Here is a 125128-nt window from a genome sequence, read left to right as displayed (position 1 = left end):
TGGGGCTTGAACACAGGGCTTGGGTGCTGTCCCACACTTTCTTTTGCCCAAAGCTAGTGCTCTACCACTTGAACCACAGTTCTACTTCTAGCTTTCTTGGTAGTTTAGTACAGATAAGAATCTTACAGATTCTCTTTCTCAGACTGGCCTTGAACTGTGATCTTCAGTTCTCAGCCTCCTAAGTAGCTAACATTACAGGCATGAGCCACCAGCACCTCGCTGATCTACTACATTTTACTTAAGTCTAATACCTGTAAAATGTTTCCCATGTAATTCAAACTCTCCTCTCCACCACATACATTCTTAGTGCTAGTCTGTATTTCAGAATGCACTTTCTTTTTTTCCTGGCCAGTCCTGGGGCTTGAACTCAAGGCTTGGGCACTGTACCTGAGCTTCCTTTGCTCAAGGCTAGCATCCTACCATTCAAGCCACAGTGCCACTTCCAGCTTTTTCTGGTGCTGAGGAATCAAACCCAGGGCCTCATGCATGCAAGGCAAGCGCTCTACCACTGAGCCACCTTCCTAGCCCCAAAGCTGTAGGTTTATTTCAAAAATAAAAATACAAGCCTGACACCAGTGATTCACGCCTATAATCCTAGATACTAAGGAGACTGAGATCTGAGGATCACGATTCAAAGCCAGCCTGGGCAGGAAAGTCAGTAAGAGTCTTATCTCCAATAAACCACCAGAATATGGGAAATGGAAGTGGCACTGTGGCTCAAGTGGTAGAGCTCTAGTATTGAGCTGAAGAGCTGAGGGACAGCACCCAGGCCCAGAGTTCAAGCCCCACAACTGACAAAAAATAACAATATTAAAAAATAATAATACAAGCTTAGTGTATTGGCTAAGGGCTATAATCCCAGGACTCAGAATTCAGGAGGAAGATCTGGAGTGCAAGATCAGCCCATATTATGTAGTGAGACCCTGTCTCGAAAAAACAATGTTCTACCTGTCCAAAAATTCAAATACGTTCCTTAATCTGTAAATACACTGCAATAGGCAGACCAGATCATTAGAGCCAAGGGAGTGATTTAAAGGTGTGCAGTAAGTGGTTGGCCTGTTCTTTTTTTTTTTTTTTTTTTTTGTCGGCCATGGGCTTGAAGTCTGGGCTTTGTCACTGTCCCTGTGTTCTTCAGCTCAAGATGAGTGCTCTACCGCTTGAGCTACAATGCCACTTCGGGTTTTCTAATGGTTTATTAGAGATAAGAGTCTCCTGGACTTTCCTGCCAGGCCTGTCTTTGAACCATGATCCTCAGATCTCAGCCTCCTGAGTAAGCTAGGATTACAGGCATGAGACACCGGCGCCCAGCTTGACCTGTTCTTTTTTTTCTTTTTTGGTCGATCATGGAGCTTGAACTCAGGTCCTAGGTGCTATCCTTGAGCTCTTTTGCTCAAGGCTAGTGCTCTACCATTTTGAGCTGCAGCTCCACTACTGGTTTTCTGTAGTTACTGGAGATAAGAGTGTAAGAATCTCACAGACATTCCTGCCACATTCCCAGCCCGATTTTTGAGATCGGATTTCAATCGCTATTGTCCCTACTGGCCTCAGACTAACCTATCTCTACTTTCTGAAGAAAAAGCCAGAAAACATATCCATGAAGAATGCTATTATTTATAAACCAACAGAAGATAGGAAGAAAAGGTAGGGCTGTAGTTCAGTGTATAGTATTTGCCTAGCATTTGCACTAAAAAAGTGTTTTTAGGGGCTGGGAAGGTGGCTCAGTGGTAGAGCGCTTGCCTTGCATGCCTGAGGACCTGGGTTCGATTCTTCAGCACCACATAAGCAAAAAGAAAAAAGCCGGAAGTGGCGCTGTGGCTCAAGTGTTAGAGTGCTAGCCTTGAGCTGAAGGGCTGAGGGACAGCGCCCAGGCCTAGAGTTCAGGCCCCACGACCGGACCCCCCCCCAAAAAAAAAAAAGTGTTTCTAGTCATATGAAGAAACTGGAAGGCCTGTGCACCACTGATGGGAAGGTTAAATTGTATATCAACTGTGGAAAATATTTTGGTTCTTCAAAAATTTTAAGGTAGCCAGGTACCAGGGGCTGACACTTGTAATCCTAGCTACTCAGGAAGCTGAGATCTGAGGATCACGGTTCAAAGCCAGCCGAGGCAGGAAAGTCCGTGAGACTCTTATCTCCAATTAATCACCAGAAAACCAGAAGTGGTACTGTGGCTCATGTGGCAGAGTGTTTGCCTTTAGCTGAAGAGCTCAGGGACAGTGCCCAGGCCCAAAGTTCAGCCCCACAACAACAACAACAAAATTAAGATAATATAATTACCATATTATTCCACTTTTCTACTTCTACGTATACAGTGAAAAAAAAAAAGAAAGGCTGTGCACCTGTGACTCATGTCTATAATCCTAGCTGATCTGAGAATCCTGGTTCAAAGACAGCTCAGCCAGGAAAGCCCATGAGACTTTTACCTCCAATTAACTAGCAAAATGTTGGAAGCAGAGATGTTGTTCAAGTAGTAGAGTGCCAATCTTTAGTTCAAAGGCTAAGGGATAGTACCCAAGCACTGAATTCAAACCCCAGTATCACACAGACACACACACACACACACACACACACACAAGTTCTAAAGAGATATATCTATGTGTCACTGATTTGTTACAGCATTATTCACAAATGCCAAAAGGTAGAAGCCACCAAAATGTCCGTCTACACATGAATGGATAAACCAAATGTCATATATATTCACAATGGAGTATTATTCAGTATTAAAAAATGAAGACAATTTAGACACATGCTATCTTTTATAAATGCTAAGTGAAACAAGCTAGCTACAAAAACTCTTAAGGGGCTGGGAAGGTGGCTCAGTGGTAGAGTGCTTGCCTTGCATACCTGAGGCCCTGGGTCCGATTCCTCAGCACCACATAAGCAAAAAGAAAAAAGCCGGAAGTGGTGCTGTGGCTCAAGTGGTAGAGCGCTAGCCTTGAGCTGAAGAGCTGAGGGACAGTGCCCAGGCCAAGAGCTCAGGCCCCACAACCGGACCCCTACCTCCAAAAAAAACTCTTAAAAGTCCACTTTTTTGGTACCACAGAAAATACAAAATGAAATGGTAATTACCAGTATACAATTTCAGAACACTGAAATCACTTAGAGATTGAAGGGAGAGGATCTTGAATTCAAGGCCAGCCTAAACTACATAACTCACAAATAAAAAGGTGTGTTTTTTTGTTTTGGTTTTTTGTCAGGGCTTGAACTCTGGACCTGGGCGCTATCCCTGGGCTTTTCAGCTCAAGGCAAATACTCTGCCACATGAGCCACAGTGCCACTTCTGGTTTTCTGGTAGTTAACTGGAGATAAGAGTTTCATGACTTTCCTGCTCAAGCAGGATTACAGGTGTAAGTCACAGTGCCAGATTATAAAAAGGTTTTTAAAAGTGGAAAAGTTGGGCTGGGAATGTGGCTTAGTACTAGTGTTTGCCTAGCATGCATGAAGCCCTGTGTTCAATTTCTCAGTACCACATAAACAGAAGAAGCCAGAAGTAGCACTGTGGCTCAAGTGGTAGAGTGCTAACCTTGAGCAAATGAAGCTCATGGACAGTGCCCAGTTTCGGAGTTCAAGAGCCAGGACTGGCAAAAGAAAAAAAAAGTGAACAAGTTTTACAATTGTCTGCACAGCAGTATAAATGCATGTAATGCTTAAAAAGATTCAGCTTAATGCTGTATTTGTCAGATTTCTCATTTAACATATTCTAGGAAATGTTAACTATTTCTACATTTTTGTGTCAGATATTAGGGGCAAACTTTTTTGTTTTGTCAGTCATAGGGCTTTCAGTCTGGGCCTGGATGCTGTCCTTTAGCTCTTCAGCTGAAGGTGAGCATTCTACCACTTGAGCACCAGCACCACTTCCGGTTTTCTGGTGGTTACTTGGTGATAAGCGTCTCAGGGAGGGATGGGAAGGTGGCTCAGTGGCAGAGTGCTTGACTTGCATGCATGAGGCCCTGGGTTTGATTCCTCAGCACCACATAAGCAGAAAAAGCTGGAGTGGCATTGTGGCTCAAGTGGTAGAGCATAGCTTTGAGCTGAAGAGCTGAGGGCCAGTGCCCAGACCCAGAGTTCAGGCCCCATGATGAACAAAAAAAAAGTCTCAGGACTTTCCTGCCTGGGCTGGCTTTGAATTGTTATCCTCAGATCTCAGCCTAGGATTACAGGTGTGAGCCACCAGCACCTGGCTCAAATTTATAATTCCACCTATGTGAAATGTATCTCTACAGAAGATAACCTTCACGTTTCAGGACTGAAGAGGATTTAGGTTATCTTGGATTGAAGTTTGTGCTCCTATGTAGAAGCTCTAACACTCATGTGATGGTATTAGAAGGCAAAATCCTCATGAAGGTAGGATTAGTACCATTTTAAGAGAAAGATGACAACTCCTTCCTCAAGCATGCACTGAAGGAAGACCATGTAAAAACACAACTAGAAGTCCCTCACCAAACCCAATCATGTTAACACCTTGTTCCTGTGTATCCAAGACTCCAAAAACTATGAGAACTGCAAGAAACTCATTCCTTACACCATTGTGTTATGGCATATTATACCAGCACATATAAAGACACGAGTTTTTCAAGGAAACTAGGCATGTAGATTTCTCTCTTTTTCTGTCAGTCATGGGGCTTGAACTTGGGCCTGGGCATTGTCCCTCAGCTCAGCTCTTCAGCTCAAGGCTTTAAACTGGAGCCACAGCGCTATTTCCGGTTTTCTGAATTGTTAATTAGAGACAAGAGTCTCACGAACTTTTCCTGCCTGTGCTGGCTTTGAACCATGATCCTCAGATCTCAGCCTCTTGAGTAGCTAGGATTACAGGTGTGAGCCACTGGCGCCTGGCAGTATGTAGATTTCTATTCTTTCATTTAAAATCAGAATTTTTTTTTTTTTGGGGGGGGTCGGTCATGGGGCCTGAACTCTGGGCCTGGGTGCTGTCCCTCAGCTCTTCAGCTCAAGGCTAGCGCTCTACCACTTGAGCCACAGTGCCACTTCCGGCTTTTTTTCTTTTTGCTTATGTGGTGCTGAGGAATCAAACCCAGGGCCTCAGGCATGCAAGGCAAGCACTTTACCACTGATCTACCTTCCCAGCCCTAAAATCAGAATCTTTACAACTGAGACTCTTCTGCCTCCTGAAATGGCTGGCTAGGCAAGAGCTCTATTATAATAGTCACATATGTAGCCCTGAGCTTTTGTGTGTATGTGTGTTGCAATGCTGCGGATTAAAATGAGGGCCTAATACACATTAGTCAAGTACTTCTTATCATTGAGCTACATCCCCAGCCTTGCCACTATCATAATGAACAGAGACTTTCTTTCACACAAAGATTGATGAAACAATAGAATGAGACACATACACTTATGTTTTGTTCATGAGAACTCTGTATTTTATGTCAGATATATAGGTTCAGTGTGTTAAGACATACCTTGGGGAAAATATGGCTACTTTCACAAAGTTATAAGCTTTCTTTTTAATATAAAATTCAGCTTTTACTAGGTGTTTCTGATCCCCAAAATAATAGTATTAGGATGTGCCTCATTTTAGGCTTTAAATAACCATAATAAAATAGCATCAATAGGTCCAAAGCTGAAACACAAAGTTTGTATATATTTCTTCCCAACATAAAGAGAAATGATTTCTTTTGGTGCAGCTATGATTCTGAAACTGTACCAGGCACCTTAATAAATTAATGTAAGTGCCACAGAATATTTTAAATTTTTGAAGAAACACAACACCTGCTGGGAACCAAAACACTATTAATTCGAGGTAGTTTATATTTTCATCATTAGATAATATATTCCTCCTCGTAATGACAGTATTATCTTTATAAAACTTTCAGCAGTTTGATGAGAAGTACTGTGCAAGAATAGTGAACAGGAAATTATACTGATTTAAAACATTGTGCAGTGCTAGTTGTGATCTCATTACTAGTAGTGATTAAGTAAATTCTTAAGTTGCTTGGACCTAATTTTAATAAACAAAAGTGATATTTCCTTTTGGCCTAGGTATGCTGTGAAAAAAATTACAGAGACACTAAAGGGTGTCATGGGCTGAGAAAAGTCTGGGAACACCTGTGGAATAGGCAAGAAAAATATAAAACAAGACATTTAGTTTTTCTCTTTCTACCTAGAAATTTTTCTAAATAAATAAGTCATATAAAAAGGGGAAAATATATACAAACATACATACAAAGTTTGGATTTTTATTGAAATCTCGTTAGGTATCAAACAAAATCTGCTTTCTTCAGATAAAAAATAGTCTCTCAGATGTCTCCAGATATAACTGCTAAGTCTAAATTGGTCCTTCAGTGTCTTATTATTTTTGTCCTCATGAAATGTTCATATACACTTTGTGTGTTCCCAAAAGCATTTTTATCGTGTAAATGACCGTACATGACGACCTCTACCACTGCCACCGCTAACAAACTTTCCTCTTGAGCCTCCACTGCCACTATTTGCACTAGCCCAAGAAGGTCCAAGTCCCCCACGACCTCTAGAAGCACGATCCCGAGGACTTGGACGGTAGCCTGTTTAAAAAGAAAAAAAAAGGTTTTAGTTTCACCATCCTTTCTTTCCTTATTACTAAAATATTAATGTTAAGGCAACAATCACAAGGAAAGGATTATTCTGTGTCACAATAAACTCACATAAAAGCTCTATGAATGTGATAAGGACTGTCAAAGTATATACTCTACCTAATGTATCCTATCTATCTATCTATCTATCTATATCTATCTATCTATCTTTTTTGGTGCTGGTCCTGGGGCTTGAACTCAGGGCCTAAACACTCTTAACACTTGGGCCACAGTTCTACTTCCATCTTTCTTGTGGTTAACTAGAGACAAGAATCTCATAGACTTCATAGTCTGGGCTGGTTTCAAACCATGATCCTCAGATCTCAGCCTTCCAAGTAGCTAGGATTACAAGTATGAGCCACTGGCACCAGCCAAATTGTGTGTGTGTGTGTGTGTGTGTGTGTGTGTTATTTTTGTTGTTGGTGGTCGTGGGGCTTGAACTCGGGCCTGGGTAGTGTCCCTCAGCTCTTCAGCATAAGGCTAGTGCTCTACCACTTGAGCCACTTGAGTGCCTCTTCCGGTTTTCTAGTGGTTTATTGGAGATATTATTCTTATATAATCATATAGTTGGTCTATTTAAAATATACAATTTGGGGCTGGGAAGGTGGCTCAGTGGTAGAGCGCTTGCCTTGCATGCATGAGGCCCTGGGTTCAATTCCTCAGCACCACATAAGCAAAAAGAAAAAAGCCAGAAGTGGCACTGTGGCTCAAGTGGTAGAGCGCTAGCCTTGAGCTGAAGAGCTGAGGGACAGCACCCAGGCCTAGAGTTCAGGCCCCACGACTGTACCCAAAATAAATAAATAAATAAATAACCATTTGGGCTGGGTGCTGGTGGCTCATGTAATACTAGCGCTCCTCAGGAGGCTGAAATTTGAGAATCACAGTTCAAAGCCAGCCCTGGCAGGAAAGTCCATGAGACTCTTTATCTCTAACAAACCACCAGAAAACCTGAAGTGGCACTGTGGCTCAAGAGGAGTGCTTGCCTTGAGCTGAAGAGCTGAGGGGCAATGCCCAGGCCCAGAGTTCAAGTCCTACAACTGACAAAAAAAAAAAAAAAAAAAAAAAGAATTTGCCAAATTAAACTGATACTGTAATAAAACCAAAACTACTTCTGAGAGAATCACTTGGTAATGATTTTGAAAAAGAAAAAATATATACTTTTGTTATGAGAGTATATGACATTCAACAATTTGAAAAGAAGGGATTCATCTCCCCTTTCCCAGCAGAATCAAGTGGGGATAGCCATGTACCTGTAGAACTAAGTGGTCGTAATGGAGGAAGAGGGCCCCTATTAAAATTGCTCTGGCCTCCACGACTTTCATTGTAATTTCCTCGAGGAGTATTCTGAGCACTCCAACTGGACCCTCTTGTTCCCTCTCGACGACTATAATTTCCTAAAAACAAAACAACACAATCAAAATCTGTTTCTCTCATCTCAGTTGTCATTTTTTTCCCTTGTTATTCTTTTGATTGCACCAGTACTGATAGAATGAGAAAGTGGTTATGAGCAGCAGCTATCAGTTTCCATACTTTTTTTTTTTTTTTTGGTCGGTCATGGGGCTTGAACTCCGGGTCCGGGTGCTGTCGCTCAGCTCTTCAGCTCAAGGCAAGTGCTCTGCCACTTGAGCCACAGCACCACTTCTGGTTTTCTGGTGATTAATTACTGATAAAGAGTCTCAACAGACTTTTCCTGCCAGGGTTGGCTTTGAACTGCTACCCTCAGGTCTCAGCCTCCAGAGTAGCTAGGATTACAGGTGCCAGCCACCAGCGCCCAACTGGTTTCCATACTTTTTCTGCCACTTATAGTTATGTGATCTGATCAACTGAATGACAATATTTTCTTTGGTAAATCAGGTTATTAGCAGAACCTACAGTATGGGGTTGGTATGAGGCTACAACATGTGGCGCTTGTAATTGTTCCTGATATCCATTAATGTAGATTCCTATTTTCTTCCATATATATTCCACCTAAATCAGCAGGAATAAAAACATATCATCAATCTGCTAATAAAGAGCAATTTCTAAAACTGGTCATGGTGAAAGATGCCTGTAATCCTCGCACTTGGGAAGTTGGTGTTGAAGGATCATGAGGTCAAGGCTGGGTTAGGCCACATATAAAAACCTTGTTTGAAAATAAAGACAACAGGTAAGGGAAAAGGCATGTATTACACAGAACTATCTTTTTTTTTTTTTTTTTTTTTTTTGGGTCCGGTCGTGGGGCCTGAACTCTGGGCCTGGGCGCTGTCCCTCAGCTCTTCAGCTCAAGGCTAGTGCTCTACCACTTGAGCCACAGCACCACTTCCGGCTTTTTTCTTTTTGCTTATGTGGTGCTGAGGAATGGAACCCAGGGCCTCTGGCATGCAAGGCATGCGCTCTACCACTGAGCCACCTTCCCAGCCCCTACACAGATCTTAAGGAAACTGATAAAAATTAGTTCAATTGTGAAAATAATGTATGGGTATTACTCAGAATATATTTCCAATGTAAGAAGGAAAATAACTTGCAAAATTGTTCTTTGAAATCACTAAAAACACAATATAGCAAAGGCTAATAACTAAAAAAGGTTTATAGGGTTTTCTTTTCTATTTTTCTATCCAGCAGAGGACTAGAGACAGCTCAACTTTAAACACAATAAATAGTTTCTCTGTATCACCCTTTATCTGAATCACAAATGATAACATTACAATATTCTAACCCATTAGAATACACACATATATAGTTACCTTTTGAAGCAGGTGGTGTGAAAAACCTATTCTGACTATGAAAAGCACCTCGTCCTCCTCGATTTCCTGAAAACCCACCACGGGAAGAAATCTTCTGTGATACTTTGAGTGGCCGTTTTGGTGGAGGTATTCCATCTTGAGGGACCACTTCTTTACTTTCAGCTGCAACGAAGTCATCCACATGCATAGATGGAGGTCTACTTGTGTTCTGTTTTCTCTGACGAAAAATATCATGGGGTCGTATACCCTGTCCAAAACCTCCCCTGCCCCTTCCTCTTGGTGGTGGCACAACATGAGCTCGTTTGGCAGGTTCAATATATTCAGATTTTCCACTATGAAAGCAAAAACACTCCATTAAAAAAAAAAAGTTTTCCTATTTTTAGTAAAAATGTATTAAGCCAACCTTTGCAATATTAAAAACTAAATTTCATTATTTTCTTATTCCAATTCTGTAAAATCTCTAAGTTTTATTACTTCTGGAATAAAATAACATACCTAAGACTAGTGCTCATATTTTAAGGGTAAAAATAACTTTTTTTTGTATATGCTGATACCAGGACTTGAACTTAAGTCTTCATGTTCTCTCTCTCTTTTTCTTTTGCCAGTCCTGGGGCTTGAACTCAGTCAGGGCCTGGGGACTGTCCCTGACCTTCTTTTGTCCAAGGCTAGCACTCTACTACTTGAGCCACATTCCCAGCCCCAATCCTCATGTTCTTTATCTCCTTTTTTTGCTCAAAGCTGGTAATCTACCACTTGATTCATACTCCATCCCAGCTTTTTTCTGCTGATTAATTGAAGAGTCTCTCAGGCTTTTTTGCCCAGGCTGGATTTGAACAGTGATTCTCAGATCTCAAATGCCTGAGTAGCTAGGATTACAGCATGAGCCACACAGGGCCTGGCATAAACGACAAATTTTAAAAGCATTCTGAGGGGTTAGAAAGGTGGCTCAGTGGTAGAGTGCTTGCCTTGCATGCATGACGCCCTTGGTTCAATTCCTCAGCAACACATAAGCAGAAAATGCCGGAAGTGGGGCTGAGGCTCAAGTGGTAGAGCGCTAGTCTACAGCTGAAGAGCTGAGGGACAGAGCCCAAGCTTGATAAGAAATGTACTCATGGTCTGGGAAGGTGGCTCAGTGGTAGAGCACTTACCTTGCATGCATGAGGCCCTGGGTTCGATTCCTCAACACCACATAAGCAAAAAGAAAAAAGAGCCAGATGTGGCGGTGTGGCTCAAGTGGTAGAGCACTAGCCTTGAGCTGAAGAGCTGAGGGATAGCCCCAGGCCCCATGACCTGACCCAAAAAACAAACAAACAAACAAACAAAGAAATGTAAAAAAAACAAAAAGAAATGTACTCATTACCTTACCCATGTAATTGTAAACCCTCTGTATGGTATTTTCACAATAAAAAAATAAAAGCTGAGCTGGGAACTTAGGTGATGGTGGTGGTTCACATCCATAAAGCTAGCTAGAGGCTGAGATCTGAGAATCATGGTTTGAAGATGGATTAGGAAAGAAAAAGTCTATCAGTCTCTGTTGTTTTTCTTTTTGTTTTGCTGTTCCTTTGTGGGGCTTGAACTCTGGGCCTGGGTGCTGTCCAAGCTCTTCAGCTCAAGACAAGCACTGTACCACTTCAGCCACAGTGCCACTTCCTGTTTTCTGCTGGTTAACTGGAGATAAGAGTTTCATGGACTTTTCCTGTCCCAGCTGGCTTTGAACTGTGATCCTCAGATCTCAGCTTCCTGAGTAGCTAGGATTACAGGCATGAGCCACCATCACCCAGCTTATCAGATTCTTATCTCTAATTAACTACCAAAAAGCTGGAAGTGAGCTACAGCTCAAGTGGCAGAATGCTAGCTTTCAGCAAAAATGCTTAAGGACAGCAATTAGGCCTTGAGTTCAAGCCCCATGAGGAGCTGAGAGAGACAGAGACAGACAGACACACACATACATATATGCACACACACAAACAAACACAAGCAATCTGATACACTAGTTCAAGCTTTCTAAATTCTGGTAAATAACAGAGGCTGGGAGTAAATTAGTGATAGAGCAATGATTAGCAAGGGCAATGATTTGGGTTCAATCCCAAGCACCAAAGGAAAAGAAAACAAGTAACAAATATACTATACTCAAGGTTAGCTCAAGTGCTAACCTTAACCAAAAAAAAAAGCCCTGAGTTCAAGTCCCAGGACTAGTACCAAAAAAAAAAATTACGATTTAAGTGTTGTGTTGTGGCTAATGTGTTGGTATGATTCAAGTTCATTTGTTGTCTCACAGATGCTATATCAACTTTTTTTTTTAAGAGTTATGCATCTATCCTTTTTTTTTTTTTTTTGGGGGGGGGGGGGTCTGGTCGTGGGGCCTGAACTCTGGGCCTGGGCACTGTCCCTCAGCATTTCAGCTCAAGGCTAGCGCTCTACCACTTGAGCCACAGCGCCACTTCTGGCTTTTTTCTGTTTGCTTATGTGGTGCTGAGGAATCGAACCCAGGGCCTCAGGCATGCAAGGCAAGCGCTCTACCACTGAGCCACCTTCCCAGCCACTTATGCGTCTATCTTTTTTTTTTTTTTTTTTTTTGGGTCCGGTCGTGGGGCCTGAACTCTGGACCTGGGCACTGTCCCTCAGCTCTTCAGCTCAAGGCTAGCACTCTACCACTTGAGCCACAGCACCACTTCCGGCTTTTTTCTTTTTGCTTATGTGGTGCTGAGGAATCGAACCCAGGGCCTCGAGCATGCAAGGCAAGCGCTCTACCACTGAGCTACCTTCCCAGCCCCGCGTCTATCTTAAAATAGATTAAAATAAGACTTTAAATGGAATGAATTTTACCTTGAAGTTATAAAGGTTTCATGCTTATGCTTCCCAAGTTTGAATCCTTTAGTAGTCTTGGTTCTCCCTGGAGATGATGGTTCTGACAAAAATGAGCGCTCTAATTCTGAGTGCAAATCAAAGTCACTACAACATTTCTCAGAGAGCTCAATCAAGTCAACCTTTACCTACAGTCATAAAAAAAGATACAAAATACATCTTCAATGTAGCTATTAATAAAACATTTCACTATAAATTTATAAATTATATTTAACTCTCATAGTGAAAAATTTATAAACTTACTTCTCTCAGTCATCTTTTTTCAGAAAGGAACATCACTGATAGTTAACAAAAACAAAAATACCTTATGAATTCAGCCATTTATTTATGGTGGCATGACTTTGCAAAGCAGAACTATAAATCTAGAAGACTGCTCTGTTGCCTGACAGAATGATTCAGGACTTTTCTCTATAAATTAATAATGTGATAACCGCAGAAATTTCCAAAAAGAATCTGAAGATAAGCCAGGCATTGGTGCCTCATGCCTGTAATTGTAGCTACTCAGGAAGCAGAGATCTTAGGATCTTGTTTTGAAGCCAGCCTAGGCAAAAAAGTCTGTGACACTTTTATCTTGTGAAGAGTTTTTGGCAAAAATCCTGAGTAGAGCTCAAGTGGTAGAGTGCCAGCCTTGATTGAAGTTAAGAAAGAATGAGAGGCCTTGAGTTAAATCCCCAGAATTAATACCAATAAAACCAATCTGAAAATAATGTACTCTGTCAACTTCTATAGTCACTCATCCTTTCTAAAGATTCCCAAAAGTTCTATCTATTTGCTGCCATTCCAACCTAACTTTTGTTGTTGTTTTCAAATTTATACTTGATTTTCTTTTTTGGGGGGGCCCGGTTGTGGGGCCTGAACTCTGGGCCTGGGTGCTGTCCCTCAGCTCTTCAGCTCAAGGCTAGCGTTCTACCAATTGAGCCATAGCACTACATCTGGCTTTTTTCTTTTTGCTTATGTGGTGCTGAGGAATTGAACCCAGGGCCTCATGCATACAAGGCAAGCGCTCTACCACTGAGCCACCTTCCCAGCCCCAATACTTGATTTTTTTAAAAGGGAAAGTAGCCACTAAATATACATATACATACATATACATACATAAATATATATATATATAGTTATTAGCTTATATAAAATATTTAAGATGTGGCTAGCCAGGCATTAATGGCTCACAACTATAATCTCAACTACTTAAGAGGCTGAGGGTCTGAGGATTTTGCAGTTCAAAGTCAGATAGAGAGGACAAATCCTGCAAAGTCATCTCTAATTAACCACCAAACACCAATAGTTGGAGAAGTGGCTCAAGTGGTAGAGTGCAGGCCATGGGTGAAAAAGCTAGGTAGGAAGAGTTCAAAGCTCTCAGTTCAAGACCAATTCTAGTACCAGCACAGAAAAGAAGGGGCTGGGGAAGAGAAGATGTGGCTAAAATCATTTGCCTCTTTTTTGTTGGTTGTGGGGCCTGAACTCTGGGCCTGGGCGCTGTCCCTCAGCTCTTCAGCTCAAGGCTAGTGCTCTACCAACTTGAGCCACAGCACCACTTCTGGCTTTTTCTGATTATGTGGTGCTGAGGAATCGAACCCAGGTTCTCATGCATGCAAGGCAAGTACTCTACCACTGAGCCACCTTCCCAGCCCAAGATGAATTGTTTATATGTTCCCAAACTGAAAGCAGATATTATTATTGTTTCTTTCCTTAAACCCAATGTAAGAACTGAACTGTTGTAGGATACTTTATTCTGTACCCTACCAATAGAGCTCCCGAGTACTTATAAAAAAAATGTGATTTTTCCCTGAAAAACAACTATCTTAAATTACAAATAAGATTAAAAAGAAACAAAGAACCAAGCACTAGTAGCTCACATCTGTAATTTAGTTACTTAGCTGAAATCTGAGGATCTTAGTTCAAAGCCAGCCTGGGCAATAAAGTCTGTGAGATTCTTTATCTCCAATTAACCATCAAGGAAGCTGGAAGTGGAGCTGTGGCACAAGTGGTACAGCACTATCTTGAGCAGAAAAACTCAGAAACAGGACCCAGGCTCTGAGTTCAAGCACAGGAAATGAACAAACAAACAAACCAAAAAAACCCCAAAAAACCAACAACAAAAAAAAGAAGCAAACCACATACTATAGAAACTTAAGCTCTGAACTGGGTGCCAGTGGCTCACAGCTATAATCCTAGCTACTAGGAGGCTAAGATTTAAAGATCATGGTTTAAAGCCAGTATAGGCATGAAAATCCATGAGACTTTCATTCCAATTAACCACCAAAAAGCCAGAAGTAGAGCTGTGGCTCAAGTGGCAGAGTGCTAGCCTGGAGCAAAAAAGTTATGAAACAGAGAGTCCAGGCTGTGAGTTCAAGCCCAGGACTGGCACAAAAAAAAAAATCAATTAAAACAAAAACCAAAAAATTTAGTTCAAGATATTGCTAAGTGCGCACCTTAACCATCACATAAGTATGCAAACTACTGGAATGTTAACACACAAAAGAACAGACAAATATCAGTAACTTTAAAAAATATTTAGTAAAAAGGTCCTTTATACCAAATCCAGATCTGTTTCAATCTCTTCAGCCTGAAATGGAGTGAAGTACATAGATTTCAACTGATCATCCATAACATCAGCTAGCACGTATGCAGTCCTACAACATGAAAAATATTTGCTGAAAAGCACAATGCCAAATCAAATGTATTAGTCTACATTCTAAATAAAGTCTATAAAAGGAACAACCTAAAATATTACCCAACAAACTAAAATTAGTACTGAATAGACAAAACCTATTCAACCTCTTGTGCAACTAAAGAAAAAAACTTTTTAATTAAAAGTTTTTTTAACTTCAAGAATCACATGTCCTTAGGCCAAGGGTGGTACTACTCAAGTCGTAGAGGGTTTGCCTACCCTCGTCAAAGCTCTGGGTTCAGTCCCCAGCACCACCAAAAGAAAAAAAAAAAGGTATCCTTAAAACCCAATTACTTGAAAAATAATTGAGTTTATTTCAAAAATAGCAAGTGTATTGCGTTGTACCAACCTGTACAAAAACTGTCCAAATTTGAATTTTCTAAATAGAGACCAATTCTGACACATTAAATGGTCATTATGACTACAGTGCTCTGAAGGTTAACGTACTGCTATCTTCTACTAAATCAGAGAGTAATAAACCTTGGCCCAAGCTGTTTTTGTACAGTCTGCCTACTAGACAGTTTGTTTATTTTAAAGTTTTTCTTAAAAAACAAAAACCTACAGAAGAATATGTAATTCAGGCTGTACATGACGTGAAAAGCCTGTACAGAAAGAGTTTTCAGCCATTCCATACTATCTACTCAAACAGAAAATACTACTTGTTTTTTTTACCTATTGTTAAATAGATTCTGAAGAGATTCTGGCGCTGAAAGTATTGGTTCTACATCTTGGTCACTGAGAGGTAAGGGGTCACCTGTTGACTCTAGCATTTGCTTAAGTCCAACAACATTGTCCAACAAAGAATCCAGATTGTCATCATCTTTTGAATGTTCCTAGATACAAATAAAAACAGGATAAGAAGATGCAAATAAAACTTTGACATCTGTGACCATAATCTACTGATTCATTAAGAAAGGCTGAATTTTCTCACTACTAAAAACTTTGGAATATCAAGAAATTATTAACATGAAGTTAAGTATATTAAAATAAAAACACCAAAATTCTTGTTACTTTATTTCTAGACAATAGCAGCAGGAAATTCTTTTGTTCAAAGAAAAGGCAATTCAAAAAGCACTGCCTTCGTTTACTTCTTAAGATTCATAACAATATGGAGATTTTACTGGAAAATAGTAACTCAATGAGTTATTTGAAGTGGTATAAATATTTAAAGGTTCTATTATTTTTAAAAAGTGACTATGAAAAATTTGTACTAGTCGAACTGAAAAGAAAATATGCCTCAGGAATGCTGTTTTCATTTTGGTTTTGTTATTCTTTTTTTTACCAAAACAAGCTTCTCTAGTTCAAGGAACAAATTTTCTGGACTGTCTTCTTTGCTTTGTAGAAGCTGTTTTAATTCTGCAGCATTAATACTCATCGTCCGTGATGGATGAGCTCCATCTACTTCCATGAGACCACTATCATCTCCACAACATCCCTGTAAATGTCACACATAAGTTAAATTTGAGAGCAGAAAATTTTGCAAAGATGCTTCCAAACTTAATCAGATACTTAAGCCATTTGCTGCAACCTTCCCCTCAATATTACGGTTATACATAAGTACAAATGGCTAGTTTTTAGAAGGAATTAGCTGAAAGCTGAAAGTTTTCTTTAAACAAAACTCATAAAACAAAACAGGTAAACACATACATTCAATCTACTAGCACCAAGATTTCTCAAAAAAAAAAAATCAGTGTCAAACACATTGATATTTGTAGGACACAGCATACTGACTGATGCTCTGCAGCCAATAAAATTCCTGTTGTAACAAAGAACTGTAAAAACATGAAATTGTATTTCTGTAAGCAAGCAAACAAAACAGTAACTATCACACTTATGACAATATTTTGTCATAAAACCCAAGTGTTTTCTTATCTAAAATCACTCATACTGTCACATATGAAATGACTTACAGTATACATATCACCCATGATACATGTGGCCTAATTTTAAAATGGCTTAAAATTAATATGACCTTCTAGAATTAAGCTCATATAGAAAAAGCATACCCACCAATCTAGATGCAGGATTTAGTACATTTAAATTGACACAAATAACTTTGCTTGAAGCTCTTATAATTTGTCTTATAACTCATAAAATGCCAATGAGGGATAAAAATTATTCTTAATAAAATCTCACTAGCCAAGCATCGGTGGCTCATGCCTGTAATCCTAGCAAGTTAGAAGTGAGATCTGAGGATCAGAATCATGGTTCAAAGCCAGACCAGGCAAGAAAGTCCCTAAGACTCTTATCTCCAACTACCTACCAAAAAAGCCAGAAATAGAGCTGTGGTTCAAGCAATAGAGCACTAGAATGGGAGTGGGGGGGGGGGGGGAGGGAGAAAGACACAGAGAAAGAGACAGACAGATAGACAGACAGACAGACAGAGACAGAGACAGACAGAGAGACAAGCTAAGGGGGACAGCACCAAGCCCTGAATTCAAGACCCACAGCAGGCCAAAAAAATAAAATAAAATAAAATCTCAAATTGATACAACGAAGCATACTTGATCATTTCAGAAAACATTAGACTTAGAAAGTGACTCACACTGTGTTAGGAAGAGGTTATACAGTTTTAATAAGAAATTAAATAGGGCTGCGAAGATAGCTCAGTGGTAGAGCACTAGGCCCTGGGTTCCATTCCTCAGCACCACATAAGCAAAAAAGAAAAATGCCGGAAGTGGCACTGTGGCTCAAGTAGCAGAGTGCTAGCCTTGAGCTGAAGAGCTGAGGGACAGCACCCAGGCCCAGAGTTAAGGCCCCATAAACGGAACCCCCCCAAAAAAATTAAATAAAGTCTGTAAGGGTTATATTTACTCTATGGCAAAACAGGAATAGACTCATAAAATTATCTAGCCTATGCTTTACTTAAAAATAATAATAAAGCTGGGCCCAGTGGCTCATGCCTATAATCCAAGCTTCTCAACAGTCTGAGATCTGAGGATTGTATTTCAAACTCAGCTAGGGATGGAAAGTTCATGACACTCTTATCTCCAATTAACCACCAAAAAAGCCAGAAGTAATGTTTGTAGTTCAAGTGGTAGAGGACTACCCTTGAGCAAAAAAGCTCAGGGACAATGTCCAGGACTCTTTAAGTTCAAGCCCCAGGACTGGCACCAAAAATTTTTAAAAAATAAATAGTAATAGTGAAGATGATGATGATGATGATTAAGATAAACTGGGCACCAGTGGCTCACACCTGTAATCCTAGCTACTCAGAAGGCTGACATCTGAGGATCACAATTCAAAGCCAACCTGGCAGGAAAGTCTGTGAAACTCTAATCTCCAATTAACCACAAAAATCCCAGAAATGTCTGTTTTAAAGCAGTATAGTGCTAGCCTTGAGCAGAAAAGCTCAGAGACCACACCCAAGCCCTGTGTTCAAGCCCCAAAATATAAGTAATTAATAAAGTAAATGAGTTAAAAACAGAGTGTAAACTAGATCTAAAATACACTACAGCATGACAAATTACATAGAACTCCAGGCATTCACACACAGGGAGACTAAGGGGGCTACTCTTAGAGGAGGAAGCCAAAGGCCTAAGTCTCTGAACATGTAAAATACCATTATTAAACCAATTCCAGAAAATGGAAACATGGGGTTTTGATAGTGGTGGTGGCAAGTAGTGATGGTGTTGTTTTTGCTTTTTGTTGTTTTATTTGTTCTTTTTTCTGTCTTTTGAGAGGGTAAGGGGTGCAGAAATGAAGAAAACACAGATGAACTAACACAGGCATGGTACTTAGTAGATACTACATGGAAAATGAACTATGCAACTTGTGCACAGGGGCAGGAGGGAAAAACTGAGGGAAAGTGAAGGAAGGGGTGACACCCAAAAAGAACTATACTCATCTGAAATGGTAACCCCTCTGTACAACATCTTTTTTTTTGTTGTTGTTGTTGGTCATGGGGGCTTGGGTACTGTCCCTCAGCTCTTTAGCTCAAAGCTACTGCTCTACCACTTAAGTCACAGTGCTACTTCCGGCTTTTTCTGCTTATGTGGTACTGAGGAATCACACCCAGGACCTCATGCATACAAGGCAAGCACACTACCACTGAACCACCTTCCCAGCTCCAACAACATCTTAAATGATAATAAAATTCTATAACCCCCCTCCCTCTCTTAAAAAGTACCAACTGGGGACCAATGATTCAGACCTATAATCTTAGCTACTCAGGAGGCTGAGACTTGGAGGTTCAAGGTTTGAGGCAAACCTAGATAGAAAAGTCCTGGATGTTCTATCTGAATAATAATCAGGAAAAAGCAAGGCTAGTGTCATTGCTCAAATGATACAGTGCCAGCTGACCAAATAAGTAAAAAACACCAAAGGCTCTCAGTACAAACTCCAGTACCACTCTCACAGGAAAAAAAAAAAAAAGGCAGAAAGAATATACTTATAGGAACAGAAAGAAAACACTTCTGCTTACAGGTATTGTCCCCTAAAGTTTGATGAGGTTTAAACCTAAAAGATTACACACCTCTTGCAGAAGTATATTAGCTAGATGACAAACTATAAAGTCTTGGCTTCTCTTGTCCTTCCTAGTTATTCATGATACTTTCTCCAAGAAGTAGCAAGTTCACTTTAATTAAATCACAAATACAGTAATTAGCTTTTGGTTTGGTTTGTTTTTTGTCAGTTGTGGGCACTGTCCCTCAGCTCTTCAGCTCAAGGCTAGCACTCTACTACTTGAGCCACAGCACCACTTCCAGCTTTTTCTGTGCATGTGGTGCTGAGGAATTGAACCTAGGGCCTTATGCATGCAAGGCAAGCACTCTACCAATAAACCACCTTTCCAGCCCAGTAATTAGTATATGTTTTTGGAGGGGGGTCCAGTCGTGGGGCCTGAACTCTGGGCCTGGGCGCTGTCCCTCAGCTCTTCAGCTCAAGGCTAGCGCTCTACCACTTGAGCCACAGCGCCACTTCCGGCTTTTTTCTTTTTGCTTATGTGGTACTGAGGAATGGAACCCAGGGCCTCATGCATGTAAGGCAAGCACTCTATCACTGAGCCATCTTCCCACCCCCAGTAATTAGTATTTTTAAAGAAAGTATACCAAATCACAGAAAGTATACCAAAATCAAGTTTGAAAATAATCAAGTTTAGGGGCTCGGAAGGTGGCTGAGTGGACGACCGGACCCCCCCCCCCCAAAAAAAAAGAAAATAATCAAGTTTAAAATAAGAGAGAGAGATGAGTTCACACCTATAATACTAGCTACTCAAGAGGCTGAAAGATTTCAGTTTAGAAGCCATCACCGGCAGAGTAGCTGAGGATTCTTATCTGAGAACAGTGCCCAGGCCCAGAGTTCAGGTCCTATGAATGACAAAAAAAAAAAAAAGAGTACCAGCCTAACAAGTCCTGAGTTCAAACCCAGTACTGCCAAAATAAGCAACCACATACCAAGCTGGACACCAGTTACTCAAGCCTACTATCATAGTTACTCAGGAGGCTAAGACATAAGGATGGAGGTGTGAAGCTAGCCCAGACAAATTTGAGATTTTTTTTTTTTGCAAGTCCTGAGGCTTGAACTCAGGGTCTGGGCACTTGAGCCATGGCACCACTCTGGCTTTTTCTGTTTGTGTGGTACTACGGAATCAAACCCAGGGCTTAATGCATACTAGGCAAGCACTCTACCACTAAACCACATTCCCAGCCCAAATTTGAGATTCTTTTTTTTTTCTGCCAGTCATGGGGCCTGAACTCTGGGCCTGGGCACTGTCCCTCAGCTCTTCAGCTCAAGGCTAGCACTCTACCACTGGAGCCACAGCGCCACTTCCAGCTTTTTTGCTTATGTGGTGCTGAGGAATCAAACCCAGGGCCTCATGCATGCAAGGCAAGTACTCTACCACTGAGCCATCTTCCCAGCCCCCCAAATTTGAGATTCTTATCTCCAATTAACCAGCAAAAAACTATAGAGGCAGGACTCAAGTGGTAAGAGTGTCAGCAACGAGCAAAAAAACCTACCAAAGGTAGGGCTGGGAAGGTGGCTCAGTGGTAGAGCGCTTGCCTTGCATGCCTGAGGCCCTGGGTTCCATTCCTCAGCACCACATAAGCAAAAAGAAAAAAAGCCGGAAGTGGTGCTGTGGCTCAAGTGGAAGAGTGCTAGCCTTGAGCTGAAGAGTTGAGGGACAGCGCCCAGGCCCAGAGTTCAGGCCCCATGACCAACCAAAAAAAAAAAGAAAGAAAGCAGCAGCAACTCAGGAACAGTGTGCTGGCCTTGGTTTCAAGTCCCATGACAACAGCAACAAAAATTACATGGTATCTTATCAGTTTTATCACATCATAAAGCTAAAGAAGAAAAACAATCCAATTATTAAAAAGAATCCAATTCAGCAAACCAGGAATACAGGGGAACTTCCTCAACTTGCTGCAGAACATCTACCAAAAAAACCAATAGCCACATATCATAATGATGGTAAGAAACTAGAGGCTTTCTCACTGAGGTAATTAGATCTTGTAACAAATGCTTGATAAGAAATGTACTCATGGGGCTGGGAAGGTGGCTCAGTGGTAGAGCGCTTGCCTTGCATGCCTGAGGCCCTGGGTTCGATTCCTCAGCACCACATAAGAAAAAAGAAAAAAGCCGGACGTGGTGCTGTGGCTCAAGGAGTAGAGCGCTAGCCTTGAGCTGAAGAGCTGAGGGACAGCGCCCAGGCCCATGACTGGACCCGAAAGAAAAAAAAAAAAAAAAAAGAAATGTACTCATAATCGCGGTTCAAAGCCAGCCCGGGCAGGAATGACCTTGAGACTCCTATCTCCAATAAACCACTAGAAAACCGGAAGTGGCGCTGTAGCTCAAGTGGTAGAGCGCTCGCCTTGAGCTAAAGAGCTGAGGGACAGTGCCCAGGCCCAGAGTTCAAGCCCCATGACCGGAAAAAAAAAAAAAAAAAAAAGAAATGTACTCATTATCTTGCCCATGTAATTGTAACCTCGCTGTACAGTATTTTCACAATTAAAAAATAAAATAAAAGGTAAAGAAAAAAAAGAGCGATGCATGGAAACAAAAGAAACATTGATTGAGAAGAAGATATTACAATGTCTTTGAATTCTAATATAAACTGCAATTCAATTCTGGGATATGTCAATGTAGGTTCATCATATTTAACAAATGCCGTGATTTGAGATGCCTAGAGTAGGAGTTGGCATTTGTGTGGAGGTAGAAGATACGGGAACTCAAGCGATTAAGTCTGCTATGAACCTAAACAGTCCATTTAAAGAGGATAGGGAGCTAAATGGAGGAAGCCAAAGGTCATTAACATTAGTATATTGATACTATTAGGTTTAAAAGTTGCCCAGAAATTAAACTAAGAAATCATTAAGATATTTAGAACAATCTAACAATTTCATCTCTCCGTATTACCTTTCTTTTTCATTATTATGAACAGAAACAGGTTTGTTTGTTTTTTGGTGCTGGGGTTAAACCCAGGGTCTCACGCACGCTAGGCAAGTGTTCCAGCACTGAGCTATACCTAGAAACAGTTTTGAACAAAATAAAATGACATTTAAATTTTAATCAATTTGCTTATTATTAAAAGCACTGTAAGAAAATCTAGGTTTAAGTTCAGCATGTTTTCAACTTTCCTGTATATGTTACTATGATATAGTAAACTTTGGTTTTTGTTTTGTTTTGTTTTTTGGTGGGCCTTAGGGTTTGAACTCTGGGCTTGAGCACTATCCCTCAGCTCTTCAGCTCAGGGTGAGCATTCTATGACTTGAGCCACATAACACCACTTCCAGCTTTCTGGTGGCTTATTGGAGATAAATCTCACAGACTTTTCCTGCCCAGGCTGGCTTTGAACTGTATTCCTCAGATCTCAGCCTCCTGAGTAGCTAGGATTACATGCATGAGCCACAGGTGACCAACTCTGTATTTTTTAAGATAGGAAAAAAAAATACCATTTAGAGGTGCTTCAGGAAAATGGAAATTCTGTCAAATCTGCATATAATTCTATTTCAAATTTGATTACTCATTATCCAAAAAGTTTAGCTATTTAATTGTACAAAACTTTCTCCAAGGGCTGGGAAGGAGGCTCAGTGGTAGAGCGCTTGCCTTGCATGCCTGAAGCCCTGGGTTTGATTCCTCAGCACCACATAAGCAAAAAGAAAAAAGCCGGAAGTGGCGCTGTAGCTCAAGTGGTAGAACGCTAGCCTTGAGCTGAAGAGCTGAGGGACAGCGCCCAGGCCCAGAGTTCAGGCCCCATGACCGGAATCCCCCCCCCCCCCCCCCCCAAAAAAAAACTTTCTCCAAGTACTTTGGGAAAAGAGCTGGTCGTTGTCTATGACCTAATTGAACTGTACTAACATTGTACCTTTACACTTAAAGTGGAGGGCAGACCTAAAAGTCCACACATATTCATGATCCTCTAATATATACTGGTACCTATATGAGTATCTATGTACTTATATACAGAAACAGAAACACATGAAAAAAATAAACAGTAACAGATTAACAGACATCTTTAAAACAGTAAGAAAATACTAAGGACAATTATATGTCAGATAATAAAGATTATAGAACATATTTTTAAGGAGATACTAATTACTGAAACTGGTAAGATGAAGAAAATCTGAAGAGACTAAATAACACATCTGAATCAGTATTAGAAATAAAATAAAAATTTCCTAACTGGACATCAATGGCTCATGCCTATAAACCTAGCTACTTAGGAGGCTAAAATCTGAGGATTGTTATTCAGAGCCCACTCATGCAGGAAATTCCATGAGACTCTTGCCTCCAATTAAGCACCCAAAAAGCCAGAGATTCAGGTTTGGTTCAAGTGGTAGAGAAAATCCCAGACTCAAAATCCCCATGAAAAAAAAACCCAGACTCAAATGAAATAATTTTTCCTATGATTCTACCAAATATTTAAATGAATCAATCCTTTACAAAATCTTCTTTAAACAAAAAACCTCTGGCTGGGAAGGTGGCTCAGTGGTAGAGTGCTTGCCTTGCATGTATAAGGCCCTGGGTTCAATTCTTCAGCACCACATAAGCAGAAAAAGCCGGGAGTAGAACTGTGGCTCAAGTAGTAGAGTGCTAGCCTTGAGCTAAAGAGCTGAGGGATAGCACCCAGGCCCAGAGCTCAGGCCCCACAAGCAACAAAAAATAACCTTTCAATTAGGTTATTAAGAAAATTTCATGAGTAGATGAAGGGTGAAATTGGAATAATTGTGGCGGGAGGATGGTGAAAAAGACCGTTACATGAGATGAAGAATAGGGTTGGAATAAACGAGGAAGGGGAATAATGGAAGAGGTGACATTGATCAAGATGCACTGTATTCATAAATTGACATGTTGAAATCCCTTTATATTAGGTACTTATAGAAAACTTCTTAAAAACAACAAAGTTATAGATCAAAATTCTTTGTAAATACAGACATAAAAATACTCAAATGAGCTGGGAACATGGCTGGCTCAGTGGTACAGTGCTTGTCTTGCATGCATGAGGCCCTGGGTTCAATTCCTCAGCACCACATAAGCAGAAAAAGCTGGAAACAGAGCTATGGTTCAAGTGGTAGAGCACTAGCCTTGAGCTAAAGCGCTGAGGGACAGTGCCCAGGCCCAGAATTCAGGCCCCACAACCAACAAAAACATAAAAAATAAATAAAATAAAATACTAAATAACATTAAGCAAATAGAATCTGGAAACACAAATGATCATACACCAGAATCAAGATGCATTTATCCCAGGAGTATAAGATTCATTTAGTGCACGGAGAAAACCCATGATTATCTCAACCAACTCAGAACAGAAGCATTTTATAAAAGTTCATCCACTTAACTAGGTGTCAGTGGCTCATGCCTGACAGGAAGCTGATATCTGAAGATGGCAGTTTGAAGCCAGCCAAGCCAGGAAAGTCCATGAAACTCTTAACTCCAATTAGCCACCAGAAAACCAGGAGTGCCACTGTGGCTCAAAGTGGTAAAAGCATTTGTGACAAAACTTTGGGACAGTGCCCAAGTCCTCAGTTCAAGCCCCATTACCACCACCACCAACAACAAAAAATGTTATTGAAAAAGGAGAAAGCCAAGCTAATAGCCTGTAATCCTAGCTACTTTGGAGGCTGAGATCTGAGGATCATGGTTGGATGCCAGCACAGGTAAGAAAGTCTCAGAGACTCTTATCTCCAATAAACTACTCTGAAAAAAATGGAAGCAAATCTGTGGTTCAAGTAGTTGACCGCTAGCCTTGAGCAAAAAGAAGCTTAGCTACAGCATTCAGGCCCTAAGTTTAAGCCCTAGGAACAGCACTTAAAAATGGAGAAAGAGGGGCTGAGAAGGTGGCTCAGTGGTAGAGTGCTTTCCTTGCATGCTTGAGGCCCTGGGTTTGATTCCTCAGCACCACATAGGCAGAAAAAGCCAGAAGTGGCACTGTGGCTCAAGTGGTAGTAGCCTTGAGCTGAAGAGCTGAGGGACAGTGCCCAGGCCCAGCGTTCAAGCCCCAGGACCAGCGGGAAAAAAATAAGGAGAAAGAATGCCGGGCCTGATTGCTCATGTCATCAGCTACAATCATGTTTATGGGGAAGATACTAAATTTTGCATTGGATATTCAAGAGTTTCTATATACCAGGCAGATAGATAGCTAGAGACATAAAGATTGGTTAAAAAAAAAAAGCAATCAGAAAAATTATTACAAGATCTAGCTTATATACAGAAATGAAGTGATGCAGGGATAATTTTTCTCTGATTATGGAGAAAAGCAGATTACAAAGAATAAGGAAAGACTCTGATGGAAAATCAAAGATTTCTGAAATAACCAGATTGCTTTGATCTTCTCAATGAAGGTGTTGAGAAAAGGGAAATAAACTGATGAGTTATAAATAAAATATTAATTAGCAATTGAGGGGGCTAAAGTAAGCAAATGGTGGATAATATGAATGAATACTAGTTAGTAGGTTTTGGTCAGAAAGTGTTTAGTTGATAATGTGTAATAAAAATCTGTCAAAACATTGTTAATATTGCCTAGAATCTAGTGAAATATTCTCCCAGCAAGCAAAATTCTACTACATCTTTAAAATAGCTATAGCGCGGGGCTGGGAAAGGTGGCTTAGTGGTAGAGTGCTTGCCTAACATGCATGAGGCACAGGGTTTGATTCCTCAATACCACATAAACAGAAAAGGCCGGAAGTGGCGCTGTGGTTCAAGTGGGAAAGAGCTAGCCTTGAGCATAGAGAGGCTCAGAGACAGTGCCCAGGACTTGAGTTCAAGTCCCAGGACTAGCAAAAAGAAAAAAAAAACTATAACTCTCGTGTTAAATATGCCAATCTTCCCAAAATAAAGTCTCTGATAAATAACGTTAATAAACAAGACATGACACAATCAATAAATTTGTCAATAATCACATCTCAGCCTTTTGTCTAAGATCAAGTGTGATCACTTGCCAATAAAACTAGAAAGGTCTTATGTGCTGATGGCTCCCGTCTGTAATCCTAGGTACTCAGGAGGCTGAGATCTGAGGATTGTGGTTCAAAGGCAGGCCGGGCAGGAAACTCCATGAGACTCTTTTCTCCAATTAACCACCAGAAAACCAGAAGTAGTATTGTGGCTCAAAGTGGTAGAGTACTTGGCTTGAGCTGAAAAGCTCAGGAACAGTACCCAGTATCCAGACCCAGAGTTCAAGCCCCATGACCAACAAAACAAAACAAAACAAAAAAAACTAGCAAGATGGTGCTGGGAGGGATGCAGCACTGGCTCATGCCTCCTTAGCTACTCAGGAGGTTGAAACCTAAAAGATCATGGAAGCCACCAGCCCAGGCAGAAAAGCCTGTATGACTCCATCTCCAATTAATCAGCAAAATGCTGACCTGGAGTGTGCGGTCCAAATGGTATAATAGCACAGGCTAAAAGAGCATGAATATGAAGTCTCGAGTTCAAGTTGAGAAAAAAAAACAAAAAAATGGCCAGACAATACAAATATGATAGCAAACTAAGAAAGGCTTACTAAGAAGTCTCTATATATATTCTATAAATAAGAAAAAAATCTAAATAATAACTTTACATTTTTCTTATGAAATCCCACATTATGACCACTTGGTAAGCCTGTACCTCGTGGGGCTTGAACTCTGGGCCTGGCTGCTGTCCCTCAGCTCTTCAGCTCAAGGCTAGCACTCTACCACTTGAGTCACAGCACCGTTTCCGGTTTTCTGGTGGTTTATTGGAGGTAAGAGTCTCATGGACTTCCCTGTCCCGGTTGGCTTTGAACCGCAATACTCAGATCTCAGCCTCCTGAGTGGCTAGAATTATAGGCATGTGCCACCGGCGACCAGCATGATGAATTTCTTCAACCCAAATACATACTTATCCATAAGATATACAAACATACACATTTCACTGGCAATACATTTAGAAGAAACTAGATTACACTGCAAAAAAAATACTCTGCACCACTTAAGAATTTTTAATTATATACTAGTCAGTATATTTAAGTTCTATCAGGAGAAATATGTTCAAACTTACTTGATACCAAATATTTTCTAAAGATATTCCCATCAATGGTTTCTGGTACTGGGTCCATAGTATACTTTGATTTTGGAAAATGTTAACAAGAGGAATCTTAAGTGTTAATTTTAGAGTAAGTGAAATAGATCTCTCTCTCTCTCTCTCTCTGACTTTGACAAATTCTTGCTAGGTAGCCCAGGCTGCCTGTGAATAGTCTTTTTTTTTCTTCTCCCCAGTCCTGGAGCTTGAACTCAGGGCCTGGGCGCTATCCCTGAGCTTCTTTGTGCTCAAGTCTAGCACTCTACCACTGAAGCCACAGTGCCACTTTCAACTTTTTCAGAGTAGTTTATTGGAGATAAAGAGTCTCATGGACTTTCCTGCCCAAGCTGGCTTTGAACCATGATCCTCAGATCTCAGCCTCCTGAGTAGCTAGGATTACAGGCATGAGCCACTGGCACCTGGTTGAATAGCCTTTAATTCATATATTACATGGGTCCAAGATACTCTAAACTTACAGTCACCCAAAAAGTAACAATATCCAAAACTGAATACACTTAATTACATGACAATGAAGAAATACTTTAAGAGACTAAAAAACTCTTAAGTATTTAAGTAATTTACTATTCTGAATTATGCTAGCAAGATAATTCAATGTCAAGAATCACACCTTAAATATCTTAAAAAAAATAAATCAGTCTCAGGTGCTGCTGCTATCCATTTTCAATCCCAGCACTCATAGGCTAAGGCAAGATGATTTGAGTTTGAAGACAGTTTAGGCTACATAGTAAGTTTGAAGCCAACTTGACTATATAGTGAGACTCCAAAAAGAAAAAGGGCCAGGTGCCAGTGGTTCATGCCTGTAATCCTCACTACCAGGAGGCTGAGTGAGACCTGAGGATAAAGGTTCAAAGCCAGCCCAAGCAGGAAAGTCCATGAGACTCTTAAGAATCTCCAATTAACCACAGAAAACTGGAAGTGGTGCTATGGCTCAAGTGGTAGAGGGCTAGCCTTGAGCTGAAGAGCTCAGGGACAACCCCCAGGCCCAGAGTTCAAGACCCATGACCAACCAAAAAAAAAAAAAAAAAAGCTGCGCACTGTCTGCTCACACCTGTAATCTTACCTACTTAGGAGGATTGTGGTTCAAAGCCAGCTTGGGCAGAAAAGTCCAGGAGACTCTTATCTCCAACTAACCACAAAAAGCCAGAAGGGAGGGGGCTGTGGCTCAAGTGGTAGAGCGTTAGCCCTGAACACAAAAGCTAGGGCCAGTGCTCAGGCCCAGAGTTCAAGTCCAGGACTGGAGAAAAACAACAAAATCAGCAACCAATAAAAGAGAAATCATAATGCGCTATTTGTAATACGAAGAGAGCAGAGAAAAAAAGAATCACTACTTTTAAGTTTTAAGATATTTTTGAAACAATGAGTTTTTTTTAACTCATGACAAAGTTTACAGAATTAGAAAATACCAAATATGAATACATATGTATATATGTACACTTACCATTGTGTCAGAATTAAGAATTTGTCTCATAAATTCCAAAAAAGAAGATGCAAGTTCTCCTGTGTCCTTACTAAATGTGCTGATCACTCGTTTCAGTAAACTATGGAGAGCACTACTGTTTTTCCTTAAAGAACTGTAAATAGAGAGGAAATACTGTGTTGAAATATGAGCATATAAAGACAGTATGAAGCCCGGGTGCCAGTGGCTCATGCCTATAATCCTAGCTATTCAGGAGACTGAGATCTGAGGATTACGGTTCAAAGGCAGCCCAGAGAAGAAACTCCACTAGATTTTTTTTTTTTGGTCAGATCTGGGGTTTGAACTCAGAACTCAGGGTGTAAGCACTGTCTCTGAGCTTTTTTTGCTCAAAGCTAGCACTCTACCACTTGAGCCACAAAGCCACTTCTGGCTTTTTCTCTTTATGTGGTGCTGAGGAATTGAACCCAGGGCGTCATGCATGCTAGGCAGGCACTCCATGAGACTCTTATCTCCAATAAACTACTCAAAAAAAGCTAGAAGTAGTGCTGTGGCTCAAGTGGTAGAGTGCTAGCCTTGAGCAAAAAGCAGCCCAGGGACAGTGCCCAAGCTCAGAGTTCAAGCCCCAGGACCAGCCTATATATATATATATATGAAATAGTATGAAAGGGCTAGGAATGTGGTAGAGTGCTTGCCTTGCATGCATGAAGCCCTGGCTTTGATTCTTCAGTACCATACACACAGAAAAGGCTAGAACTGGCACTGTGGCTCAAGTGGTAGAGTGCTAGCGACTGTGCCCAGGCCCAGAGTTCAAGCCCAGAACTGGCAAAAAAAAAAAAAAAAAAAGATAGTATGAGAAATGAACTATGTAAATTCAGACAATAAAATTTATTTCATCATTTAAAAAATGCAAAAAAGCACCAGTGGGGGCTGGGAAGGTGGCTCAGTGGTAGAGTACTTGCCTTGCATGCCTGAGGCCCTGGGTTCGATTCCTCAGCACCACATAAGCAAAAAAAAAAAAAGCACCAGTGGCTCACACCTGTAATCCTAGCTACTCAGGAGGTTGAGATCTGAGGATTATAGTTCAAAGCTAGCCAGAGCAGGAAAGTCAGTGAGACTCTTATCTCCAATAAACCACTCAGAAAACCAGAAGTGGCACTGTGGCTCAAGAGGTAGAGTGCTTGCCTTGAGCTGAAGAGCTGAGGGACAGCACTCAGGCCCAGAGTTCAAGCCCCATGACTGACCAAAAAAGACAAACAAACAAACAACTTTTTGGTATGTCCATGTACACAATTTAACAAAGAAATATTCTGCCACTCTGCCACTTCTTACCTTCCCCTTACATTTTTTGGTGGTTAATTATAGATAAGAATCTCACAAACTATTCTTCCCAGGCTGGCTTAGAATCAGGATTCAGCCTCCTGAGTAGTTAGGACTACATACGTGAGCCACTAGTATCCAGTTTAATTTTTTTTTTTTTGCTTGTCGTGGGCCCTGAACTCTGGGCCTGGGTGCTGTCCCTCAGCTCTTCAGCTCAAAGCTAGTGCTCTACCACTTGAGCCACTGCACCACTTCCAGGTTTTTCTGCTTATGTGGTGCTGAGGAATCAAATCCAGGGCCTCCTGCATGCAAGGCCAGCACTCTATCACTGAGCCATCTTCCCAGCCTTCAGTTTAATTTTTTTACTGTGGGGGGGAGGTAGGGGTGCATGTGCTCATGTCAGTCCTCATGTTTGAACTTGGGACTTAGGCACTATCCCTGAGCTCTTTCACTTAAAGCTAGATATCTATCACTTTGAGCGACAATGCCACTTCTGGTTTTCTAGTGGTTAATTGGATTTAAGAGTCTTGTGGACTTTCCTGACAAAGCTGGCTTTGAACCATGATCCTCAGATCTCAGTCTCCTGAGTAACTAGGATTATGGGCATGAGCTGCCAGTACCTGGCTTGTTCCATCATTTATATAGTTCTCAGTTGATCAACAGAATTTAAAGGGCAAACTATTCTAGTTATATCTTACAAGATATAACATAATAGCCAAAACAGTAATAAGTATGACATTAATGCTAGACATGCAGTATTTACAGTTGGAAAATAACAGAGTCTAAGATGCCATCATACAAGACTACAAAAAAGGCAAAATAAAAGCAGAAAGATTCAATTGCTGTTTGTGAGAACTCTATAGCATATTGAAATGGAATGGCACAAGAAACAGGAAAAAGACTAAATATAAAGGAAAATTATGTTAATGAATAGACAAAGGGTCCAATATTAGACTATACCAATGTTTAGACATGGCATAATATCTTAAGAAAGGGGGGCTGGGAAGGTGGCTCAGTGGTAGAGTGCTTGCCTTGCATGCATGAGGCCCTGGTTTCGATTCCTCAGCACTGCATAAGCAGAAAAAGCTAGAAGTGGTGCTGTGGCTCACTTAAGTGGTAGAGTGCTAGCCTTGAGCTGAAGAGCTGAGGGACAGCACCCAGGCCCAGAGTTCAGGCCCCATGACCAACAACAACAACAACAACAACAAAATCTTAAGAAAGTAGACTATTCTTCCAAGGGCTATTTAAACACAAAGTCCATAGGAGGCCAATGCTTAGTGATAAAGCACTAACATGTGCAAGAACCTAGATGCCTGCATGCCTGTAGTTCCAGCCTGTAGTCTCAGCTACTTGGGAGGCTAAGAGGAAGGACTTGATTGAGATCATGAATTCAAGGCCAAACTAGACAATACAGAAAAATCTCAAACCAACCCCTCGCCCACAGTATAACCTGTGCTTTCACTGTATTTGATGTTGGTGGAGGGGAAGAGGAAAAACAAGTCATTTAAATAGGGATACAGGTGGACCCATTGCAACAATGAAATGTACAAGTCATTATGTCGAAAACAAACTTTACAACTTTGGTGGGGGGGGGGGACAGGGAGAATTGGGTGGGGGGACAGGGGGAGGATGGGAAGGGATGGGAAGGAGAAACAAAGGAGGAGGCTACAATGCTTGATAAGAAATGTACTCATTATCTTGCCCATGTGATTGCAACCCCTCTGTACAGTATTTTCACAATAAAAAAATAAATTTTTTTTTTAAAAAAGAAAAATCTCAAACCAAAAATCCATACACACACACACACACACACACACACACACACACACACACACACCCCTAGCCAAATGACAGTGGCTCACGCCTACTCAGGCGGCTGATACCTGAGGATTGTGGCTCTAGGCAATCCAGGCAAAAATATTCTTAAGACTCTTATCTCCAATTAAGCACCAAGAAAGATAAAAGTGGACTTATGGCTCTAGTGGTAAAGCAAAAATGCTCAGACAGCACCCAGGACCTGAGTTTAAATCCCAGGACTGGGGGGGGGGGGGGGGGGGGGACCAAAACCCTAGAAGTGTGCCAATGAGCTGGATGCCGGTGGCTCACGCCTATAATCCTAGCTACTCAGGAAGCTGAGATCTGAGGATCACAGCTCAAAGCCATCCCAAGCAGGAAAGTATGTGAGACTCTTATCTCCAATTAACCACCAGAAAACTGGAAGTGGCGCTATGGCTCAAGTGGTAAAGTGCTCTGTTTGAGCTGATGAGCTAAAGGGCCAGTGCCCAGGCCCAGAGTTCAAACCCCACGACCAAAAAAAAGAAAACCAACTCTAATGCACTGCAATGCATTAGATGCAAATGCAAAATGGTATATCCACTTTGTAAAACATTTTTACAGTTTCTTATTAAGGTTAAATGTACATCTATCATAGGACACAATAATTTCACTCAGATATCTACCCTAGAGCAATAAAAACTAAGGTTTACACAAAAAGCTATGTGCAAGGCTTTATCCATAACTACTAAAATTTAGAAACAATTCAGAATGCTATAATACTGCTCACCAATTAAAAGTAAGTCCATTACTAGCACTGTTAATGAATACATATACACAAAAAAAATTCCCATAGAAGAAATTATACATTTAACCCTTCACAACAGGTAGAAATTAACTGATTTGGGAGAATGAATGTCAGTAAAAATTTTAATCTAATAAGACATTAAAGGTGACAAAGTTTTACCTTTTTAAATGAAATAATCCATAATCATGCTCTGCAAGAAACATCATCGTTCTAACACATGTCAATAAACAGTTATAACTGCTTTCAGAGTTAGCTAAGGTAGCCAAGAGACAGTCACAGATTGAGGACATCAATTCTTTGTTTGGTAGAGAATTGGAGAGTTGCTCCAGTTCAGAAATAGAACCTTCAGAAGAAGTTGGCAAAATAAGGGCAATGTCCTGTGGAGGAAGGAAGGGGCAGACAAAAAATAAATTTTCTAAATAGCCATCACCATCATTTAGCACTATTGGTTCAGAAGTACACAGCAAAAAATATTTAATCATTTCATTAAAATATTGTTTTTATAGTTTTTATAACAAATAGACCAAGAGCAAATATATCAAAACTCAAACATGTTAAGAATAAAGGAGTTGCTTTGGCCTTTTGTAAGTTAATATAAGAACACCTACCTAGGGACTAGGAATGCAGCTTAGTGGTCAAGTGCTTGCCTAGCATGTATGAAAGAAACCCTGGGTTTGATTCCTCAGTACCAAATAAACACAAAAAGCCAGAAGGGTGCTGTGGCTCAAGTGGTAGAGTGCTAGCCTTGAGCGAAAGAAGTTCAGGGACAATGCCCAGGACCCGAGTTCAAGCCCCAGGACTGGCAAAAAAAAACAAAAACCAAACACCTAAAAAAAAGACATATTTTATAAAATTTTACTCTTAAGGAATTCTTTATAAAAATATTTTACTTACTCACTACCTGACATATATAACTGTAATACTCTATATATCATCTTTATAATAAAAAAAATTTTTAAAAACACTTAAAATATATATTTTCCATATGTACTTTACTGGAGTGTAATTTCAAATGGCTAAAACTTACTTTTAGTACCAAAATATTTCAAATCACTGAATTAATTCTGGTATATACAGAAAAATGTTAATTTATACAGAAAATATTAATTATATTAGAAATAAAAATTATATTATAATATAGAGAAATTTTAATTTAAACATCAATTCTGAAATGTAAAATTCATTAAAAAATGGATGGAAAAAAAAACAGGTACTGGTGGCTCACATTTTAATCCTAGATATTCAGGAGGCTGAGATCTGCCAGCCTGGGCACAGAAGTCCATGAGACTCTGTCTCCAATTAATCCACAAAAAACTGGAAGTGAAGTGGAAAAGCACCAGCTTTGATAAAAAAAGCCAAGCAAGAGTGCTCAGCCCTGAGATCAAGCCTAGTGTCAACATCAAACGAAAAAGGGGCAAGGGTGTAGGAATGGGTAAAGTTCATGAACACTTAAGAGCAATCATTCAATTAAATATTCTCCTCAGGGTTGGGAATGTGACTTAGTGGTAGAGTGCTTGCCTAGCATGCATGAAGCCCTGGGTTCAATTCCTCAGTACCACATAAACAGAAGTGGTGCTGTGGCTCAAAGTGGTAGAGAGCTAGCCTAAAATGCTCAGGGGCAGCACTCAGGCTGAGTTCAAGCCCCAAGACTGACAAAAAATAAATAAATAAAAGACACACACACACACACACACACACACACACACACACACACACACACACACACACACACACACACACACACACACACACACACACACACACACACACACACACACACACACACACACACACACACACACACACACACACACACACACACACACACTGGAACAAGGGCATGAACTCAAAGCACACGCGGATGCGCGAGCACGCGCGCAACAGACATGAACAAGGGCATGAACTCAAAGCCTAAAGCTCTTGCTTAGCTTTTTCCTCTTACAGTTGTTACTCTACCACTTGAGCCATACCTCTATTTCATTTTTTTGCTTGCTAACTGAATATAAGAGTCTCATGGATTTGTTTACCCAGGATGGTTTTTAACCTCCACCTTTAGATATCAGCCTCCTGAGTAACTAGGGTTATAGAAGTGAACAATTAGTGCCTGGCTTGACTTAAGTCTTAAACATAACCAAGTTGGATTTTTGCTTTCCAACATTAAACTTTATTAAAAACATTCAGTATGATATTATCTGGCTTAAGAAATGGTCACCTTAATAATAATAATAATGTAACACCTTAATAATAACAATAAAATTACATTTAAAACTTAGTATAAAATTATATATAAAACTATATTTAAAAAGTTCAACCTGAATAAAAAAAAATCTGATAATCAGTTAGCATAAGAATTGGGCTGGGAAGGTAGCTCAGTGGTAGAGCGCTTGCCTTGCATGCGTGAGGCCCTGGGTTCGATTCCTCAGCACCACATAAGCAGGAAAAAAAAAGCCGGAAGTCGCGCTGTGGCTCAAGTGGTAGAGTGCTAGACTTGAGCTGAACAGCTGAGGGACAGCGCCCAGGCCCAGAGTTCAGGCCCCAGGACAGGACCTTCCCCCCACTTCCACCCCCCAAAAAGAATTCTATCTAGCCAGACACTGGTGGCTCACACCTATAATTGTAGCTACTCAGGAAGCTGAAATCTGAGGATCACAGTTCAAAGCCAGCCTGGGCAGGAAAGTCCATGAAACTCTTATCTCCAAGAAACCACCAGAAAACCGGAAGTGGTGCTGTGGCTCCAGTGGTAGAGTGCTAGCCTTGAGCTGAAGAGCTGAGGGACAGTGCCCAAGCCCGGAGTTCAAGCACCACAACCGACAAAAAAAAAGTAAAAGAAAAAAAAAAAAAAGAATTCTATCTAAAACACCTTTAGGCATCAAAACCTTCTCCAAAGATCTTAAACACAAAGGTAAGCACAGTGGCTCCTATCTGTAATTCGAATTACTAAAGAGGCAGAAATGGAGAAGATCACAGACTAATGCCAGCCCAAATGAAAAGTTGGGGGGTGGGGTGGGAGATGGGAAGGGATGGGAAGGGTAAACAAAGGAGGAGGCAACAATGCTTGATAAGAAATGTACTCATTATCTTGCCCATGTAATTGTAACCCCTCTGTACAGTATTTTCATAATAAAAAAAAGAAAGAAAGAAAAGAAAAGTTCAGAAGAACCAATCTCAACAAATAGTTAGATGTGGTGGTGAGTGTCCCTCATTTCAACTATTCGGGAAGTGTAAACAGAGGATCAAGGCGCAAGCCTATTTGAAAAATAACTATTCAAAAAATACCTGAAGCAAAATGGGCTAGGGTGACATGACTCAAGTGGTAGAGTAACTGCCTGATAAGTCCAAGAATCTGAGTTCAAACTTCAGCACTTAAAAAAATTCCAATTACATTTGGCTTTTAAAACTAATGTTGTTATCTTGTGAACAATGCACTAATTCTCAATGCCTTTAAAAGTTGTCCTAGGAGCTGGGAATGTGGCTTAGTGATAGAATGTTTGCTAACATGCATGAAGTCCTGGATTTGATTCCTCAGTACCACATAAATAGAAAGAGCCAGAAGTAGCACTGTGGCCCAAGTGGTAGATAGCCATGAGAAAAAGAAGCTCAGAGACAATGCCCAGACCCTGAGTTCAAGCCCCAGGACTGGCAATAATAATAATAATAATAATAATGAGGAGGAGGAGGAGGAGTTGTCCAAATAAGGCAAAATAATTTAACTCAATAACAAAGCCATAAAATTCAAGAATGACTTAGTATATAATGTAATTGGTATAGACATTAACCATCCTTAAAATGTTGAAACAGTGTTATAAAAGCACTTATCCAGCCCCTCTGCACAGCATCTTTACAATAAAATTTTTTTAAAAAGCAATTATCCAAAACTGCAACATTACAAACGGTAAGGAAAAAGCTCTTCAGAGAAACCCATGAAATAACCCAAAAAGCTATGAAACGACAAATCATTTTACTGTTGCTTCACTTATCAAATTTATGTTCCTAAACAATAGTAGGACTAATAAAATATAGGTGACATCTCCTTGTTCACAACCAAGATGTATAGCAAGAGCTTTAAAACATACATACATACATACACTAACTTTATAAATAATTATAAAGAAATACCTGATCACAGAGAGACTGCAAAATAGATGTGATATATTCAACACACTGTTGTCGAATAACACTGTCTCCAGGAGACCGCACCAAAGCTAAAAGATCTTGGAATATTTCTGCATATCTTTCATCACCTTTAATAGTTCCATTAATTAGGTGCAAAATAGCTAATTTACAAGCTTTATGTGAAGCCAGAGCATCAAGAAGAGCAAGCAATCTTGTGGTTTGGCTAGTATACTGTTTTTCTTTATCTTCTGAAGTGCTGGAATAAAATTAACATATTTAGTAAACAAGTTCTTGATTTTAAAGGTACTATTTAATACTTATTTTTCTATACATTATAAATTTACACAAATTTTGTATAAAACATTTCATTCTTGGATATGATAGTTTTCTAGAATTTTTTTGTCAGCAGTGGGGCTTGAACTTAGGGTCTGGGCACCGTCCCTGAGCTCTTTTGCTCAAGGCCAGTGCTCTACCACTTGTGCCAGAGCTCCACTTCTGATTTTCTGGAGATAAGAGTCTCATAAACTTTCATGCCTGGGCTGACTTTGAACTACAGTCCTCTCAGATCTCAGCCTAAATAGCCAGGATCACAGGCATGAGCCACCAGCACCTGGCTTAGTTTTCTAGAATTTTACCATGACTCTAAAATTTTATAAGTCCAAGTTTTTAATAATATATTTTCTTTTCTTTTTCTTTTTTTTTTTTGGTTGGTTGTGGGGCCTAAACTCTGGGCTTGGGAACTCTCCCTCAGTTCTTCAGCTAATGGCTAGGGCTCTACCATTTGAGCTACAGTGCCACTTCCAGCTTTTTCTGCTTGTGTGGTACTGAGGAATCAAACTCAGGGCCTCATACATGCAAGACAAGCACTCTACCACTAAGACACTTTTCCAGCCCTAATATTTTCTTAATATTTACTTTTCCATAGTTTATCTTCCTTTTCTTTTTTCTTTTTGGCAAGAACTAGGGTTTAAACTCAAGACCTCATTCTTCCCAAGCACTTTACCACTTGAGTCACCCCAAGCCCAGTATCGTTCACCTTTCCAAATCTTTATCATTACATGTATTTTATGCTTGCAATAATAAAACAACTAATTTCCAGTTTTAAACCATTTACATACATTTACATGGATATGTGTTATATACTCATTCTAAACCCTGATATAAGAAAAAAATGTATATCGGTGTCAAGAATAACTTGAGGAAAAAATTCCATGGCAAAATGAAAATACCTTTGCAAGTCTTCTACAATCAAATCCAACACAGTTCTCATAATCAGAAGTGCAGTAGGTGAGGCAAGATCACATAACTGAACACAAATACGCCGTAGCATATGTTGAATGGGCTGGCAGGTTGTGCCAGAGAAAGAACGAACTATCTCTTGGAGCAACTTTGCTTGGACATGAAGGTGCATGCTCCACAATTTTCGGGTGTTGAGTGCCACTGATATATCATGTGGCTCAATAACCTGTTAAAAAAGTATAATGTGTGTGTACATAGGTTTTTAATTTTTATTTATAGTCATAAAAATTGACCAGGAAGAATTGTTAAGAAATGAACATTTTTACTACATGACTAAACATTTAGTTTTCTATTACACAATTAAACATTGTTTGAATTCAATAATTCTAAAAAAATCTTATTGTTCTAGGTTAGCAGTCAGTTGAACAGAGTACATTAATGAGGCAATAGTTATTGGTAAATTCTATAACATAATAAAGGGAGGGGGCAGAAGATTTGAAATAACAGAAAAATATAAGTACAAGTATACATAACAGCATAATAAAACTCACTTTGACAAAAATTTATGTCACCCCCCGTATTTCCTGAATGACCATCTTGCTTCAGTTTTATCTCATCCTCATTCAGTTATGTTACGTCTTTTTCGGGGGGCGGGGGGAGGAAGAATGAGGGTTTGCTTTTGTTTTTTAACAAAAATCAATGGCTTTATTAAAAGTGTTACTGCAGTCATTTATAAGATGCATGTTATACAGAAGTGATACCTGAGTTGTTTGCATTGGCAAAGGAAGAGGCAGCAGCTCTGAAAGGAGTATGAGTCCAGAAAAAAATCCCTCAGGAACCTTCAAGATTGAAGAAAGAACTTCTTTTAGCATTAAAGACCACGTATTATTGGCCAGAGTCTCTTCTGAAATCGTAAGTTTTTCATTAACTCCTTGTGTAAAAGTCAGTAAAATATCAATTATATCATTCTGAATTTTCTGCTCATCACTATCCAAACGACCTGAGAGGGGGATAGAGCACAGGAGCATGTGTAAAGTAACAAGTGCTGAAGGAACACGCATGTCCTTAAACTCAAAGGAGCCACCTCTCAAGAGTTCCGTCAACATAGTTTTAAGAAGAGTGAGTGTGCAGCGAGCCATTGAAATAGTAGTAACTCTGTGAAGGGTAGTCCCCATGTTGACATGGAGCCTCCAAGGCTGAGTCAAAATACTGTTCAATTTTTGCAGAACCCGAATAAAGGTGTCCATTCCTTCAGCAGAAAAAAGCTGAATAACAGCAAGATTCCATTTCAGGTCTTTCTGTTGACCTTTATAATAGGGAGAAGAAGAAAAACCTAATTACTTAAATATTAAAAAATCAGTCACGAATTTAGTAAATGATATGCACTCTAGTCTTAAAGAATAGGAGATTTTGAAGCATATTACTAACATTACCTTCAACAGGAGGTGGTGGACACGCCACATTACAAAGAACACGTAGGGCAGTGGTAAGGCCAACCCCTTCTGCAGTCATCAAGTTATCAATATTCTTTAAAATAAAAACGGACAGAATAGAGAGAATTATGCTGATTAATATATGCACATGTGAAATACCATGTCAAAACCCTGTGGTATCCTTAACACACACACACATATACACACAGTGCTGGGGACTAGTGGCTCATGCTTATAATCCTAGCTACTTGGAGGCTAAAATCTAAGGATCATAGTTCAAAGGCAGCCTAGGCAAGAAAGTCCGTGAGACTCTTACCTCCAGAAAACCAGAAGTGGCACTGTGGCTCAAAGTGGTAGAGCACTAGTTTTGAGTGAAAACACTCAAGGACAACACCTAAGCACTGAGGTTCAAGCCCCATGACCAAAAAAAAAAAGATAGAATAAAATAGGTTCTGTTGTGGGGTTGGTATCAGCAAGAGAACAAATATGAAGAGTAAATGAGGATGGTGAATACGGTCAAAGTACCCTACACCTGTATGGAAATGTCATAATAAAACCTCCCCATATAACTAATGATATCTGAAACAGTAAATAAATAAAAAAAATAAAAATAAACAGAAACCTTAATTTCTCATTTCCTATTAAAATGAGTGGCAACACAGGGTTAAAAATATGATCTTCCAGGGCTGGGAAGTTGGCTCAGTGGTAGAGTGCTTGCCTTGCATGCCTGAGGCCCTGGGTTCGATTCCTCAGCACCACATAAGCAAAAAGAAAAAAGCCGGAAGTGGTGCTGTGGCTCAAGTGGTAGAGCGCTAGCCTTGAGCTGAAGAGCTGAGGGACAGTGCCCAGGCCCAGAGTTCAGGCCCCACAACCAGACCGCGCCCCCCCCACAAAAAAGGATAGATGCATAACTCTTAAAAAAAAAAAAAAAAAGTTAAGGGGCTGGGAAGGTGGCTCAGTGGTAGAGCGCTTGCCTTGCATGCCTGAGGCCCTGGGTTCGATTCTTCAGCATCACATAAGCAAAAAGCAAAAAACCGGAAGTGGTGCTGTGGCTCAAGTGGTAGAGCGCTAGCCTTGAGCTGAAGAGCTGAGGGACAGCGCTCAAGCCCAGAGTTCAGGCCCCACGACCGGACCTCCCCCCAACCCCCCAAAAAAAGAATATGATCTTCCAGAAGTGGTGCTATGGCCCAAGTGGTAAGAGTGCTTGCCTTGAGATGAAGAGCTCAGGCCAGCACCCAGGCCCAGAGTTCAAGCCCCACGACCAACAAAAAAAGAATATGATCTTTCAGCCTCATGCCTATAATCCTAGCTACTCAAGAGGCTGAGACCTGAGTACTATGATTCAAAGCCTGCCTGGGCAGGGAAGGCAGTGAGACTATTATTTCTAATTAACCACCAAAAAACCACAAGTGGCACTGTGGCTCAATTGATAGAATGCTAACCTCGAGCTGAAGAGCTAAGGGACAGCACCCAGACCCAGAATTCAAGCTCCCCCCCCCCCTCCACCAACACAGATGGCTTATACCTGTAATTCTAGCTACTAAGAAAGCTGAGATCTAAGGATCACAGTTCAAAACCAGCATGGGTAGGAAGCCCATGCAACCCTCACCTCAAATAAACTAATAAACTACTGAGAAAAGGCCAGAAGTGGAGTTGTGGCTCAAGTGGAAAGAGCACTAGCCTTGAGCAAAAGAAGCTTAGGAACAGCACCCAAGCCCTGAGTTCAAACCCTAGGACAGAACACAAACGTGCACCCACAAACGTGTGTGTGCACATACATGCGTGTCCACAGAATATGATCTTCCAATTCCCAGAACCAAAAAAGAAAATGAAACTTTCAGAACACACAATATTTTATATTTTCAGTAAATTTAAACATGAGTAAAGCTCTAGAGCTAGAGAAGCTTATGAAAATTATTTTGTACGATGTGTGGGGCTGGGAAGGTGGCTCAGTGGTAAAGTGCTTGCCTTGCATGCATGAGGTCCTGGGTTCGATTCCTTAGCACCACATAAGCAGAAAAAGCCAGGAGTGGTGCTGTGGCTCAAGTGGTAGAGCACTAGCCTTGAGCTGAAGAACTGAGGGACAGAGCTCAGGCCCAGTGTTCAGGCCCCATGACGGACCAAAAAAAAAAAAAATTCAGGTTTCTATACGATGTGTGGCATCATGTAGATAAAAAGAATTATACAGCTGGGCGCTGGTGGCTCACGCCTGTAATCGTAGCTACTCAGGAGGCTGAGATCTGAGGATCGCGGCTCAAAGCCAGCCCGGGCAGGAGAGACCGTGAGACTCCGATCTCCAATAAACTACCAGAAAACCGGAAGTGGCGCTGTAGCTCAAGTGGTAGAGCGCTCGCCTTAGCTGAAGAGCTGAGGGACAGCGCCCAGGCCCAGAGTTCAAGTCCCACGACCGACAAAAAAAAAAAAAAAAAAAGGATTATACAAATGTATTTAATGTATTGACTGAAACAATGATAACGGAAATGTATGGTACTCTGTATTAAGAGTTAAAATGGGCTGGATATAGTAGCTCAAGCCTGTAATCCTACCTACTGCAAAGACAGAGATCAGAGATCACAGTTCAAGGCTAGCCCAGACATAAAAGGTCATTACACTCCATCCCTCTCAATGGCAAAATGATGGGCTGGGAAGGTGGTTCAGTGGTAGAGCGCTTGCCTTGCATGCGTGAGACCCTGGGTTTGATTCCCCAGCACCACATAAGCAAAAAAAAAAAAAAAGCCGGAAGTGGCGCTGTGGCTCAAGTGGTAGAGCGCTAGCCTTGAGCTGAAGAGCTGAGGGATAGCACCCAGGCTCAGAGTTCAGGCCCCACGACCGGACCCCAAAAAAAAAACACAAAACAATGGCATAGTGGTATATGCCTATCATTGCCACTGGTAAACGGAACAAGTAGAAGAATCACAGTTCAGGCCTGCCTAGTCATAAACGGAAGTCCTATTAAAAAAAAAAAAATCAATGTAAAAAGGGACTCTTGGAGGCATGGCTCAGGTGGTACAGTGCCTGACAAGCCCCAAGTCCAATCCTCAGTACTCTCAAAAAAAGAATTTAAAATAAATTTTTCCTATACATCCTTTTTTTTTTTTTGGCCAGTACTGGGGCTTGACTCAGAGACTGGGCACTGTCCCTTAGCTTCTTTTGCTCAAGACTAGCACTCTACCACTTGAGCCACAGCGCCACTTCTGGCTTTTTCTGTTAATGTGGTACTGAAGAACTGAATCCAGGGCTTCATGCGCGCTAGACAAGCACTCCACCACTAAGCCACATTCCCCAGCCCATCCTATTCATTCGTTTTTGTTTGTTTGTTTGTTTGTTTTTTAAATTGTAACTTTTTTTTTTTTTTTTGTCGGTCGTGGGGCTTGAACTCTGGGCCTGGGCACTGTCCCTCAGCTCTTCAGCTCAAAGTGAGCGCTCTACCACTTGAGCTACAGCGCCACTTCCTATTCATTCATTTTATACCATCTTCTCTCTCCAAAATGAAGCAGCTGACTAGAATGACCACAGGGTCTTGGTAAAGTACCTCAGTTGGTCTTGATCTCATGGTTCTCCTGTATTAGTTTCTTAAGTAACTAAGATTACAAGTATATAATAACCTGTCAGACTACAATGACTGCATTTAAAAAGCTCTGTAGATACTAAACTTCAGAGAAGCAACATGGAATCTTTCTGGACCACACAGTATAGATTGCTTTTTTTAAATGGAGATACCAAGCGTCAAGGACATGGTTATACGAAAACAAGAAATGAAGCTGGTTGTGTCTTTACTGCCTGCTTATGGTATAATTTATAACAACAAATAGTCTAAATTGTAGCTTTCATAAAATAACATTCTAAATAATATAAAATCAATAAATTAGCCAGGCACTGATGGCTCATGCCTGTAATCCTAGCTACGTAGGAGGCTGAGATCTGAAGATGGCAATTCGAAGTCAGCCTAGGCAAAAAAGAAAAGATTCCACTAAACTACTTAGAGTAAGAACTGTGACTCAAGTGGTAGAGCACTAGCTTTGAACAAAAAACAGCTCAGTGAGAGCCCCCCAAGCTTGAGTTCAAGCTCCAGGACCAGCACCAAAAACAAAACAATTTCTTTCTTACATTTTCCTCTAATTTTTTTCTGAACTTAAGGCAGGAGAGAGCCAAAAGTGAAATTTCAGTCTTGAAGCAACGGTCTTTAGTACAGATACTTATAATAATACCATGACAGAGTAAAAATGGACATAAGAATCAAAACTCTTGTGTCATATAATTCAAATTTCTGTAACTAAAAGTTTCATAGTAGTTAAGTATCTTTACTCAAGCACTTTGATATTGGCAAACTGCAGAATTACTAAGAACAGGTATACAAAATTCATGACCACTGGGGAGGGAAGGGATGATAGGGGAAAAACAAAGGAGGGGGTAACAATGCCCAATAGAAAATGTACTCATTACCTTACTCATGTAACTGTAACCCCTCTGTACAGTATCTTTACAGTAAAATATATCTATATATCTATATATATATATAAATTCATGAACACTTATATTTACAAGATATTTATATTTGTGCTAAAAAACAAAAAGGCAAATGAAGTTCCAGAAAATTATGAAACAGAGAAATCTAAACAATATTTTGTTTGCTGTTAGGTCAAAATCTGTTAGCAAGATTAGAATACGTATATATAATCCTTTACAAACATACATTGCAGTTTATTTATTTATTTTTTTATTTTTTTGGGTCCGGTCATGGGGCCTGAACTTTGGGCCTGGGCGCTATCCCTCAGCTCTTCAGCTCAAGACTAGTGCTCTACCACTTGAGCCCCAGCGCCACTTCCAGCTTTTATTGTTTTATGTGGTGCTGAGGAATCGAACCCAGGGCCTCAGGCATGCAAGGCAAGCGCTCTACCACTGAGCCACCTTCCCAGCCCCTACATTGCAGTTTAAAGATCAATATAGTTCCCCACCTCACCCCCATAGATGCAAACATATACACATCTCATTTGCCAAGTAAAAGAAAAAGATAATTCCAAGTCTATATAGCATACTTACGAGTGCTTTTAACATATCATCATATGCTACATTTGAGCAAAGAAAAATAACTTTCAAGATTAATAATAGAGTGATTGTTTTCCAGTGTGAATTTTTAACAGCAAACTATTACAAAATCAGTACATTTTTATAGGTTTTTGCAATAAATTTTATAGATTACATAGAACTTTATAAATTTTTTGTAATGAATTTTATAGATTTTCATGATGAATTTTATAGATTTTTAGAAATTCCAATTTATAAATTAAGGATATAAATTTTTAGAAATTTCAATTTATAAATTTCAAGGATATAAACTATCTCAAATTAGCCAGAGAAAACTAGTTCCTTCTACGATTATCTAGAAGTAGACATATCAATTTTCACCTAATTTTTTTTTTTTTTTTTTGGTGGTCATGGGGATTGAACTCTGAGGCTAGCTGCTGTCCCTGAGCTCTTCAGTTCAAGGCAAGCACTCTACCACTTGAGCCACAGCGCCATTTCTGGTTTTCTGGTGGTCAACTGGAGATAAAGAGTCTCATGCACTTCCCTGCTCAGGCTTGTTTTGAACCATGATCCACAGATCTCAGTCTCCTGAGTAACTTGGATTACAGGCACAAGCCACCAGCACCTGGCTTTCAACTAAAAATTTTGAATGAAATAGATTTCCAATAGTTAAAATTTTAACTGAAGGTTGGGAAGGTGGCTCAGTGGTAGAGTGCTTGCCTTGCATGCATGAGGCCCTGGGTTCCATTCCTCAGCACCACATAAGCAAAAAGAAAAAAGCCAGAAGTGGCGCTGTGGCTCAAGTGGTAGAGCACTAGCCTTGAGCTGAAGAGCTAAGGGACAGTACCCAGGCCCAGAGTTCAGGCCCCATGACCAGACCCAAAAAAAAAAAAGTTTAACTGAGCCGGGAGCTGGTGGTTCACACCTGTAATCCTAGCAACTCAGGAGGCTGAGATCTGAGGATCACAGTTCAAAGCCAGCCCAGGCAGAAAAGACCATGAGACTCCTATCTCCAATAAGCCACTAGAAAACCGGAAGTGGCATTGTGGCTCAAGCCGTAGAGCGCTTGCCTTGAGCTGAACAGCTGAAGGACAGCGCCCAGGCCCAGAGTTCAAGCCCCACGACTGACAAAAAAAAAAAAGTTTAATTGAAACAGTTACATATTATAATACCCCAATAAAACTTTAAAATACTTTTGTAAATATCATCAAAATGAAGTTTATTCCTACTTCAAATAAAAATTAGCACAGACCCAGTAGAAAAGCAATGTAGTACACACAACTGTGTGTATGTGTGTATTCAAACACAAAACTATCTATATTTCATTTGTGCCTATATGGTCTAATAAATCAAGGACAAGATTTTGCCATTAACAATACAAATGACTTAATATATTATCACAAGTTTCATAAAATCAAAGCCTTTTAAGTTTTACTTACCTGTTTAATATATTCAATTAAGTTTGGTATGCAGTTAATTTCAAATCTAAGGTTTTTCAGAGGTTCAAGCCACTTGCCAAGTTCTTAAAAACAAACAAACAAAATAATCTATAATATTTAAAACTAAAAGCTGTTATAACAAAGAAAACAAAGCTATTTTTCCAAAGAAAAACATTATTAGATTTGCATTAATTTCAATAATCTAAATTTCATAAAGGGATACATTTGTGTTAATTTGTTTTCCCTGCTTTTTTTTTTGAGAAAGTATATTGATATGAACTATAGGCTTGAACTGAACTCAAGGTTTTCTTGCCTCAGCCTCTCCAGTGCTAGGATTACATGGCCTATATTTTTGTTTAGTCTTGTTTTTTAAGACAGTGTCTCACTTTGCAACCTAAACTAGCCTGTCTTAATGATTGAACTTAGGGCCTGGGTGCTGTCCCTGAGCTTTTATGCTCAAGGCTAGCCCTCTTACCACAAGAGCCACAGCTCCACTGCCCACTTTTTGGTGATATATTAGAACTAAAAATTCCTTGGACTTCTCCGCCGAGGCTGGCTTCAAACTATGAACCTCAGATCCAGAGTAGATAAGATTGATTATAGGTATAAGCTACTCACCCAGCAGCCTCAACTTTGGATCCTTCTGTATACCCCACACCCCCAGATCCACTCCTTCTTTTTTTTTTGTGCCAGACCTGGGGCTTGAACTCATGGCTTAAGCACTGTCCCTGACCTTCTTTTTGCTCAAGGCTAGCACTGTACCATTTGACCCACAGCGCCACTTCCAGCTTTTTCTGTTTATGTGGTACTGAGGAACTGAGCCCAGGGCTTCATGCATGTTAGGCAAGCACTCTACCACTAAGCCACATTCCAAGTCAACCTCTTCCATTTTGATTATACACTTTAACCACCAATTTTTGTGACTTTCAAAAAAAAAAAAAACCAATAGCTCTTCCAAAGCTTTTAATTTATATATTGAAATGTTTTATCAAATCTATGGCTTGACTGCCTTTGTAGAAATTTCAAAAAATTAAAAAGTATATTTTATTTAACTACGATAAAGCACCAAATATAGATATTCAATGACTTTTCTTTCACAAATCACAAATGCTTAAAATAACTTCTGGTACCATACCTTGCAATTTAGCATTATTTTCATCTGCTTTACAAAGCTTCAAGAGAGATGCTGCATGTTGTTCTAGCATTTGGACATCACTGGAAGACTGAACCACCACCAAAATAAGTATGCATGCATAATTATAAGCTACTGACTTCTTAGACTTGGAATCACTGAAACAAAATAAGGTTTTTAAAAGTTTGGAGTAAAAAAAAATTTTCAGGAATGATTTTAAACATTCTTTTCTATTTGGTTTTAAACAAGGAATTGACATCACCTAATATCTTGAAGATAATAAATCAGATTTTACAGTTCAAATCCAATTCACCTGAAAACACTATGAGACAATGAGGTCATTCCTAGCATCCATGGAGTACTGGTTCCAGGACACCTCCATGATATCAAGATCCATGGAGGTTCAAGGCTCTTACATAAAATGGAATCGTATTTGCAAAGAATCTATGTACATCTTCTCATATACTGTAAATCATTTCTACCTGTAATATCTAATATAGTGTAAATGCAGTTGTTACACTATATTGTGTAGGGAATGATGAGAAAAAAGTCTGTGCATGTTCAGTACAGATACATTTTTTCCAATTATTTTTGATTCATAACTGAAATCCATGGAAGCAGGAATCACAGATAAGGAGGGACAATTGTATGTAAGAATAAAAGCATACACAGTAGATAGCAAAATTCTATTAAGAATAAAAATAAACAATGAAGTATTAACAAGTATATTTTAAAAATATTGTTCTCCTTAAAATATTCATCCAATCTGGAAATATAGGAACAAATGTGATAATCTGAAGCATCACTCAGTCTTCTGTTTCAGAGCTGTTAAGATATAGCTAAGTATAAAAGCCACCAAAGTTTGCTTTCACAGGCCCTTAAAGAAGATTCACCATTCAAGGAGTCACACCAAGTCCCCACTGTGAAGGCATTTATATGGATGCTACTGTTTTACGCAATATATGCAAGAAAAAGAACATGTCTCTCTCTTCTTACACTAGAATCCACCATACTACTTGGTAGGCTCTTCAAAACCATTATCCTTCTCAAATGCCCCATCCAGTCAAATCACTTCTGAAACCACAGCACTATGAGGTTTTAAAAGGAAAGGGCAGAAGACAACAAGAAAATGCTCACTACTCTTAAGGTATATATTCCTGGGCCTTAGGATTCCCCTCTACACAAATGAGCAGAATCTAAACTGTGATTTTTTCATAAGGCAACTGAAACTAATGAAAAGTCCAATAAATAGCTTTACAGCCACATCTTATATTTCAGAGATTTCTGCAATACTAATTCTTAATAAGTTACCTATCTCAAAAAATATAGTTTTTGTTTTCAAATGGATACTTTAAAAAAAATAACTAGCCTATTAGTCATCTAGTTTTCTAATATACTTGAAAGTTTAAGAAGTAGAAAATTACCCTAAGGCTTCCTTGGAATAGTACTCCATTAGAGTAATGAGACTTTGGAGATTTTTCTCAAGACTGAAAACATGGCCAACAGCTGATCTTCCCACAGCATTAAAAGTAATCAAATAAAGATTGTGAAGAGTTCCCAAAAGATCAGAATGGTCAGTTTCTTCACTAGCTGTAGAACGCTGAAAATGAGTGAACAGTTCAGTGATACACTGTAATGTCTGAGTTGAGTCCTGTAGCCACAAGGCAAATGCATCATCAATAACACCATCAGACTGGAGACCTTCCTCTTCATCTTGATCATAAAGATGACACAGAGCTCGAATCAACAAATTGGTTGCTTCATATTCTGACATAAAGAAAAGAAGACCTTTTTGTGACTGTGCAAGAAACTTTAAAACATCTTTTGTGGATTGTAGCACACCAGGGTGGGCACTTGTTACTGGAATTGATAGAAGCAAGGTAACCAACTCCAAGAAGTGATGACTGTGAAGATATCTGTGGAAAAATTGACATATATCAAATAAGTACAAAGCATTATTTATGAAACAGTCACTAGAAAGGATAAATGTTTAATGTCTTTAATTTGGTAACTTTGTTTTTTGGTGGGACTTGAATTCAGGGCTTGGGCACTGTCCCTGAGCTCTTTTGTTCAAGACTAGGGCTTTATCTCTTTGAGCCATAGTATCATTTCCAGTAGTCTGGTGGTTAATTGGAGATGAGTCTCAAGACTTTCCTGCCCAGGATGGCTTTGAACCATGATCCTCAGATCTCAGATCTCAGCCTCCTAAGTAGCTAGGATTACAGGTGTGTGTGAACTACAGGCACCCAGCTGTCTTTAATTCTTTTTTTTGGATCAGTCGTGGGGCTTGAACTCTAGGCCTGGGTGCTGTCCCTGCACTCTTCAGCTCAAGGCGAGCACTCTACCGCTGGAGCCACAGCACCACTTCCAGTTTTCAAGTGGTTTATTGGAGATAAGAGTCTCACGGACTTTCCTGCCCGGGCTGGCTTTGAACCATAATCCTCAGATCTCAGCCTCCTGAGTAGCTAGGATTACAGGTGTGAGCCACCAGCACCCGGCTGTGTCTTTAATTCTTATCCTCAGAAATAAACTCCTTTTGCTGAAAACCGCAATAAAAGTGGCACGTCTGGGAGCTGGGAAGGTAGCTCAGTGGTAGAGTGTTTGCCTCGCATGCATGAGGCCCTAGGTTCAATTCCTCAGCACCACATACCAGAAAAGGCCAGAAGTGGCACAGTGGCTCAAATGGTAGAGCACTAGCCTTGAGCTGAAGAGCTCAGGGACAGTGCCCAGGCCTAGAGTTCAAGCCCCACAACCGACCAAACAAAAAGTGACCAGTCTTTTCTCCACTGGACCAAATGATAAATTGATAGTTTTTTCCTTCTCAGTTAATCCTGACTAAACTCTGGGCCTTCTTTCTTTTTTTTTTTTTTAGTTGATCCTGGGGCTTAACTCGGCTTGGGCGCTGTCCCTCAGCTCTTCAGCTCAAGGCCAGCGCTCTACCACTTGAGCTACAGTGCCACTTCCGGTTTTCTGGTGGTTTATTGGAGATAGGAGTCTCACGGTCTCTCCTACCCGGGCTGGCTTTGAACCGAGATCCTCAGATCTCAGCTTCCTGAGTAGCTAGGATTACAGGCATGAGCCACCAGTGCCCGGCTCTGGGCCTTCTTTCTAAGCTACTTATCACACATTCTTTTTCTGTTAAGAGTTCTTCATGACTCATGGCCTAGTGTTATATAAGAATTAGTTTACCCAAGAAAAATATAGCATGTATAATAAACATTAAGCTTAGATTTATTATAAACCTTAGGGGCTGGGAAGGTGGCTCAGTGGTAGAGCACTTGCCTTGCATGCTCGAGGACCTGGGTTCGATTCCTCAGCACCACATAAGCAAAAAGAGAAAAGCCGGAAGTGGCGCTGTGGCTCAAGTGGTAGAGCGCTAGCCTTGAGCTGAAGAGCTGAGGGACAGCGCCCAGGCCCAGAGTTCAGGCCCCACGACTGGACCCAAAAAATAAATAAATAAATAAACCTGAATACGTCTGTACAAATTACAAAGTTTATTTGAATACATAACGTGTATGTGTATCTGGGCATGTGTACACGGACACACACACACACACGTGCATGTGTGAATACACTCTAGGGTTTGGACTCAGGACCTTGAGCTCTCCCTTAGCTTTTGCACTCAAAGCTGGTGCTCTGCTTGAGTCATAGTTCCACTGGTAGCTCTTTCGTGGTTAACTGGAGATAGTCTCATGGACTTTTCTGCCCAGGCTGGCTTCAAACTGTGATCCTTAGATTTCAGCCTCCTGAGTAGGTAGGATTACAGGTGTGAGTCACTGGTACCCAGCTCATTTATATATTTCTGCTCCCCAAGGATTCATCATTGAACTCCCACTATTCAATATGTTCACACTTTCACTATCTAGCTTTAAGTATTCACTCTGCCTCTTCCAGCCTTCATTCTCAGAGCATTCTCTAAAGTTATAAAAGAATGCTCAGATCACAAGGAGCAACTAGAAGCACAGAGAACTTAAATCCCTGCTGACCTGCTTTGAATCTAAGGAAAGAGTTGTTCACTTACAATGTATTGGAGTTAGTAAGGTACAAAGTTTCATAGATAAAAGCTCTCTCCTTCCTATACCAGGCCTTTATATTACTTCCCATTTGTTTTTACTTACAGACTTGCTTATACTAATTGTTTACTATCTTTCACACATGTTCTTAATTCTGCTTTAACTACTAAAACAATATATGTTCAATTACAGGATCATGATTCTCAGTTTTGCTACTGAATATCTAGTTTGAAATACCAATTATTTTTACAATCATTTTATGCATTATGAAGAATTAGAAAAAAGAACAGTATCATGGGCTGGAAGCATGGCTCAAGTGGTAGAGCACCTGTATAGTAAGCAGAAAGTCCTAAGTTCAATCCTCAGTACAGTAAAAAACAAAAACAACAACAAAAAACGTAGGACATACAATTACCTCTAATGATTGGTGAAATCTTTTTCCACCAAAAGACAAAATATGTCTTACCTAAAGAGAACAGGGTATGGATCATCTCTCTCTAGAGGTCCAGTAATTCTTGCCATTGTTGGAAAAGATTTAACAGGAGGCTGGATCATTGTATGAGGTGCAGTTTCCATTAAATGAAAAATTTCTTCTAAGAGGTTAATGAGTTTTTCTATTTCCCCTTCACTTATATTTGAGGATTCCAAAAGATCCATGTCCATAGACGCTTCTACTTCATTTTCATAATCCGTATTTGTTCTCTCAAGTCCAGCATCTGTGTCATGATCAGGTTCACTATGGTTAGGAACAGGTGAAGTCTTCTCTGCTAAAAGATCACCAAGTCTTTTAATCTCTGACAAGATTTCATAGAAATGGCATTTTTGAAGAATAGCTGAACCAGCAGTAACAACCCTCACAGTCTGATCTAAAAGTATGAGCTCCAGAAGTTTTTGATAGCCACTTTTTTCATCCTGACTACCTCTTAAAAAAGCTTCCATTCCTTCTGTCATACTAATGACACTGTCCAAAGCTTTAAAAGCATTTAACTTAAGGGAAGATGAAACATGATCTGCAAATAGAAGCTCAAATAATACACTGATCACTCCTGCTTGTAGTAATTCTGTTATTCCTTGAGTTCCACATTCTGCTAATGAAGATACTAATTTGGTCCCAGCTTTCAGCTGTCGGACATTTAAGGCAATGGGTTGTCGAAAGGCTACTTGTAAATTTAAAGCTTGCATTGTCCAGTCCACCAATTGGCCAAGTGAGTCTTGTTTTGTGTTTTTCAATTGCAAATAGCTTAATCCTTTTATTATTAAACCTGGAATTTCTTCTAGTGCAGTTACCCATTTTGCACCTCTATCTTCCTGATACAACTCTAACAATTCAGTTAACTTCAATGATGCTTCTATTGCCCCAGAATTTTCTTTATCTGGACCTTGATCCTTCATTCTACTGATTTCAATTTCAAAAGTAGTCTTGTATGGACAACTGAAGTATAAGAGTGGCACTAGCTCTCTGTCATATGGATCATATGTCATAGGAGGAACAGATGCTAAATCTTCAGCAGTGTATTCAACATCAAAATTTGGATACTTAAATGTTTCCCGCTCCAAGTCAGCAATTCCATCTTCATCACTGGAAATTTGTTCATAACCATCATCCCCTGAAAATAAGTTTCAGAGTATTATACCATTGGTGATTAATGGATATTTTTTTCTCAAAAAAATAATTTATTTTATAATATGCAAAACATCATGAATTAATTATTTTTCTCAGCATAATCCATTTGTTTCCCTTTACAACAACGATTACTCTCTCTTCTCCCTCTCCTTGCTACTGCTTTATCCGTTTCCATCTCTTTCTCTAAAGAGAAAGGTGCATGCCTTGGGACTTGAACTCAGAGCCTGAGTGTTGTCCCTGAACTTTATTGTTCAAGGCTTATGCTCTGCCACTTAAACCACAGCTCCACTTCCAGAAATTTTTTTGTTTTACAGCTAATTTCATTTTTATTGTGTTGTAGCATTTTAACAGTAGGCTAAAAACAAAAATTATGGTTTTGTCTGCACTGCTCAATTCTCCTATTACTAAAATATTAGAATATGAATCTGTAAATGCTTTTCATTTCCAACGCCAAAGAGATGAATTCAGCTTTTAAAAATCAGCTACAGCTGGGCGCTGGTGGCTCACGCCTGTGATCCTAGCTACTCAGGAGGCTGAGATCTGAGGATCGCGGTTCAAGGCCAGCCTGGGCAGGAAAGTCCATGAGACTCTTATTTCCAATAAAAACCACTAGAAAACTGGAAATGGCACTGTGGCTCAAGTGGTAGAGTGCTCGCCTTGAGCTGAAGACACAGGGACAGTGCCCAAGCCCAGAGTTCAAGCCCCACAACTGACCAAAAAAAAACAAAAAAATCAGCTACAACCACAATGAAGATAGCTACAATAAACCCTGCAAATCAAAGCCATATATCCAAACTCTCAAAACACCAAAACTTTCCATCCTGGATAGAAAAAGGAGACTGATCAAGTAACCAATCAAAAACCACTTCTCTGTTTTTGGAGCTAATAGTCACTCCAAGCTTGAAGTTTCCACAGAGTCACAGTGGATCCAGAGGTAACTGCAGGCAACTGATTAGTCATTTCTTTTCCATTAACAAAGATGGCATCGTTTGTACTGATGCACACAGCTTGATCCCGCTGCAGAGAGTTGTATCCATTTTGCTTTTCTGCACACACTCCTATACGGTCTCTTCTCTTTTTTTTTGGGGTCCGGTCATGGGGCCTGAACTCTGGGCCTGGGCGCTGTCCCTCAGCTCTTCAGCTCAAGGCTAGCACTCTACCACTTGAGCCACAGCGCCACCTCCAGCTTTTTTCTTTTTTGCTTATATGGTGCTGAGGAATCGAACCCAGGGCCTCAGGCATGCAAGGCAAGCGCTCTACCACTGAGCCACCTTCCAAGCCCCTATACTGTCTCTTCTGTCCGGCTGACCCACAGTTTCAACTAGAGTACAGTCATCCTTCCAAGTCACTTTCAAAATGTTTTTGGTTAGTAATTGAAGAGTCTCATGGACTATCCCGACCAGACTAGCGGCTAGCTTCAAACTATGATTCTCAGATCTCAGCCTCCCAAGCAGCTGGGATTACAGACATGAGCCACTAGGGCAGGCTTTGTATTTATTTTCTTTTTGTTTTTGTGCCAGTCCTGGGCTTTGAACTCAAGGAGGCCTGGGCACTTCCCTGAGCTTCTGTGTTAAAGACTAGAGCTCTAGGCTGGGAATGTGGCTTAGTGGTAGAGTGCTTGCCTAGCATGCATGAAGCCCTGAGTTCGATTCCACAGCATCACATAAACAGAAAAAGCCAGAAGTGACACTGTGGCTCAAGTGTTAGAGTGCTAGCCTAGAGAAAAAGAATCTCAGAGACAGTGCCCAGGCCCTAAGTTCAAGCCCCAGGACTGAAAAAAATAAAAACAAAAAACACTAGTGTTCTTCTTGAGCCACAGCTCTTTCTGGCTATCTGGGTGGTAATTAGAGATAAGAGTCTCATAGAGCAGGTACAAGTGGCTCACACCTGTAATTCTAGGTACTTAGTAGGTTAAAACCTTAGGATCACAGTTGAAAAGGCAGAAAAACCTGTGAATTCTTTTATCTCCATTTAACCACCAGAAAACTAGAAGTGGAACTGTGGCTCTAAGTAGTAGAGTGATAGCCTTCAGCAAAACAACTCAGAGTCAGCGCTCAGATTCCAAGTTCAAGTCCCATAACCAACAAAAACAAAAAAGACTCTCGTGGACTTTCCTGTACTTGGCTGGCTTTGAACCATGATCTTCAGATCTAAGCTTCCTGAGTAAGTAGGATTACAAGCATCAGAAATCTAATTAACTGGGGCTGGGAAGGTGGCTCAGTGGTAGAGCGCTTGCCTTGCATGCCTAGGCCCTGGGTTCATTCCTCAGCACCACATAAGAAAAAAGCCGGAGGAAGTGGCGCTGTAGCTCAAGTGGTAGAGCGCTCGCCTTGAGTTGAAGAGCTGAGGGACAATGCCCAGGCCCAGAGTTCAAGCCCCACGACCGACAAAAAAAAAAAAAAAAAAAAAAAAGCCGGAGGGGCTGGGAAGATGGCTCAGTGGTAGAGCGCTTGCCTTGCATGCCTGAGGCCCTGGGTTCGATTCCTCAGCATCACATAAGCAAAAAGAAAAAAGCCGGAGTGGTGCTGTGGCTCAGGTGGTAGAGCGCTAGCCTTGAGCTGAAGAGACAGCGCCCAGGCCCAGAGTTCAGGCCCCACAACCGGACCCAAAAAAAAAAAAAAACAAAAAAAAAACAACAAAGAAAAAAGCCGGAAGTGGCGCTGTGGTTCAAGTGGTAGAGCGCTAGCCTTGAGCTGAAGAGCTGAGGGACAGCGCCCAGGCCCAGAGTTCAGGCCCCACAACCGGACCAAAAAAAGAAATATAATTAACCAGCAAAAAAGCCTGAATAAGCCGGGCACCGTTGGCTCACACCTGTAATCCTAGCTACTCAGGAGGCTGAGATCTAAGGATCAAGGTTCAAAGCCAGCTGGGGCAGGAAAGTCCATGAGACTGTTATTGCCAATTAACCACCTGAAAAGCAGGCATGGCAATGTGGCTCAAGTGGCAGAGCACTCAAGCTGAAGAGCACAGGGTCAGCACCTAGGCCAAGAGTTCAAACCTACGACCGACGAGAGAGAGAGAGAGAGAGAGAGAGAGAGAGAGAGAGAGAGAGAGAGAGAGAGAGAGAGAGAGAGAGAGAGAGAGAGAGAGAGGGAGAGGGAGAGAGAGAGGGGGAGAGAGAAAGAGGGAGATAGGGAGAAAAAGAAAGAAGAATAAAGTGGGAGGTATGGTTCAAGTATATTTATTTCCTAATTCCTAATAGTTAATTATGAACAAATTTTGTGTGTGTGTGTGTGTGTGTGTGTGTGTGTGTGTGTGTGTGTGTGTGTGTGTGTATGTGTGTGTGTGTGTGTGTGTGTGTGTCATGAGGCTTGAACTCTGGACTTGAGCACTGTTCCTCAGCTCTTCAGCTCAAGGCTAGTGCTCTACCACTTGAGCCATAGAACCACTTCCAGTTTTCTGGTAGTTTATTGGAGAAAAGAGTCTCACAGACTTTCCTGCCCAGGCTGGCTTTGAACCACGATCCTAAGATCTCAGTACCTACTGAGTAGCTAGGATTATAGGTGTAAGCCAGCAGCGCCCGGCTGAACAAACTGTTTTTTTTTTTTTTAATACTTCTCCTATTTCACCTGTTAAGCTTTACAGCTACCTATAATAGATGTCTTGTTATCCCAGAAATAAAATGAGAAATACTTCAAGCCACCAAATCTCTAATCACCATGTTTTTACTTCATGACAGTCTTCCTGGCTAAAGCTGATGGAAACAAGGCTCAATTCATATTGTGGCAAGAAATACAAAAATCGTTCTCCTAGGAAATTGCAAATGGGAGTGAAATCAAGTCAGACAATTCAAGTTGGTTTAACAGAGATTTGGTTGCAGAGAAAATAAACAGGTTAATTGATACAGAATAAAATAAATACAAAAAGCAGATATACAAATCTCACTTCTAGTTGTGTCTTGAAGGCTACCGACTTAACTCTTTATTTCCTGAATCCCTTTTATCTTTGATAAAAAATTTTCTGGGGCTGGGAAGATGGCTCAGTGGTAGAGCGCTTGCCTTGCATGCTTGCGGCCCTGGGTTCAATTCCTCAGCACCACATAAGCATAAAAAAAAAGCCGGAAGTGGCGCTGTGGCTCAAGTGGTAGAGTACTAGCCTTGAGCTGAAGAACTGAAGGACAGCGCCCAGGCCCAGAGTTCAGGCCCCACGACAGGACCCAAAAAAAAAAAAAAAAAATTCTGTTAGTGCTTAAAGCTACATCTAGGTAATTTCTAGTACTTAAAACCAAAAAGTTCGAATTAATATAACCCACCTTCACCTTCTTCATCCTCTTCACCTTCTTCTTCTTCATCTTCCTCTTCCTCCTCAGGGATACTGTCTACTGTATGGCGATCATCTTCATCCTCATCCTCTTCTTCCTCTACATCCACATCATCATCATCATCCTCTCCTTCTTCTTGCTGTTCCTCTTCTACTTCTCCTTCATCAGAATACTGACCTTCCTGGGGAACAGAATTCCGATCTGGAGAAATGGGCTCAAAGTAATCTTCTCTATGGGGAACATCCTCTTCCTTATCACCAGACACTGAAAAAAAATGAGATTTAAGACAGATTATTTCAATGATTTAAGTAACACAAAGTAGCAGGACTGGATATTACATCAAGTTAATGACATTCTGGATGACTTAGCTTATGCATACCTTAAAAAGTAGCAGAATATTTGCTTTCAAAAAATACTAAGAGGCCAGATGCCAGTGGCTCATGCCTATAATCCTAGCAACTCAGGAAGCTGAGATCTGCGGATCACAGTTCAAAGCCAGCCTGGGCAGAAAAGTCTACGAGACTTTTTTTTTTTTTTTTGGTCATCAGGCTTGAACTCTGGGCCTGGGCACTGTCGCTGAACTCTTCAGCTCAAGGCCTAGCACCACTTAAGTGACAGTGCCCCTTCCGGTTTTCTGGTGGTTTATTGGAGATAAGAGTCTCACAGCTTTTCCTGCCTGGGCTGGCTTTGAACTCTGATCCTCAAATCTCAGCATCCCAACGAGTAGCTAGGATTACAGGCATGAGCCATGGGGAGCTTATAAGACTCTTATCTCCAATTAACCACCAGAAAACTGAAAATGGAAAACGCTACTGTGACTCAAGTGGTAGAGCACCCGCCTTGAGCTGAAGAGCTCAGGAACAACACCAGGCTAGAGTTCAAGTCCCACCCACGACAAACAACAACAACAACAAAAAAAAAAAAAAAAACAAATACTAAGAAGGGCTGTGAATGTGACTTAGTAGTAGAGTGCTTGCCTAGCATGCATGAAGCCCTAGGTTCAATTCCTCAGTACCACACAAACAGAAGTGGCTCAAGTGTAGAGTGCTAGCCTGGAGCAAAAGCAGCTCAGGAACAGTACCCAGGCCCTGAGTTCAAGCCCCAGGACTGGGGGAAAAAAAAAAAAAGGCTTCTAAAAAATATATGTGTATTAACGAGTTCCAGGAGCTAGTGGCTTATGCTACTCAAGAGGCTGGAATATGAGGACTAAAGCTAGTCTAGGTAGATGAATCCAAGAGATTTGTAGTTTTTGTTTTGTTTGTTCTTGGTATCTGTGCCATTCCTAGGGCTTAAACTCAAGGACTAGGTGCTTGCTGTCCCTACACTTTTGTCTCAGAGCTAGTACACTACCACTTGAGTCACAGCTTCATTTTCAGCTTTTTGGTGGGTAACTAGAGTAAGGGCTTCATAGACTTTCATTCCTGAGTTCATTTCAAAACACAATCCTTGCCAGGTGTTGGTGGCTCATGCCTATAATCCTGGCTTCTCAGGAGGCCGAGATCTGAGGATCAAGGTTCACAGCCAGCCCAGGCAGGAAAGTCTATGAGACTCTTATCGCCAATAAACCACCAGAAAACTGGACGTGGTGCTGTGGCTCCAGTGGTAGAGTGCTTGCCTTGAGCTGAAGAGCTGAGGGACAGTGCCTAGTGCCAGAATTCAAGCACTATGACTGGGAAAAAAACAAAAAAAAGGGAAGGAGGGAAGGTGGCTCAGTGGTAGGGTGCTTGCCTTGAATGCATGCGGCCCTAGGTTCGAATCTTCAGACCACATAAGCAGAAAAAACGGGAAGCGGCACTGTCTTGAGCTGAAGAGCTGAGGGACAGCACCCAGGCCCAGAATTCAGGCCTCACCAGCAACAACAACAACAACAAAAAAAGACAGAAGTAGAGGTATTAGCCTTGGGAGAAAAAGCTAAACCAGAGTGCAAAGCCCTGAATTCAATCCCGAGTGTGAGAACCAAAAAATAAATAAAAACAATTTTTTTTTCAATTGAAAAAAGCACTAACACTAATGGTGGGAGAAGGGAAGGTTACAAGCCCATAGCTCTGATTCTATACCTGGCAAAGGCATAGGATCATCTTCATCATCATCTGGTGGAGGAGGCCCTGGAGGAGTTCTTGGTCCCCTTGGCTGTGGTCTTGGAGGACTTCCATTAAACTGATCTTCTTTCTCACCATCGACTAGAGTGTTATTAGAGAAAGGGGAAAAAAATATTTCAAATTGTTATAGTGAAATTAATGCATGAAAAATGCTTTTCATTTGAGTTTATCTTCAAAATTTACTGTTAAGTATTGAGTAGCTTAATAAGTTAAGCTACTTCTATATTTAATAATACATTCCTACAAACATATTTCAAATGCACTCCTAAAAAAAAATTAACATAAATGTTCCAGGAACCCATGCCCAACTTTCTAGCTATTCTTCAATTCTTCTGTTAAAAAAAAAAAATAGCACTGGATTGCAGAATGAAAAAGAAACTCCTGTATCAACTTGAAAAACTCCCTAGCTGAGATGCTCAATTGTAAATCCTTTGCCTAGCATGTGTAGTCTGTAGAAAAGAAAAAAAAGTTGTGAGGTAAAGAAGGAAAAACAGAGAGAAAGAAAGAGAGAAATACAGATATTTTCTTTAAAAATAAAACCTAAAGCCAGGCACCGGTGGCTCATGCCTATAATTCTAGCTACTCAGGAGGCTGACATGTAAGGATCATGGTTTAAAGCCAGCCTAGGAAGAAAAAGCAGTGAAACTATCTCCAATAAACCACTAGAAAACCAGAAGTGGTGCTACGGTAGAGCGCTAGCCTTGAGCTGAAGAGCTGAGGGACAGCGCTCAGGCCTAGCGTTCAAGCCCCATGATTGACCAAAATAAATAAATAAAATAAAATAAAACATTAAAAAAAAGACATTGTAGAAAAGAACAGATATTGGCTTAATACAATTCAGTAGTAGAGTGCTTGCCTAGCATGCATGAGGCCCTGGGTTTGATTCCTCACCACCACATAAACAGAAAAAGCGGGAAGTGGCACTGTGGATCAAGTGGTTGAGTGCTAGCTTTGAGATGAAGAGCTGAGGGACAGCACCCAGACCCAGAGTTCAAGTCCCACAACCGGCAAAAAAAAAAAAGATAAAAATTCTTGAATTAGCTTTTCTTACAACAGACATGTTTCATTGACAAAATCAAATTTATAATTCTCACCATGCTTTGGATTCCTTTTTAAACTGGGCTGTGTCTGAGGAGGTGGTGGAGGAGGTGGTGGTGGTGGTGGAGAGTCTCTGTCATGACTTATCACTCTATCAACTGAGCCATATATTGCCAGTGTCAGACAATTATACCAGCCTCTTAGCACCAGACCATCAGTATTCACCTGAAGTTCAGGGGGGGAAGGAAATCTTTCAAATTAATATTTAAATGTACTAGAAGTAAACTGAAATTGTTAGTTTATAATTTTAAAGAATAAAGTCTTTAAAAGCATGCTGAAAATTCAAAATGTTATTGTACCTTTACTAATATTTGCAAAATTTACCTAAGGCACAGATTTTATGATTCTTTCTCTAACTAAACTATCCTAAGACATCTTTCCTAGCTCTGTACTTGCTGCTAATCTTTTTCAAAATGTATAACCTGGATCACAAAGGTAAACAAAATCATAAATTGTGCCAGTCTCCAGAATGCAAATGGTCCAAGTCATACCTGAGAATTACGCTTTATGAATTCAAACTGCAGCTTAAAAGTATAGGCACCCACGCCTGTGGCTCATGCCTATAATCCTAGCTACTCAGGAGGCTGAGATGTGAGAATAGCGGTTCAAAGCCAGCCTGGGCAGCAAAGTCCATGAGACTATTATGTCCAATTAACGACCAAAAAACTGGAAGTGGTGCTGTGGCTCATGGGTTAGATCATGAGCCTTGAGCTGAAAAGCTGAGGGACAGCGCCCAGGTCCAGAGTTCAAGCACCAAGACAGGAAAAAAGAAAAAAAAAAAAAGTATAGACACCCAGATTCATTAAGCCAACTTTTTGGGGGAGGCTGGCTTATCTTCTGCAACTTTGTTTATATAACCCAGCTTTGTTATATAACCCAGACTTGTTTCTACCTTACCATGTAGCTCAGGCTAGCCTAGATTTCCCTATCCTCTCAAGTGCTAGGGTTACAAGTGTGAGCCTCTACACCCAGTTAATAAATTGTCTTTTTTTTGGTTGGTTCTGGGGCTTGAACTCTGGGCCTGGGTGCTATCCCTCACCTCTTCAGCTCAAGGAGAGCACTCTACCACTTGAGCCACAGCACCACTTCCGGTTTTCAGGTCATTAACTGGAGATAAAATTCTCACATTAGCCAAGCACTGGTGGCTCACGCCTGTAATCCTACACAGGAGTCTGAGATCTGAGGATCGAGGTTCAAAGCCAACCCAGGCAGGAAAGTCCATGAGACTCTTATCTCCAATAAACCACTAGAAAACCGGAAGTATTGCTGTGGCTCAAGAGGTATTCTTCTTGAGCTGAAGAGCTGAGAGACAGTGCCCAGGCCCAGAGTTCAAGCCCCAGGACTAGGGAAAAAAAAAAAAAAAAGGAAAGATCATACTTCACCAATAACATTAACCCTCAATATATCCTTATAACACACACACACACACACACACACACACACACACACACACACAGTGGTCTTGGGGCTTGAACTCTGGGCTTGGGCACTGTCCCTCAGCAATTCAGCTCAAAGCTAGCACTCTACCACTTGAGCTACAGTGCCATTTCTGGTTTCTGGTTGTTGTATTGGAGATAAGAGTCTCATGGACTTTGCTGCCCAGGCTGGCTTTGAACTGCAATCCTCAGATCTCAGCCTCCTGAGTAGCTAGGATCACAGACGTGAGCCACCGGTGCCTGGCTACCATTACTATTTAATAAATAAGAAATTTAGAGCATCTAAGCCAAGCGCCTGTGGCTAATGATGCCTATAATCCTAGCTACTCAGGAGGCTGAGATCTGAGGTCCAAGGTTCAAAGCCAGCCCAGGCAGAAAAGTCCCTGTGAAACTATTATCTCCAATTAACTACCAGAAAACCTTGAGCTGACCTCGTGCTCACCTTGAGCTGAAGAGCTAAGGAACAGCCCCCAGACCCAGAGTTCAAGCCCCACGACCGACCAAAAAAAAAAAAAAACCCTTCTGAAGGCACAATATGGATTAGAATAATTATTATTCTCCTAGACTATTAAAGAGAAAGTTGGGAAAGGCTGATGAGAAAGGCTGAAAGATAAGCCAGGCACTGGTAGCTCCCGACTATAATCCTAGTTATTCAGGAGGCTGAAATCTGAAGATAGTTGTTCAAGGCCAGCCCAGACAAGAAAATCCATGAGACTCCTATCTCCAATAAACCATCAGAAAACTAGAATGACACTGTGGCTCAAAGTAGCAAAGCACTAGCCTTGAACACAAAAGCTCAGGGACAGAGCACAGACTCTACATTAAAGCCTTAAGACTGGCACAAAAAAAAAAAAAAAATCTCAAAGATGAGGCCCATAAACTGATAGCAACTCAAAACAGAAATTCCATTGGAATTTCTTTTTTTTTTTTGCCAGTGCTAGGGCTGGAACTTGGGGCCAGGGTACATCCCTGAGCTAACTCAAGGCTAGCATTCTACCACTTGAGCCACAGCGCCACTTCTGGCTTTTTCTGTTTATGTAGTACTAAGGAATTGAACCCAATGCTTCATGAATGTTTGGCAAGCATTCTACTACTAAGTCACATTCCCAGCCCCAGATCATTTTTTAATGAACAGATGCTCCCAAAATCAAATAGCAAACTGAGTAGTTGCATACTTAGTCACAATTATTTTTGCATTTCAGATCTTCCATTAGATGCTTCTATAAGGGCATTTTGGTACATAAAAAAATAAGGCATGTTAGTGATATAAAAGAAGGAAATAGGAAATGTATATGTTAAGAAAACTCAATTAGGGGCTGGGAAGGTGGCTCGGTGGTAGAGTGCTTGCCTTGCATACATGAGGCACTGGGTTCGATTCCTCAGCACCACATAAACAGAAAAAGCTGGAAGTGGCACTGTGGCTCAAGTGGTAGAGTGCTAGCCTTGAGCTGAGGAGCGCAGGGACAGTGCCCAGGCCCAGAGTTCAGGCACAACACTGACAAAAAAAGAAAAAAGAAAACTCAATTAAAGCACAGGCTGGTATGTAGTAAATTGCCTAACTGAATCTACTGAACCTGTCCACCTACATCAAGGGTGGGGAACTTTTCTTCTGCCAAGGGCTATTTATAAGAACATTTGCAGCTCAAACAAAATTACCAAGATGGAAAATGACTTGGGCCTCCAATGAGAAGCACACAAGAAATAAATGTGAAGCCTATGTATTTCATCATGAATCAAATTACTTCACTAGCCTTATTCTGCCTGAGGTCTGGATGTTCTCTAGCCCTGACCTAAATTTTTAAAAAAGGAAGACAAGAATGCTGTTCTCTTGAAGACTCATGTATACAATAATGGGAAAGAGATCTTTACACTCTTTACAGGGTAGCTTTATAAAACAACTTTAAAATAGCATCTGGATACAAGAGGACAGAGACAAGAAAATGAAATTCTCAAGCACTAGAACCAAAGTCTGCACCATTCATTTATGTGGACCAAAACTTTGAAAGTGAGAAAAGTCAGCAGTGACGAGGTGAAAAATAACTTCTATAATTACCTTTGAGTTGGGTCTAAAGATGATAGAAGTATTCTCATCATATTCCAGGCTGTCAAAAAGTAGGAATAAATAAATATACAGATACAAACAAAAACATTACAAATTATGAAAGAGACTTTCTAAATATAATAATTTGAAAAAGACTTTCTAGATATAATAATTCAATACAATTGCCATTAAAATTTTTGTTTTGAAATAACAAACTACAAGCTTGAGTTTAATTACTTCTCCCTAAAACAGTATAAATCATAGTATAAAAGTATAAGCCATAAAGATTGACTTAGTTTGAGATAAATATAGACATAGGTAACTTTAAAAAATTTTCCAGGCAACTATAATCTACAGGCAGAATTAAGAACCACTGCACTATAGTCTTACAAAAGTATACACTAGAACCAACATTTGTGAAAAAGCATTATAGAACTGGGGGTTATAGATCACTGATGAGCACTTGTTTCACATGGGAAAGGTTCTGGGTTTGATCCCCAGGATGGCAATTTTTTTTTAAAAGGTTCAATTATCAATATGATTTCATAAAATTAATAAAATGAAGTTTAAGAAAATACAAATTCCTCATTGAAATAGAACATTTTTCCATCTTAAGCTTTTTAATTTTTAGCATAATGAATTCTAAAAAAAAATAAGCTTCAACCAGGCACTGGTGGCTCATGCCTATAATCCTAACAACTCAGGAAGCTGAGATCTGAGGATTGTGGCTCAAAGTCAGGCTGTGTAGGAAAGAAAGTCCATAAGACTCTTATTTCCAATTAACTACCAGAGAGCCACAAGAAGAGCTGTGGCTCAAGTGATAGACTGTCAGCTTTGAGAGAAAAAAAAAAGCTAAGGGAGAACACAGCACCCTGAGACCAAGCCCCACAACTGGCATAAAAAAAATAATAGTAATAACTGAGGGCAGGGAAATAGGCTCATACCTATAATCCTAGCTACTCAGGAAGCTAGATCTAAGGATTGTGGTTCAAAGCCAGGCCAGGCAGGAAAGTCCATAAGACTCTGATCTCCAATAAACTACTCTGAAAAAGCTGGAAGTGGAGGTGTGGCTCAAGTGGTAGAGTGCTAGCCAGGCTTGAGCAAAAGCAGCTTGGGGACAGTGCCCAAACTCTGAGTTAAGCCCAAGTGTGCACGCACGCACGCGCGTGCGAACACACACACAAGGAGGGAAGAACAAGAAACTGATCAAAACTAGCTTATGAAATTGTAACCGTGGGCTGAGGAGGTGGCTCAGTGGTAGAGCGTTTGCCTTGCATGCCTGAGGCCCTGGGTTCCATTCCTCAGCACCACATAAGCAGAAAAAAAAAGCCGGAAGTGGCGCTGTGGCTCAAGTGGTAGAGTGCTAGCCTTGAGCCGAAGAGCTGAGGGACAGCACCCAGGTCCAGAGTTCAGACCCCATGACCGGACCCAAAAAAAAAAAAATTGTAACTGTTTTGTATAACTACTTACTACTAATAATAAATAACTCTCATCTTGTAAAATGTGAAAATATAACCACAGAAATTTTTCTTGTCCTTATTTTTATTAATGTATATTAATTATGGTGATATTTCCAAAAATGCATATAATGTTCTCTGATAGTGATATGAGTTTCAAATTTAGCACCAGTATGCTATAAAAAAAACATAACATGGGGCTGGGAGGTTGGCTCAGTGGTACAGTGCTTCCCTTGCATGCATGAGGCCCTGGGTTCAATTCCTCAGCACCACATAAGCAGAAAAAAGAAGTGGGAAGTAGTACTGTGGCTCAAGTGGTAGGGCACTAGCCTTGAGCTGAAAAGCTGAGGGACAGTACCCTAGCCCAGAGTTTAGCCCCCACAGCCAACCAAAAAAAAAAAAAAACAACCATAACATTAGCTTTGACAGGGCACTGCCTGTAGTGCCTATAGTCCTAGCTATTCAGTAGGCTGAGATCTGATGATCACATGGTTAGAACCCAGCCTGAGAAGATAAAGAAACTCTTACCTCAAATTACACAGTAAAAAACTAGACTAAGAGATTCAATTGGTAGAGCCAGCTGTGAATGAAAAGGCAAGTTAAAAGCAAAATAAGAGCACAAAGCCCCACATTCAAGTCCTAGAACTACCACATACACAAAAATATTATCTTTCATTGTGTTTATATAGCTTTTCAAAAAATCAAACAGCAGAACTGGAGTATGGCTCATTTAATAAGTACAAGACTTTAACTAAAGAGGGACTTCTCAAATGAAGAAATAAAAATGGCAAAGAAACACATGAGGAAATGTTCATCATCCCTGGTGGTGAAGGAAATGCAAATAAAGACAACCCTGAGATACCACCTTACCCCAGTCAGAATGTCCCACATCCACAAATCAGCCAACGACAAATGCTGGAGGGGATGTGGAGAAAGAGGAACCCTATTACACTGCTGGTGGGAATGTACACTTATACAACCACTTTGGAAAGCAGTCTGGAGGGTCCTTAGAAAGCTAAAGATTGACCTCCCTTACGACCCAGTCATACCACTTCTAGGCATCTACCCTGAACAACAGGAACCAATATACAAGGACACGTGCACCTCCATGTTTATTGCAGCACTGTTCGCAATAGCTAGGATATGGAAACAACCTAGATGCCCCACCATAGATGAATGGATCCAAAAATTGTGGTATCTATACACAATGGAATATTATGCAGCCATTAGAAATGACAAAATAATGGCATTTGCAGGGAAATGGATGGAGCTAGAAGGAATCATGTTGAGCGAGGTAGGCCAAGAACGAAGAGACAAACGGTACATGGTCTCCCTGATAAGTGGATGCTAAATCCAAAAGGTTAGGTGATACGACAAAACTAACAGGACTTAAGAAACAAAGAACTCCCGCTCATCTGGTTGAACCACTACTAAATATCCCCATGCTGCTGATCACAAATATGGCACATAACATGTGAACACTGTTATATATTACAGACTGTGGTAGACAATTTGCTCCAGGGAAGTTAGAATGAACTTGTGACTTTGAAATTATGTAATCATTTAATCACAATCAAAAAAAAAAAAAAAAAACCTCGGGGAAGGGAGGGAGGGAGGGGATGGTAGGGGGAAAACAATGGAGGGGGTAACAATGTTCAAGAGGAAGTGTACTCATTACCTCACTCATGTAACTGTAACCCTCTGTATAGTAGCTTTACAATAAAAAAAAAAAAAGTACAAGACTTTAAGTTCAAACCCCAGTACCACCATAAAAAATAAAAAAAAAAGAGAGAGAGAAAAAAATCAAAGGCAATCTTTTCTGCCTGGAAGTATGGCTCAGTGTTAAGAGCTATTGCCTAGCAGTGTGAGGCCTTGAGTTCAAACTCCAGTAATGCCTACCCCACTCCCACCTCCTACCCCCCCCAAGCAATCTTTTCCAAATCGTTGCTAACAAACCAGATAAATCATGATAGTATCATGTGTCTTAAGAAATATGCACCAGGTGCTGGTAGCTCATGCCTGTAATCCTAACTACTCAGGAGGCTGAGATCTGATGATCACGGTTCAAAGCCAGCCTGGGCAGAAAAGTCCATGAGACTCTTATCTCCAATAAACCATTAGAAAACTAAAAGTGCCACTGTAGCTCAAATAGTAAAGCACTCGCCTTGAGCTGAAGAACGCAGGGACAGCACCCAAGCCTAGAGTTCAAGTCCCATGACTGACAAAAGAAAAAAAAAAAAGAAAAAGAAAAAAGAAATATATGCATGAGAACCCATGGCTCATGCCTAAAATCCTGAGAAATAATGATAGTAATTCAAAACCAGCCCAGACAGGAAAATCCATGAGACTATTATTATCTCCAGTTAACCACAAAAAAAGCCAGAAGCAGAGATATGACTCAAGTGCTAGAGTACTAGCCTTAAGGGAAAAAGAGTGACCTGAGTCCTAAGTTCAAGCTCCAGGACTGGCACAAAAAAACGAAAGAAATGTATGTAAAAGTTAAAAAAAAAAGAAATATGATTTATAATTCACACAATTAAGTCTATTAAATAGACATCTTTTTACAAATTTGACATTTATTTCATACTGCCAATTGATAAAAGTTAAACCCTGCATTTCTGGTTCTACTACCAGATACTACCTTGTCTTCTCATCTCATAACTTACAACCCATGAGGTATCCAATGAAATTACATAGTAGATACATACCTTCCCAACCTATCAAAAACTGGGGCACTTGGTTTGCTTACATTGTTGAAGAATAAGTCTAGTTGAAATGTATGTGGAGATGTTTCCCTGTGAACAAAACAAGGTCACAATGTCAGCCTTTGTAACAATCATTTACTTTGTTAAAATAAAAGCCATGGCAAGTAAAAAGAGCAATCCTAGAATTAGACTATAATAATATTCATATCCAAATAACAAAAATGCAATTAACTGTGATATTTAGCAAAATCTTACTCATATATAATTCCCAAATAGCCAACTGTTAGCTTTAAGAATTATTAAAAACAGGGCTGGGAAGGTGGCTCAGTGGTAGAGCGCTTGCCTTGCATGCATGAGGCCCTGGGTTCGATTCCTCAGCACCACATAAGCAAAAAGAAAAAAAAGCCGGAAGTGGCGCTGTAGCTCAAGTGGTAGAGCGCTAGCCTTGAGCTGAAGAGCTGAGGGACAGTGCCCAGGCCTAGAGTTCAGGCCCCACGACCGGACCCAAAAAAAAAAAAAAAAAAAAAAATTATTAAAAACAAAATCATCAGGGCTGGGAAGGTGGCTCAGTGGTAGAGCGCTTGCCTTGCATGGAAGAGGCCCTGGGTTCGATTCCTCAGCACCACATAAGAAAAAAGAAAAAAGCTGGAAGTGGTGTTGTGGCTCAAGTGGTAGAGCGCTAACCTTAAGCTGAAGAGCTGAGGGACAGTGCCCAGGCCCAGAGTTCAGGCCCCACGACCGGACCCAAAAAACAAAAAAAAAAAAAAACAAAAAACAAAAAAATCATCAGGATCATTTTAATTACTTTTACCGGCTATTTAGCATTCACCCTAAGCTTTAATTTTTTTTATTTATTTATTTTTGTCAGTTGTGGGGCCTGAACTCTGGGTCTGTGCACTGTCCCTCAGCTCTTCAGCTCAAGGCTAGTGCTCTACCACTTGAGCCAAAGCACAACTTATGGATTTTTCTGCTTATGTAGTACCGAGGAATCCAACCCAGGGCCTCATGCATGCAAGGCAAGCACTCTACCACTGAGCTACATTCCCAGGCTGAGATCTGAGGATCTCGGTTCAAAGCCAGCCCGGGCAGAAAAGACCCGTGAGACTCTTATCTCCAATAAACCACTAGAAAACAGGAAGAGGCGCTGTAGCTCAAGTGGTAGAGCACTTGCCTTGAGCTGAAGAGCTGAGGGACAGCGCCCAGGCCCAGAGCCCAGAGTTCAAGCCCCACGACCAAAAAAAAAAAAAGTAAATAGGACTCAAGAAACAAAGGACCTCCACTCATCTTGTTGTAGCATTACTTTTTTTTTTTTTTTTTAATTTTTTTTTGGGGGGTCTGGTCATGGGACCTGAACTCTGGGCCTGGGCGCTGTCCCTCAGCTCTTCAGCTCAAGGCTAGCGCTCTACCACTTGAGCCATAGCACCACTTCCGGCTTTTTTATTTTCTGCTTATGTTGTGCTGAGGAATCGAATCCAGGGCCTCATGCATGCAAGGCAAGCGCTCTACCACTGAGCCACCTTCCCAGCCCTTGTCGTAGCATTACTAAATGACCCCATGTTGTTGACCACATGCATGGTATATATATGCACACATATGAGGGAAGTTAGGAGGAGGACACAGAATCAGAGGGAAACAGGGGAAACATACAAAAGAGGGGCCCATCAGCTATACTGGACATTAATGAAAATGAACTAAGCAACTCAAGGGCAGTGATGGGAGGGAGAGAATAAGAGGGAAAGAGGAAACAGCTAACATTAAGCAAAAGGAAAGAAATATACATACCACCTGATGTGGAAGAAATAGTTGTATTGTCAAAGCTCATAAAATTCACAAATTTTATAAATCATGATAATGACAATTTGCCTCATGAACGTTAGAATGTGTTTGTGACTAAGTTTAACTAAGTATCACTATCTCACAATACTGTGAAATTTGTGAAATTTATGTAATCGATTAATCACAATAAAAAAATTACAAGAAAAAAATTTTTAATGTTGGAGATATAGTTTAGTGGCAGAGCACTCACACTTAATATGTGTGAGTCTCTGGTTTCAAGCCATAGCAGAAAGAAAGGGAAGGGAAGGGGAAGGGAGAATGTGGGGTCCTGAGACAAATTCTCTCAATGTAATTTATGTGACCTTAAACTCTTGAGAGTGCTTGCTCAACACCCTGGGTTCGATTCCTTAGCACCATATGAACAGAAAAAGCTGGAACTAGTGCTGTGGCTCAAGTGGTAGAATGGTAGCCTTGAGCAAAAAGAAACATTAGGATCAGTGTCCAGCCCCAGGACTGGCCAAAAAAAAGAATCTGGAACCCTGGAATCTCACAGTTAAAAGTAATGTTAAGTGATCAGAATATACTTGTATAGTATACTTTTTTTTTTTTTTTGCCAGTTCTGGGGCTTAAACTCGGCCTAGGCACTGTCCCTAAGCTGCTTTTGCTCAAGACTAACTACCAACTTAAGTCACAGCACAATGTCCAGCTTTTTCTGTTTATGTGGTACTAAGGAATGGAACCCAGAGCTTCATGCATGCTAGGCAAGCACTCTACCACTAAGTTGCATTACCAGCCTCTAGATTCTTATATCTGTAATATTCCATTAATCCTTTTATTGTGTTAGAACATTAACCCCCTGCAAAAATATTTCTAGTAGTTACATGAGCAGTCATTCATCCTTAAAAAAAAAAAAAAAAAAAAAAGACATAGTTACAGCTTAGAAATAGGATTTTTTTTTTGGTCGGGTCATGGGGCCTGAACTCTGGGCTTGGGCACTGTCCCTCAGCCATTCAGCTCAAAGCTAGTGCTCTACCACTTAAGTCACAGTGCCACTTCCGGCTTTTTTCTTTTTTGCTTATGTGGTGCTGAGGAATTAAACCCAGGGCCTCAAGCATGCAAGGCAAGCGCTCTACCACTGAACCACCTTCCCAGCCCGGAATAGGAAATTTTTGCAAGCTACACATGTGACAAAGGCCTAATATCCAGAATATACAAGATAAAGAAACTAAACTCCCAAAAAATCAATAACCCAAATAAATGGGTAAAGCTACTAAATAGAGACTTCTTCAGAAGAAGAATGACCAACAAGCTATGCACCAGTGGCTCATACTTGTATTCCTCGCTGCTAAGGAGACTGAGACTTGAGGATCAAGGTTCAAAGCTAGCCAACGCAGGAAAGTCTGTGAGACTCATCTTCAACTAACCACCAAAAAGCCAGAAAGCAAAAAAGCTCAGAGGCAATACCCAGGCTCTGAGTTCCAACCTCATGACAGGCACAAAATGAAAAACAGAAACAACAAAAAAGAATGGCCAAGAAATTCATGAAGGGGACTGGGAAGGTGGCTCAGTGGTAGAGCGCTTGCCTTGCATGCATGAGGCCCTCGGTTTGATTCCTCAGCACCACATAAGCAAAAAAAAAAAAAAAAGCCGGAAGTGGCGCTGTGGCTCAAGTGGTAGAGTGCTAGCCTTGAGCTGAAGAGCTGAGGGGCAGTGCCCAGACCCAGAGTTCAGGCCCCACGACCGGACCAAAAAAAAAAAAAAAAAAAGGCTGGAAGTGGCTCAGTGGTAGAGCACTTGCCTTGCATGCTTGAGACCCTGGGTTCGATTCCTCAGCACCACATAAGAAAAAAGAAAAAAAAAAGCTGGAAGTGGCGCTGTGGCTCAAGTGGTAGAGCACTAGCCTTGAGCTGAAGAGCTGAGGGACAGCGCCCAGGCCCAGAGTTCAGGCCCACAACTGGACCCAAAGAAGGAAGAAAGAAAGAAAAGAAAGGAAAGAAAAAAAGGAGGAAGGAAGGAAGGAAGGAAGGAAGGAAGGAAGGAAGGAAAGAAGGAAGGAAGGAAGGAAGGAAGGAAGGAAGGAAGGAAGGAAGGAAGGAAGGAAGGAAGGAAGGAAGGAAGGAGTCAAGGAAATACAAACCAAAACAACTCTGATATTTATCTCACCCAACTAAGAGGGGCCATCATCAAGAATATGAATAATAAAATCCTAGCAGAGATGTGGCTCAACTGGTAAAGTGGTAGCCTTGTGCACAGAAGCTCAGAGACAATGCCTAGGCCCCAAATTCAAGCCCCATTATCCAGAAATATCGTTCTTGAATATTTATCCAAAAGATCACAAGACAGGATAGAGTAATGACACTTGCATATCCATGTTCACTGCTGCACTGTTCACCCATAGCCAATTTATGGAAGCAGCCCAGATGCCCTACAATGATGAATGGAATGGCAAATATAGCTGGATGCTGGTGGCTCACACCTGTAATTCACGCTGAAATCTGAGGATCACTATTCAAAGGTAGCCCAAGCAGTAAAGTCCATGAGACTTTTATCTTCAAGTAACCAGCAAAAACCAGTAAGCGGAGCTGTGGCTCCACTTGCTCAAGTCTTGAGGAAAAAAGCTTAGAGATAGCACCCAAGCCCTAATTCAAGCACCAGCAGACACACACACAGAAAACAAAAAATCTATGGGAAAAAATGTTACATGAAGTAAATCAGGTTGAAAGACAAATGGCACGTGTTTACTCTCATATGTGAAAGTTAGATCTAAACTGCAAACATATATGAAAACATATACAGGGTGATATATATATATAAACACACACATATATATACATATATATATTAAAAAAATTGAAGGATGGTATATTCACAGGAAGATTCAAATGGTGTAACTCCTAATGAACAGTATAACAACTAATGAACAGTATAAAAAGTGAATATCAGAAAGCTGAAACATGGTTTTGCTAGGGGGAAATGAAAAGTGAAGGGAGGAAGCAGGTGAATGGTGAAAGGTTCAGTGAATAGTCATAATGTTAAATGTACTTAGGGGAATATGGAATCACTTAACTTGAAGGTATGGATAGGATTGGGAAAGATATGGGAGAATGATAGAAGGGATGATACTGGTCAAAATACATGATGTTCATTATTTAATATTTTTTTTGTAAGTCATGGGGCTTGAACTCTGAGCCTGGGCTCTGTCCCTAAGCTATTCAGCTCAAGGCAAGCACTCTACCACTTAAGCCACAGTGCCACTTCTGGTTTTCTGGTGGTTTGAGATAGGAGTCTCACAAACTTCCCTGCCCAGGCTGGCTTTGAACCATGATCCTCAGCTCTCAGCCTCCTAAGTAGCTAGGATTACAGGCGTGAGCCACCGGCACCTGGAGTATAATTATACTTTTAAAAATAGATAAGCAAGGGCTGGGAAGGTGGCTCAGTGGTAGAGCGCTTGCCTTGCATGCCTGGGGCCCTGGGTTCAATTCCTCAACACTACATAAGAAAAAAGCAGGAAGTGGCACTGTGGGGCTGGGAAGTTGGCTCAGTGGTAGAGCGCTTGCCTTGCATGCCTGGGGCCCTGGGTTCAATTCCTCAACACTACATAAGCAAAAAGAAAAAAGCAGGAAGTGGCACTGTGGGGCTGGGAAGCTGGCTCAGTGGTAGAGCGCTTGCCTTGCATGCATGAGGCCCTGGGTCCGATTCCTCAGCACCACATAAACAGAAAAAGCTGGAAGTGGTGCTGTGGCTCAAGCGGTAGAGGGCTCGCCTTGAGCTGAAGAGCTAAGGGCAGCGCCCAGGCCCAGAGTTCAGGTCCATGACTGGCAAAAAAAAAAAAAATAGATAAGCAGGCTAGGGGCTGATGGCTCACGCCTGTAATCCTAACTGTTCAAGAGGCTGAGATCTGAGGACTGCAGTTCAAAACCAGCCTGGGCAGGAAAGTCCATAAGCTCTTATCTCCTATTAACCACCAGAAAATGAGAAGTGGCACTGTGGCTCAAAGTGGTAGAACACAAGCTTTGAGCAAATGAGTTCAAGGACAGTGCCCAGGCCCTGAGTTCAAGGACCACAATTGACCAAAAAAGCCAGCCCAGGCTGAAAAGTCTATGAGAGCCCCATATTGGTGGCTCACACCTGTAATCCTAGCTACTCAGGAAGCTGATATCTGAGTATTGCAGTTTGAAGCCAACCCAAGCAGAAAAGTTCCCATAGGACTTTTATCCAATTAATCACTCAAGAACTGGAAGTGGTGCTTTGGCTCAAGTGGTAGAATGCTAACCTTAAGCACAGTCCAGGGACAGCGCCAATGCCCAGTTCAAGCCCCACAACCAACAACAACAACAACAAAAGTCTATGTGACTTATCTCCAATTAACCACCAGAAAACCAGAAGTGGAACTGAGCACCCAGGCCCTGAGTTCAAGCCCCACGACTACATAAAAAAGATAACTAAGCCGGGTGCTGGTGGCTCACACCTGTAATCCTAACTACTCAGGAGGCTGAGATCTGAGGATCGCAGTTCAAAGCCAGCCCGGGCAGGAGAGACCGTGAGACTCCTATCTCCAATAAACCACCAGAAAACCGGAAGTGGCGCTGTAGCTCAAGTGGTAGAGCTCTCGCCTTGAGCTGAAGAGCTCAGGGACAGCGCCCAGGCCCAGAGTTCAAGCCCACGACGGACAAAAAAAAAAAAAAAAGATAACTAATAGACCTTTCCTGACCAAAACAGTATAACCAGAAAAGGCTATTGGATATACTATTATTTTCCATCTTTTCCATTTTATACACATTTATTTCCTTTTGTCTGATAAGTATGAGAAAAATGTATAAGATGAAGATAAAAGTTTTAATTTTCTTTTTGTCAGTCCTGGAGCTTAAACTCTGGGCTTGGACACTATCCCTGAGCTTTTGTGTTCCAGGCTAGCTCTCTACCACTTGAGCCACAGCTTCATTTCCAGATTTTTGTGAGAAGAGTCTCACGGACATTCCTGCCCTGGCTGGCTTTGAACTGTGATCCTCAGATCTCAACCTCCTGAGAAGCTAGGATTATACAGGCACGAGCCACCAGTGCCTTGCTTCAATTTTCTTCTTTTTGTGTATTGGTCAGTCGTGGAGTTTAAACTCAGGGCTTAGGCACTGTCCCTGTGTTTCTTTTGCTCAAGAAATAGAATTATACCACTTGAGTCACACCTCCATTTCCAGGTTTTTGTTTTGTTTTTGGTAGTTTATTGGAGATAAGAGATACATAGACTTTCTCCATCCAAGGCCTTAAACAACAATTCTCATCTCAACCTCCTGAGCAGCTAAAATTATAGGTATGGGCTGCCAGCACCCAGCTTTTAATTTTCTTAAATATATCATACGCATTAATGAAAAATTCTTAGTTTCATTTTAATTTTTAAACGGCAGCTCTGAAGATTTTACATATAAACTTAACTTATAAATTTTGAGTTATTTATAAATAACTTTCTTATAATTAGAACTCTTTAACTTTGAATCTATTCCATAATTCTTGTAAGTAATTTTTTTTGTTTGTTTGTTTGTTTTTTTTGGTCTGGTCGTGGGGCCTGAACTCTGGGCCTGGGCGCTGTCCCTCAGCTCTTCAGCTCAAGGCTAGTGCTCTACCACTTGAGCCACACTGCCACTTCCAGCTTTTTTTCTTTTTTTCTGCTTATGTGGTGCTGAGGAATCGAACCCAGGGCCTCATGCATGCAAGGCAGGCGCTCTACCACTGAGCCACCTTCCCAGCCCCTTGTAAGTAATTTTTTCACATAATAGAAATTATTCCTAACATTAATAAAATGAAATACATTAATACATAAAACTAATACCTAGGCTATAAGCTAGTATCTCTAACCTATGTAATTAAAATTGGAAAATAATGATTATTCATGTTATAATAAAGATCACATTCCTCTCTTTGATGTCGGCTGTTAAAGTTATCTAAGCCGGGCGCTGGTGGCTCACGCCTGTAATCCTAGCTACTCAGGAGGCTGAGATCTGAGGATCACGGTTCAAAGCCAGCCGGGGCAGGAGAGACCATGAGACTCCTATCTCCAATAAACCACCAGAAAACCGGAAGTGGCGCTGTAGCTCAAGTGGTAGAGCGCTCACCTTGAGCTGAAGAGCTGAGGGACAGCGCCCAGGCCCAGAGTTCAAGCCCCACGACCGACAAAAAAAAAAAAAAAAAGTTATCTATACCTCCATCTCTTAACTTTTTTTTCCCTCGTAGTAGTGGGGTTTGAATTCAATACCTCATACTTGTTAGCCAGGTGTTCTACCACTTGAGACACTCTGTTAGCTCTAATAATCTTACATTTTTTATCACACAGAACTTACAAAAAAGAAAGCAGCCAGTGGTTCACACCTATAATCCTAACTAGTCAGGAGGCAGAGAAATGAGGATCACAGTTCAAAACCAGTCTGGAGCCAGGTACCGGTGGCTCACACCTATAATTCTAGCTACTCAAGAGGCTGAGATCTGAGGGTTGTGGTTCAAAGCCAGCCTGGGCAGGAAAAGTCCATGAGACTCTTATCTCCAATAAAAGTGATAAGAGTGTTAGCCTTGAGCTGAAGAGCTCAGGGACAGCGCCCAAGCCCAGAGTTCAAGCCCCACGACCAAAAAAAAAAAAAAAAATCTGGACAAAAAATTCCTTGAGACTTATTTCCAATTAAACACCAAAATACCAGAAGTAGCACTGTGGCTCAAGGTGCTACCTGAACACAGAGAGACTCAGGGACAGCACCTAGGCCCCGCATTCAAGCCCCGGGACCAACAACAAAGTCAGCCTGGGTAAATTAGTGAAAACCTGTCACAATAAAATTTTTTAAATGGGGGTGAGAGGATGGAAGAGCAGCTAAAAGATCCTGGATTCAAATATCAGTACCAAATGAAAAGAAAAATAGGAGGAGAGGGAAGGAGGGAGGGAGGGAGGGAGGGAGGGAGGGAGAGAGGAAGAGAGGGGAAGTGTGAGAGAGAAAGAAAATAATAAAAATACATTTCTAGGGGCTGGGAAGGTGGCTCAGTGGTAGAGCGCTTGCCTTGCATGCCTGAGGCCCTGGGTTTGATTCCTCAGCACCACATAAAAAAGAAAAAAGCTGGAAGTGGTGCTGTGGCTCCAGTGGTAGAGCCCTAGCCTTGAGCTGAAGAGCTGAGGGACAGCGCCCAGGCCCAGAGTTTAGGATGCACGACCATACCCCCCTACCCGAAAAAAATACACACACACACACACACACACACACACAGTGGTAGAGTACTTGCCTAGCATGCATGAAGCCCTGGGTTTGACTCCTCAGTACTACATAAGCAGAAAAAGCCAGAAGTGGCACTGTGGCTCAAGTAGTAGAGTGTTAGCCTTGAGCAAAAGAAACTCAGGGACAGTGCCCAGGTTCTAAGTTCAAGCCCCAGGACTGACAAAAAAATAAATAAAAATTCCAAATATTCAAATTAATCCTGAATTATTTTAAAAAGGAAAAGTCAAGTCAAAAACACTTTATTCTGGGCTGAAGATACAGGTCAATGATAGGAGTGCTTGGCTAACATGTATGATGACCTGGATTTGATCCCCAACACAATATATATTCACTTCTTTTTGTTGTTGTGTTTTTTGTTTAGTGCCCTTGCTGGAGCTTGAACTTAGGCCCTCTCACTCTTGCTTAGCTTTTTTGCTCAAGGCCTGCACCACCTGAGCCACACCTTCACTCCCAGCGTTAATATACATCAGTCTTATCAAAGTAGTTATACAGAAACTTACCCATATGCTCTGTTGTCAGGTAGGCTGCTATGGGCTCTTACTCCTGGGGGTATGACTCGGACTTCATTTATATAAACAACACATGGAAAGCGAACCACATCTATATGAGAACTTTGCTTTAAAAAGAAAAGGGGGAAATGGAAATCCTATAAGTAAAACAGTCTTTTCCAACTGAAAATACACTCATCTTTTAGCTTTCTTCATTCAAATGTCACAAGTAACATTAATATAAAGTCCAAGGCTAGAGATGTAGCTCAGTTGTAGTGTTTGACTAGCATGTGTAAAGCCCTGGGTTCGATTCCAAATACTAAAATCTAAACAAAGTCCATGTGATTAAATACATGTTGTGAGTCCCTCAATTAGCATAAAATACTCTGTAATGCACTTAACTCTCTATTGATGTTTTGCTCAGACCCACTAAAGACAACCACAATCCCTTATCTGAAACCTCTGCAACCAGGTACCTTTCAAAATCCTGAATTTCTGGACTTTTTTTGGTCAGTCCTGGGGCTCGAACTCTGTGCTTGGGTGCTGTCCCTGAGCTTCTTTTTGCTCAAGACTAGCACTTTACCACTTGATTCACAGTGCCACTTCCAGCTTTTCTGAAACTAATTGGAGATAAAGAGTTGCCTGGGCTGGGCACTGATGGTTCATACCTCTAATCCTAACTACTAAGGAGGCTGAGATCTGAGATCAAAGTTCAAAGCCAGCCCAGGTAAGAAAGTCCATGAGACTCTCAGCTCCAATCAACCACCAAAAAATCAGAAGTGGCTCTGTAGCTCAAAGTGGCAGAGAACTAGCCTTGAGCAAAAGAGCTCAGGGATAGCACTTAGGACCTGACTTCAAGCCCCATGACAAAAAAAAAAAAGTCTCACAGACTTTCCTACCCAGGCTGGCTTCAAACTGCAATCCTCAGGTCTCAGCCTTAACTCCACCTCTAAAACAACCATCAAAATGTTGGTTTATATAGGTATGGCTCAAGTGGTAGAGCACTAACCAAGCACAGAAGCTGACCAAATACAAAGCCCTGTTCAAGCATCTAGTACTAGACAGAAGAAAAAATTAAAAACTAAACAAGTTATTTTGTTCTAGCCAGGTACCAGCCGCTCACACCCCTAATCCTAGTGACTCAGGAGGCTGAGAGCTGAAGATCAGTTTGAAGTCAGCCTGGGCAGGAAAATCCATTACTCTTATGTGTTGTTCAAAATGGTAAAGCACAAGCCTTGAGCAAAAGAGCTCAGGGACAGGACTTAGGTCCTGAGTTCAAGGCCCATGCCTGACAAAAAAGATTAAAACAAAACAAACAACAACAACAAAAAAAAAAAAACCCACTGGATGTGGAGCTGTGGATCAAGAAGTAGAGCACAGCTGGGTGCCGGTGGCTCACACCTGTCATCCTAGCTACTCAGGGCTGATATCTGAGGATCTTGGTTCAAGTGCTCACCTTGAGCTGAAGAGCTAAGGAACAGTGCCCAGGCCAAGTTCAAGCCCCATGACTGACAAAAAAAAAAAAAAAAAAAAAGGAGGGAGAGCATAAAAGCTCAGGATAGCACACAGGCCCTGAGTTCAAGTCCCAGGACTGGCACCAAAAAAAAAAGAATTTATTTTGTTCCCATCAAACTCATTTCCAGACTTTACTATTATCATCAATGGTCCCATTCATTCTCTACTCTCTAAAACTAGAATTCTGGTATTTTTTAACTAGACATGATCAGCTGTTATATTATCAAATCTATACCAAAAATTTATCTTATATGTATTTCTTCCTAGTTAGTTGGGTGGGAACACAGAGCTAGAGCCAGAAAAACATGGAGTGTATTTCTATTTTTTTATTTAATGACAGTCTCTTATTAAATAGTCAAACTTCCCTGGTCTCTTAAGTGTTAGGATAAATAAGAACCACCATATCCAACTGGCTGTACCTTAATCTAGTTATGCCACTTGAAGGTAGTCACTGAACTACTCACATTCATTTATCTACAAAATAAAGATAACTACATCAAACCTAGTAGCACGTAAGTGCCTTGGCTTATGCCTGTCATCCTTGCTACTCAGGATAAGCTATGCAGGATCATGGTTCAAAGCCAGCCCTAGAAAGCACAATGAGCAACAGAAAAGCCTTGGGTTCAAATGCTGGTACTTTAACCAAAACAGTTTCTAGTACAAATGAATATTTCTACCTACTAATTCAAGGTATTTTGATCCCCTGATGTCATATGGCTCATTTTTTTCTTTCTGATTTTTGCCACCTCTGTTTTCACTTAACATTTAAGGTACTGCTGATTAATTAACCTGGCTTAAAAAAAATCAAACTTCAGGGTGGGAATGTGGTTTCGTGGCAGAGTGATTGTCTAGCATGCACCAAGCCCTGGGTTCAATTCCTCAGTACCACATAAATAGAAAAGACCAGAAGTGGCAATGTGGCTCAAGTAGTAGGGTGCTAGTTTTGAGCAAAAGCAGCTCAGGGACAGTGCCAGACTCTAGATTCAAGCCCCAGGACTGGCCAAAAAAAAATCAAAATTCAAGGCAGGAAAGTCATGAGACTCTTATCTTCAATTAACCACAAAAAGCCGGAAGTGGAGCGATGACTCAAGTGGTAGAATGCTAGGCTTGAGCACTATTGGGCGCTCAGGGATAGCACCCAAGTCCAGAGTTCAACCCTCAGGACAGGCAGAAGAAAAAAAAAAAATCAAAATTCTACTTTTAGACTAGAGAATAAATGGGACCACTGATGATAACAGAAAAGTTTGGTTGTGAGTTTGATGGCGCGCGCACACACACACACACACACACACACACAAAATCATCATGTGCCTTCCCAAAAAATACCTACTTCCTCTATAGTTGGCTTTCATCTCTACTATTAGTTACATGGAAAGCTAAAGTAGAAGTGTGGATCAAGTGGCATAGAGCCAATCTTTTTTTTTTTTTTTTTTGGTCATATAGCCTGAACTCTGGGCCTGTGCACTGTCCCTCAGCTCTTCAGCTCAAGACTAGCGCTCTACCACTTGAGCCACAGAGCCACTTCTGGCCTTTTCTGCTTATGTGGTGTTGAGGAATAGAACCCAGGGCCTCATGCATGTGAGGCAATAACTCTACCGCTGAGCCACCTTCCCAGCCTCTATAGGGCCAATCTTGAGCTAAAGAAAAAGCTAGGACCATGCCCAGGCTCCCAATTGAAGCCCCAGTACCGGCTCAAAACAAATCAAAATGAAAGAAAGAATCTCCGAAGAAAGAACCATTCTGTAAACTGTTTATATTAAAACGAACAAAGGAGAGCTGCTTTTTTATTGTTGTTTTCGATTTATCTGGTTTTTGTTTGTTTTTTTTTGGGTCCGGTTATGGGGCCTGAACTCTGGGTCTGGGCGCTGTCCCTCAGCTCTTCAGCTCAAGGCTAGCGCTCTACCACTTGAGCCACAGCGCCACTTCCGGCTTTTTTCTTTTTGTTTATGTGGTGCTGAGGAATCGAACCCAGGGCCTCATGCATGCAAGGCAAGCGCTCTACCACTGAGCCACCTTCCCAGCCCCTCGATTTATCTGTTTACGCCTTTAAATTACAACCTATAGTTAACAACCTATAGTTAAGGATCTCACGCATTCAGAGGAGTGGGAATCGTTCGTTACTTTAGGAAGGCTTTTCCACGACACCCCACCCATGTGAGACCCGCAAATCGACCATATATCTGCCTTTTTTGAGGCCAATTTTGATAACAATTCTCGCTGTTTCGCAAGTATTCCTACACCCCCCCCTCCAAAAAAAAAAAAGATAAAAGTATCTCGGGTCCTAATGTGTGACACCCCCTACCCGCCCCCCAAGAGTGTTAAAGTGTCGTGAGGAAGTGCAGGACGCTAACAACTGAGAGCCCTATGACTCCCGTTGGAAGAAGGGGTCTAAGAGGGGATGGTGGAGACGCCCCCGCTGGGAAGCCACGAAGCCGGCGCGCACCGCTCGGACCCCCGGCCCTGTCAAGCACCAGAGGCCCAGGCTCCCTCTTGACCCCCACCGTCCCCGAGGCCCGCGGCGGACAGGGCAAAATGAAAGCGACAATGACAACGAAGAAAACCCCGATGCCAGCACGACCTCAGGGCAGCCGGAGCCGCAGGGGGGGCCGTGAGGGCGGAGACCAGGGCCGGCCGCGGCGCCGCTACACCCAAGCTGGGGGAGCGGGTGTGCTCGGGCAGAACGGGCGACCCGCGCCACACGAAAAGCCCACGACGCCTAACGGCTTCCGTGCGTGTGCGCGAGAGCCTCCAGAGCCGCGCACGGCATCGGAACCAAGCCGCCAAGCCTTACCTCAGCGCTCGGATGCTTAAAAGTATCTAAAAATAGCAGCTCCATGGACGAGTCCACCGCCATGTTTGCCGCTGGCTAGGGTAAGGGGAGCACTTCCGGGGCAACGCTCCAACCTGGAAGGCAGCGGTCCTGCCGCGGGAGAAACGACAGCACTTCCGGTGATCGCAGCGCTCGCGCCGCACGCCTCCACCTATCCCAACGCGCCTTGCCGCCGGAAGTCGCTGACCCGGCCCTCTCCAGCGCGGCGCTGGGCGCTCCCGCACGACCGCGAGAACAAGGAAGGGGGAGGGGGAAGTGGGCTACGGAGTCACCAGCGGTCCAAACCCCGTGGTGGGAGCGCGGTACCCTGCCATGCCGGTCTCGGAGGCGGTGGGTGGAGCCGGCTTTGGTTGTGTGAAGGAGAGGGGCACGCCCCCAACTCGGGGAACCTGGGCCCCTTTTGTCCCTCCCCACAAAGAAAATGTCCAGTTTGAGAAGCAAAAAGAGATGGCTTGAGTGAATCTGAAAAGACATTATTTTTAAAAAGAAGAAACGTGTCTCAGTAAACGAGACTTTGTTTTCTCATCAGTAAAATGTGCAAAACTACTACGGGCCGGCCGCCGGTGGCTCAGGCCTGTGATCCTAGCCACTCAGGAGGCCGAGATCTGAGGATCGCGGTTCAAAGCCAGCCCGGCAGCAAAGTCCCTGAGACTCTTAACTCCAAAACCACCAGAAAATCGTTAGTGAGGCTACAGAGCAAAGCGGTAGAGCGCTAGCCTTGAGCTGAAGGGCTCAGGGACAGCGCCCAGGCTCTGAGTTCAAGCTTCAGAACCAGCACCAAAAAGAAAAAAAAGAAGGGAACAATACCTAGCCCATCACTGATGATGAGGAGTAGAACAAATAAAATTCAAAGAATTGTGTAAGTGAAAGTTCATGAATATACAAAGAAAGTAAAGTGAAAAAAGGTTTCTCTCAAATATTAGAGAGCAACTGAATTGTCACAAGTCCTTGGGAGAATACTTTGGAAATAGCAAATAAAATTGTAATATTGCCTCTCCTCTCTCTCTCCCCTCTCTCCTTTTTCTCCCTCCCTCTCTTTCTTTCTCTCCCACCTGCTTTTTCTTTCTCTCCCACCTGCTGATTTTTAACTCTTCTTGCCAGAAAGGAACCAACATATTTCACATATTTCTCCTGTCTCTCTCTGTCTCTGCCCCTCTCTCCCTCTCCCTCTCCTACCCTCCTTCCTTCTCCCTCTCTTCCACCTGCTGATTTTTTAATAGTTCTTGCCAGAAAGTAATCAACATCTCTCTCCTGCTGATTTTTTAACTGTTCTTGCCACAAAGTAACCTACATATTTCACATATTTCCCCCTCTGTGTATGTGTCTCTGTCTCTGTCTCTGCCCCTCTCTCCCTCTCTCCCTCTCCCTTCTTCCTTCCCTCCCTCTCTTCCTCCCTCCCTCTCTATCTCATGTGTCCATGCACCTGTTGTACTGGGAGCTTACAGCCCCTTAGTTTTTCCTACTCAATGCTAACACTCAGTCACTTTTTTTTGGGGGGGGTCACTTTTTTGGGGGGAGGGGTCCGGCTGTGGGGCCTGAACTCTGGACTTGGGTGCTGTCCCTCAGCTCTTCAGCTCAAGGCTAGCGCTCTACCACTTGAGCCACAGCGCCACTTCTGGCTTTTTTCTTTTTGCTTATGTGGTGCTGGGGAATTGAACCCAGGGCCTCGTGCATTGCAAGGCAAGCGCTCTACCACTAAGCCACCTTCCCAGCACCTAGCACTCAGTCACTTTAACTACAACTCTACTTCTGGCATTTTGGTGTTTTAATTGGATGAGTCTTACAGACTTTCCTGGCCAGACTAATTTGTAACCACAAATCTCAGATCTCAGCTTCCTGAGTAGCTAGGATTACAAGCATGTGCCACCAGGACTTGGTTGTTCATGTCCTTCCGTTTAATTTTTACTTTGTTTTTGAGACAGGATCTTGCTATGTAGCCTAGGCATATGGCAACACACCTGTTTAGAATGTTACTTTAAATTACACTATTTCCAGCAATGATAAATCAACAATATAACCTTTTGCAACACTTTATAACCACAACATAACCAACCTTTTATACTGTATAAATGTAAAGAAAAAATGCAATATTTTATCAATGTAAATATGATTTAACATAACCTAAAAGACTAGCAAGACCTGTCAAAACAAAAAATAAAAAAAACAATCACGGTTCAAAGCCAGCCTGGGCTGGCAGAAAAAGGAAAGTGGTGCTGTGGCTCAAGTGGTAGAGCGCTTGCCTTGAGCTGAAGAGCTCAGGGACAGTGCCCAGGCCCAGAGTTCAACCCCCCATGACGACAAAATAAAAATAAAAGGTTCACACTTGTAATCCTAGGAACTTGGGAGGTCGAGATATGAGGATCACAGTTCAAAGGCAGCTGGGGCAGACTCTGATCTCCAATTAACCACTCAAAAACCATAAGTAGGCTGGGCACCAGTGGATCAGGCCTGTAATCCTAGCTACTTAGGAGGCTGAGATCTGGAGATCACGGTTCAAAGCCAGCAGGAAAGTCCATGAGACTCTTATTTCCAATAAACCACCAGAAAACTGGAAGTAATGCTGTAGCTCAAGTGGTAGAGCACTAGCCTTGAGCTAAAGAGCTGAGGGACAACACCCAGTCCCAGAGTTCAAACCCCATGACCAACAAAAAAAGAAATGTTCATCTATGTCTTATGCACAGATAAGGATCCCCGACGACCACCAAGGAGCATTAACTGATATAAGTCGTTTATTTTACAGGCTTAAGCCTGGACTCACAACCATCACCAATGCAGTAGGTCAGAGTTCAGAGCCATGACCCTTCCTTCAGCAGGGTTTTTATAGGGTTTCAGGGGCATTCTATAAACCATAGCATCATGTAGCAAATCATATCACACCGCAGGAAATTCATAAAATAATTCTAAAAGATGATTAGCATAACCAGTGGTGGGAACTGACCAGGGACTGGGGGTTGGCTGGTTCATGGGGCTGATGCTTTTCAAAATAATTGGCTAAAGCAGATGATCTGAGCTGGGACCAAGTGGTCTCTATCTTGCAGGAACATTTGGAACTTAGCTGTAGTTAGTGAAATTTACTGTAAAGGGAATTGATTGTTCCTGGAATTTGGGCTCAAGGGGAGTTGCTGAAACAGTTCCTGGAGTTTCAGTTATAGTGCCTTAACAAGATGGAATCTAAACCTAAAATGGCTATCTTACATTTTTTTTAAGTCACCTTGATTTTTTTTTTTTTTTTTTGTGAAAATATCATATAGAGGGGTTACAATTACATGGGCAAGCTAATGAGTACATTTCTTATCAAGCATTGTTGCCTCCTCCTTTGTTTCCCCTTCCCATCTCTTCCCATCTCCCACCCCCCACCCCCCCCCCCGCCCTCCCCATTTCCCCCTATTACATTTTGTTCGGGCTTCACATATGTACAAAAGTAGGTACTCACCAGACATTGAAACTGTGTCTTCACCTTGGACTTCTAGGCTCCAAAATGTTGAGAATTAAATTTCTATTGCTTTTATCCAATTTCATGTATGGTTTTTTGTTTTAGCAACTCAAAGAACTAAGACACAAACCAATAAATGCACTTAAAAATTAAGAGGTGCTTGGAAGTAGACAAATGGTTCTTGTATAGAAAAACAAATAGGGGGACTGGGAAGGTGGCTCAGTGGTAGAATGCTTGCTTGCATGCACGAGGCCCTGGGTTCAATTCCTCAGCACCACATAAGCAGAAAAAGCCGGAAGTGGTGCTGTGTCTCAAGTGGTAGAGCGCTAGCCTTGAGCTGTAGAGCTGAGCAACAGCACCCAGACCCAGAGTTAAGGCCCCACAACTGACAAAAAAGAAAGAAAAAGAAAAACAAATGGGATATTAGGGGAAGCCTTGTATGAAATCATAACTCTGGGCCTGGCACCAGTGGCTCATGCCTATAATCCTAGCTACTCAGTAGGCTGAGAGCTTGAAGATCATCGTTCAAAGCCAGCCCAGGCAGAAAAGTCTCCATGAGACCCTTATCTACAATTAACCACTCAAAAACCGGGAATGGTTCTGTGGCTCAAGTGGTACATCACTAGCCTTGAGCACAAAGAGGCTCAGGGACAGTGACCAGGCACAAGTTCAAGCCCCACAACCAACAAAAAAAGAAAAAAAAGAAGGAAGGAAGGAAGGAAACAAGGAAGGAAGGAAGGAAGGAGAAAGAGAAAGAGAGAGAGAGAGAGACCTGTAATACTGGATTTGGGATTTATGGGAAGAGGAACCAGTGTTACTAGAAATTTAGTGCAACTAAGTTGACCCCAGTCCGACAAGAGAAGAATTCAAGAGACATGAACGTAAATAAAGATAGGAAAGTTGGTTAGAAAAAAATACGGTAAAGAACATGTGGCATACTCGTGTGATTGTAACCCCTCTGTACAGTATTTTCACAATTAAAAACATATTTTTTTTTAAAAAAAGAACATGTGACAGACATGACACGGGAAGACAGCACTTTAGCCCACCTCAACCATCTTGTTCTATCCTCTCAGAGACTAGCCTTCAGTTAAATAGGGAGAACTGGAGTCCTTAAAGATGAGTCTGCATTCTGTTTCTTATAAGATTCTGGGGCCAAAGATCCTTATTTCCTCATTTGTTTGTAGCCCCAGCCCATATTTTGTCAGGAAGATACCCTGCCATATATAAGTTGCATAGGCCTCAATTCCTTCCTGTTTTTCTAATAAACTTGTATTGTCAGTTCTTTGAGAAATGGGAAAAATAAGCTAGGCACCAGTGGCTCATGACTGTAATCCTAGCTACTCAGGAGATCTGGTTTAGAGCCAGCCTGGGCAGGAAAATCTGTGACACACTTATCTCCAATTAATCACTAGAAAACCAGAAGTGACCCTGTAGCTCAAAGTAGTAGAGCACTACTAGCCTTGACAGAAAAAGCTCTGGGACAGTACCTAAGTCTTGAGTTCAAGCCCCATGATGGACAAAACAAAAAACAAAAAAACAAAAAACAAAACAAAAAACAAACTATGTGTAGAAAGCTCTGATGCTAGACTGCATATATCAACCTAACACCACTGGGTCAGAAAGGGAATGCTGCAGCTGGTAGTACTTTCTGCAGGACTAATTACAGATCCTCTGAAGGAAGCAGATTCACAAGGACTTGCCATGGCGACACTGCATGTACCTATTACAGCCAGTTCCTCCCTGTCTCAACTTGGACACTGCCCAAGCCACTTCTCTTGATGAACTCTATCTAGCAAAGCACACTTGGCCTGTCATAAGAATACTTTTGTTCTGGTTTTTACCTCCCCTGGCCACTTTGGTTTGGCACTTGAGTTTCATCAGGGCATTCCATAAGGCTGTTTTATTATTGTTGTTGTTATTGTTATCTTTTTTTTGGGGGGGGGGTCTGGTCGTGGGGCCTGAACTCTGAGCCTAAGGGCTGTCCCTCAGCTCTTCAGCTCAAGGCTAGCGCTCTACTACTTGAGCCACAGCATCGCTTCCGGCTTTTTTTTCTTTTTGCTTATGTGGTGCTGGGGAATCGAACCCAGGGCCTCATGCATGCAAGGCAAGCGCTCTACCACTGAGCCACCTTCCCAGCCCAGTTATTGTTATCTTTAAGTAGCTGTACAAAGGGTTTCAATTTAACATGTTAATTTATGAGTACAATGCATCTTGATCAATATCATACCTTCCATCATTCTCCCATCACCCATTTTTTCTATGTAGGAAAGAATAGTAAGATTCCAGCAATAGTTGAAAGAGATCTAACATTCCAGACAAGTAGATATCTATTTTATCTTAAAAGGGCATACTAAATAGATGTGGTGGAGCATGCCTGGAATTCTAGATATTGAGGCAAAAAGATTATGAGTTCAAAGCCAGCATGGTTTTGTTGGAAAGATGTTGTTATAACCAAACAAGCAAAGAACATCCTAGACTCATGTAGCTTATTACTTACAAGCACAAAATTAAAGGGATGTCTTTAAAGTCTGTTAAATATTTGGAAACATGTAGCAGTAGGATTTCTTTGCTTCCAGAGCTCTAGTTTCTGTTTGTATCTTACAGTGGCTCTTACTGATTCCACTGACTAATATTGACCCCCTTCCTAAATTCCCTAAATGTTTTATTTTCTTATGCCTTATCTTTGTTGAATATTCTACTTTCAAGTAAAGATGCTGATATTATTCTCATTTCTAGACAAAATTATTATTATTTGGGGGGGGCGGTCATGGGGCATTAAATCTGGGTCTGGGCGCTGTCCCTGAGCTCTTTAGCTCAAGGAGACCACTCTACCACTTACACCAGAGCTCCACTTCTGGTTTTCTGGTGGTTTATTAGAGGTAAGAGTCTCACAGACTTTCCTGCCCAGGCTGGCTTTGAACTGTGATCTTCAGATCTCAGCCTACGGAGAACCTAGGATTGCAGGTGTGAGCCACTGGCGCTCAGCTCTAGACAGAATTCTTGAAGCAAAAACAAAAGACCTCAGCTATGTTTTCTATGATGTAAAGGATCATCTGAGAATTTAACAAAAAGGCCAGAGAGTTGTACCAAACCACCAAACTGTAATTCTGCAAATGAAGCTCACTGTCTTGACTTGGTGTGGCCAGCAGGAGGAGTCTAAACTGTAACTATTTTATCAGCGATACCTCCGCAGCAGTGAAACATTGCTTTTGACCTGATTGAAATCCAAAAGCGTACCTAAATTGCTTAAGGCAACCCAGTCCTAATTTCCTGAAGTGTCATAATGCCTAAGGAATTTTCCTGTCTGACGTTTCACCAAAGTAGTTAAGAGGTCAGTATGACTAAGGGAGTGTTCCAAATAGAAATGATTACCAGGATCCCAATTCTAACTACAACTTGTGTGTAGAGAACACTAAGTAGATTCTATAGTTTAAAAAACAAAACACATTCAGCTTTTCACACAGATAATGTGCTTCTGTTACCATTCATTCAAATAGAAATTCTCAAGCCATCAGCAAGCCACCAATACCTTGCTCTGTTTTTTTTTTTTGTTTTGCTTTTTTTTGGGGGGGTGCTAGGGCTTGAACTTGGAGCCTAGACTCTGTCCACTCTACCACTTTGAGCCACAGCTCCACTTCTTGTTTTCTAGTGATTAATTGGAGATAAGTGTCTTATCAATTTTCCTACCCCAGTAGTCTTAGAATCATGATCTTCAGATCTTAGCCTCCTGAGTAGCTAGGATTACAGTCATGAACCACCAATATCTGTCTGGCTTCTGAATCTATCTATCTATCTATCTATCTATCTATCTATCTATCTATCTTCTATCTATCTATCTATCTATCTTCTATCTATCTATCCTGCTTTCTAGATTCTCTTTAAAGGCTCCATAAAGAAATTATCTGCCTAGCGCTTTTGGCTCACACCTGTAATCCTAGCTACTCAAGAGGCTGAGATCTGAGGATCACAGTTCAAAGCCAGCCCAGGCAGGAAAGTACTTGTGAGACTCTTATCTCTGACTAACCACCAGGAAACCTGAAGTGGTGCTGTAGCTCTAGTGGTAGAGTGCTTGCATTGAGCTAAAGAGCTGAGGGACAGTGCCCAGGGCAAGAGTTCAAGGCCCAGGACGGACAAAGGAAAAAAAGCCATAGAAATAAGCTTGATTTATTGTCAGCTTGAGTGCTGCAGCTTGTACAGTAAACACTTTGAGGTCTTAAGAACTTAAGAATGCAGAAGCCCCACACTGGAGGCTCGTAATGCTAGCTATATGCTATAATACTATAACGCCTGTAATGCTAGCTACTCAGGAGACTGAGAGGTGAGGATCTTGTTCAAAGACAGCCCAAGCAGAAAAATCCCTTATCTCTGATTAACCACTCAAAACCCAAAAGTGGCTCAAGTGCTAGCTTTTAGCACTAAGGGGCTCAGAGACAGCACTCAGGCCCTGAATTCAAGCCCACAATGACAACAACAACAACAACAAAAAGAATGCAGATGAACTTTCTGTCTTAACATTCCCCTATGTCTATACTCAGCCCACTTCTTTCCCAAGGAGTCCAGCCCCCTTAATTATTCCAGAAAATAGTATGACCATAAGCCCTACACCATAGAAGGCATAAATAACTGATTACTTCTCTTGGCTGACTTCCCAGTCATTGAAGCAATGCTCATTCTCTTCTAAGCCCTAAAGTTGGTACAGACACAAAGCTGATTCAGAAACCCCAAAGATGACTCTCATTTGGAGAAGACACATTATTTGTGTGGTTTTTGTTTGTTTGTTTTGTTTTTTGTTGGTCATAGGGCCTGAACTCTGGTCCTGGGCACTGTCCCTCAGCAATTCAGCTCAAGACTAGCACTCCACCACTTGAGCCACAGTGCCACTTCTGGCTTTTTCTGCTTATGTGGTGCTGAGGAATTGAACCCAGGGCCTCATGCATGCAAGGCAAGCACTCAACCACTGAGTCACCTTCCCAGCTCCTGGAAAAGACACTTTAGAGGAACCAAATTTGGGCTGACCAAAGGTACACATTTATGTGTGTGGTAAAATACATTCAACAGAATTTATCAGTTCAGTCAATTTAATTGTACAATTCAATGACAAAAAATGTGCAGCCATGGGCTGGGAAGGTGGCTCAGTGGTAGAGTGCTTGCCTTGCATGCCAGAGGCCCTGGGTTTGATTCCTCAGCACCACATAAGCAAAAAGAAAAAAGCTGGATGTGACACTGTGGCTCAAGTGGTAAAGCACTAGCCTTGAGCTGAAGAGCTGAGGGACAGCACCCAGGCCCAGAGTTCAGGCCCCACAACCGGACTCCCCCCCCCAAAAAAAAAAAAAAGTGCAGTCATTATTGCTTTCCATGAGAATTTATTACTGCAACACAGAAACTACCCATTAAACAAATCCCATTCCACTTGCTCCTGGAAACCATGATTCTGCTTGTCATCCCCATGCATTTGATTGCTCCAAGCACTTCACATAAATACAATCATACAGTATTTATCCTTTTTTTTTTTTTTTGGTTGGTCATGGAGCCTAAACTCTGGGTCTGGGCACTGTCCCTCAGCATTTCAGCTCAAGGCTCTACTTGAGACACAGCACTACTTATGGCTTTTTCTGCTTATGTTGTGCTGAGGAATCGAACCCAGGGCCTCATGCATGTGAGGCAAGCACTCTACCACTGAGCCACATTCCCAGTCCCATTTTTATCCATTTTTACCTGATTTATTTAAAATAATAGTTAAGGTTTATTTATTTATTTATTTATCTTGTCAGTTGTGGGGCCTAAACTCTGGGCCTGGGCACTGTCCCTCCGCTCTTCAGCTCAAGGCTAGTGCTTTACCACTTGAGCCACAGTCCCACTTCCGGCTTTTTCTTTTTCTTTTTTCTTTTTCTCAATTGGTATGTATTTAAAATAAAGAACTGATGACCGGTCCTGTGGTTGTTTGTTGATTTCTGCAAAACATAACTAATTGTAGAAGACTCTTCACAAATATACTCTGGACACAAAAATGTAAACAGAAATGACTGTGCTATTTCAGACATATTCCCCTTATAATTAACACTTGCTAGAAAGTGGAGTTTGATGTTATTTAGCATTACACCAACACTCCCAGAACCAAATACCACAGGCATAAGGGCATATGATAACCACAAGACATTTCAAACTTTCCAAATAGTTTTATATTTTAACTGCAAAGATCAGTTACCATAGTCAACTTGTTCTGAACAAGATTTTTTTATGTTCATTCATTCAATCAGAGTCTCCTACACTTTTCTGGGCCTATTCATTTGCAGACAGGAGGACAAACTGTAGTCAGGTTCTTCATAGCATGCAGTCACGGTTGACATATGCTTTCCAATGTCTTTAAGATAAACGGAGTGACTCGCAGCAGGGCCACGTAGATGAGGAAGTTCCGTATGGAGGAGAGCACATCCCCGCGCATCTCCCGTGTCATTTCCTCAGGGTCCAGTTTTGGCGCAAGACCCTCGATCCCGAACATCGCGACTCAGCTCAGCCGCTCCCAGATGCTGCGAGCACCTCCTCCGCCGTGGCCGTCCTTCCGGCTTTTTCTGCTTATGTGGTGCTGAGGAATTGAACCCAGGGCCTCATGCATGCGAGGCATGCGCTCTACCACTGTGCCACCTTCCCAGCCCTAAGGTTTATTTATAATGTAGGCAAAAGGATTTTATTTCTTTCTCAGGTTGAATAATATTCCATTGGATGTATAAATCATTTTTTTTTTGGGTCCGGTCGTGGGGCCTGAACTCTGGGCCTGGGCACTGTCCCTCAGCTCTTCAGCTCAAGGCTAGCGCTCTACCACTTGAGCCACAGCTCCACTTCCAGCTTTTTTCTTTCTGCTTATGTGGTGCTGAGGAATCGAACTCAGGACCTCAGGCATGCAAGGCAAGCGCTCTACCACTGAGCCACCTTCCCAGCCCTGGATGTATAAATCAATTTTGTTTACTCATTTATCAGTAAATAGAAACAGGATGCTGCCACCATTTGTGAGATCATTTGTAAGACAGTTTGTCCATAAAGTTTTTATGACCATTGGTGCACCTGCTTTTAATTCATACACCTAAGGAGTAGAATTGTTGGACCATGGGGTAATTAAGTATAAAATTTTATATCCCCATTGGCAAAGCATGAAGATTGCAATATCTCCACATCTTCACCAATAGCTGTTTTTGGGGTTTTTGTTGTTGTTACTGAGGTTCAGACTCAGGGCTTCACACTTGGTTGGCTTGTTGGCTTGACTTGTCCTTTATAACTTAAAACACACCTACAGATTGATTTTTTTTGGGCGGGGGGAAGGACCCGGTTGTGGGGCCTGAACTCTGGGCCTGGGTGCTGTCCCTCAGCTCTTCAGCTCAAGGCTAGCATTCTATCACTTGAGCCACAGCACCACTTCCGGCTTTTTTTTTTCTGCTTATGTGGTGCTGAGGAATTGAACCCAAGGCCTCAAGCATGCAAGGCAAGCGCTCTACCACTGAGCCACTTTCCCAGCCCTACAGCTCAATTTTTTGCTGATTGTTTTGGAAATTAAATCTGTAGACTGTTTTTTAGTTTGGGTGCCTGTTGTGGGGCTTGAATTCAGGATCTGGGCACTGTCCCTGAGCTTTTGTGTTCAAGGCTAGAATTCTATCACTTTGAACTACAGTTTCACGGGGCTGGGAAGGTGGCTCAGTGGTAGAACTCTTGCCTTGCATGCATGAGGCCCTCGGTTCAATTCCTCAGCACCATGTAAGCAGAAAAAAAAAAGCCAGAAGTGGCGCTGTGGCTCAAGTGGTAGAGCGCTAGCCTTGAGCTGAAGAGCTGAGGGACAGCACCCAGGCCCAGAGTTTAGTCCCCACGACCGGACCCAAAAAAAAAATGAACTACAGCTTCACTCCCAGCTTTTTGGAGATAAGAGTCATGGACTTTCCTGCCCTGAATGGTTTTGAATGCTGATCCTCAGATCTCAGCCTCCTGAGTAGCTAGGATTGTAGGTATGAGCCACCAGCTTCTGGAAGTAATCCTCAGAATCTCAGCAACCTGACTAGCATAACAGGTGTGTGTCACTGGCACCTGACCCCCCTCCTCGGCCCCCTCCCCCACCTCTTGCTCACTCGCTCATTCTCAAATTGGGAGTCTTTATTGGAAAGCCAACAAATGCAGGACTCCTGTCACAAAGACCTGCAGCTCCCAAGTACACTTAACACTGTTAGAAAACGAAGCCATGGCAGTAGTAAAACAAAGAAAGAGCAGAAAAACAACACCAACAAACCAGATCAACTCCAATGGAGAGCTGTAGTGGGACACCACAGTGACCTGAAGAGCCAGGACACAGAAGACACAGGGCACAAAACAAGGTATCTTTTTTTTTTTTTTTTTGGTTGGTTGTGGGGTTTGAACTCTGGGCACTGTCCCTCAGCTCTTCAGCTCAAGGCTAGTGCTCTACCACTTGAGCCACAGCGCCACTTCCAGCTTTTTCTGCTTATGTGGTACTGAGGAATCAAACCCAGGGTCTCATGCAAGTAAGGTAAGCACTCTACTACTGAGCCACCTTCCCAGCCCTCTTTTTTTTTTTTCTTAATGATAGTAATCCTAAAGGGTCTGAGAGTCATTGTGTGTCTCTTTAGTAGGCACACTCCCCATAAACAATTGCACTTGTTTGTAAAGATTTGTTGTAACAATTAACATCTCACACACAACAGTTGAAATGCAAACTTGCTTTGTTTACTTTCCCACCCTAGGACACTTCCCAAATACTTTGCCTAAGAAAACAGGCTTAGAACTAGACAGCCTTGTTGGGGAGAGGGGGGATAATTAGGAGCAAAAAACAAAGGAATGGGTAACAATGTTTGACAAGAAATGTACTCATTATCTTGCCCATGTAATTGTAGCCCCTCTGTACAGTATTTTCACAATAAAAATAAAAGAAAAAGAAATGTACTCATTAACTTACTTATGTAACTGTAACCCCTCTGTATAGCACTTTTACAACAAAATAAAAAAACTAGACAGTCTTGGAAAAGCAAGACTGGAAAGACTGAAAGAACTACAAAAAGATGCTGAGGGAAGCAAACCAAGATCCGAGAAAACCTGAGCAGAGACAAAAAGAACACAAGATAAAGATAAAAGGATGAAAGAGTTAAAAGAGTTGAGGCTACAGCCCAAAAATTCAAAGGAGATTTTTACCAAAACAGAAATATTACCAACTGTCACTCATCCCAACAAAGCCTGCCACCAGAAAAGCCAGTTTGGTAGCTTGGAAGGAGCAGAGGGTAAAAGTCAAAGCTTTTGATTTGAACATTAAAAACATACTTGGGCCTGAGTGTTTTACACCTTAATCATTTTCCCTTACTCTATGAATCCCACTCTGATTTAAATAATTTCTGAAATTAACATAGGTATTAGGTAATCATAATATTATTCGGGCATCTACAATGAATCTTGTTTTACGAGCTTTCAATAATAACTATCGGGGTATGTGCAAACAGCTTATTACTAAACTTTCATGTCCCATAAGCCATTCTACCGACAAGGTATTTTGTGCATCAACACTTTTTTTTTTTTTGTCAGTAATGGGGCTTGAACTCAGGGTATGGATACTGTCCCTGAGCTTTGTACTCAAGGCTAGCACTCTACTACTTTGGGCCACAGCACCACATTTGGTTTTCTGGTAGTTAATTGGAAATAAGAGTCTTACAGACTTTCCAACCCAGGCTGGCTTTGAACCAAATCTCAGCCTACTGAGTAGCTACGATTACAGGTGTAAGCCACTGGTGCCCAGCTTACCACATTGTTTTTTGTTGTTGTTGTTGGTTGTTTTTGTTTTAATTAAAAAGCAAACCAGCAGTGGCTCATGCCTGTAACTCTAACTACTCAGGAAGCTGAGATCTGAGGATGGCAATTTGAAGCCAACGTGAGTAGGAAATAGAATCAATGAGACTCTTATCTCTAATAAACTACCAAAAAGATGGAAGGAAGCTATGGCTCAATGAGTAGAATGTTAGCTTTGAGCAAAAGCTCAGGGAGAGTATCTAGGCCTTGAGTTCAATACCCAGAAATAGTGAGCATGCATGCACGCATGCACACACACACACACACACACACACACACACACCTTTTAGGGGTTATAGCTTAGTGATGAGATCAAGCGCAAGAGTCTGGGTTCAATCTCCAAAACAAAGAAACAAATAAATCATTTGTGAAAACTATTCTTCCAGAAAAATACAAAACTCTCTTGAAATATTTTTCTCATTGAAAAGTAGGTATTCTAAAGCTGGGCACCAGTGTGGTTCATACCTATAATCCTAGCTACTCATGAAGCTGAGACCTGGGCAGCTGAAATTTAAAGTCAGCTAGGGCAGCAAAGTCTGAGATTCTACCTCCAAGTAACCAGCAAAATGTTGGCTTGGAAGTGTGCCTGTGATTAGGAAACCATAGATAGAGAGGCTCTGAGTTCAAGCCCTGGTACTGGCAACAATAAGAGAGAGAGAAGGGAGGGAGGAGAGAGAGGAGTATTCCAAATGGAACTCTGATTCATTTTGCTATTCTTTCATTTCTATTGTGAGTAACATGAAGTCTTGGGATACCTTCAGGAAAACGTAGTATGCCCAGGGACATACTAAAACAAACTGTCCTTGTAAGTTATTATGAGGGCAATATTGTATATACTTAAAATGACATGCAGGCATAAGCAGGAATTTCAGGCTACAATTTTAAGGTACCAGGTAGGTGTTATCTCAACTGTTATTATATGATGTTTCAAGAACATACAGTTTACAGTTTATTTGTAAGCTACCTTCTCTCTTTTAATCTCTGCTGAGGATCTTTTTTTGGCCTTGGGTTTGAACTCAGGGCCTGGGAACTGTCCTAAAGCTTCTTTTGCTCAAGGCTAGCACTCTACCATTTGAGCCACAGTGTCACTTCCAGCTTTTTCTGTTTGTGTGGTATTGAGGAATCAAACCCAGGGCTTCATACATGTTAGGCAAGCACTCTACCACTAAACCACATTCCCAGCCAAGATCTTTTTTTTTATTTTTATAATACATAACAACTAATTTGAATGTATCAGAGAATCAATCAAACACAATATACTGAGCCTCTCGTGAATATCAATTGGTAGGCATCATGAGAAATACAAATGAGTTAAGATATAATTTGGGGTTATTGAAGAAATGAACTCAAGGCCAGGAGGCTGAGATCTGAGGATCCCAGTTCAAAGCCAGACCAGGCAGGAAAGTCTGTGAGACCCTTGTCTCCTTAACCATCAGAATACCAGAAGTGGCCCCGTTGCTCAGAGTGGTAGAGTGTTAGCCTTGAGTAAAATTGCTCAGGCACAATGCTCAGAATTCAGGCTCACAACCACCACCACCACCACCACCACTACCAACAACAACAACAAAGGTTAGTTCGAGGGCTGGATTCATGGTTTAAGAGGTGGAGGTAGTGTGCCTGCTTAGCAAGCAAAAGGTTCTAACTTCAAAACCACATTAATACAAAAAAATTTTAAGTAAGGTAAAATAGGCACAGTAGAAAACACATAGTCCCTGGTACTAAGGCGCAAGGAATTTTTTTGAGCACAGGTGTTCAAGGACAGCCTGAATGACATAGTAAGATACTATCTTCATTTTAAAAAAGTTGTTTGTTTGTGTGTGTGTGTGTGTGTGTGTGTGTGTGTGTAAGATTTCACAACAGTGGCTGGGGTTATAGCTCAGAAGTAAAGTGTTTGCCTAATTTGCTTGAAGCTCTCAGTCCAATCCAGCCCCACAAAGAAAAAAAAAATTCACAGTATACAATTGGCCTTACATATCTGTAGGTTGAAAATAGAAAGGGGAAAAAGCATCAAAGCATCTGTACTGTATGATTTCTGTAGAAATTAGTAGTATTAAATATTATGTCATCTAAAGATGAGAGAGTATCTGGGAGGGTTTTGGACATAGCTCAGTCATAGAGCATTTGCTAGCATATACACAGTTTAGTATTGCAAAAATAAGTACATAAATACAAAGATAATAAATTATACTTTTTTTTTGGTCATGGGGCTTAAACTCTGGGCCTGGGTGCTATCCCTCAGCTTGATCAGCTCAAAGCTAGTGTTCTACCACTTGAGCCACAGCACCACTTCCAGTTTTCTGGTGGTTTATTGGAGGTAAGAGTCTCATGGACTTTCCTGCCCAGGTTGGCTTTGAATGGTGATCCTCAGATCTCAGCCTCCTGAGTAGGATTACAGGCGTGAGCCACTGGCACCCAGCTTATACCATTTTTATATATAGGGATTTGAGCATCCTCCCATTTTGCTATCCACAACACATCCTACACTAATCATCCATGAATATTGACAGACAATGTATTTTTCTTTAAAAAGCTCTGTGTTCTGCCGGGCGCTGGTGGCTCACGCCTGTAATCCTAGATACTCAGGAGGCTGAGATCTGAGGATCGTGGTTCAAAGCCAGCCCGGGCAGGAGAGACTGTGAGACTCCTATCTCCAATAAACCACCAGAAAACCGGAAGTGGCACTGTAGCTCAAGTGGTAGAGCGCTCGCCTTGAGCTGAAGAGCTGAGGGACAGTGCCCAGGCCCAGAGTTCAAGCCTCACGACCGACAAAAAAAAAAAAAAAAAAAGCTGTGTGTTCGGGCTGGGAAGGTGGCTCAGTGGTAGAGCGCTTGCCTTGCATGCCAGAGGCCCTGGGTTTGATTCCTTAGCACCACATAAGCAAAAAGAAAAAAGCCAGAAGTGGCACTGTGGCTCAAGTGGTAGAGCGCTAGCCTTGAGCTGAAGAGCTGAGGGACAGCACCCAGCCCAGAGTTCAGGCCCCATGACTGGACCCAAAAAAAATTAAAAAAAAAAAAAAAAAAAAAAGCTGTGTGTTCCTGGTAGCAGCATGCCAGTAATCCTACTCAGGAGACTGAGGTCTGAGGGCCATGGTTCAAAGCCAGCCCAGGCAGGAAAGTCCATGAGGCTTTTTTTTTTTTTTTTTGCCAGTCTTAGGTTTGAACTCAGGACCTGGGCACTGTCCCTGAGCTTTTGTGCTCAAGGCTAATGTTCTATCATTTTGAGTCACAGCTCTATTTCTGGCTTTTTGGTAGTTAATTGGAGATAAGAGTCTCACAGACCTTCTTGTCTGTGCTGGCTTTTTTGAACCACAATCCCCAGATCTCAGTCTCCTGAGTAGCTATGGTTATAAGTGTGTGTTTAAAAATTTTGTGTGGGAAGTGGCACTGTGGCTCACATGGTAGAGCGCTCACCTTGAGCTGAAGAGCTCAGGGACAGCATCCAGGCCCAGAGTTCAAGACCCATGACCGACCAAAAAGAAGAAGAAGAAGGAGGAGGAGGAGGAGGGGGAGGAGGAGCCATCAGCGCCTGGCTCCGTGAGACTCTAATCTCCAATTAACCACCAGAAAACCAAAGTAGTGCTGTGGCTCAAGTGGTAGAGCGCTAGCCTTGAGCTAAAGACCTGAGGGACAGTGCCCAGGCCCAGAGTTCAAGCCCCACACAACTAACAACAAAATAAGTGTTTGCGTGTATAAATAATATATATAGTTGCATATCTCTATATATGTCTTATCTATCATATTTTCACTTGAATATATTCATATGTATATATACATATATGCATATACATATATGTATATACATACACATATACATATTTGTATATATAGGTATATACATACACACATATGTATTGTATGTGTGTGTGTGTGTGTGTGTATATATATATATATATATATATATACACATTTGCCTTCTCTTATAGTTCTTTAAATGCCTGTCCCTCTCAGAAACATAAAATCTTCAGATTTCATTTTTCCATCACCATTCACAGTACAATGGATAGTTGATGAAATATATCAACAGAAGGAGTGAAATTTACAATATTACATATTTCTATAGTTTGTTGATTAGTTTTAAAAATTCAACACAAAGCCGGGTGCTAGTGGCTCATGCCTGTAATCCTAGCTACTCAGGAGGCTGAGATCATGGTTCAAAGCCAGACCAGGCAGGAAAGCTCCTGAGACTCTTTTCTCCAATAATCCGCCGGAAAACTAGAAGTAGTGTTTGTGGCTCAAGTGGTAGAGCGCTAGCCTTGAGTTGAAGAGCTTAGGACATTGCCCAGGCCCATAATGCAAGCCCACGACTGACGGAAAAAGAAAAAAATAAATTCAACACACAATAGAAAATTTCCAAATGGTTGGTTTAATTTTAAGGCTGTTGGCTCAAACTGATAAAATGAAGATGAGCTCTCACAATACTGGAAACTGCATTGCAGTGTGTGTGTGTGTGTGTGTGTGTGTGTGTGTGTGTGTGTGTGTGTGTGTGTGTGTGTGTGTGTGTGTGTGTTGCTAGGAGTCAAATCCAGGGCCTTGAACATTCTAGGCAACCACTCTACCACTGAGCTATATCTCTAGCTCTGAAACTGGATCTAGGTTGGTACACATTCTTAGACTTTACTGAAGGTCTAAGGTAGCAGAAGTCAGTCTTGATTTATCAGTTAAGAAACTTATGCCTCAAGCTATAGGATCAGCTCTGGAAAGGGCCTTATTTGTCAAGAAATGAAATCACTGAAGCAGTACGATAGAGCAGTGCTGAGAATTAGCACAAAGGGGATGGGAGGATTTAGAGGGATTAACTTAAAGTGAATTTCTTTTTCTTTGCCTCCCCATACACTCTCAAAGACATACAAAAAAAAATGCAAAGAAAACAAAAACAGCAAAAAAGAAAGAAAAGAAAAAGAGAAAAAGAAAACCCTCTTGTTTTCATTTCCTGGAGTTAAAAAAAAAAAAAAAGCTGAGTGGCTCAGGTGGTAGAGTGCTTCCCCAGAACATGACCCTAAGTTAAAAGCCAACCACCTAAGAAAAAGAAGCTGGGCTTAATTAAAATTAGCAGTTCAGCCCAGTGGCTTATGCTTGTAATCTTAGCTAGTAAGGAGGTTGAGATCTGAAGATTGTGGTTTAAAAAGCCAGACTGGGCAGGAAAGCCTGTGAGACTCATTCCCAATAAACTACCAAAGAAGCTAGAAGTAGAGGTATGGTTCAAGAGGTAGAATGTTAGCCTTGAGCAAAAGAAGCTCAGGGACAGGCCTTGAATTCAAACTTCAGAATAAGCACAAAAAGAAGAAAGAAGACAGAAAATACAATTGCAGACTATTGAGAATAGACTGAGAAAAGAAATAGATGAGGAGGAAGAGGTATACAGTCTGAGAAAAAGTGTGACAGATAGGGAAGAAGAAGGCATTAGACCAGAAGAAAAAGATCACAGAGACAAAAAGCATCCTAGTGGAGAGATAATAATACCAAAACCAACTCAAAAACAGGTAGTTGGAGAACTGAGTCCAGAGCTATTTGGAAAGAAACTCATACATCTGGGATCTATTGGTTTCGTTTGTGGGAATTGAAGTTTAGGTGGCATGTTTAAAATAAAGAACAAATCACTAGGATACCACAAATGGAATAAGTTTGGGAAAAGATACTATGGCACCTTCAGGAGGATAGGTCTGCATGCTAAGTCTAGAGCTAAGGATGGTAGAGATAGGGAGGTAGGAGTCACTGGGAGCCAGTAATTAAAGGACTGGAAGTTGATGAGATCGCCTGGGAAAGTGGAATATGAGAAGGGAATAAGAGGGACCCAAAGAGATGTGCGCCAAGTCTTCAGAGATGTCCCAAAGACCCTCTCTGCTCACTGTTCACGCCTCTGTGCAGTCCCCTCTCACACGGGGCTGGCTACAGTTACACATCTGCAAAAACTCACCACAGTATGATTCAAGAAATGTTATGCCATGCTGGGCACTGATGGTTCACACCTATAATCCTAGCTACTCAGGAGGCTGAAATCTGAGGACCGCAGCTCAAAGTCAGCCCAGGCAAGAAAATTTGTACACCTCTTTTTTTTTTTTTAATTAAAAAAAATTTTTTTTGGGGGGGGTCTGGTCATGGGGCCTGAACTCTGGGCCTGGGCGCTGTCCCTCAGCTCTTCAGCTCAAGGCTAGCGCTCTACCACTTGAGTCACAGTGCCACTTCTGGCTTTTTTCTTTTTGCTTATGTGGTGCTGTGGAATCGAACCCAGGGCATCATGCATGCAAGGCAAGCGCTCTACCACTGAGCCACCTTCCCAGCCCTGTACAACTGTTATCTCCAATAAAAACTACTAAAAAGAGCACGGCGCTGGTGGCTCACGCCTGTAATCCTAGCTACTCAGGAGGCTGAGATCTGAGGATCGCGGTTCAAAGCCAGCCCGGGCAGGAGAGACCGTGAGACTCCTATCTCCAATAAACCACCAGAAAACCGGAAGTGGCGCTGTAGCTCAAGTGGTAGAGCGCTCGCTTTGAGCTGAAGAGCTGAGGGACAGTGCCCAGGCCCAGAGTTCAAGCCCCACGACCGACAAAAAAAAAAAAAAAAAACTACTAAAAAGCTGGAAGAGGAACTGTGGCTCAAGTGGTAAAACACTAACCTTGAATAAAAGAAGCTTGAGGACAGGGGAGATGAAAGAAAGAGAAAGAGGAAGAAAGAAGGAAGGAAGGAAAGAGACAGAGAGAGAGAGACAGAGAATGTTATGCTGGGTGCTAGTTGGCTCACACCAGTAATTCTAGCTACTCAGAAGGCTGAGATCTGAGGATCTTGTGTGTGTGTGTGTGTGTGTGTGTGTGTGCGCGCGCGTGCCCGCACGCGTGTGTGTCTTTCCTTCTCTCTCTCTCTTTCACACACACACATATTTTATCAGGAAGGAGGGAAGAAAGGAAAGTAGTGAGAGAGGAAGGGAGGGAGGAAAACAAAGGAGGAAGGAAAGAAGCCTTGTTATAACAAATCCATCTCTACAAAAAGGTGAGCCTTCAACCTACAAACTTTCTAGCCAATAATTTCCAGTAGACTCATGATCATGATCAATGAAATTCAAACAGCAAATGAAGCATAGTATAAGGATGGTTACTGCACATTATTGATTTTACTACCTACATTTAAACAGTTTAATATATCTCCCCAAACATAAAATGACATAACCACTTTGGAAAACTGGAACTTTTCTAATAAACTTAAATATACAGCCTAAAAGTATGGAAACAGTCAAGTGGATCCAAAAATTATGATAGCTATACCCAGTGCAATTTTACACAGCTATTAGAAAGAATAACATTTGTTTTCTAGGTCCATCCATTTGCAGGAATAATGGATGGGCCTAGAATCAATAATTTTAAGTGAGGTAAGCCAAGCTCAGAGAGACAAGTGGCATATGTTTTCTCGCATATATGGAAGCTAGATCTAAAATATACCAGGGCATAATAAATTATATAGGATTCTGGACACCCACAGTGAGAACAAAGGAAGATACTCTCAGGAGAGGAACACAAAGGTATGATGCTCATGAGACTCTGATTATATAAAATAATATGTTTTTTTTTTGGTCGGTCGTAGGGCTTGAACTCTGGGCTTGGGCGCTGTCCCTGCGCTCTTCAGCTCAAGGTGAGTGCTCTTCCGCTTGAGCCACAGCACCACTTCTGGGTTTCTAGTGGTTTTATTGAAGATAAGAGTCTCACAGACTTTCTTGCCTGGGCTGGCTTTGAACTGTAATTCTCAGATCTCAGCCTCCTCAGTAGCTAGGATTACAGGCGTGAGTCACTGGCGCCTGGCTAAAATAATATTTATAGAAATGAACTCCAGGAAATGGATACGAGTTGTTTTTGTATTGTTTTCTTAACATTTGTTGTTGTTGTTGTTGATCGTGGGGCCTGAACTCTGGGCCTGGGCACTGTCCCTCAGCTCTTCAGCTCAAGGCTAGTGCTCTACCACTTGAGCCACAGAGCCACTTCCAACTTTTTCTGCTTATGTGGTGCTGAGGAATCGAACACAGGGCCTCATGTATGCAAGGCAAGCACTCTACCACTGAGCCACCTTCCCAGCCCCATATTGTTTTCTTTTTGTCTTGCTTCTTTCTTATCTGTCTTTGGGAGGGTAAGGGGGACACAGAAATGGAAGCACAAACAGATGCAGCAGTGACACACACTAGACAGTATATAGAAAGTGAACTATACAACCTGTGAATGGGAATGGGAGGGAAAACCTAGGAAAGAATGAGGCAAGGGGTGACATTGTCCCAAAAGAAATGTACTCGGGGCTGGGAAGGTGGCTCAGTGGTAGAGCGCTTGCCTTGCATTCATGAGGCCCTGGGTTCGATTCCTCAGCACCACATAAGCAAAAAGAAAAAAGCTGGAAGTGGCGCTGTGGCTCAAGTGGTAGAGCGCTAGCCTTGAGCTGAAGAGCTGAGGGACAGCGCCCAGGCCCAGAGTTCAGGCCCATGAACGGACCCAAAAAAAAAAAAGAAAAAGAAAAAGAAATGTACTCATTACCTGACTTTTGAAACTGTAACCCCTCTGTACATCACTTTTATAATAATAATACTTTTTTAAAAAAAGAGATCTCAATTGTCTCTCTAGTCTGGCTGGAAGATTCTGGCATCCCTCTCCGGCTTTTAAATAAAAGTCTGTTGGTCCATATATATACATAGGCCATATACAAGTTATAGGCTATATATATGTATATATATATACATATATACAAAATTGCTAAGTTATAGGTCATATATGTGTGTGTGTGTGTGTGTATGTATACAATTCTGCTCCTGAGTAATTTCCCAAACAAATTAAATTGGACATTCTTGAAAAGAGTGTCACACAAATGTTCACAGTAGGTTTATTCCTGAGACTGAAAACAATAGGGAAAAATCTAAATGTCCATCAATAATAACATGGATAAACAAATTGTAGGGCTGGGAATGTAGCTTAGTGGTAGAGTGCTTGCCTAGCAAGCATGAAGCCCTGGATTCGATTCCTCAGTACCACAAACACAGAAAAAGCCGGAAGTGGTGCAGTGACTCAAGTGGTAGAACTTGAGCAAAAAAAAAGGAAGCTCAGGGACAGTGCCCAGGTGCTGAGTTCAAGCCCCAGGACTATCAACACAAATATACACAAGTATGGAGCTTGGAAGGTGGCTTAGTGGTAGAGTGCTTGCCTGGCATGCATGAGGCCTTGGGGTCAATTCCTCAGCACCACATAAGCAGAAAAAGCTAGAAGGGGCACTGTGGCTCAAGTGGTGGAGCTAGTCTTGAGTAAAAAAACTAATAACGAGCACAAGGCACAAGGCCTTGAATTCAAGACCCAGTACTGGCACACGCTCATGCGCGCACACACACACACACACACACACACACACACACACACACACACACACACACACACACACGGGGGCAGGGCGGGGCCGGATAGAGAAGAAAGGAAAGGAAAAGAAAAAAAGAAAACTGAAGCCAGGTACCAGTGGCTCACACCTGTAATCCTAGCTACTCAGGAGGCTGAGATCTGAGGATCTCAGTCCAGGCAAGAATGTCCATGAGACTCTTATCTCTAATAAAGACCAATAGAAAGCAAGAAGTGGCATTGTGGCTCCAATGGTAGAGCATTAGCCTTGAGCTAAATTGCTGAGGGACATTGCCCAGGCCCAAAGTTCAAGCCCCACGAACGAAAAAAGGAAAAGAAAGGAAAGGAAAGGAAGAAAGGAAAAGAAAACTGAGCCAGGGGCCAGGCGCTGGTGGCTCACGCCTGTAATCCTAGCTACTCAGGAGGCTGAGATCTGAGGATCGCGGTTCAAAGCCAGCCCGGGCAGGAGAGACCGTGAGACTCCTATCTCCAATAAACCACCAGAAAACCGGAAGTGGCGCTGTAGCTCAAGTGGTAGAGCGCTCGCCTTGAGCTGAAGAGCTGAGGGACAGCGCCCAGGCCCAGAGTTCAAGCCCCATGACCGACAAAAAAAAAAAAGAAAACTGAGCCCGGCACCAGGGGCTCACACCTGTAATCTTAGCTATTCAGGAGGCTAAGGTCTGAGGATCGTAGTTCAAAGCCATCCTTGGCAAGAAAGTCTGTGAGACTCTTATCTCCACTAAGCTACAAAAAAAAAAAAAAAGTCAGAAATGGAGTTGTTGGCTTAAAATCAGGATCCTCATATCTTAGCCTCCTGAGTGGCTAGGATTACAGATATGAGTCGTGGGTGTGTGGCTGGTATCAACTCCTCAATCTAGCCTTTGGAATAACTCATCCTTGGCATGAGCCATGGCTATGGGGGTGGAGGGGACGGGGTGGGGGGGGAGGACATACATTAGAGAGGAGAGGTGGAGACTGTAGCTTACATATATATCTTGCCTTCTCCATGGCACTGAGAAAACTAGCTCTCCTGAACTCCTTTGCGTTGAGTCCACCACTTAATTAATTCCTGGAAGGGCAGAGAATATGAGGAAGGTGCTAGAAAAAGGGAGCCCAGTCTTTCCAGCAGAGATCTGTGTTGCCAGTTTCAGCTACTAGAGGGCAGAATTGAGACTCCAGTAATGGTGAGATATTTCCAGAAACAGAGAAACTTGAGGCCAAATTTGGCATCTTGCCAGTTAAAAAGCAAGAAAATTAAGCAGGCCTGAAAAGGTACAGGAAAGAAGGGCAGGGCGGAGCTGCTGGGCGCAACCAGGGTGTGGACAGACCAGGAGCATATTGCTGAGGTGGCAACAGGCTACTGAAAACTGCTGGGAGCCGGGGTATAAAAGGCCCAGCTGACCCTTGCATTGCCTCTGATGGGGCTGGGGGAAAGTCAAGCTGTGGTTACTGCAGACAAGAATCAGGGGTCATCTTCTAAGCCTGGACCCTCAAACTTCTGTTCAGAAAAAGAGGGACCAGTCCTCATAGAGAAGAAAGTTTTCTGAGGGAACCTCCCAGGAAAGTTGGAAGGGATCCAGAAGCAAGTACAGACAGAAAGTGGGGGTGGCCTGTAAAAGTAGAGGAATGACTTTTCTGGGGAGTGGTGAAGAAATTCTCCTCCATCAGTAAATTAATTATTGAAAGCTTACCAGCTTGCTATTTTTCTGATTTTTTTTCTAGGTCTGGGGCTGCACCTGGGTGCTGTCCTTGAGCTTTTGTGGCAGCAGCAGTGGCTAGGGGTTTTTCTGAACTTATTGCTCTGGTCCCAACTAAAATTTCAGTGCCCAAGAAAAATGGAGAACTCAGGGTTTTTGTCCATTATTTATTTAATGGGGTGAATTCATGGCTGTTTATGGAAATGCTAATGGAGCCCCAAGCTTTGTGGAGATAGAATGTCCATCCTAGTTTTGTGTGGTCTATCTTGACCAGCAATAAACAAGTATATAAACAAGAGACGGGAGAGAGCAAAGGATAAAATAAGTCAGATAGGGGCTAGGAAGGTGGCCCAGCGGTAGAGCGCGTGCCTTGCATGCCTGAGGCCCTGGGTTCGATTCCTCAGCACCACATAAAAAAAAAGCCGGAAGTGGCGCTGTGGCTCAAGTGGTAGAGTGCTAGCCTTGAGCTGAAGAGCTGAGGGACAGCGCTCAGGCCCAGAGTTCAGGCCCCACGACCGGACCAAAAAAAAAAAAGTCAGATAAGGAAAAAGAATAAAAATCTGGGCAGGCTGGAGGACTCTTCAGTAATATACATAGGAAAAGTCTCTTTTACCCAAGGCTAAAAACTAACTGGTTGGCAATGCAAAAATCTGCGGGAAAGCATTACAGGCAGAGGGAACAACATTGTGAGGATTTAGGGTTTTACTATTTAGAAGTGTGTGTGCGTGCATGGCCGCTGCCAGTACCAGGTCTCAAACTCAGGACCTAGTTACTATGCCTTAGCTTTTTCCACCCAAGGCTGGCATTCTACCACTTCAGCCATAGTTTCCCTTCTGGCTGTTGCTGGTTAATTGGACATAAATCTCAGTCTCCTGCATAGCTAGGATTATACATATGAGACACTGGCACGAGTTGTACATGTGTGTGTGCTCTCTCTCTCTCTCTCTCTCCTTAGTGCTAAGGATCAAGCTCAGGGTCTTAGGCAAGCACTCTACCACTAAGCCATATATTATTAAAGTTCATGTATTTTTTTTTTTAAAGCCCGTAATTGTTTTATTATTATTTTTTTTTTTTAATATTTTTTTTTATCGTAAAGCTACTATACAGAGGGTTATAGTTACATGAGTGAGGTTATGAGTACACTTCCTCTTGAACATTGTTACCCCCTCCATTGTTTTCCCCCTACCATCCCCTCCCTCCCTCCCTTCCCCGAGGTTCTTTTTTTTTTTTTTTTTTTTGATTGTGATTAAATGATTACATAATTTCAAAGTCACAAGTTCATTCTAACTTCCCTGGAGCAAATTGTCTACCACAGTCTGTAATATATAACAGTGTTCACATGTTATATACCATATTTGTGATCAGCAGCATGAGGATATTTAGTAGTGGTTCAACCAGATGAGCGGGAGTTCTTTGTTTCTTAAGTCCTGTTAGTTTTGTCGTATCACCTAACCTTTTGGATTTAGCATCCACTTATGAGGGATACCATGTACTGTTTGTCTCTTCGTTCTTGGCTTACCTCGCTCAACATGATTCCTTCTAGCTCCATCCATTTCCCTGCAAATGCCATTATTTTGTCATTTCTAATGGCTGCATAATATTCCATTGTGTATAGATACCACAATTTTTGGATCCATTCATCTGTGGTGGGGCACCTAGGTTGTTTCCATATCCTAGCTATTGCGAACAGTGCTGCAATAAACATGGAGGTGCACGTGTCCTTGTATATTGGTTCCTGTTGTTCAGGGTAGATGCCTAGAAGTGGTATGACTGGGTCGTAAGGGAGGTCAATCTTTAGCTTTCTAAGGACCCTCCAGACTGCTTTCCAAAGTGGTCATGTATTTTTAATAATACACAGTTGCACATTTACTCTAATGAGACGAACATTGAGACAGAGAATTGGAGGTGTAGCTCAATGGTGCACCACTTGCCTAGCATACAGTAGACTCTGATTTCCATCCCAGGCACACATCCCGCCCCCCACCAAAAAAAAAGGGTGCAGAAAGAAGCACGAGGAGTGACAGTAGTTGCGGTTCATGGTTTCAGTTAAAGATGATGGTGCTGTGAATGCAAAGTAGCAGAGATGATAGTGAGAAGTTTTATAAGTGCATGAGAAAAGTAAGAACAAGCGTGGTTGATTGCTACATGATTTTCTTGACTGACTATTTGCACAGATGGAAGAGCTGTTAAATAAAATGAAGACTGCAGAACCAAGCTTAGAGATGCTGAAGGTATAGAGGGATTGAGAATTCTATTTTGGGGCAGGGGACCTAGCTCAAGTGGAATAGAGCCTCCCTAGCAAGAATAAGATCCTGAGTTCAAACTCCAGTAGCACAGGAAGGAAGGAAGGAAGGAAGGAAGGAAAGAAGGAAAGAAGGAAGGAAGGAAGGAAGGGAGGGAGGGAGGAAGGCAGAGGAAGGAGGAAGGAAGGGGAGGGAGGGAGGGCAAGAAGATATCCAAAGATTAGTGGCAGCACTGGAAGAAGGTACAGGTCAAACTGTAAATATTATTAGTGTATGGATATTATTTAAAGCCAAGTACCTAAATTCAATCACCTAAGGGCACAGTGCAGACAAGGAAGAAAAGAACACAGCCAGAGTTATTGGGACCAGGAGGGAGGCAGAAAGGTAGAGCCAGTAAAGGAGATGAGAAAAAAGAATTTGAGAGGAGAGAGACATTAACAATATGGGAGCTGAACAAACAGCAAGCTAAAAGGGTGTGGTCTAGTAGATCAAACGCAGCTGAGCAGTTGAGTAAGATGAGAAAGTGAAGTGATGAGGAACTGGACAAAGGTAGTTTCAGGTGATGAAATAGAAAACCCACTGAATCTGAAAATTTATAGTTGGGACTATGAATATGGTTAGCATGAACAAGACCTTAGGTTCTATCCCCAGCATTGGGAAAAAAATGAAAAAAGGAAGGAAAAGAAAAGAAAAAGAGAGAAAAGAGGGGAGGAGAGGCCAAGGAGAAAGGGGTAGACGAAGGAGGAAGAGGAGAGAATGCAGTCAAGAATTCACTACAGCTGGGCACTGATGGCTCAGGCCTGTAATCCTAGCTCCTAGTACAGGCAGGAAAGTCCAATAAACCACTAGAAAACGGAAGTGGTGCTGTGGCTCAAGCGGTAGAGCGCTCGCCTTGAGCTGAAGAGTGCAGGGACCGTGTCCAAGCCCAGAGTTCAAGCCCCATGATTGACAAAAAAATCAGTACATATGCCACAAAATTTTTTAAAGGAAGGGAAGGTCCAAGGGGGATGAGAATGTTGAAGGGGCTGACACTAATCAAAATGCATTGTATTCATAGACTGTTTTTTCTCTCTTCTTCTTCTTCTTCTTCGTTAGTTGTGGGGCTTGAACTCTAGGCCTGGATGCTGTCCTTCAGCTCTTCAGCTCAAAGCAAGCACTCTTACCATTTGAGCCACAGCACCACTTTCAGTTTTCTGGTGGTTAATTGGAGATAAGAGTCTCATGAACTTTCCTGCCTGGGCTGGCTTTGAACCACGATCCTCAGATCTCAGCCTCTTAAGTCGCTAGGATTACAAGCTTGAGCCAGCAGCACCTGGACATAGACTGCTTTTAAATGGTAATTCCTTTGTACAGGTACTTAATAAAAAATTTTTTTAAGAAAAAAAAGTGGGGAGGGGAAAGAGGAAAAAAGAAAATGAAGAAAGGGAAAGAAAAAAGGAGGAAGGAAGGAAGGGAGAGAGGGAGGGGGAGAAGGAGGGAGAGAGGGAGGGAGGAAGGGAATTATAGGTTTTAATGAAAATGAAGTTTTATGAGATCAGAACCACAAGAGAGCAGTATCCAGAGATGTTAGGACAAGTCCACCAGGGGCCACCAAAGATAAAGATAAATCTCAAATAGGAAAGGCTTCTACTTTGGCTGATTTTTTTTGTTTGGTTGGTTGGTTTTGGTCGGTCATGGGGCCTGAACTCTGGGCCTGGGCACTGTCCCTCAGCTCTTCAGCTCAAGGCTAATGCCCTACCACTTGAACCACAGCACCACTTCCAGCTTTTTTCTGTTTATATGGTGCTGAGGAATCAAACCCAGGGCCTCATGCATGCAAGGCAAGCGCTCTACCACTGAGCCACCTTCCCAGCCCTGAAAAATTTTTTAAAAATTAAAAACAATCTTTGTTTCTTCTTTCTGTCTCTCATTCTCTCTTTTTCTTTCCTCCTCCTCCTCCTCCTTCTCCTTCTTCTTTTTTGTCAGTCATGGGGCTTGAACTCAGGGCTTAGGTACTGCCCTTGAGTTTTTCTGCTCAAGGCTAGCTAGCACTCTACCACTTTGAAACACAGCACCACTTCTGGTTTTCTGATGGTTAATTAGAGATAAGAGTCTCACCTACTTTCTTGCCGAGGCTGGCTTTGAACAACAATCCTCAGATATTAGCCTCCTGAGTAGCCAGGATTACAAGCATGAGACATCAATGCCTGGCCTTTCTTGTTCTCTTATTGGTGGTCTAAGGGTTTGAACTCAGGGCCTGACACAGGCTCTCTTCTACTTGAGCCATGTCCATAGCCCCTGGAATTTAAGAAAAATAAATAAATACATTTCCCGTTCCCATCTTAGATTTATTGAATTAATGAAAGTGAACTGGAAACCAGGCACTGATGGCTCATGCCTGTAATCCCAGCTACTCAGGAGGCTGAGATCTGAGAATCTTGACTAGACTAGACAGACAAATCCTCAAGAATTTTATTTCCGGGGCTGGGAAGGTGGCTCAGTGGTAGAGCGCTTGCCTTGCATGCCTGAGGCCCTGGGTTCAATTCCTCAGCACCACATAAGCAAAAAGAAAAAAGCCACAGTGGCGCTGTGGCTCAAGTGGTAGAGCGCTAGCCTTGAGCTGAAGAACTGAGGGACACTGCCCAGGCACAGGTCAGGCCCCATGACCGGACCCTCCCCCCCAAAAAAAAACAATAAAAAAGAAGAATTTTATTTCCACATAACCAGCGAAAAGCCAGAAATAGAAGCATGGCTCTGTTATAGAGAACCAGTCATAATTTAAAAACAAAAACTGAATTCAAGTCCCAATACTTGCAAAAAAAAATAATAATAGCAAACGAGAGAGAAGGGGGGGGCGAGGGGCAGGGACTGGAGTCTATACAAGAGTCCTCAATTAGTTCTGATTTAGCAGAATTAGAGTTGAAAACAGGGCAGAAATATTCCCATCAAACAGAATAAATACCTACTTCTCATGAATAGTTAAAATTTTCACAGTTTTTCTTTCTTAAATTTTTTCTTTAACCTTTAGTGATGGCTATAATTTGTCTTCAAGTGAGCTCTAAAATGTGAATATTTACAGAAAAACTCAGGTACAAGCAACTCTTAGTTAGACATTCTGTTCTTCTGCATGCGTATGTGTACTAGTGATTGTAATGTATGTTATACTGCATGTATAGAATTAGTGGTATTTTTTTAATGTAGCCGAAGTTGTTTTGTTATATAATAGGGGATTTTTTTTTTCACAATTTGATGGTGTCCTTTATATTACACAGAGACTTCCAAGTCTTCTGCCTACTTCCAGAACGGATTTGAAGCTGAGTTCCAGTACCTTACACCTGTAATCCTATCTACTCAGGAGACTGAGATCTGAGGATCTGAGGATCGGTTCCAAGCCAGCCTGGGCAGAAAAGTCCATGAGACTCTGATCTCCAATAAACTACTCAGAAAAAGCTGGAAGAGGCTCTGTGGCTCAAGTGGTAAAGTGCTTTGAGCCTTGAGCACAAAGAGACTCAAGGACAGCACCCAGGCCCTGAGTTCAAGCTCTAAGACCATCAATCAATCAATCAATACATGAAAATAGCTCTGGAAATTATAATATGCCAACCCCTCCCACATTCCTCAGGGAAGCAAGTTCAAGGGAGGCCTGAAAAAAATAAAATCCCTGTTCCCCTTAATTTCAGCTTACTGGAAGAATATTCCAAAATGGAAGTAATATGATCTATGTAAAAGAAGCAAGAAACAACAGTGAAAATAGGAGCTTCCTTCCAAGAAGCCATTATACTAACACTATGTACATCATTTTACACTTTACAATACATTAGGCTTATTATCTCATTTTATCCTTACATCAGTCTTAGGAAAAACTATTGAAGAACATGAATAAATGGAAGTTTACATAGGTTAAGACAATTTGCAGCTGGGCACCTTTGGCTCACGCCTATAATCCTAGCAACTGAGGAGGCTGAGATCTGAGGATCATGGTTCAAAGCCAGCCCCGGCAGAAAAGTCCTTGAGACTCTTATCTCCAATTAACCACTAGAAAACCGGAAGTGGTGCTGTGGCTCAAGCAGTAGAGCGCTCGCCTTGAGCTGAAGAGCGCAGGGACAGCGCCCAAGCCCAGAGTTCAAGCCCCACAACCGACAAAAAAAAAAAAAAAGTCCGTGAGACTATTATCACCAATAAACCATTCAGAAAACTGGAAGGGGTGCTATGGCTCAAGTGGTAGAGAGCTAGCCTTGAGCTGAAGAGCTGAGGGACAGCACCCAGGCCCAGAGTTCAAGCCCCACGACCAACAAAAAAAAAAAAAAAAAAAAGACAATTTGCAAGATTCTGCAGGTAGAGAAGCATAATCTAATCAGTGACCCATTGACAATCACAGAATTTTGGGGGGGTGGGGAACGTATGAACTCAGCAATGATGGAAACTGTTGATACAGGTAGCAATTTGTGCAACAAATTATGTTATTAAATAGAATATGTGGTATGACACATTATTATGATTATTGTTTTGATGTTGTTCTTGGTGGTGGTGGTCATTGGGCTTAAACTCAGGACCTGGGCTCTGTCCCTGAGCTTTTTTGCTCAAGGCTAACATTCCACCACTTTGAGCTACACTTCACTTCTAGTTTTCTGGTGGCCAACTGGAAGTAAGAATCTCAGACTTTCAGCCTAAGCTGGCTTTGAACAACCATCCTCAAATCTCAGTGTCCTGAATAGTTAGGATTACAGATGCAAGCCACCAGTACATGACTTGTGTGATAAATTATTCTGAATAGAAAAAAATGCCAAAAGGTTACACATGGTATGATGAATTTTTGGAAATGGAATAGTGGAATAGTGGTTGTGAATGGTTGGATATGATGGGAAGAAATTGGGTAGGAGGGAAGTGGACATGGTTGTAGGAGGACAGCACAATGGAGCTGTGTGCAGATGGAACTGCTCAGTATCTAGACTATGATAGGGGATATGTAAACCTTCCCATGTGATAAAGTACATCATGCCTTTAATTATGTATTCCAGAGTAATTTAGATGTATCTAATTTATTCTAAATGCAGTGAGTCAACTTAGGGACACACACACACACACACACACACACACACACACACACACACACACACACACACACAAGCTGGGGGAATCTGAATATCAGTATCAAACAAAATGTTATAGGAAGAAAAACTAGGGGCTGGGAAGGTGGCTCAGTGGTAGAGCGCTTGCCTTGCATGCATGAGGCCCTGGGTTCGATTCCTCAGCACCACATAAGCAAAAAGAAAAAAGCCGGAAGTGGCACTGTGTCTCAAGTGGTAGAGCGCTGGCCTTGAGCTGAGGGACAGTGCCCAGGCCCAGAGTTCAGGCCCCACGACCGGACCCAAAAAAAAAAAAAAAAAAAAGAAAAACTAGATAAAGGACATACTGGATTTCTTTGTCTAATTTCTATGGCTACATACGTATCCATAATTACCTCAATAAAAGCTTCTATTAAAGTAACAAATGAGTCAGTTTGTTTCTGATGACTATTCTTGTCTTTGCATTATATACCATCCCTATGTGAAATGAAGTAAGATATGATCTTGCTCTCATAATCCCCAACTTGACTCACTATACTTTGAGTGAGTAAGAAAGGGGGTATATTAACGTGGAGCTATTGCTCAAATGGTATGATGCCAGCCTTGAGTGAAAAAGCTTAAAGACAGCACTACACTCCTGAGTTGAAGCCTTAGTACTGGCTCAATAAAAGGGGGTGGTATATGTAAAATTTAACCTAGAAGATACAATTAAAGGCAAGGAGCTCAGCACTGGTGGCTCACACCTATAATCCAAGATACTCAGGAGACCAAAATCTGAGGATCATGGTTCAAATCTAGCCTAGGCAAGAAAGTCCCTGTGACTCTTTTTTTTTGCTGGTCGTGGGGCCTGAACTCTGGGCCTGGGCGCTGTCCCTCAGCTTTCAGCTCAAGGCTAGTACTCTACCACCTGAGCTACAGTACCACTTCTGGTTTTTTCTGCTTATGTGGTGCTGAGGAATGGAACCCAGGGCCTCATGCATGCAAGGCAAGCGCTCTACCACTGAGCAGCTTTCCCAGCCCTCCTTGTGACTCTTATCTCCAATTAATCACCAAAAAGCCAGAAATGAAGCTGTGGCTTAAGTGATAAAGCACCAACCTTCACTGAAAAAACCAAGGGACAGTACTCAAACCTTGAGTTCAAGCCTCAGTTACCAGCACAAAACAATAAAATAAAATAAAAACTAAAGACAAAGAAATAAGTTCCCTAGAAAAAACCAAAACCAAAAAAAAAAAAAACAAAAAAAACCCCCAGAGCATTTCTTACCCCAAAAGCCAACAGACCCTAACTTCCACAATAGACATAGTAACATTTCATGTTTCTGAGCCTACTGTTCTAATACAGGCTCCCCAAGTTTTTCTTTTTTGGGGGGGGGGGGTCCGGTTGTGGGGCCTGAACTCTAGGCCTGGGTGCTGTCCCTCAGCTCTTCAGTTCAAGGCTAGCACTCTGCCACTTGAGCCACAGCACCACTTCCGGCTCTTTTTTTCCTTCTGCTTATGTGATGCTGAGGAATCGAACCCAGGACCTCATGCATGCAAGGCAAGCGCTCTACCACTGAGCCACCTTCCCAGCCTCTTCCCAAGTTTTTCCAAATTCTATAGGACTCAACAGTTGATGAGGGATAATATTCAGGGTAGGAAAAAGGATCAATCAGTAGCACAGCTTTGGACCTGTGTGGTGAGGACAATTGGGGTGATGGTGGGAACGATGATCTTGGCTACATTTTCCTGCTGTCGCCCTGTTTATTTAGCATAATACTTTTAAGGAATTAACAAAAAGGCTGGGCATCAGTGGCTCATATCTGTAATCCCAACTACTCGGGAGGCTTTGATCTGAGGATCTTGGTTAAAAGCCAGCCCAGGCAGAAAAGTCAAAGCCAGAAGCAGAACTGTGGCTCAAGTGATAAAACACTATTCTTGATCAGGAAAGCTCAGGGACAGTACCCAGGCCTTGAGTTCAAGCCCCACGACTGGCAGAAAACAAAACAAAACAAAACTGTGGGAAAATCACCAAAGCCCAAAGACACCCATAAGTTGATAAAGTACAAATGTTGCTGTTTCTATGACTTCCATATAAAACTGCAGCTCCAGTCTAGAGCCATCTCCAGTGTGTCTCTACAAAGAAACAACTTCCTGATGCAAGAGGGCTTTGTTGGAGTTAACAAAATAATATAGTGTGAGCTTCTCCTCCAATTTGCCACTTGACCTAGAGCAGGTTATTTCCTCACCTATAAAACAAAAGGGCTGGATTGGCAATCCCCTGTCTAAAGTCCCTTTCAGCTTTGTCTGAGTCTCAGGAAACAAGCCTTTGCAGTCAGGAGTGGTGGAATGCTGACAAGAGGCTATCAAGCCTACGTGGAGAATGAAAAGTAGGAGGGCCACTTCATTCAGACTTTTCCTGGAGGCTAAGTGTTCTTAATGAGCAGGAGATACAGTGTCCATATGGTTAAAATAAAAGCATATGCCATCAACCCGAAGATAGTGCAGGTCAACATTGTAATTACACTTGGGCAAGACCTATAAGCAATGGTTCCAGTGGGGGTGGTTAATCAGAAGAGGAAAGAGCTGACAGAATCAGGAGAGGAGGAGGGATTTGGCAAAATGACTGTCAAACTAGAAGAGGGAGGTGACTCATTTCATGCATCGAGGCAAAAGTGTGAATGGAGGTGAGTCAAACAGTGGCAGGGAAAAGAGAGAAATAGTCCTCATCAGGGTCTGAGTTAAAAAAGAGAATATGGAAAGCCAGGCATGGTAGCTCATTCCTGTAATCCTAGCTACTGAGGAGGCTGAGATCTGAGGGTTACAGTTCAAAGACAGCCCAGGTAGGAAAGCTCAAGAGACTCCTATCTCCAATGAACTGCCAAAAAGCCAAGAGCAGAACTGTGGCTCAACTGGTAGAGTGATAGCCTTGAGCACAAACCCTGAAGAAAAGTGTCCAGGCCCTGGGCTCAAGCCTCAGGACCACCTCACGTGCACACGTGCGTGCGCGCATGCATGCGCGCACACACACACACACACACACATCCCAAAACAAAAACTAGTCTCTACTAGAAAACACGAGAGACCAGAAAAACTTCTGGTTTCACAAGGATAGCAACCTACGAACCTCGAGGGGTCCAACAGGTTAGGGTTAAAATGAGAGAGGAATTTATCCCTGGGGAGGGATACGTAGACATTCGTAGTATGCTCCATGTATTGTCATAGGTATTACCTCATGTAATCTTTACAGCAATCCCACAACACAGGTATCTTATCTCTACCTTGTAGCTGAGGACAGTAAGGCTCAGGGAGGTAAAGTCACAAAGTAGGACCTTCGGCACATGTTTGTCAGCATCGTAAGTCTGAGTTCTTACAGAAGAGATAATGATTCTTCTTTGCAGACCTTGAGCTTGTCCCTAGTTCTGGTCTCTGCTCTCACAGTACCCTAATAATTACTTGCTCACTATTAATGATGGATGGCTGAATGCAATCTTATCTGCTACTGTGCAGTAACCAACATTTTGAGTCAGAAAATCCTTGCATCCTAGCTCTACTAATTTGGTGCTTGTGGACAAGATGCAAACCTTGGTAGGCTTTGATCTGTAAAGCCAAAGTAATAACCAAAGTTGTTGTGAGGACCACATGTAAATAGAAAGGAGGGAGTCCAATGTTTGGCATATTATTAGGGCTCAATAAGTGATAATATTAAATTATATTATTGTGAGATCAAGCAATGGTTCTCATCTTGGCTGAACATTAGAATCAACTGGTCCCCAGAAATTCAGGGTTAGTAAATGTGCAGTCAATTTAGGTATGGGGATTAAAGAAAATACTGGAGTAGGGCATTAGTGGCTTACACCTGTAATCCTATCTGCTCAGCTGTGGCTCAATTGGTACAGTGCTAGCCTTCAGCAAAAAAAGCTTAGGTATCATACCTAGGACAGACAGACAGACAGAAACACACACACACACATACACACACACACACACTCTCTCCAAAACAAAAACTAGTCTCTAGTCCCGCTCAATGCACCAAACAACTCAAAAAGTAGGGCCTTAAAATTTGTATTTCTAGTCAGTTTTTGTTTGTTTGTTTTGGCAGTCCTGGGGTTTGAACTCAGGGCCTGGGCACTGTCCCTGAGATTCTTTTGCTCAACGCTAGCAGTCTGCCACTTGAGCCATGGAACCACTGGCTTTTTCTGTGTATATAGTGCTGAGGAATCCAACCCAGGGCTTCATGAGTGCTAGGCAAGCACACCACTAAGCCACATTCCCAGCCCTCTGACCAGTTTTTATTATAGTACTGCTGGTTGGAATTAAGAAGTGAAATAGTACTTGTTTCAAATTCCTTTACTGCCTAGCACTGGTGGCTGATACCTGTAATCCTAACTATTTAGGGGGCTGAGATCTGAGGATTACAGTTTGAAGCTAGCCTGGGTAGGAAATTCTGGGAGACTCTTACATCCAAAAAAGCTGCAAGTTGAGCTGTGGTTCAAATGGTACAGTGTTATCCTTGAGCAATAACATTCAGGGACAGGACGCACACTCTAATTTCAAGTCCCAGGACCAGCACAAAAGGAAATAAACAAAAAATCCCTACAACATTAAGTATGTAGCTCAGTCACAGATAGAGCACTCTCCTAGCATGTACAAGATTCTGGATTCAATTCCCAACACTATCAAATATATTACATATAATATATACAGAATATATATAATATGATAGATAATAGATATAGATATCTATATAGCTCTCTCTCACTTTCGCTTGCTCTCACTCTCTCTCTCAAAGAGATAGTGCCCAAGCACTGCGTTCAAGTCCCAGTACTGGCACCAAACAAAACAAAACAACTCTAAGTATTAGCTAATAGGCTTTTGAATGTATCCTTGTGGTCCACAGCAATGGCTAAAGAAGCGAGCACAGAGGTGCATCTGCTTCTATAGTCTTAAAACAAAGTGGAGCCTGCAGCTTCGGTGTTATGCTGTAGGGAAAGGAGAAGGATTTGTAAACCCGAGTGAGGTTCAGTCTGCCCGAGGCCACTGCAGTGGTGTTGAGACCTCCAGGTGAAGCCACTGTCACCGTGTCTGATCAGGAGGCAATCCTTTCAATGGAGGAGAAGAAGGGAGAATACATAAACTCAAAGCCATTGGGCAGGATAGCAGTGAGACTCACTTGAAAGTGAAAATGACAACACATCTCAAGAAACTCAAAGAATCATACTGTTAAAGACAGGGAGTTCCAATGAATTCACTCAGGTTTCTCTTTGAAGGTCAGAGAATTGCTGATAATCATACTCCAAAAGAATTGGGACTGAGGGGCTGGGAAGGTGGCTCAGTGGTAGAGTGCTTGCCTTGCATGCATGAGGCCCTGAGTTCAATTCCTCAGGACCACATAAGCAAAAAAAAAAAAAGAATTGGAAATGGAGGAAGAAGATGTGATTGAGGTATATCAGGAACAAAGAGGTGGGGAGGGTGGGTGGGGGTGGAGTCATTCAGTGGTTTAGATATTCTTTTACTTTTTCTTTTCCTTCAATCCTTTTTTATTTTTAAAAATAGTTCTTTTGTAATATGGTGTTCAAAATGGAACTGAATACTGGCACTCCATCTCTTTAAAACATCTGTTAATTTTTCTAGGGCTCATTATTATTATTTGTTTTCATTGTGCTGACTTTTGGTGATCAAACCTCAGTTCCTTTCACATTGCCCTCTCATTTTAAAAAATGACGTATGTCTCTGTACAGTATTTTCACAAAAAAATAATAAAAAATAAATGACGTATGCGCACAGAGAGGTCACTTTTCAGGACTGCAATTTTAGGTAAGATTGACCAATGTGAGTGTCCACAAAGACTTTCCAACTGGCCCTGAAGTTCTAGCATATGATTGCTTTGTTCCTAGACTATGACTTTCAGTGATAGATGGATGTTTTTCATAGAACTGACCTTTTCTTAACTTGAAGCTGCTTTTTAAAGTCTGAGGGTTTCGACCAAAAGAAGATTGGATTGGAATCAAGCTGCCAGACATGGTAAGAGATGCTTAACTCAAAGATGGCTTCACTGAAGAGAAAGTGTTTCAAGGTTTAAAAAACAAAATCATGTCAGAAGAACCCAGAAAATTTCTAATTTTCATTAAAAGTTAATGAAGTCATTCATGAAGAAGCATATACAAAAAAAAAAACACTGCTCCTTTTGATTTTATTTGTACTTTTTGGCCTGGGACAAGGGTTTTAAATGGACACTGTCTGTACCAGCCTCATTAAAATAAACAATATTTGTAAAAAATAACAACAAAGGGCTGGGAAGGTGGCTCAGTGGTAGAGCGCTGCCTTGCATGCATGAGGTCCTGGGTTCGATTCCTCAGCACCACATAAGCAAAAAGAAAAAAAAGCTAGAAGTGGCACTGTGGCACAAGTGGTAGAGCGCTAGTCGAGCTGAAGAGCTGAGGGACAGCGCCCAGGCCCACAGTTCAGGCCCCACGACCGGACCCCCCAAAAAATAATAACAACAAAGCTGATACCTTTTTGACTTTAAAATTATTCCTATGCAGCTTATTTTAGTTTTGTTTAATCGAATAAACAAGGCCTTTTCTTTTTTTTTTCATTTTATTTTATTTTTTGTGAACATACTGTACAGAGGGGTTACAATTACATGGGCAGGATAATGCGTACATTTCTTATCAAGAATTGTAAACAAGGCCTTTTCATGGCCAGGGTCAAGGTAGTGGAAAATGGCATTGACCTTTTCTTTTTTTTTTTTTGCCTTTCCTGGGGCTTGAACTCAGGATCTGGGGGGCTATTCTTGAGTTCTTGAGTGTTTTTGCTCAAAGCTAGTGCTCTACCACTTGAGCCATAGCTCCACTTCTGGTTTTGGTTTTTGTAGCTAATTGAGGATGAGTCTCATGGTCTTACTTGCTCCAGATGGCTTTAAACAACTATCCTCAGATGACAGACCAGTGCCTGGCAATACCAACTTTTGTTGTTGGTGGTGGTGGTCATGGGACTTGAACTCAGGCATGGGCGCTGTCCCCAAGCTCTTTTGCTCAAGGCTAGCACTCTACCACTTTATCCACAGAGCCCCTACCAGTTTGTGTGTGTGTGCGTGAGGGGGCTTAATTGTATATGAGTCTCACCGGGACTTTTCAACCTGGGCTGGCCTTGAACTGCAGATCTCAGCCTCCTGAGTAGCTACAATTACAAGTGGGAGCCATGTGCGTGGAAATGACCAATTTTTAATCTCTCTCCCATCCCAGAAGCTGGGAGATGGGGCTGAAATTCCCATCCTACCAATGAGGCTTTAGTCTTGTAATCAAAACTTACTTCCTTAAGCTTTCTAAGAGTCAAAGCCATTGCATATAAAAGACACTAAATACTTTTGAGATTCTAAGAATTTTAGGAACTGTTTGTCAGGAAATGGGTCAGCAGACTAAGTATGTATTTCACTGTATCCCTTAGGGAGGTGGGGTGTTGGAAAGAAGCCGTGTTATGTACTTACTACTGGACAGGATCCTATGCTCAGCTTTCTTATTAATTCAGGGGTGGTCTAGAGTTGTGGTTGGCCCTGCCAGAGTTGAGTTTTAGCTACATCACGGGAGAGGGGTTTAAGATAGCAGCTCTGAGATTAAGAATACTAGTTTGGAGGCTATGAGAGCAATGTGGGGGCCCTGCACCAGGCAAAAGTTACTAATGCTAGGGACAAGGTCCTGGGCATGAAACTATTTTCTTTCTTCCTTTTTTTTCCTTCCTTCCTTCCTTCCTTCCTCCCTCCCTCCCTCCCTTCCTTCTTTCCTGTTAGGTTTTTAAAAAGAGATAGCCGAGTAAGAACAGCACCACACACGTGGTATTCAGGTAAGGGGTAGGTTTATTCATCATTCTGGCTGGCACCAGGCCATGTTGGCCCTCCACATGGCTGGGAAAGGCCTGGAAATGAGACCTGGGAAACAGAGAGAGCTGGGAAAGAGAAGAGAAGAGGAAGAGAAGAGAAGAGAAGAGAAGAGAAGAGAAGAGAAGAGAAAAGAGAAGAGGAAAGAGCTGAGAAAAGAGCTAGAAAAGAGAGCATCTGGGCCTGGGCTAGGCCTTATGTAGGGTATGGGCGGAGAAAGGTGTGGCCACATCAAATTCAGATGTGACCTCAGGGGATGCAGATGTGACCTCTTCTAGGTGTGCCAGTTGCCTAGGTAACGCAAATACTGGGTGGAGACTTTGCTGTGAGGAGGGTGGAGTCTACTCACCATCCAGGAGCGGACCTTACACTTCCTTCCTTCTTTCTTTTTTAATTCATTTTTGTCCGTCTTGGGGCTCAGCTCTTTAGCTCAAGGTGAGAGCTCTATCACTTGAGCCACAGCACCACTTCCGGTTTTCTAGTGGTTTATTGGAGATAAGAGTCTCACAGACTTTCCTGCCCAGGCTGTCTTTGAACTGCGATCCTCAGATCTCAATCTCCTGAGTTGCTAGGATTACAGATGTGAGCCACCGGCACCCACCTTTCTTTCTTTCTTTCTTTCTTTCTTTCTTTCTTTCTTTCTTTCTTTCTTTCTTTCTTTCTTTCTTTCTTTCTTTCTTTCTTCTTTCTTTCTTTCTTTCTCTCTCTCTCTCTCTCTCTTTCTTTTTTTTTTGGTTGCGGGGCTTGAACTCAGGGGCCCAATGCTGTCCCTGAGCTTTTTTGGCTCAATGCTCACACTCTGCCACTTGAACCACAGTTGTAGCAGTTAATTGGAGATAAGAATTTCAGGGATTTCCCTGCCTGGGTTGGCTTTTGAAGTAAGGTCTGGCTGGCGCCATATTGGCCACATGGTGAATGGGAGGGTCTGGTATCATGTCTTCATGCTGGGGGAAGAAAACCCCCTGCCTACCACTTGCCTCCCAGGAGGCAGGGTGGGCACTTGACTGATTGGTTGTTGAATCTGTCAGTCCAGTGCCTGGGACTGGGAATTTCCTGTGGATCGCCCCCTGCCCTGACCCTATGTTGGCCCAGACCAGCCTAGCCACCAGGACACCATGCCAAGTGTGTCTTTGTGATCGAGTCCTCTCTCCTGTCTCCCGGCTCCTTTCTAATCATCATGGCATCCCAACTCACTCTCCATTGGAGCTGAATTGGCTTGTTGGTATTGTTTTTGTTATTTCTTTCCTCTTTAGTATGTTTTCTAGCTGTGTTATGTATATTTGGGGGCTGCACGCCTTTGTAACAACAGGCTGCCTGCAGCCTGTTAACTGTATAGTAAAGATTCCAGTATTCTATATTTCAAAATGTGGCTTCTGGGATGATTCACCTTACAACCCTTTGAACTGTGAGTCTTCAGATCTCTGCCTCCTGAGTAGGTTAGAATTACAGGTATGAGATACCAACATGCAGTTGAGAATACAATTTTAAATATATATTATTTTTAATCATTTAAGCTTTGGTATTATAACACCTCAAGCACATTGAGAAGAGTAGAGAATGTATGAATGAACACCAAGGCCTCCTTTACCCCCCTTTGTCACATCTCACATTATATTGTTATATGGGAACAGAATCACATGACAGAAGACACATTTTGAAAGATCCAATTTGGAGTCTTATTAGAAAGCCAGCAGCTGCAAGCAGTTTTCCCCAGGACACTACCAACAAACCAGATTAACTCCAATGGAGATCCAAAGAGAGATGCCATGATGATCTGAGGAGAGTCAGGAGAAGAAACATGAGACCTGGTACAAAATGGTTGCTGAGCTGTGGGGAGGGGGAGGACTCTAGAGGGTAGAGTCACAGGGAGCTTGAGAGTGTCCCAAGTTCATGGCACAGGACTGGCCAGTCTAGTAACCTGTTGTCCAGGTCCCCGCCCCTGCCTCTAGGAATTTAGGCACACCAATCACCTGGGGTTGGGACTTCACATTCAGGCACCAAGAAGACAAGATGGTGCCAGTTAAACCCAATTTCCCATCATTCACCATGTTGCCAAGATGGCGTCAGTTAGATACAGTATCCTTATGTCAATATAATTATATGACAAAAATGTAAATATATATTCATATATATTTATATATATATGTCAGGTGCTGATGGCTCATGCCTATAATCCTAGCTACTCAGGAGGTTGAAATCTGAGGATCCTGGTTCAAAGCTGGCTGAGGCAGAAAAGTCCTTGTGAGACTCTTATCTCTAATTAACTGCTCAAAAACCAGAAGTGGTGCTGTGGTTCAAGTGGTAGAGTACTAGCCTTGGGGACAGTGTCCAGGCCCTGTGTTCAAACCCCACAATCCACACACACACAAAAATTATCTATCTATCTATCTATTTGTATATGCATACCTGGAACAAGTTTGCTTAGTCAGGTGAGGAAAACTTCTGTCTGTCTTGTCTGTCTATCTGTCTGTCTGTCTGTCTTTCTCTATGTTTGCCTTTACAGGGCTTGAACACAGGACTTGTTTAGCTATTCACTGTGCTGGCACTCAAACTGCTTGAGCCACACCTCCAGTCTTTGTTTTTGCTAATTATATATATATATATTTTTTTTTTTACATGACAGAGCTTATTTATTACATATCATTATTCAATAATAAGTTTGCTAATTATATTTAAGATAGAGTCTTACAGACTTTCCTCTCTGGGCTGGCCTCAAATCTTGATCCTCCAGATCTCAGTATCCTGAATAACTAGGATTCCAAGTGTGCTAGAAGATTATACTTCTCTGTAGCCAAATTGGGTTGCACACATATACAGACAGGATTAACATACATTTTTATTTATGGCTATTATTTTTGGTCACATTGTTAGAATTGCATTGGCCTCATCAAATAATTAATGTTGTAAAACATATCTGAGTCCTGCCTAATTCCTCAGGGTCAAGCAAAGCACCAAGTGTGTGCTTTTCCTCAGGCAGGTCATTCCAACCCTCTTAAGAGACAATAGCCCCCACACCCCAGGTGGAGCATTCCACTGTGGGCCTGGCCCAGGACATCGCCCTTGGTCCCCAGGAGACCATAGCCCTTTTTTTTCTCTGTGTTTCCTTATTAAGATCTATATAAGCCCACCCCCAAATCCAGTCCCTTGGGAAGGTCTGTGCCCCTGCTATTCCTCTATAAACAGTCCTTGCCTGTTGACAATCAAGTCTGGCCTATTCCTTTTCCTTCTCCTCCATTTTCCCAACAATATCCATATCTTTCTTTAGACAATTTTCCAGAGCTGTGAGAAGAAAACCTGAAACAGTGCCCTGGCTCTAGTGGCTCACACCCTTAATCCTAGCTGCTTAGGAGACTAAGATCTAAGGATGGTGGTTTGAAGCCAGCTCAGACAGCAAATAGCTGGAAGTGGAATTGTGGCTCAAGTGCTGAGTACTAGCCTTGCTCATGGATAGAAGGTAGGCCCTGAGTTCCAGCCCCAGAACTAGTGCACACACACACACACACAAAGAAGAAAGAAAGAAAGAAAGAAAGAAAGAAAGAAAGAAAGAAAGAAAGAAAGAAAGAAAGAAAGAAAGAAAGAAAGAAAGAAAGAAAGAAAGAAAGAAAGAAAAAGAAAAAAAGAAAGGAAGGAAGGAAGGAAGGAAAAAAAGCTTCTGGGGATACTTAGGTAATGCAATGGTAGAGCATGTCCTTACCAAGTACCAGAAATAAGAGTTTATATGACATATAATTGCACAATTTTTGAAGGCTTCGAAGAGTCTTCTGAGGGACTGGGAATTTAGCTCCATAAAAAGCACCTGCCTGGGAAGTACCAGGCCCTGCGTTCAGTCTTCACCTCTGAGAGAGAGAGAAAAAAAAGTTAGTGTGGGCTGGATGGATATAGGTTATTGACAAAACACTTGGGTTTGATTCCCCAGTACTAAAAAAAAAAAATTTTTTTAAATAGTCCTGGGGCTTGAACTCAGTGCCTGGGCACTGTCCCTGTGCTTCTTTTGCTCAAAGGTAGCACTCTACCACCTGAGCCACAAAATCACTTCTGTCCTTTTCTGTTTATGTGGAACTGAGGAATTAAACCCAGGGTTTCA

The 125128-nt window shown here is 41.8% G+C and overlaps 2 protein-coding genes across 3 annotated transcripts; both read right to left on the bottom strand.

Annotated features, from left to right (window-relative positions):
- Positions 1-6174: 6174 nt before the first annotated feature.
- Positions 6175-81706, bottom strand: Virma (vir like m6A methyltransferase associated). 2 transcript variants are annotated; one of them, XM_042672926.1, is made up of 24 exons: positions 81562-81706; positions 77268-77383; positions 67751-67837; positions 63598-63646; positions 60105-60273; positions 58969-59091; positions 56903-57175; positions 51493-52633; positions 48438-48929; positions 47017-47171; positions 45882-45964; positions 39418-39511; positions 38746-39290; positions 37975-38210; positions 36749-37001; positions 32792-33009; positions 28756-28888; positions 16108-16260; positions 15498-15658; positions 14691-14787; positions 12116-12282; positions 9290-9621; positions 7817-7960; positions 6175-6518 (listed from the first exon to the last, which is right to left on the bottom strand). In XM_042672926.1, exons 1-24 carry the CDS (start codon positions 81622-81624, stop codon positions 6364-6366), a joined length of 5439 nt encoding a protein of 1812 aa, XP_042528860.1. In that variant the 5' UTR covers positions 81625-81706; the 3' UTR covers positions 6175-6363. The 2 variants fall into 2 exon arrangements, with proteins under 2 accessions (XP_042528860.1, XP_042528861.1); XM_042672927.1 differs by lacking the exon at positions 16108-16260 and having other exon boundaries at positions 81562-81657.
- LOC122102309 (mitochondrial import receptor subunit TOM5 homolog) lies at positions 72845-91535 on the bottom strand. The gene is made up of 3 exons (XM_042672928.1): positions 91382-91535; positions 84400-84404; positions 72845-72855 (listed from the first exon to the last, which is right to left on the bottom strand). Coding segments are annotated over exons 1-2 (156 nt in total). The 3' UTR covers positions 72845-72855; positions 84400-84402.
- Between the last annotated feature and the right edge of the window lie 33593 nt (positions 91536-125128).

Source organism: Dipodomys spectabilis, unplaced genomic scaffold (genome assembly GCF_019054845.1).
Source record: "Dipodomys spectabilis isolate Male_0828 unplaced genomic scaffold, ASM1905484v1 ptg000783l, whole genome shotgun sequence".
NCBI lineage: Eukaryota > Metazoa > Chordata > Mammalia > Rodentia > Heteromyidae > Dipodomys > Dipodomys spectabilis.
The sequence above is the reverse complement of the archived record's forward strand: the minus strand, read 5'-3'. Positions and strand labels throughout refer to the sequence as shown.

Excerpts from the sequence above, each read along its gene's own strand:
- Virma (XM_042672926.1), bottom strand. The coding sequence starts at position 81,624 with ATGGCGGTGGACTCGTCCATGGAGCTGCTATTTTTAGATACTTTTAAG. Across the intron at positions 60,274-63,597 it reads TCTTTAGACCCAACTCAAAG|GTGAATACTGATGGTCTGGT; the intron begins GTAATTATAGAA and ends CCTGAACTTCAG. Across the intron at positions 7,961-9,289 it reads CACACCACCTGCTTCAAAAG|GAAATTATAGTCGTCGAGAG; the intron begins GTAACTATATAT and ends TTTTGTTTTTAG.
- LOC122102309 (XM_042672928.1), bottom strand. The coding sequence starts at position 91,535 with ATGTTCGGGATCGAGGGTCTTGCGCCAAAACTGGACCCTGAGGAAATG.